Source organism: Nelumbo nucifera, chromosome 2, assembly GCF_055504915.1.
Source record: "Nelumbo nucifera cultivar China Antique chromosome 2, China Antique-T2T, whole genome shotgun sequence".
In the NCBI taxonomy this organism is placed as follows: domain Eukaryota; kingdom Viridiplantae; phylum Streptophyta; class Magnoliopsida; order Proteales; family Nelumbonaceae; genus Nelumbo; species Nelumbo nucifera.
In genome coordinates this window covers 83,961,323-84,105,501 of record NC_142650.1, presented here as the reverse complement: position 1 = coordinate 84,105,501, position 144,179 = coordinate 83,961,323, and the positions used below count along the sequence as shown (strand labels likewise).

The following is a 144,179-nucleotide window of genomic DNA, read 5'->3' as shown; positions in this document are numbered from 1 at the left end:
TGCAAAACGCAGAATGTGATCCCTCCATCTGTGAATCTCCAACGCCGCCGTCTTCTTCAATCAAGAAAATAAAATAAAATAGAAATCCAATTTCTATTAATTAATTACATCCTTGAGTGAATCCTATGCATTTAGTCTAGAAAATAAAAAAATATTTATTTTACAGACCAAATTGAATAGCCCACTGTGGGCAGGTGCAAGATTAGCTCATTAGGTATCATCCCAAATGGCCTTACACTTAACCTCTTAGCCCATAATGATCAAGCGCTGCCTGACAAGAGAGGACCTCTCTCTCGGCTGCAAGGAACAATGTTGCACTCTCTACTTACATGGATCTTGGGAATTAAAACCATTTGCAAACATTTTGAAACCATATTTAAATATATATCATATATATAAATTTTGCAAAACAAAATTCCAACAATTAAAATCAACTGCCGGTAGTTTGGCTTCCATCAGAGAAAGTGCATCCCCAATCATTACCTTTGTCCGACAAAGGGGCTGATCCCGTCACTATGATCACCCACTCAGATGAATTCTCAAACTGTTCCAACATACCCAGGTTTTGACCCCCGCTAAGGATCTCACTTATTGGCATATCAAAGACAGCCCAATCCAACACCTAGTGTAGTACCATAATCGGGTCTAGGGGTTAGGTGTAACTTTTCAGTTTTGCCCATCAATCTCCAAGGTCCAAGGTTCAAGGGTTCAATTAATTCTACACTGCATGTGCATTGGGTCTCACCTTGGCGGCTGAGACAAGCCACCCCAACAGTTGGCAACGCACCAGTGTCAGCCTTGGCAGGATAAATCTCCCCAGACTTATCCAATGGCTGTGAACATTTAAAACCAACACAAGTCTCATAAAGTGTCCAGTTTTAGGGTCTTACACACAGAAGTATACCACATAACATGAATCAAACATGTACTTCATTTATTTACATTAAATATCAAAAGTACATCAAAACTGATTGAAGTTAAGGACATACAAAAACTGTCCAACAAGAACATTCTAAACTAACACGAGTGTAATAAGTGTTCAGTTTAAGGGGTAAATTTATAGAAACATACCAATGTCAACATGAAACAATAATGTACTTTTATTTATTTACAATAAATGTATCTATACATCAGTCTGATTGGAGTTAAGGGCATAAACTGTCTAACAGTTACTAACTAGAGTGCCTATCCCATAGTGTTGGGAGCCGGCGTCAAGACTGAATCGTCTTCTCAAGTTTGAGTGTAAAGCCAAAGTGGGGAGTCAATGTTCTCTACCCCACTTCTGTTCATATCAAGAGTTTTTGATGTTGTTGTAAATAGTCAAAATACAATCATGTTTAATGTCATTCCATGACACTAGCAAAACTACATCGGGCCTTACCGCTTTCATGAGGGTACATAGCGCAGCCCATACCATGGGCCTGGCCCCTATCATAAATAAATTTTTATTTCCCCCCATTAGTTACTGCTCTACCTTCCTTGTACCCAGGAATTTGCACTTGAGCTAGATGATTTTGACATTGAGTTGACATCGCTCTCATGGGCATTGAACACGAAGATCCTAGTGAGGAAATTCCGAAGGAGCTTCTTAATCAAATAGAGCAATTTGGAGAGAATAAGCCAAATGTCGAGTTTGAGACCATAAATTTGGGTACTAAGGGTGAGCCGAAGGAAGTATTGATTGGAGCAGATTTATCCCAGGAGTAGAGAGCAGACTTGATAAAGCTATTGCATAAATACAACAACATTTTTGTGTGGTCTTATAAAGATATGTCTGGTTTGGATACCGATCTGGTGGTTCACAAGATTCCCACTTATTCTGATGCAAAACCAGTCAAACAAAAGCTCTGCAAACTTAACCCGAAGTGGTCACTTCAAATTCAAGAAGTCAAAAAGCAGTTTGAGGCTGGGTTCATAGAGGTAGCCACATACCTAGAGTGGCTAGCCAATGTCATTCTGGTACTAAAGAAAAATGGTAAAGTCTGGATGTGTGTTGATGATTTTCAGAATCTCAATCGAGCAAGCCCTAAGACCGATTTCCCTTTTGCCAAATATTGACATCCCCATGGACGAAACAGCCGGACATGAAATGTTTTCATTTATGGATGGGTTTTTAGGTTATAATAAGATAAAGATGGATGAGTTAGATAAGGAGAATACTGCTTTTATCACACCTTGGGGTGTTTTCTGTTACAAGGTTGGGTTGAAAAATGCCGGGGCAACTTACCAGTGAGATATGACTACCCTTTTCCATGACATGATCCACAAGGAAATGGAAGTTTACGTGGATGACATGATAGCAAAATCCAGAAAGGCGGAAGACCATCTGTAGGATCTTTGCAAATTGTTCGACAGGCTCAGACACTTTAAACTGTGACTTAACCCCCAAAAATGTATTTTTGGGACACAATTAGGTAAGCTCCTTGGATTTATAGTCAACAGAAGGGATATTGAAATAGATCTTGCCAAGGCTAAGGCCATCATTGATATGCCTCCACCCAAAATAAAGTGGAAAATTCAAAGTTTCTTAGGTCGTTTGCAGTACATCCGTAGATTCATTGCACAATTGACTCCCATCTGCGAGCCCATCTTTAAGCTGCTCAAGAAGAACACTCCTATAATTTGGAATCAAGAATGTCAAGTTGCATTTGACAAAATCAAAGAATACCTTCATCCCCCTGTTTTGGTAACTCCGACACCAAGTCGACCTCTCTGTATGTACCTTTCAGTTCAAGAGAATTCAATGGGTTGCATACTTGGGCAACAAGATGAAATTGGGAAGAAAGAAAGGGTCATCTACTATCTGAGTCAGAAATTCAATGAATATGCATGTCATTATACGATGGTGGAGAAAACCTGTCTCGCCCTCACTTGAGCTTGTCAAAAGTTGTGACACTATCTGTTGTCCTATCCTGTTCTTCCCATATCTAGAATGGACCCTCTGAAGTATTTATTCGAAAGGCCAGTAATTATCAGCTGGATATCCAGATGGATCATGCTAATATCAGAATTTGACATCATATATGTGACCTAGAAGGCAATTAAAGGCCAGGCTATAGCAAATTATTTGGCAGGAAATCCTTCCGCTAGTTACAATGCTTTGATGACAGATTTTCCAGATGAATCAATGTTAGAGGCACGGGGGCAAGCTTGTGGGAGATGGACTATTTATTTTGATGGATCCTCCAATTTGAATGGCTGGCGAGTAGGTATTATTCTTGTACATCCTGACGGTTTGCATTATCCGTTTGCTATTAGCCTAGATTTTTCTAATACCAACAACACATGTAAATGAGAGGCTTGCTTGAGAGCACTCTATATGGCAAAAGATTGGGGTGTTAAGGAAGTTGATGTTTTTGGAGATTCCTTCTTGGTCATCAGCCAAGCCCGGGGTGATTGGGAAGTCCAGGATGATCGATTGGTCCTCTATTATAATTACCTTCAAGAAGGAGTTTTAGGAGTGTTACTTTTAATTATTTACCTCATCAAGACAATCATTTTGCTAATGCCTTGGCATCTTTGGGGTCAGCCACGAGATTTTAGAAAAGGATGAGGTTGAACTTATCAACTTGCAGAAGGATATTGAACCTGCATATAGGCGTGAAGTATACACCCTCACAATTGATGAAGAAGAACTTGATGGAAAACCTAGGTTTTATGACATTAAGAACTATTTAGAACATCGGGTTTTCCTAGAAGAAGTAGATACTAAGGATCAAAGGGCTCTATCACGGCTGGCAAGCCAATTTATTCTATTTTAGGGGATCTTGTACAAGTAGTCCCTAGGATTATCTTGGTTGAGGTGCCTAGCTGAATTGGAGGCACAAAAGAAATTAGAAGTGCATGGTGAAATCTGTGGGCCTTATATGAATGGACACATGTTAGCTAAGAAACTCCTTCAAATGGGTTTCTTTTGGATAACAATGGATGAAGATTGCTGCAAACATGTCAGAAAGTGTCATGCCTATCAAGTGTTCAATAACAAGATTAATGCGCCACCGTTAGAATTGTATTGTTTCACATCTCCTTTGCCTTTTTTTTGTTTGGGGCATATACATGGTAGGCCCCCTTCCGCCTGCTTCTAATAGGCAGAAATTTGTATTGGTGGCTATTGACTATTTTACCAAGTGGGTAAAGGCAATGACCATTGCTCATCCCACAATGAAGAAAATTGTGCAATTCATTCACAATCATATCATCGCCAGATACAAGGTCCCACATGAGACCAATTTGATAATGGAAAGAATTTTTTTTTGCAGAGAAGTTACAGAGTTGTGTGAACAATTCAAGATCAAGTAGCTTCATTCTTCTCCATACCGCCCTCAAATGAATGGTGTAGTAGAAGCAACCAATAAGAACATAGAAAAGATTTTGAAGAAGATATCCCTCACTCATAAGTCTTGGTAGGATATGCTCCCCTTTGCATTACTTGCATATAGAACTTCCATCCGTACCTCAACTAGGGAAACCCCTTACTCACTAGTGTATGGCATGGAAGCAGTGCTCCCCATAGAAATTGAGATACCTTCTTTAAGAATCTTGCCAGAAGCAAAAATCCCAGAAGATGAATGGATAAGAGTGTGATATGTGCAGTTACCACTCTTAGATGAAGCCCGATTGACAGCCTTGACACTTGTACAAGCCTAGTAGAGGCAAATGACACTTGCTTTAAACAAGAAAGTCTGTCTACGCGATATCCAACTTGGTGATCTGGTCCTTCGTAGAGCAATTCCACATCAGCAAGACACTAGGGGTAAGTTTGCCCCTACATACGAAAGCCCATACATTGTAAAGAGGTGCTTGTCCAAAGGGGCCCTCATATTAAGCCAGATGGATGAAGAAGATCTCCTTGAACTAGTTAACCTTGATCAAGTGAAAAAATATTATGCTTGAACATGTGATTCTTATGTATATGCCATATGCTTTCCTTTGAAATGAAAGGAGGCCTCCTTTGGCCGTTGTTTTAGGCAAAATAAGTTAGGTACCCATGTTCATACTTCGATTCACTTGTTAGCCCCTTGAGCTTATTTGTTAGCTCTCCCCTTCATGTAAACCCATCCCATTGAGGAATGGCTATGGTGAAACCCAATTAGAATGCTGAAGTGGAAACTCAAGAATTCCTCAAGATACCTTTTCTCGGAAATTTGAGCATGGGAAAATTTGATCAATTGTTTGAAAAAGGAAAATGGGGAAACAAAAAAAAAAGAGAGAAAAAAAAAGAAGGGAAAAGAGAGAAAAAGAGAAAGAAAGAAAGGTAAAAGAAGAGGATGTAGAGAAAGCAAAGCGGAATAAAAGAGAACACCAAAGAAGAAAGGCAAGTTGAAGAATTCAAGAGTGACTGGGCCGACTAGCCATCCTACCTTATTCCCTTCTCTTTACAAAGGAAGAATCCATTGCCTATACCATTTTCCAATTTCGTCCCCCATGATCAAGGAGACATATGGCATATGCATTTGAAGGGCATCAAAAGCATCCCCACCCCTTTGGCAATGATGGGAATAGAGCGAATGGAGAGAAATTACAAAATAAGGCGTAGCCCGAAAGGACGGGGTGAAAACCCAAAAGGGTGCCTCGAATAAAAGCATTAGGTCATGGCAAGATCCAATTTTGTCGGCCCGGAGGAATACCAGAAGTGGCTCCGTGGCCCAACAATTAGGTGACACCCAGACCTTGTAAAAACCTCCACGTGGGGTGCTAGGGGCAAAAGAGGGTAAAGAAAAGAGAAATAAAGGGGGGGGGGGTCACACTTGAAGTAGAACCATGCCTGTAGGGAAAGGGTTGGTCAGCATGGTTGATACTTTTAGAGGTTCCTCAATACCTTGTTTCGGTCGAAAATATAGGCACAGGCGAACTCGATTCATCTTGCTCCGCCCAGCAAGCTTTCTTGCAAAGCTGTCCTTTTCTCTTAGATCAAATCATCCATTTTCCATATTTGTTTCCTCTCACTCTAGAGTCATAAAGAAAACCTATGGTAGACTTAGGAGGCCTCCCAGGTATAAGATAGCTTCTTCAAAATATGTCATTAGAGTCGGTTGCACAAACATGTTGTTTAGTTGTAGGGAAGCCAGGTATCCCAATGGTGTTCGGTAATTTAACCAATAAAGGAATCGTGTTTAGCTAAAAGGGAAAGGATTGAAACACTATAATAATAATAATAATAATAATAATAATAATAATAATAACAGCATGTGTAAAAAAAGAGGGAGGAGGGAAATTAAGTTAAATTAAAATTAAAATCATTGTTAATGATATTTGTGGGTATTTTGTGATTATGTTTTGTAAGATTTTTCTTTTGAACCTCTTGTCGTACTTAGTCTCGATTACTGATATTTTATCTTTAGCATGGTTTTCTTTCTCACTAGTTTACCCCAATTCCGTAAGGTTTTTACCTAGGAGGGGCAGTTTTCCAATAAAATCACAGGTTTTGCTAGTGGACCCTGATTCTGTAAAGTTTTTACCTAGGAGGAGTGCTTTTCTAAAAGGATCACAGTCTTTTCTAGTTTACCCTGATTCCATAAGGTTTTTACCTAGGAGGGGCAGTTTTCCAACATAATTTCAATTTTTGCTAGTTTACCCTGATTCCGTAAGGTTTTTACCTAGGAGGGGCAGTTTTTTAAAAGGATCACAGTCTTTGCTAGTTTACCTTGATTCTATATGTTTTTTCCTAAGAGGGTCAATTTTCTAATAGAATCACAGTTTTTGGTAATTTACCCTGATTCCATAAGGTTTTCACCTAGGAGGGGCAGTTTTTAAAAAAAATCACAGTTTTCGCTAGTTTACCCTTATTCTGTAAGGTTTTACCTAGGAGGGGTAGCTTTCTAGTGGAATCACAGTTTTCGCTAGTTTACACTTATTCCATAAGGTTTTACCTAGGAGGGGCAGTTTTCTACAAAGATTACAGTTTTTGCTAATTTACACTGATTCTATAAGGTTTTCACCTAGGAGGGGTCATTTTCCCAAAAAGGAGCCATTTTCACAAGTAACCTCTACGTGTGGTCACCTTAGCACAATTATTTTGTTTAATATGGTGAGCTACTTTTATCATGGATTTCTATTCATTTCTCTTCCTTTATGACAAATGTACCTTAATTCCAAAGGTTCTTGATACCTAGGAAAGACCACTTTGCAAAGAATAAAATGGCGGAAACATGATGACGTGATGCTACACGAGAGCTCTTCTTCTTCGTTCTTTTTCTCTCCATAACCCTCCTTTTTTATCCTTCCTCATCTTGCCCCCTCTTCCAACATTCGCAAAAATCTTTGTATGCTTATTTTGGTCTTTGTTGTTTTGTAGTTTCCTACCTCACAACAAAGAGGGGTAGTTGTCAGCATCCGACTTTTGCTCAGTCTGCTGCCTGTACCCTTAATTCACCCTAAACACCTGATCAAACCCATCCAACCTCTCCAAAACACCAAAAACCCAAAAAACCCAAATTTTACCCTGAGAGCCCTCAAATCTACCATTAAACCTACCTGATACCTATGCGATACCCCGATCGACCCTCACTTGCACCTCGACCATTAGATCACACACAACCACCAGAACTAGGACTTCCCAAAACACCTACCCGTGAAATTTTAACTCAAGATTCCTTCGTTCACCTATCCATCAAACAAAGATTTCATTTCAACCCTTCTCGTACCTACAACCCATATCCACTTGATCCGAACACATCTAAACCAATCAAATCTGGTCAATCACCCTAGAATGCCAAAAAAACCCTTACATGTGAAACCCCATCTCAAAATACCTCTGTTTACCCATTAATCATACTAAGATTCCATTTCATGGCCCTAGATTGAACGGATTAAAAATCTGCCCCATCCGGATTCAGTTGGCTCAATCTAACCTTACCAATCACCTCATACTACCCAGAAATCCTACTTTGTGAAATTTCATCCAAAACATACCTTGTTTGCCCCTTGATCACACAAAGATTCAATTTTGAGGTCTCAGATTCATCGAATCGAACCCTTTACAGATCTGCCCAAAAACCCTGACCCCACCAATTACCTCAAATTACCCAAAAACCCTACCTTGTGAAATTTCAACCAAAAATACCCTCATTTAACCCAACTTACAAAAAATTACCAAAACGTTCCCATTTTCCCCAAAATTACAAAAATGCCCCTGCCCCATTATAAAAGCCAAACCAAGACTCTTTTAACCTAATCAGAGAAGTTTACGAAGGGAGGACTGTTCATTCTCTTCTCCGCTCGAACCAGCGGTGGAGCAAGAAAGATCTCCCTTCTCCTTTAGTTTCTTCTAGCTCCCTCTCTTCTTCTCCCCCTCTCTCGGTCTTCCTTCTCCTTCCCCTTCTTCTTCTTCTCTCTTTTTATCTTCCACCAGACCTATTCTCAACGACAACCGCACCGTGCCTTCCCTTCCTCTGCCAGACCTAACAGTACAATGGCGGTGAGAAGTAATCCATCCCACCATCGAATCTCCCATGCTTTCTTCTTCTAGTTTTATCTATTTTGAAAGTACTATTGTCATCATTGCTTCATCGTCTTCTAGTGAGAAGTAGTAGTGAACAAACCCCTCTCCGATTGCTCCTCCACACTCTAGAAGTTGTAGAGCAAGCTCCTGTTCGGACAGAACACCTGTGCAACGTCGGTGTTGACTTCGCCAAACAATCTGGGTTTCTCTGAAGTCCAGAAGCAAGCCATTCCCCCTCCACCCGAAATTCAGCCAATTCTTTTATTTTCCAGAAATATTTTGGGAATAAGCGTGATCAGTAAATCCTTCCTCGACCAATTCTCTTACTTCCTCTCGTTTATTTATTTTGTCTTTTTATATATTTGTGATCGAAGGATAAGAAAGGGGAAGAGCCGATTCCCTGTAAGCTCTCGTACCCTTCCTAATCCTGCCGTGTGTTATCTTAGTTTTAAATCTGTTTCTATGTCGTATTTCTCGTCTTCGTTAAACATTTTTTTAAACAACATTAGTATTTCCTTCCTTGAACTTTTTAAATCTGTTTCTGTGTTATCTTAATTTTAAATATGTTTCTCTGTTTCTGTGTTGGTCTCTTTCTTTTAAATATTCTCTTATGCATTTTTCCAAACCACGTTAGTATTTCCTCATCTTTGCATTTTTACTATTTCTTCTCTGGTGAATTTTACCACTTTTTCTCTAATGCATTTTACCAAACTGTATTAGTATTACCTAATTGCTGAATAGCAAGTTTGGTTGGTTTCTGATACACTTTATCAAACAACTTTTAATTTTGCATTTCTTCAGACAACTTTTAATTCATGCAAAGAAGTGTCTGCTGAATAGAAAACCATTAGTATGACTGTTTTATTTTCTTGTCTTAATACAGGTTGTCTTTCCGTTTCTTTTTCTTTTATTTTCCTTTCTATATTTCTTTTTCTTTTTCTTTTCATTTTTGTTTTTTATTTTTATTTTTCTTTTTATTTTTATTTTGATAATATATGGTCTTGTTGTCCTTTTCATTATCTCGGGTTCAGTTAAAGGAAATGCTTCCAGTTTGTTCAGCATGTGAAGCAATGGCTAAGTTGTAAGCTCTCTCTATAGTGATGATTGGTTGGTGCTTCTCTTTAGGTTTATTTTCATTTAGTAATATAATTTAGGCCCTTAATTAATTCAGAACTGTTAGTTTTTATTATTTCTTTAGTTTGTACATATTTATTCTCAACATTCCATGTAAGCCCCACTTATTGGACCTGGGAGAAGGGTACCTAGCCCCTTCCCTCTCCCATCCAAGTCTTAACTGGATTGGTTAGCTGGTGCCTCAAGTTTTGGAATCAGTAATGAACAAAAAAAAATGCTTTTTGATGTAAATCTCGGAGGTCCTATCACCTCCATTTCCATAACTAATGAGTGGTGACTCCATTTCCAGCCCAAGTGGGAAGTGAGTTGTTTTTTGACACTCATAGAGGCCATGAGTTGTTTGTACAAAATTTGCTTCTACAATGATTTTTCTCTAGCCTCCTCTATGCATTCTAGTTTATTGCTAAGCAATTGGTCCATCTCATCTATTTGGAATTGTTTTTCCATTACATAGGCTACTCTAGCAGACACTGTTTGTATCGCCGCCGGTAGAACAGATTCCTGGCCATATACCAAAGAATAAGGTGTTGCCTGTGCTCTTTTTTATTGTTTTGCGATATGCCCAAAGTGTTTCTAACAACTCATCTATCCAATCCTTTTGGTTCTCAGCCACCATCTTGCTTAGCATCTTCAACAAGGTTTAGTTGGTTGCTCTGCTTGCCCATTCCCTCGTGAGTAATGGGTTGTGGATGTACCCAAGCGTGCCCCATATTGACCCAATAGGTCGCAAACTTCGTGGTTTTTGATTGATAACCCATTATCTACTAGAATCCTCATAGGGACCCCAAACAAATGGACTATGTGCTACCTTAGAAAGTTCGTAATGTTCTTTGCACAAATTCTCCTTAGTGGTATGGCTTCCGCCCACTTTGTGAAGTAGTTCGTGGCTACTATGATGAAGCAGTATCCCCGGGAAGGTGGGTGTATTTTGCCTATCAAATCTACCCCCATGTACGAAAGGCCACGGTGTGATGATGGGGTGGAGGTCATTGGCTAGACGATGTATCCTTTCGCCATGTGTGTGGCATTTGTGGCACCTTCATACATGCTTTTGGGTATCTTCCAGCATTGTAGGCCAGTAGACTCCTAAGTGCAAGATGTTGTGTAAAGCCATTTGTCCTTGGTATGGGGCTACTTCAGAACTATGGGTTGCGTCCAATGCTTCTTTTATTTCCTTACTAGCTAAGCAGCACAGTGGTTTTCCTATGTAAGATTTTCTATACAACACTCCATCATGTAGATAGAACCTTTTGGCTTTTGCTAAGAGTTTTCTTCTCATAACTGGGTCAGCTAGTGTGGTGTTGTTTTCAATGTAATCTATGTACAAGTTTCTCCAATCTGCATCACCTACTGTGAGGCACACATTCTTGTCTGCCTCTGGTATACATTTTTTATAGAGCCTTGACCGCATTTGTTTTCATCCCTGGCCAATAATACCCCAACCTTTGTAATCTCCTGTAAAGTGTTGCAGTCACATCTTCACAATAAGTTCTATGAGTTTCATTCAAGACTACTTCCACCTCTTTAGGCCCTAAGCATCTTGCCTTGACTCCATCTGCCATTCTATGGTACAACAATCCACTCACCAGTTGGAACTTTAGTAAGACTTTGCCATCCTGCATTGTCTCTGTTGGGTTACTCAACTTTTGTATTATGTTGTGTCTCTAATCATCCTCTTTTATGCCATCTTTTGTTTCAACCCAATGTCCCAATCTTTCTGTCGACGGCTCATAGTACATCTAGATTATTAGGTTGATTGGGTTCTGATGAGGGCGGATTTGGCCCTCTAATGATATTGTGACACATGGCACCTCGGAACAACTAGGTGACACCCGGAACCACTTAGGCAATAACATAGCCAAGATGATGGTGTCCCGAACTAGCGACCTGGTACAGGCACTGACCTGGTGACCTGCCTTTATGCCGAACTAGCGACCTAACTAGTAGGATAACAACTCAACCTGACACGCCAAGTCCGCAACGGATCGAGCTTGGATAACCAGACCACCTCGGGACAAGACCACATCGGGACAAGTCCACCTCGGACAAGTCTACCTCAGGACGAGTATACCTCGGTGCAAGGTCACGTCAGGACCACCTCGGTCCTAAGGCACTTCGGCATTCATATCAGGTCGGATCTAAAGAGCACGAGCTTAGGCAATGCTGACCGACCATCACATGGCAACCTTGGGGATCTCGTCACCGTACTCCGCGTCTTACGGGATCATACCTTGTAATGGATATATTATCTCCCCACTCCCCAATTCAGGCGGAAATGGTCAGCCTTACCGGCTGGTAGCGTTATCCCCAACTAACACATAAACGGATCCTGTCGTAGCGAGAATTCTAGAACTACTCCACCGAACCCGCAAGGACTCCAGTATATAAAGGCTTCACCCCCCGGGGGTGAAAGAGAGGCGTGATCTTTGCTCTCTAGCTCTCTCACAATCTAATATTATTTTCAACTCGCAACCAAGCGCTAACTTAAGCATCGGAGCGACCCCACCGGGTAAACAACCCCAGGTTCTCTGGTTCATCTCTTGCAAGGTCATCGAGCCCGTCGTTGCTGGTAGCCAGATCATCTCCTACAGGGAACAGCCGGATTGTGCCACATCATTTGGCACCATCTGTGGGAAATGCTACAAAAAGCTAAGTTCTTATCCTCTAAAAGGCTAAATCCTCTTCTTTCAGAAGGCTAAGTCCTCACTTTTAGAAACTAAAGCTCTTGCTTTATCGTTTCCACTTTTTATGAACTCAAAGACTATGCAAGAAGTTGATAACAAACAAATTAAGCAGCTCTACCAATTTTATTTCAACTCGGATAAAGCCTCATTAGTCCTCTTCGCGAGGTTCCCTCTACAAAGATGAGCTCTTCGAGGCTTCCATAGGAGTTGGTGGCCAATAGACTGCATGGACGCCCTTGCTGGTTGAGCCTTCCAAAGCTCCTATGCAAGCTGGCGACCTAATGTTAGTAGTGCTTGTTAGACAGTTTTGTATGCCCTTAGCATCAATCAGAATGATGTACTTTATGAGTTTATTGTAAATGAATAAAGATACATATTTGATTCATGTTCCCTTGGTATGTTTCTGTGTAATACCCTTAAACTGGACACTAAACGAGACTCGTGTTAGTTTAGAATGTTCACAGCCAGTGGGTCGGTCTGGGGAGACCTATCCTAACAAGGCAGACACAGTGGTGCCACCAAGTTGGTTGGGGTGGCCTGTCTCAGCTGCCAGGGTGAGACCCTAGGCACATACAATGTAGGATTAATTGAATCTTTGAACTGGACCAGATTTCCAGTATTGCACTCGACCTTGGAGATTGATGGGCAAAACTAGAAAGTTACACCCGACCACTAGACTCGATTATGATACTGCACTAGGTGTCGGATTGGGCTATCTTTGATGTACCAATCAGTGAGATCCTTAATGGGGGTCAAAACCTGGGTATGTTGGGACAGTCCGAGAATTCATCTGAGTGGGTGATCATAGTGACAGGATCAGCCCCTTTGTCGGACAAAGGTAATGATCAGGGATGCACTCTCACTGATGGAAACCAAGACTACCGGCAGCCGATTTCAACCGTTGAGATTTGTTTTGCAAAATATATTTTATATAAGATATAAAAGTATATATATTATGGTTTCTAAAATGTTTGCAAGAAGGTTTTAATTCCCGGGATCCATATGAGTGGAGAGTGCAACACTGTTCCTTGCAGCCGAGGGAGAGGTCCTCTCTTGTCGGGCAGTGTATGATCATAATGGGTTGAGAGGTTAAGTGTAAAACCATTGAAGATAACACCTGATGGGCTAATCTTGCATCTACCCACAGTCCCTGGGTGTTACAAGGTGGCTTGGCCCAGGGACCACTTAGTGTAAGTGTTGGGCCCATAGAGCCCATTTGATGGGTTTCAGGGGGTACATTGTCTTCAGCAGTGCATTCGGCCAGGCCTTGTAACAAAGGCTGGGCTGAACCCATGTGGCTGATGTGTAGATCAATGCTTGGGTCCCACGCCATACAAGGAAGCCCAATTGGGCAGCAATTTGGAAGGCTTTTTGAGTACATAACCTTAAATGGGCCTTAAGCCCATTTCGAACTAGGCTGATTTGATCAGTCATTTAAAGGGGGCGAATTCTGAAGTGGATCAGCTAAAAGGATTGGGCTTAGACCCTATCCACTTAGAGAGTCCAAGATCTAAATGAGATTTAGATCTGGAAACCTCCTAATTAGATTAGGAGATAGCTGATCTGATCTGTAGATAAGATAAAGATTATCCCTTATCACTAAGGGACTTCTAACCCAAATATGATTTGGATTAGCAACTCCTAATCTGATTAGGAGCTGATCCCTTTGAGATTATAAAAGGGGAAGGGGGCGGCAGCCTTTTACATGATGATCAACAGCATTCTTCTCTTTGAAGAAAGAGAGATTGAGAGATTTCCTGCATACTGCGAATTCTCTCCTGCCGCCACCTTCCTGCCATTGCCATTCCTTCAGTTCGATCTCCAGTTCTTGGGAGCAATCAAGATTTGATCTTGATCTCAATCTTTTGGGAAAAGATTGGTTGGAGCTGTACTCACAAGCCGTCCAGTTGATTCTTGCGAAGGGTCAAGTTCTTTTGAAGAACATTGTTGATTCTTCTCCATCCTTCACTGCGCCATCTTCAGTGGGAGCAGATTTTGGATCCTTCCTTGGGCGTGAACACCTCCATTGGGAGATAGTATTTCTCCGTATCCGGTATAATCCTCTCCCACTCCTTTTGGTTCAGATCTGGTTCAGTTTATGGTTCAAGATTGATCCTTGAAAATATGATTTTCTAAATAGGGAATACGATTCCCAGTTGAAGGGAGAGATAATTTTTTTGAAATTCGCCCCTTATTCCGCAGACTTTGGGCGTCCATAGGATGGATCTCTCATCCCTTCAGTGCTGCCCCCATAGGTCGAGCTCCTAGTAGCTTCTTGTAGGAGTGGTTGACCGGCATCACAAAGCTGATGCAGTGTAGACATAGCACTAAAGTACCGAACTAGCGAAAACCTCAATTCCACAAAAGACCCAGTCGCCTCTTCGGCATGGGCAAGATCAAGGAGAGTGGACTGCGAGTCGCTCCCAGAGCCTGAGGGCCAAAATACCAAAATAGCGAAGACCTCCTCACCACATAAGACCCAGTCACCTCTTCGGCATGGGAAAAATCAAGGACCGGACTACGAGTCGTTCCTAGAGCCTAAGGGCCAAAATACCGAACTAGCGAAGACCTCCACACCACATAAGATCCAGTCACCTCTTCAGCATGGGCAAAATCAAGGAGCGGACTGCGAGTCACTCCCAGAGCCTAAGGGCCAAAGTATTGAACTAGCGAAGACCTCCTCACAAGACTCAGTCGCCTCTTCGGCATGGGCAAGATCAAGGAGAGTGGACTGTGATTCGCTCCCAGAGCCTAAGGGCCAAAATACTGAACTAGTGAAGACATCCTCACCACATAAGACCCAATCGCCTCTTCGGCATGGAAAAAATCAAGGAGTGGACTGTAAGTCGCTTCCAGAGCTTAAGGAATTGAATCAACGCTTACGAGCTCATCAAATTATTCATTCTGGGCCAAAAGGAGAAATCTACTTCTTTCGCCGAGTTACGTTCAACTCGGGAGTCAGGGGCAAATGATGAGGGCGGATTTGGTCCTCCAATGATATTGTGACACATGGCACCCCGGAACAACTGGGTGACACCCAGAACCACTTAGGCAACAACTTAGCCAAGATGATGCTGTCCCGAACTGGCGACCTGGTACAGGCATCGACCTGACAACCTGCCTTTATGCCGAACTAGTGGGATTACAGCTCTGCCTGACACGCCAAGTCCGCAACGGATCGAGCTCGGATAACCAGACCACCTTGGAACAAGTCTACCTTGGGACGAGTATACCTCGGTGCAAGGTCACGTCAGGACTACCTCGGTCCCAAGGCACTTCGGCATTCATATCAGGTCGGATCTAAAGAGCACGAGCTCAGGCAATGCTGACCGACCACAGCATGGCAACCGCGAGGATCTCATCACCGTACTCCGCGCCTTATGGGATCATACCTTGTAACAGATAATATTATCTTCCCACTCCCCGATTCAGGCGAAAATGGTCAGCCTTACCGGTTGGTAGCGTTATCCCCAACTAACACGGAAACAGATCCTATCATAGCGAGAATTCCGGAACTACTCCACCGAACCTGCAAGGACTCCAGTATATAAAGGCTTCACCCCTCGGGGGTGAAAGAGAGGTGTGATCTCTGCTCTCTAGATCTCTCACAATCTAATATCATTTTCAGCTCGCAGCCAAGTGCTAACTTAAGCACCGGAGCGACCCCGCCGGGTAAACAACCCCGGGTTCTCTGGTTCACCTCTTGTAGGTTCATCGAGTCCGTCGTTGCTGGTAGCCAGATCATCTCCTACAAGGAGCAGCCGGATTGCGCTACATCAGGTTCTAACTTGGCTGTATTTTGGATCCCAGTGTGGCTAGTGCATTGGCATATCTATTTTTAGCTTTGTTTTGGTGCTCATAGGTTACTTCCAAGTCCCTAGTTAACCTCAGAATCAATTACTAGTTTAGAGTCCCCTATTACTTTTACTTTCTTTGCTCCAGAGTCCTTGGCTACTATTAGACCCAATACAAGTGGCTCATAGTCTGCTATGTTGTGTGAAGAGGGGAACTATAATTTGAAAGAATAGGCTGAAGTATCTCTAGCAGATGAAGTCAATGTGACTCCAACTCCTGCAGATGTGTTTGTAGTGCTCCCATTGAAGGTTAGGGTCCACTCTCTATCTTCTAATACTGTAATGATGGGTAGCTCTCTAGGTACCTCTTCAAAAATGGAGAAGTTGTCATTGGTTGGGAAGGGAGGAAGCTAGGAGGTCTGCAACTGCTTGGCACTTAATTGCCTTTGGTTGGGTGTACTCAATGCTATACTCATTTAACTACATCATCCACTTCACAAGTCTCCGTGAGAGTGGATGTCTGTCTATGAAGTACCTGATAGGATCACTCCTTGGGATCAACTTCACTTTCTAGCCTAGGATATAGTGTTTGAACTTTTGTGTGGAAAAAACTAACGCCAAACATTTCTGCTCCATATGGAAGTAATTCTTTTCAACCGGTTTCAGAGTTCTATTGGCATAGTATATTGGATATTCAACACCCTCATCATTTTCCTGGGCTAATAGACATCCTACGGCCTCTGAGTTTGATGCTATTACACCTTGAACTCTCGGCCACTCTTTGGAGGTGACATGGTTGGAGCCTTGGCCAATGTTTGCTTCAACTAGTTGAAGGCATTTTGATGTTTTGTTAACCATTTGTACTCTGTAGACTTCTTGGTCAACTGTAGCTGGGGCATTGTTGCATGTGCCAGGCCGGGGATAAACCTTCTAAGGTATGAGACTTTCCCTAGGAAGGTTTTTAATTGTGACTCGGTGTTTAGGCGAGGTAAGTCCAGGACTGTTTTCACCTTTACCTCATCTAGGTCGATCCCAATTTGGTTAACTCTATACCCCATAAACTTCCCCGACTGTACTCCGAACACACACTTCAGTGGATTGAGCCTTAGGTTAAAGGCCCTACATCTGGTGAACACCTTTTTAAGTACATCAGTGTGGTTTTCTCTTTTCTTTGATTGCACCACTATCTCATCTACGTAGCACTCAATCTCCTTATGCATCATGTCGTGAAACATACTCGTCATCATTTTGGTGAGGTTAGATTGAGTCAACTATTCCCAAATCAGGTAGATTTGGTATCCAGTCAATTTGGGACCTTGAAATGGAATCTTGGTGTGATTAAAGGGTAAACGGAGGTATTCTGGGCTGAGATTTCACAAGGGTATTTGGGGGTGTTCAAGATCTTATGGTGAGGTTGATCAGTCCTTAGAAGGTCAAGGTCATAAGAATTTACGTCAATGGAATGCTCTAGAACAGAATATTGGTTTGATAGATGGGAAAATGGGGGGAATCTATGGTTGAAACTTTATGGGTAGGTGCTTTGATGTGTCTGGAGTTTAATGGTGTGGTTTGATCAATTCGAATATGTAAAGATCAAGGGAATTCGGGTTCCAAGTGTTTAGGCTAATGGGAAAGGTCGCAATGGAATCTTCATTTGATGAAAGGGTAAATGGGGAAATTTGAGCTAAAATATCATGAGTAGGTATTCTAAGAGGTCCTAGGTCTAGTGGTTGTGTCTGATGTAATGGTTGAGGTGTAAGTAGGGGTCGATTGGGGCCATCGGATAAGTATCAGGTAGGTTTAACGGTGGATATGACTCTCGGGGTGAAATTCTGGTTTTTAGGGTTTTGGGGAGATTGGAAGGGTCTGATCCGATGTTTAAGGTGAATTGGAGGTTCAGGCGGTGGACCGAGCAAAAATCGAATGCTGGCAGTCCTTGAATTCGACACAGGACCTAGGGTAGGGGTGGGAAAAGTTAGTATACTAATTTCATTTTGATGACTGTAAACTAATGTACTATGATTTGAATACTAACCTTAGTTGTTCATTCTTCTTTTTGACTGTAACCACATTGGCTAACCACAATGAGAGTGATGGGCTTTATAAAGCCTACTTTCAAAAGTTATTCGACCTCTTCTTTGATTTTCAAAAGTTAGGATCGATGCATAGTGAGTACTTGACTAGCACCAAGTCCAATCCGGGCATTTGGTCATATGACCAAACAAAAATGTCTTGGAACTCTGTCGGTATGAGAGAAAACACAATTCAGTTTCATTTTAACATGTGTCTTAATTTTGTGATAAGGGAAAGAAAGGCTTTTGTACCTTTCAAAAGATCTAACAGCCTCTGTTTTTCCTCAAGTTCTAATCTGGCTGAGATATACACAATGGCCTTTTCTCTACTCCTTCTGCAACAATATTGACCTCTTCTAGTGGTTCTTCCACAATGTCAATGGAATCCTGCATGTGCTTAGGTGGCATATGGACTTCATCATAGTACTCTACAATTTCTTTGTTCTACCCCTATTGTTTAAGTGATTTTTAGTATTTCTTTATGTTTCTAATTGTATGCACAAATGATTTGTGTTGTACCTTTGGTTCTAGTGGGCTCTGTTTTGTTTGTTCACAATCCTTTTGCGATGAGATCATCACGATGTCCTTTTGCGAAGATGGTACAGTAAAAAAATTCTCATTGAGGCAACATTTAGAATGCATGCATATATTTCTTTCTTTGTGGAGACATGTAGTTTAGACTGATCATTTGATTTCAGCAGTCATGGTATATAACAAATAATTATAATAAAGTCATAACTCAAGGATGGCCTTCTTAGTGGTCAACATGTCAGCATCCTCATACTCTTCCACAATCGTGTAATAACTCTCTACATTTTCATTGGTGGCCCGCACATACCTGGACCGCTTCTTTCTCTCAAGCATTGAAGGGGGCTCACTTATCGGGCTCAGCATCTGTATACTTTCCACCTTGGCCACTCTAGTCTCACCTTCTTCGGCCAGCTCTATGTAGTAAATCGCGTCCTGGAGGAGATTCAGTTCTATTGAATGGGATGCAAGTTGTTGGGATCCTCACTACACGACGTCAGTATTTGGCCTTGATGCATTGATGATATGTTGATGGAACCAGGGCCAAGCCATGTATCAACGAGCACCCCAATAGAGCGTGATATGTTGTCCATCTCGAGATCACTTGGAACTCCTAGTTGATGGTGAATGGCCCAATGGCGACTGATAACTAGATGGATCCCTCTATAATAGATGCATAACCGTTGAAGTTTGTAACCTCCATAGGCAATCCCTTAACTGTCTCTTTTTGAATGTTCATCAATTTCAGAGTATGGAAAGAGATCAGGTTCATAGAATTCCCTGATCAATCATGGATCACCGCATATCGCAGCCCCCTATCTTGGTCGTGATGTATAGTAGCCGGTTGTAGTGGGGTCAATGGCCAGCATGTCATTTGGGGTAAATTCAACATGAGATTTGTCCAACCAATGGGGTTCTAGTGGCCTTCAGAATTCTTCTACCAGTGCCTTGATAGCAAGTTGCCTCATTGAGGCACTGGCTCCCTATTTGCTAGAAAAATTGCTACAGTTGCGATCTACTCAAATCACTGAATCAGAATATCAAGGTGCTCCTACCATGTTGATGCTACCTCCCTAGGTGTGTGCAGGGAGGGGGTTGGTCTCCACCTGAGCTGGCTTCCTCTTGACGAAGTCGTCCAGCTTCACCTTTTGCACAAATAGCCACTAGAGTGTAAAGCAATTCATTAGGTCGTGGTTTGACGACTGGTGGAAGTTGTGCCACCTCCCCCCATGCCTCTCCTTCTCTAGGTCAACTCCTGGTGAAGGTGGAGGTAGGTTGATCACTCAATCCTCTACTAGCTTGTTCATAATCATTACTACCTCCTCTTTGCTGTAGGTGAAAGGAGGGGGCGATGGTAGTGGGTTGTTCCGCCAAGTCCGGTTGTTGTTGCAATAATAGGGCCCCTAGCTAGGCCCCATGTTGTTCCAAGGCCTCCAGTCAATGGCATACATTTCGTTCTTCCCATACTCCAATGATGATGGGGTGGACTGGGGTGCGGTACTCTTGACAATGCACACCATCCTCTTCACACACTTCCACGATTGGTTGAAGGTCTCAATCTCGATGTTCTCAATGCCTATCCTATAGGCTGGTTGCATACCTTGCATGCACTATTCAACAAAACTCTTCTCAGTGGTGTGCTCGTTGAAATCTGAATGAGTCAATTTCTGGAACCTCATCACATAAGCCAAGAGGTCCTTGCCTACACACTGCTCCATGTTGCATAGGTCCACCATTATCAATCTCCTCTCCAAGGTGAACCATTTGAACAAGAATTTCTTTGCCAACTCCACCCATGAGTCTATGCTACCCACAGTCAGATTATCAAACCAGGTGTATGCATGTCCGATCAATGATTTGGAGAACTCTCTGACATTCAAATCTCTGTCCAAGGAAAATGACCCCAAGGCATCCTCGAACTTATTAACATTCTCATGCGGGATTCCTTTCTACCTATCATAGTGTGGCAAATGCTGGGGCATGATGTAATCAGTTGGGTAAGGTTTGTATAAGAATCAGTTAGAGTAGGTTTTCTAGAGGCTTGGGCTCTGCCCGTCATACTCCCTTTCTACCCAAGGCTTGGGCTCTATTTTGGCTCTCCACCATCAGGCCTTGGGCATACTCCTTTAATTCGTCACGGTTGATGGGTGCTTCCGTCTCTAGGTTGGTTTGTGGGATGATACAAGGTTGCTCAATGGCAGAAAAGCGGGTTCTTTTGTGCCATATCTTGCATAAGCACAAGGTTGGCTCTGGTCGAGTGTTCTTTCATGCTGGGGTTCGAGTTAGCAGGTTGGTGGTTGGTAGGGATGGAAGCAGAAGGGCCGAAAGGAGTGGTTGGTGATTGTTTAGCCGCAAACAACTTTTGGAGGAGTAGTTGCAGGGTGCTTCTCATCTCATCCTACATTTGCTCCATGCGGTCGAAACGAGACTCAAACTCATACACCTTGCTAGAAAGGATCCCAATGTCGACTTGCTCCACCGACTCCTATTTGACTTGGTCTCCAGTTTCTAGGTTGATGCTTTCTTGTTCATTGATTTGTTCCTCGGTGATGGGAGAAAGGTTAATTTTGCAAGCAGTCGTCCTTTAAGATCAAGAAATAACCAGAGATTCTAATGTGAGTGGTGTGGTAAGGATATGTACGGGGGTCTCCTTGAAGGACGAAGGAAGGCTAAGGGAAAAGGGTCGGTTAAAGGCTCAGAGTGAAAGAAAGGTAGAATGATAGAGTGGCAAGAGGATAGAAGGATCGTTCTCGTCATGAGTTAGACCTCTATTTATAGGGAGAGATCCCGAGGTCCCGAAAACAAGGAGCTAAAAGTGTTTTATTCCCATTAGGAAAGGGAGTATTTGATTTGGTGTCAGTTATCAGGGAACACCGCTAGCGTTTCACCACATGTCTTATGAGGTATACCGAGGACAAGATTTCCTTTCATTTGAGGATTCTCATAATACACGTAGGCTACTTCCTTTTACGAGTCTCCTAAACTGACATGGCATGGGTGATGTTGATACTAATCTTATGTGTCTTTTCTTAATCTTATTGGGCGCTTTGTCACATGCAGCGCTGATTAATCATGTGTTTCTTTGCTTGTTTCAGACGTGTAATGAACTTGAACTCATCATAGGTTTGTGATGGCTTTTGAGCTCATCACAACCTCACGATGAGCTTGGACTCATGCAGGCTTGCGGAGGCCTCGAGTTTACCTTCTGTGTGTGACTTTGAGTCTGTTGCGGGCCCGTGGAGGCCCTGAGCTCATTGCGAGCTCGCTTTAGTTTTTGGGTTCATCACAAGCCTATGCAGGTTGAAAACACATTGCAGGTTTTTGCCGAGTCCTAGACTTATCTTGGGTGCCTTTGTGGCACCAATTTAGCACCTTTTTGTGCTATAACGGTTGTGGTGACCAACATGTACCTACACTAGGCGATCAAAGCATGTTTCAAGTTCATAGACCTTGTGTTACAAGATCTCGATGTCTACCTGGTTGCCCGACTCTTGAAGGGCTTGTTCTTTGGATTTTGTGTTGAGGTTTTTCGGTGTTTGTGTTTTGTTCCTCAGGGATGGATGAGAGGTTGATCCTTCTTGTGGCTATCTTCTGTTATCGAGGAATAGGATTAGAGATTCTAATGTAAGTAAGGTGGTAAGGGAATAGAGAACGGTCTCCTTGAAGGATGAAGATGGGATTGGTGTTGGGTTAGAATTGCAAGTAAGCTTAATCTTCTAGGGAAGAACAAGCTAAAGGACTTCAGTTAGTGAACTCTCAGAATTGTGATATGTCCCACAATTTTACTCTCCTCTTTATTGAGGTGATCTCAAGGCTATAAGGAGAAGCGTCCAAAAGAGGACGTTTCCTATTAAAAAGGGGATTTTTGTCTTTACACCAACTATCAAATGAACACCATTAGGGTTTTGCCACGTGTACAGTAAGATCCTCTAGGAATAAAGTTTCCCTACTCTTAAGGATTCGCACATAGCATGTGCTGGATGTCCCTTTATGAGTTCTCTCATGGCCACATGTTCGAGACGAGATCTTGGTCTTAATGATGTGTTCGAGCGTCTCATTAATCATCCTCAAGGCGCCTCGTCATAGCTTGTTGGGATCAAAAGAAGTATATGAAGGGATGAGAGATCCATCCTATGGACGCCCAAAGATTGCGGAAAGGGGCGAATTTCAAAAATTTTATCTCTCCCTTCAACTAGGAATCGTATTCCCTATTTAGAAAATCATATTTTCAAGGATCAATCTTGAACCATAAATTGAACCAGATCTGAACCAAAAGGAGTGGGAGAGGATTATACCTGATACGGAGAAATACTATCTCCCAATGGAGGTGTTCATGCCCAAGGAAGGATCCAAAATCTGCTCCAACTGAAGATGGCGCAGTGCAGGGTGGAGCAGAATCAGCAATGTTCATCAAAAGAACTTGACCCTTCGCAAGAATCAACTGGACGGCTTGTGAGTACAGCTCCAATCAATCTTTTCCCAAAAGATTGAAATCAAGATCCAATCTTGATTGCACCCAAGAACTGGAGATCGAACTGAAGGAATGGCAATGGCAGGAAGGTGGCGGCAGGAGAGAATTCGTAGTATGTAGGAAATCTCTCATTCTCTCTTTCTTTAAGAGAAGAATGTTGTTGATGATGTAAAAGGCTGCCACCCCCTTCTCCTTTTATAATCTCAAAGGGATCAGCTCCTAATCAGATTAGGAGTTGCTAATCCAAATCATATTTGGGTTAGAAGTCCCTTAGTGATAAGGGATAATCCTTATCTTATCTGCAAATCAGATCAGCTGTCTCCTAATCTAATTAGGAGGTTTCTAGATCTAAATCTTATTTAGATCTTGGACTCTCTGAGTGGATAGGGTCTAAGCCCAATCCTTTTAGCTGACCCACTTCAGAATTCGCCCCCTTTAAATGACTGATCAAATCAGCCCAGTTCGAAATGGGCTTAAGGCCCATTAAGGTTATGTACTCAAAAAACCTTCCAAATTGCTGCCCAGTTGGGCTTCCTTGTATGGCGTGGGACCCAAGCATTGATCTACACATCAGCCACATGGGTTCAGCCCAGCCTTTGTTACAAGGCCTGGCCGAATGCACTGCTGAAGACAGTGTACCCCCTGAAACCCATCAAATGAGCTCTATGGGCCCTACACTTACACTAAGTGGTCCTTGGGCCAAGCCACTTTGTAACACCCAGGGACTGTGGGCAGATGCAAGATTAGCCCATCAGGCATTATCCTCAATGGTCTTACACTTAACCTCTCAGCCCATAATGATCATACACTGCCCGACAAGAGAGGACCTCTCCCTCGGCTGCAAGGAACAGTGTTGCACTCTCCACTTATATGGATCCCGGGAATTAAAACCTTCTTGCAAACAATTTAGAAACCATACATATATACTTTTATATCTTATATAAAATATATTTTGCAAAACAAATCTCAACGGTTGAAATCGGCTGCCGGCAGTCTTGGTTTCCATCAGTGAGAGTGCATCCCCGATCATTACCTTTGTCCGACAAAGGGGCTGATCCTGTCACTATGATCACCCACTCAGATGAATTCTCGGACTGTCCCAACATACCCAGGTTTTGACCCCCGCTAAGGATCTCACTGATTGGTACATCAAAGACAGCCCAATCCGACACCTAGTGTAGTATCATAATCGAGTCTAGGGGTCGGGTGTAACTTTCCAGTTTTGCCCATCAATCTCCAAGGTCCAGGGCAATACTGGAAATCTGGTCCAGTTCAAAGATTCAATTAATCATACACTGTATGTGCCTAGGGTCTCACCCTGGCAGCTGAGACAAGCCACCCCAACCGACTTGGTGGCACTACAGTGTCAGCCTTGTCAGGATAGATCTCCCCAGACCGACCCACTGGCTGTGAACATTTTAAACTAACACGAGTCTCATTAAGTGTCCAGTTAAACATACCAAGGGAACATGAATCAAATATGTATCTTTATTCATTTACAATAAACTCATAAAGTACATCATTCTGATTGAAGCTAAGGGCATACAAAACTGTCTAACAGCTCCCACTTGCACTTAGGTCCAATCAGGTACTAGCCCGAGTCCCATGCTTTCCACGTGTTTCTCAAACACTTTCTGTGATAGTGGCTTTGTCAATGGGTCTGCTACATTTTCCGCTTACGCTACCTTCTGAATCAGGATGTCCCCTCTACCAACAATCTCCCGCAGTACATGGTACTTCCTCTCGATGTGCTTCGACTTAGAGTGGGCTCGTGGCTCCTTAGCCTGAGCAATGGCTCCATTGTTGTCACACAACAATGGGATGGGTGATGTGCTGGACGGAACAACTCCCAACTCGTGAACGAACTTCTTTATCCACACAGCTTCTTTGGCAGCCTCACTTGCAGCAATGTATTCGGCCTCGGTCGTGGAGTCTGCAGTAGACCCCTGTTTGCTGCTTTTCCAGCAAACAACACACGATCCTATCGTGAAAACATATCCAGATGTAGACTTTCTATCATCTGGGTCTGACTGGAAATCGGCATCTGTAAACCCCTGGATCTGTAGTGAGCTACCGTCGAATACTAGACAAAACTCTTTTGTCCTTCGAAGGTACTTAAGTATGTTTTTCACAGCAGTCCAATGCTCCTGCCCTGGGTTCGCCTGAAATCTGCTTACTACACTCACTGCCTGAGCTATGTTAGGACGAGTGCACAGCATGGCATACATGATGCTCCCTACGGCTGAGGCATAAGGAACGTCTTTCATGCCATCTATCTCCTCAGAAGTCTGAGGAGACATCTTCTTGGAGAGAGTGACTCCGTGCCTGAAAGGAACATTTCCTTTCTTGGAGTTTTTCATGCTATATCTTTTGACTATTTTGTCAATGTAAGCGGATTGGGATAATCCTATTATCCGCTTCGATCTATCTCTATAGAGTCGAAGACCCAGTATATAGGAGGCTTCTCCAAGATCTTTCATGGAGAATTGCTGCGAAAGCCATACTTTCACCGTAGTTAACATTCCCACATCATTCCCAATGAGTAGAATGTCATCTACATACAGAACCAAGAAGGTAACCTTATCCCCACTGTACTTCCTGTAGACACAGGGTTCATCCGGATTCTGCTCGAAATCAAACGATTTGACAGTAGAGTTAAAACGGATGTTCCAACTTCTAGAAGCTTGCTTAAGCCCATAAATGCATCTGTTAAGTTTACATACCATGTTTTCCTGACCTGCAGCAATGAAGCCTTGCGGCTGCTGCATATAGATATCTTCAGTAAGATCTCCATTCAGGAATGCAGTTTTGACATCCATCTGCCAAATCTCATAATCATGGTATACTGCTACAGCTAGCAAGATCCTAATGGATTTAAGCATGGCCACAGGCGAAAAGTTTTCCTCATAATCGATGCCCTCTTTCTGAGTGTACCCTTTCGCCACAAGACGAGCCTTGAAGGTCTCAACTTTACCATCGAGGCCTTTCTTCCTCTTGTAAATCCATTTGCAACCGATTGCCTTTACCCCGGAGGGCGGATCTACTAGAGTCCAGACTCCATTGGTCTCTATTGAGTCCATCTCCGCTCTCATGGCCTCCACCCACTTCTACGAATCTAAGTCCAACATAGCTTCCGCGTAAGTCACGGGATCCTCCTCACTAGTCAAGGTTTCCACCAGGTAACTATCATGGTCATAACCATAACGGACTGGTGGCCTGGATGCCCGAGTGGATCTTCTAAGTTGGTCACTACCTGGAACTTGTGGGACATCTCCCACTGCTCCTGAGCTCTCCTCATCAAGAACAACTTCCTAACGATGGGTGTCCAGGATATAGTCGGTTTCCAAGAATTGCGCATTTCGACTGCAGAACACTTTCTGCTCACTTGGGTCATAGAAATGGTAACCTACAGAGCCTTTTGGGTAGCCTACAAATAGGCAACGACTGGTCTTAGATTCCAACTTGTCTGCACTCGTTCTTTTAACGTGTGCTGGACAACCCCAAATCTTCAAGTGTCTGACACTTGGTTTCATTCCGGTCCAAAGTTCATATGGAGTATTCGGAACCGATTTGGTTGGAACCCGATTCAGCACGTAAATCGCAGTCTCTAATGCGTAACACCAAAAGGATGTGGGTAACTCTGAGTGTATGAGAAGCGACCGGACCATATCTAATAAGGTCCTATTCCTCCTCTCTGAAACACCGTTAAGTTGTGGTGTAGCAGGAGGAGCTAATTGTGATACTATCCCATTGTCCTTTAAGTAGTCCCTGAATTCGTCAGAGAGATATTCGCCACCTCGATCGGATCGAAGGGCTTTAATTTCTCTCCCTAACTGTTTCTCGACCTCTTGTCTAAACTCTTTGAACTTTTCAAAGGATTCAGACTTGTGTCTCATTAGGTACACGTAACCATATCGTGAAAAATCATCTGTGAAGGTGATGAAATACACGTGTTGATTTCGTGTCCTAACACTCAGGGGACCACATACATCAGTATGTATTAGGTCAAGTGTGCCTGTACATCTTTTAGGCTTACCGTCAAAAGCCCGTTTCGTCATCTTGCCTTGTAGGCAAGGCTCACAGGTGGGAAGATCTTCTACAGCTAGAAAATCCAAAGGACCATCCTTTACCAACCTTGTGATTCGGTCAACACCGATGTGGCCAAGTCGGTAATGCCACAGACACGTGGGATTAACTGTATCACGGGATCTCTTCTTGGGGTTTTCAACCGACGTAGTTTCGGTTATGTTAGTTTCTAGAGAAGGATGTAGAACATAGAGACCGTTCTCCAGTTCCCCGTATGCGATGAATCTGTTGTTTCTTTTAATAGTAATCGTATTACTAAAGAAGACAGAATAGCCATCTGCACACAGTTTTGAGACAGAAATCAAATTTCTTCTTAAATTTTGTACATAAAGACAATCTTTCAGTACAATTATTCCTTCTCTAAAATATAATTCCATGGTTCCTATGGCCGCGACTGCAACAGTTGCAGTGGTCCCCAAGTAGAGTGTGACTTCTCCCTCCGTCAGCCTTCTGCTTACCTTGAACCCCTGCAGTGAGTTACACGCATGAGTTGAAGCCCCGGAGTCAATACACCAGGACGCAGAAGCTACCAACAAATTGGTTTCTATAACACAAGTTTCGAAATTACCTTTCTTGAATTCCAGGTAGGCAGGACAATTCCTTTTCCAGTGGCCGGTCTTCTTGCAAAAATGATTGGCATCTGATGCCTTGTCTTTCCTCTGTTTCTTGGGTTTGGCAGCTTTTTTCTGGGGCGTTCTCTTCGCCTTCCTTTTCTTGCCCGATTTGCCAGTTTCAACAAGCATGGCAATTGGCTCATCCTTTTTAATCAATTCTTCAGCCCTCTGCAACATATTGCTGAATTCCTGCAAGCTGACGTTCAGCTTGTTCATGTTGTAGTTCATGATGAATGGATTAAAGGATGGAGGCAGAGAGTTGAGAATAGTATCGATCTGAGTTACCAGATCTAGCTCGGATCCAAGAGCCTCTAGTTCGTTGATATAGCCCATCATCCGAAGACAATGGTCGTGAACTTGTTGGCCCTTGGACATCTGCGCAGTCATGAACTGTTTCAAGACCTTCTGCCGAGTAGAACGATTCTGCTCTTCGTACATTGTCTTAAGACTGTCCAATACGTCTTTAGCATGTTTGATCTGATCGAACTGCCTCTGAATTGGATTGTCCAAGGAGGCAATGATATAGCAGCGAACAAGGGAGTTTTTCTCCTCCCATTCTTGGTATTCTCTTCTTCGGGCCTCAGAAGCCCTATCTCCCGGACGATCCGGGGTAGGATTCTTTTCTACCTTGTCCAATTTCTCAGAGGTTAAGACCAACATAAGGTTCCTATACCAGTCAGCATAGTTTGGGCCTTTCAACTTGTTGTCATCAAGTAGCTTTGCAAATGATCCGTTTGCCATTTTCTGATAAAAGAGCAAACATCAGTCCACGACCTAATTTGATTCATGTTCATTTCATAGATATGGATTTTAATCTACGATCCATTTCCATTTATTCATCTCTGAGATTTCCCTCCTTTCTCAGCGACGATGACTACGGGTTGTCTCTGGAAATGTGGGAAATCACATAGGGTGCATGAGGCCAACTGTTTCAGCTGCATAACCCCACCACCTTTCTGTGAAGGATCATATCCACTCATCATATGAGTTTTCCCTTTGGCCTCTATCAGACAAGGTTCAGAGCCGTTTTCAGGTAAACCTTTCTGTCCAGTGAGTGCTTACCCATCATATTCGTGAATGCCAAGGTACCGTGAGAGAGTTCCCATTTTCTGGTGAAGCCCCTCCCACATCGGTCTATGACGCCCCTATCATCTTATGAAACACTTAGACAAGCCCAACAGCAAATGGATAGCCCATTTTCTGGTGCGTTTCCTCATTACTGAAGGACCCATCCTCGTGCTAATGATGGAAGGCCTTTAGAGAGTTCATCATATGAATCTCCCTATCACATGCACTCATATTATCTGGAGGGAATAGATAATTATGCCCTAGTTCTATCTTTAGGTCAAACCAAAGTGGCTCCCACTGACTTTCAAAAAGCCAGATTTTGGTGGGCCTAAATCGGCTAGGGTTCCGCACGAGACCTCATGATGAGGTGTAGGGCCCACCACGGAGGGAGGTCATCCAATGACCAAAAGGGACACCATGGCAATGATGTGTATTCAGCCTTGGTGTGCGAAAGAGCCACTGTCGATTGAGAATGGGCCAAGTACTTATGGTCCATGTACGTAGCACATCACACATCCATACATCACATGCAGGGATAAATTGATCCAATCAATTAATTATCTGTAAAGCCCATTTGAAGCCTATTTTAAATCCATAATATTAACCATTAACATTATCTAGGTATATGGGCCGAACAATTCAACCCATATAGCTTTAAGGGTTAAGTGGGCTTTTAGCAGTTTTAACTGTTTAAAACTGGGCCTTTACAAGTTGGGCCGAATTAACCATTCAATTAAATATCAATCCTTAGGCCCATTAGTGGGAAAATTATGGTTGAATTTCAGCCTTGATTAAACCCTAGATTTGGTCCAAACAGTTTGAACCAATCTTGGTTCGAATGGGTCTAGGGTTTGATTTTTAATTAAATCTTTAATTCAAGAAAATAATCTGAAATTAATTACTGATAAAAGAAAAACAACAATCAGTAAATCAGGGCTGTTTGCACAATCCATCCTGCAAAACAGAGGTTAGATCACAGAATGCAGTTTCACAAACTGCAAATCGCAGATAGCGATTCTCCCACCTGCGAAATCTTCTTTTCTGCGAAATCTCCCTTTCTGCGCCGCCATCTTCGATCCAAAATAAAATTAAATAGAAATCCTATTTCTATTAATTATTACATCAGATCGAATACCTATACATTGAGTCTAGAAAATAAAAAAAAATTATTTACAGACCAAATGTAATAAATAAATCAAGAAACTGCAAATCTTGCAGGTTCCCTACGCAAACCAAGATTTCGATCTCCTCTTGTACGAACAGCCCATAAATCAAGAAAATCATAAAGAACAATTCTAAATAATAATCAGATTAATATAAAATTAATTTCAGATTATTTGCCCATTAATTTTGGGAACAAAATTTCCCAAAACCCATATCTGCGCAAATCGGGTAGAACACCTTCTGCCCATTTGCGCAGGTTCAGATCTGAAACAAATTGGTTCAAAATTTGAACCATGGCTCTGATACCACTGAAGGGATGAGAGATCCATCCTATGGACGCCCAAAGATTGCGGAAAGGGGCGAATTTCAAAAATTTTATCTCTCCCTTCAACTAGGAATCGTATTCCCTATTTAGAAAATCATATTTTCAATTATCAATCTTGAACCATAAACTGAACCAGATCTGAACCAAAAGGAGTGGGAGAGGATTATACCTGATACGGAGAAATACTATCTCCCAATGGAGGTGTTCACGCCCAAGGAAGGATCCAAAATCTGCTCCAACTGAAGATGGCGCAGTGCAGGGTGGAGCAGAATCAGCAATGTTCTTCAAAAGAACTTGACCCTTCACAAGAATCAACTGGACGGCTTGTGAGTATAGCTCCAATCAATCTTTTCCCAAAAGATTGAAATCAAGATCCAATCTTGATTGCTCCCAAGAACTGGAGATTGAACTGAAGGAATGGCAATGGCAGGAAGGTGGCGGTAGGAGAGAATTCGCAGTATGTAGGAAATCTCTCAATCTCTTTTTCTTTAAGAGAAGAATGCTGTTGATGATGTAAAAGGCTGCCGCCCCCTTCCCCTTTTATAATCTCAAAGGGATCAGCTCCTAATCAGATTAGGAGTTGCTAATCCAAATCATATTTGGGTTAGAAGTCCCTTAGTGATAAGGGATAATCCTTATCTTATCTGCAAATCAGATCAGCTGTCTCCTAATCTAATTAGGAGGTTTCCCGATCTAAATCTTATTTAGATCTTGGACTCTCTGAGTGGATAGGGTCTAAGCCCAATCCTTTTAGCTGACCCACTTCAGAATTCGCCCCCTTTAAATGACTGATCAAATCAGCCCAGTTCGAAATGGGCTTAAGGCCCATTAAGGTTATGTACTCAAAAAACCCTCCAAATTGCTGCCTAGTTGGGCTTCCTTGTATGGCGTGGGACCCAAGCATTGATCTACACATCAGCCACATGGGTTCAGCCCAGCCTTTGTTACAAGGCCTGGCCGAATGCACTGCTGAAGACAGTGTACCCTCTGAAACCCATCAAATGAGCTCTATGGGCCCAACACTTACACTAATTGGTCCCTGGGCCAAGCCACCTTGTAACACCCAAGGACTGTGGGCAGATGCAAGATTAGCCCATCAGGCATTATCCTCAATGGTCTTACACTTAACCTCTCAGCCCATAATGATCATACACTGCCCGACAAGAGAGGACCTCTCCCTCGGCTGCAAGGAACAGTGTTGCACTCTCCACTTATATGGATCCCGGGAATTAAAACCTTCTTGCAAACAATTTAGAAACCATACATATATACTTTTATATCTTATATAAAATATATTTTGCAAAACAAATCTCAACGGTTGAAATCGGCTGCCGGCAGTCTTGGTTTCCATCAATGAGAGTGCATCCCCGATCATTACCTTTGTCCGACAAAGGGGCTGATCCTGTCACTATGATCACCCACTCAGATGAATTCTCGGACTGTCCCAACATACCCAGGTTTTGACCCCCGCTAAGGATCTCACTGATTGGTACATCAAAGACAGCCCAATCCGACACCTAGTGTAGTATCATAATCGAGTCTAGGGGTCGGGTGTAACTTTCCAGTTTTGCCTATCAATCTCCAAGGTCCAGGGCAATACTGGAAATCTGGTCCAGTTCAAAGATTCAATTAATCCTACACTGTATGTGCCTAGGGTCTCACCCTGGCAGCTGAGGCAAGCCACCCCAACCGACTTGGTGGCACTACAGTGTCAGCCTTGTCAGGATAGGTCTCCCCAGACCGACCCACTGGCTGTGAACATTCTAAATTAACACGAGTCTCATTAAGTGTCCAGTTAAACATACCAAGGGAACATGAATCAAATATGTATCTTTATTCATTTACAATAAACTCATAAAGTACATCATTCTGATTGAAGCTAAGGGCATACAAAACTATCTAATAGTATATGTCACCTGTAAACAGGCATCACCGGTCTTGGGCTTTATCTATTGTTTATCATGGCATGAACTACTATTCTATGCTTACTGCAAGGTATTGGTAGCATACTAGATCCGTCACAGACTTGCGATATCATTTTATGCCCATCGCATGTCAGGAATAGCACTCTACTCATCACAGGTGTTGGATAGCAATATGTGCTCATCCCAAGTCTCAAAAGGCACTTTATGCCCATCACAAGTCTTGGATAGCCTTTTGTGCTCATTGCAAATGCGTGAACTTTACATTACTTTGATAAAGTGTCATTGTGCTATTGCAGAGGTGCCTCAATTACTCTAGTACCTCAGACATTGCTTATCGTCTTGTTTTTTATTTCAAATGTATGATTTATATGAATTACAATATGGAAAAAATACAGTCTAATGCTATGATTTGGTAGAAATAGTACAACAAATAAGGTATGATCATTAACAAAGACTTGATAAAAATACTTTGATCCATGGTTGTAGGTTGGTAGGATGGATAATTACTTAAGGTATCACCTTTAAATTTTTAGCCAATCAAGCTAATAGAGCAAAATATGACACATCATCCAAATATGGACCGACCGCTCAAGATCCTTACATCCATCATCAAGAGTCAACCACCAAGTAAGCCAAACAACGATTGTTTCATTGAAGGTTCACATCCGTTCTTTAAGTAGAGTTGTGAATCAAACCAAGCTCTAGCGGTAGGACAACCACTCATCATCTACTTCGCATAAGGAACAAGTTGTCCTCACCTGAGTGTGCGCCTTTGTGATGTCCAAGTTCAAATAGATAAAATATTTTGCTCTACACGCCAAATTAGTATAGATGTATAGGAGTGCAAATGAAAAGAATTAAAGTTCTGGTTTAATTTTGTTTTAGGTTTTATTTTTTCTACTCCAGGTCTTATTTCACTTCATTTGTTTTGCTACAAAACAAAATAAGATAAAATTTGAAATAAAAATAAATGAGAATCTACACTCGAATCATTTTTACTATCATAGCTTTGCATCAGTACAAATAAATTTCCACTTCAACCAAATGTAACCTTGAGGCTCTGCAAGGAGTACAAATACAAATATTTAGAGTGCAAAGTCTTGTATTTTGTATTGTTTTGTATGTATTTGCACTATACATATTTATATTTGCACAATCTACAATCTCTTAATGGGGTGTGGGGTGTTTCCAATGAAATCGATGATGGGATTCCCTGCAAAGCATAAACTCTACAAACTGCTAGCATGGGAATCCAACAACACATTGAGAACATTTCTACACCAATTTAATACACACACACACTATCTATCTATCTATCTATCTATCTATCTATCTATCTATCTATCTATGTATATATATATATATATAGGAGATCTGGACTCGATAAGCAGTGACCACCCTCTCATATATATATATATATATATATATATATATATATAGGAGATCTGGACTCAATAAGCAATAACCACCCTCTCAGTTTATTCAAGGGAAAATTCCCGATTAGTACCCAGTGCTTTGGGCCTAGTGCCACTTTGGTCCCCAAACTTTAAAACGCAAACTTTCAAAACATGCCAATCCAGTACCTGTCATTAACCAACCCATTAACTAACCATTAAGTGACATTTGAACAGATATAAATGCCCTTCGAGTTTCATCTAATTCCTTTGTCAATCATCCAAACTAGATGACACTCGAAGGGCATTTGTATCTTTTCAAATGCCACTTAACGACTGATTAACGGGCTTACTGGATTGGTACATTTTGAAAGTTTGGGTATTGAATTGTCGCATTTTAAAGTTCAAGGACTAAAGTGGAACTAGGCCCAAAGTACAGGGTACTAATTGAGAATTTTCCCTTTATTCAATATGTGATCCTCACTAAGACAATTCCATTTGTGTCATTCCAAAGACTCAAAAGAAAATAAAGATCAATTTGGGTCCAATAAATTTGGATCAGTGTAATTGCAACTTGCATATTCTTGCTTTATTCAGACGGAAACAGATGCTAAAAATACACAGATTTACATATGATCCAGCATAAATTTCACCTGATAAAAGGCTCTAAAAATGCTTAATTTCTATACATAATAGGTCTATATCAAGGGCCATTTGGATGAAAAATTCCACAAACATTATTAATCCTTCTCTTTCTCTTGGGCAGTATGGTTGAAAATTACAAACCTCAACTCAAATCTTGGAAGCATCTGCTGTAATTCTGCTTAAAGCGGTTGCAACCTTGGAACCAGATGGGCGGCACAAATGCTTGGAGATGAACTCCCCAGCCAATATGACTTTTCTAAGATCCACATCTGTCTTCACACCAAGCCCGTTGAGCAGGTACACAACATCCTCAGTGGCAACATTCCCAGATGCACCCTTGGCATATGGACACCCCCCAAGGCCAGAAACAGAAGAATCTATGGTGCCAATCCCTATCTGTTTAAATCAGAAAATAAGAAAGAGTTAAGAGCATATCAAAAGGAACACCCACATTCAAGGTAGAAAAACCCATCCGTGAATCTGCCACATGCACACCTTCACCCACAAGGAAACTGGGATCCTCCACTCAGTGGATCCAATCATCACACGAGGCCAAAAAATTCTTCCATAAAAGCATGAATGTAAGCCATGAGCTAGATTTTACCGAGCATTTCCAATGAATTACATACTGGATGCTCAGTCAGTTTCTTGATCAAGCCTAGGTGAATGTGCATTCATACACATGTACACATGCGTTGGTTCAAGTTAGGAAATTATAAGTCTTTATGTAATTCAATCTCACCAAAGGATGGTGCATATAATATCATATCTGAAGTGTAGTATAACCTGGACTGACTCAACTAGTGTCCTAATTAAGGTAAGTTGAAATTAGACATTGGATCAGGCTCAGGACGATGCCTGAGGTTGGTTATAGTTTACCGATTCTGGAATTGTGCATTATAGCATAGTTGACTCCATTGTCCACGGATTACACTACTATAGTATACATGCAGGAAATTCCATCAAATACTCTCACAAACTCCTCATTAAACATTCTTCAGTATTCAATTTAGAGTTGCACAAGATTTCTTACTTGAAGGGATACCAAAATATTTGCCAGAGCTTGACCATAAGTATCATGGAAATGAACAGCAAGCTTCTCAGAAGGAACAACCGCCATCACAGCTTCAAGCATTGGAACAACAGAACCTGTTCCAAAGGAGAGAACAAAGTTTATCAGAGAACTAGATAGTGTAGAGGAAAGCATCAGATAATGCTTATCATGAGGTTTTAGTAGTGTAGAGGAAAGAATTTAAATAGCAAGGGGCAATAAAAAGAACAGTAAAAACTGATCTACAATCTACAGCACCATAAGTAGTGATCTGTTGCAATTTGAAGGAAGAGATAGGGGCATATCAAAAAGAACATGGATTGAAGTAGTGAGAAACGATTTGATGGCCTATAATTAAACAATGGAACAGTGCAAGGTAGGATTCATGTACCCGACTCTGTAGAGTTGGGACATGGCTTTGTTGATTTGAGCACAGCTTAGTGGTATGATAAACTGAGAAACTAGCATTTACCTGTCCAAAGCCCGCAGAAGTAATAAATCAGTAGTAATGTATTATTACCAGGGCTCGAGTCCCCCCCCCCCACTCAAGGTCTGGTATCCATTAGCTGATATATGGACCCACCTAAATGGGCTTATTCAGAATGTTTATGCAAGTGTCCTTGTGTTAGATAGTTATGCCCTTAGCACCAATCAGATTGATGTATCTTTTGACATTTATTGTAAATGAATAAAGTACATAATTGATTCATGTCATTGTGGAGAGATTTATCGTGCCAAGGCTAACACTGATGTATCTTCACAGCCGTTGAATAGATCTGGGGAGATTTATCGTGCCCTTAGCACCAATCAGATTGATGTATCTTCATAGCCGTTGGATAGATCTGGGAGATTTATCGTGCCAAGGCTAACACTGATATACCGCCAAGTTGGTAGGGGTGGCTTGTCTCAGCTGCCAGGGTGAGACCTGAGGTACATGCAGTGTGAGTTTTCTTGAAACCCTGAACTGGACCAAAATTTCAATATTGCCCTGGACCTTGGAGATAGATGGGCAAAACTGGAATGTTACACCTGACCCCTAGACTCGATTATGGTACTGCACTAGGTGTCGGATCGGGCTATCTTTGATATGCCAATCAGTGAGATCCTTAGAGGGGGTCAAAACCTGGGTATGTTAGGACAGTCCGAGAATTCATTTGAGTGGGTGATCATAGTGACAGGATCAGCCCCTTTGTCGGACAAAGTGAATGATCGGGGATGCACTCTCTCTGATGGAAACCTAAATTGTCGGCAATTGATTTCAACCGTTGAAATTTGTTTTTGCAAAATATATTTATATAGAGATATACATATATATTATGGTTTCAAAATGTTTGCAAAAAGTTTTAATTCCCGGGATCCATGTGAGTAGAGAGTGCAACACTATTCCTTGCAGCCGAAGGAGAGGTCCTCTCTTGTCGGGCAGTATTTGATCATTATGGGCTGAGAGGTTAAGTGTAAGACCATTGAGGTTAATACCTGATGGGCTAATCTTGCATCTGCCCACAGTCCTTGGGTTTTCATAGGGTGGTTGGACCCAATGACCATTTAGTGTAAATGTTGGGCCCATTAAGAGTCCAAAGTGATGGGCTCAAGGGTTCACTGTCTCCTACAGTGAATTCGGCCAGGCCTTGTAACAAAAGTTGGACTGATCCCATGTGGCTGATGTGTAGATCAATGTTTGGGTCCCACGCCATACAAAGAAAGCCAACTGGGCAGCAGGTTAAGACGTTAAGTGAGCACATAAACTTAATGGGCCTAAAGCCCAATTCGAACTGGATTAATTAGATTAATTAAATAGGGGCGGATTTGGGTTTGGATCAACAGATAAGGATAAGAGGATAAGTCTTATCCACTTAAAGAGTCCAAATCCAAATAAAGATTTGGACCAGGAAACTCCTAATTTGATTAGGATTAAGCTGATCTTAAACTACAAATAAGATAAGGAATTATCCTTATCACTTAAAAAGTCCAAATCCAAATAAAGATTTGGATCAAGAAACTCCTAATCAGATTAGGAGGCTGCCTCTTTAAGGCTATAAATAAGAGAGCAGGGCGGACATGCAAAACACACCGAACATATCACACCAATCTACAGAGTTCTTCCCTGTTCTTGCTGCCCCTACCCAGTTCGATCTCCACTTGTGGGAGTGATGAAGAATTGTTCTTGATATTGCTTCTTGGTAGAAGAAGCAATCTGAAGTCGTGCTCACCAGCCCTCTACTCCATTCTTGCTGAAGAGCTGTCCTGCTGATCCTGCTTCACCACACACTGTCATCTTCAGTGGAAGCGGGTTTTGGTTATCTCCTTGGGCATGAACACCTTCATTGGGAGTTACTGCTACTTCGTATCAGGTATATCCCTCTCCTCCCTTTTGGTTTCAGATCTGGTCTGGTTTGGTTCAAGATTGATCCTTGAAAATGTAGTTTTCTAAAATAGGGAATGCGATTCCCAGATGAGAGAGAGAAAGTTTTGAAATTTCGCCCAACCTTCCTGCAAGGTTCGGCCATCCATATGATGGATCTCTCATCCTTTCACCTTGCCACTCCAAGGAGAAAACCAGGTACCCATATCACAATCATATAACTGCTATAACATGCATATCTGGTGGTAAGCCATGTGGTTTTAGAGATTTAGTCTTACAACTTGAATCAGAAAGAGGAGTTTTTGATGACAGTAGTGTAGGGAAACTTTTGCAGTCCCTTACAAGGGCTAGAAATAATAAACCATGACAGAAAAAACTTTTGCAGTCCCTTACAAAAGAACATTCAATATGAGGATTGAAGTAGTGACTCAGATCTGAATATCTGATACTAGGTAGATGCATCTAGGGCCATTATATCCCAAACATGTCTCATGGTTCTAAATGTCGCCAATATTTCATGCAATTTAGGAATACATCTGTTTGATAAGTTACAACAAAAATTAAACTGAAATTTTGCTAGAAACTCATTGGAGAACATAATAGATTGAAATATTGCCAAGACAGAAGGTGCACTTGTGCCACTTGCTATAGAGACAAGGATAGTGAGGATTAATATTGTAAATTTATTTCTAGTTGTACTATACATCATGTATCTTAGGGACAGATTTGTCCTTTTACTTTACATTAATATATAAATATTTTTCTCTTGGTGTGGTTAACTGACTTAGACACACCACAAATCTGTTCACATTCTTTATTTGAACTGCACTAACAGGTATCAGAGAAAGTTCAATCCTCTTGCCATTGATTTTTTTGTGTAAATTTGTGAAACCTCTCCTAAAGTTTCAAGGAAGGTAAATGCAATTATGAAACTTCAGGGGAGATTTCAGAAATTTACCCTTTCTTGATTGGAAACTGTAGATTCATTAAATATATTTCGAAGTACAACTGTCAACCCCAAGAATATGGTGTTGACCCAAGTTACATTCAGTAGTCGTACAGGACTACAGATATCTTTTAGATTTTGAACAGAAAATAAAAGAAAAATAGAAGAGAAGAGGAGAAGAGAAGAAGAGATGAGAGGGAGAACTCGTGGAAGGGTTTTAGAAGGAAGAGAGTGGTTGGTGTTGTAAGACAGCCGCCCCACCCTTTAAATTTATATACATAGTTTCATAATTGTAATAGGACTTAATGCTTACATGGCAAGACAAGACAAGATAAGATAAGATTAAAACTAATCCTACTAGGAAAGCTAACCCTAATCAATGACTTAAATCTAAATACAACTCAGGCTGTCACACAAGTACACTAATGTGGGGTCCACAATTTCCTACACTCCCCCTCAAGTTGGGAGTAGATGTTTGTCATTCCCAACTTGTATAGATCTTCCAACTTTTTTCTTGAAACAGCCTTGGTGAGAAGGTCTGCAAGCTGCATGTCAGAGGTGATGTAGGGAAGGCATACTTCTTGAGATGTAACCCTTTCTCTGATAAAATGCTGGTCCACTTCAATATGCTTAGTGTTGTCGTGCTATACTAGATTATGGGCTATATTAATGGCAGCCTGATTATCACAGTACAACATTAGGGGTTTCTCATAAACAACACCCAATTCCTCAAGTAATGATCTTAACCATAGAATCTCAGTCACACCACTTGCCATGGACTAATATTCAGCTTCAACACTGGAACAAGAAACAACACTTTGTTTCTTACTCTTCCAGGAGACCAAATTACCTCCTACAAAGGCACAATATCTAGAGGTTGATCTTCGATCATCAACACACCCAGCCTAATCAGCATCTATGTACTATTTTCATGTGGTTATTATTCTTGAACAAAATGCCTCTGCCTGGGGACCTCTTCAAATATGCTAATATCTGAAGGAATGAGAGATCCATCATATGGATGGCCAAACCCTGCAGGTAGGTTGGGCGAAATTTCAAAAATTTCCTCTCTCCTCATCTAGGAATCACATTCCCTATTTTTAGAAAATCTGCATTTTCAATGATCAATCTTGAACCATAAACCGAATCAGATCTGAAACCAAAAGCAGGAGAGGGATATACCTGATACGGAGAAACAATATCTCCCAATGGAGGTGTTCACGCCCAAGGAAGGAACCAAAGACTGCTCCCATTGAAGATGGCACAGTGTAGGATGGAGCAGAATCAGCAGTGTTCTTCCAAAGAACCAGATCCTTCACAAGAATCAGTTGGACGGCACGTGAGCACTACTTCCAATCAGCCCTTTCACAAAGGACTGATATCAAGAACCGTTCTTGATCACTCCTGTCGTGGAGATGCACTGGCAATGGCGGCGGCGGCAGGGAGAAATCAGCACAGTCTTACTGGAAGTTGTTTTCTCTCTTCTATAATCTTTTCTCTATAGGTGAGAATTGTATTTTGAGGCTGCCGCCCCCTCCTCCTTTTATAACCTTAAAAGGGATCAGCTCCTAATCCTATTAGGAGTTGCTGATCCAAATCTTATTTGGATCTAAATCCCCTTTAAGTGATAAGGATGAGTTCTTATCTTATCTGCAGACTAGATCAGCCCTTCCTGATCTTATCAGGAGGTTTCCAGATTCAAATCTTTATTTGGATCTGGACTCTTTGAGTGGATAGGGATAAGACCCTATCATATCTGCTAATCTAATCTCAGATCCGCCCCCTTCTTTAACTGATCAAATCAGCCCAGTTCGAAATGGGCTTTAGGCCCAATAAGTATATGTGCTTATTTAGCCTTCCAAACTGTTGCCCAGTTGGGCTTCCTTGTATGGCGTGGGACCCAAGCATTGATCTACACATCAACCACAAGGGTTCGGCCCAGCCTTTGTTACAATGCCTAGCCAAATTCACTAGAAAGCCCAGTGAACCCCTTGAGCCCATCACATGGAGTCTATGGGCCCAACACTTACATTAAGTGGTCCCTGGGCCAAGCCACCTTGTAACACCCAGGGACTGTGGGCAAATGCAAGATTAGCCCATCAGGTATTACCCTCAATGGTCTTACACTTAACCTCTCAGCCCATAATGATCAAACACTGCTCGACAAGAGAGGACCTCTCCTTCGGCTGCAAGGAACAGTGCTGCACTCTCTGCTCACATGGATCCCGGGAATTAAAACCTTTTTGGAAACAATTTGAAACCATAATATATATATTTATATCCGTATATAAAATATATTTTGCAAAACAAATTTCAACGATTGAAATTGGCTACCGGCAATCTTGGTTTCCATTAGAGAGAGTGCATCCCCGATCATTACCTTTGTCCGACAAAGGGGCTGATCCTGTCACTATGATCACCCACTCAGATGAATTCTCGGACTGTCCCAACATACCCAGGTTTTGACCCCCTCTAAGGATCTCACTGATTGGCATATCAAAGATAGCCCAATCCGACACCTAGTGCAGTATCATAATTGAGTCTAGGGGTCAGGTGTAACTTTCCAGTTTTTCCCACTAATCTCCAAGATCCAAGGCAATACTGGAAATCTGGTCCGGTTTAGGGTTTCAAGCAAACCTACACTACATGTACCTCGGGACTCACCCTGGCAGCTGAGACAGGCCACCCCAACACTTGGCGGCACATCAGTGTCAGCCTTAGTAGGATAAATCTTCCCAGACCTATCCAATGGCTGTGAACATTCTAAACTAACACGAGTCTCATTAAGTGTCCAATTTAAGGATATTACACAGAAACACACGACAATAACACGAATCAAATATGTACTTTATTCATTTACAATAAATGTCATAATGTACATCAATCTGATTGGAGCTAAGGGCATACATTGTCTAACAATATCCTCTGCAAGGAGGTGAATAATTCTAGGAGAGTGCACATACTGACTGCATAACTGATGTCGGGTCGTGTGAGGCAAAGATAGAGAAGTTTTCCAACTAACCGTTGGAACATAGCTTTATCTTCAAGAAGCTCTCCACCCTCTGCACTGATCCTGTGGTTCTGTTCAATAGGTGTGTCTGCAGACTTAACTCCCAACTTTCCTGTTTCTTCTAGTAGATCAAGGACATATTTTCGTTGAGAGACAAAAATCCCATGCTTGGATCTAGCTACCTCAATGCCCAAGAAGTATCGTAGTTCCCCCAAATCTTTTACCTCAAACTCTTGATGGAGTTGCTTAAGAGACTCGGTTTCACTAGTATCACTCCCTGTTACTACAATATCGTCCACATATGTTGAGGGCCCGGGAATAGGATCTCGTCACGGGTCGGTCCACGGGGAAAACCTCCTATTTTCCCTTGTTCCTTCCTGCTCGTGATGAACCTATCTTGGCACCTTCGGTGATTTGTCCAAGAGATCACCAACTCTCCTAACTCACTCTTGACTAAATAATTTGATATCTCATTCAATAATGGGGTCTCCTTAAATAGGAGATTACAAGAGTCCTAATCAAAGGGAGTCTCCTTGCTGAATAGGGAGACTTCCAGTTTTATCTTGCTAAGGATAAGATAAGCTAATCCTAATTTGATAAGCTACTAACAAGATAAGATAAGCTAAGCTAATCCTAATCCGATAAGCTATTAACAAGATAAGATAAGAAATAAGAACAATAAGATAAGAACAAGCAAAATGAACTAATCTAATCTAGATAAGGCTGTTGTTGCCGAACTGGGTAGGATGAGCATCACTCAATCCTTGTTGTTGCTGGCGGTGGGCCCAGGACCTGTTGTAAGCGAATGCGGACGTCGGCGAGGAGGGCGTCGCAGTCCTGTAAGGAGTGATCGATTGCGTCCAAACGAGTAGATCCGGCCTCGTAGGACAGCAAGCGGGGAGGATCCCTGCCGTAAACGACGCGAAAGGGAGTCATGCCGAGGGAGGAATGGTAGGCTGTGTTGTAGTAGTACTCGGCCCAAGGAAGCCATTCCAACCACCGTCGAGGTTGATCGCCTACGAAACAGCGGAGATACATCTCGATAGTGCGGTTAACCACTTCCGTCTGACCGTCGGTTTGTGGCCGGTAAGCTAATGAGTAGGCCAGGGTGGTGCCGTGTAGTCGAAATAACTCTTTCCAGAAGGCACTAGTGAAGACCGGGTCTCTATCGCTAACGATGGATTCCGGCAACCCATGTAAGCGAAAGATATGTGTAAAGAAGGCAAGGGCAACCAAAGTGTCACTGTACGGGTGTGATAGAGGAATGAAGTGCGCATATTTAGAGAAGCGGTCGACTACCACAAAGAGAACTGATTTGCCCCCTACCTTGGGAAGTCCCTCAATGAAGTCCATGGAGATGTCGACCCAGATCTGCGATGGGATGGAAAGGGGCTGCAGGAGGCCTGCCAGGTGTAGGTTTTCCCATTTGTGCTGTTGGCATGTGGAGCAATTCTGGACAAAATCTCGAATAGAAGTCTTCATACCTCGCCAATGGAAATCAATCCGGACGCGGTATAGTGTTTTTTGAATGCCCTCGTGGGTGGAGTTATGGATGCTGGTGATGATGGTGGGAATCAACGGGCAGTCTGCTGGAAGATGGACTCGTCCCTTATACAATACCAACCCGTCGTGAAGTGACCAATCGGGGTCGGCCGTGCCGGTCTAGATCTTCTGCAGTAAGAGCGACCATTCTGGGGACTGTGGTGTTGCCTTCTTAATGTCGTCAAACAGAGAAATCCGAGGTTGGGAAATGCTACATAGAACCATCGCGTCTTCTTCTCGCCTAGACAAGGCATCAGCTGCACGATTAGAGGATCCCGCCTTATATTCCACCCAGAAGTCAAACCCGAGCAGTTTGCTAACCCAATGCTGCTGAGGGGAAGTGGTGAGACGCTGCTCTAACAGGTATTTGAGGCTGTAATGATCAGTTTTGACGTTGAACGACCGCCCCCACAAATACGGCCTCCAGTGTTGGATAGCTCGGGCAAGGCCGATTAGTTCGCGCTCATAGGCTGGAAGCTTCAAATGCCAGTCAGCCAATCTGCGGCTGAAGAAAGCGATCGGGTGCCCTTGCTGCTGTAGTACGGCCCCGATACCTACTCCGGAAGCATCGCACTTGATTGTAAATTCGAGGGCGAAATTAGGTAATTGCAGGACAGGGGTTGAAGACAGTGCATTTCGCAGTGACAGAAAAGCTTCATCAGCTGCGTCGTCCCACCAGAAGGAGTTTCTCTTCAACAGGTTGGTTAACGAGGCTGCCAACACTCCATAGTTCTGTACAAATTTGCGGTAGTAACCCGTTAAACCGAGGAACCCACGTAAGGCCTTGGCGGATTGAGGTTTGGGCCATTCTGTTATAGCCTGAATCTTGGAACTATCAACTGTTACACCCTGCCCATGGATGATGTGGCCGAGGTAAAGAACCTGTCGCCCCCCGAAGGAGCACTTGGACCGTTTCAGGAATAAGCTGTGTTGGCGTAGGAGTACAAAAACGGTCCTCAGATGGTGGACATGCTCTACCCATGATTTGCTGTAAACGAGGATATCATCAAAGAAAACTAAAACAAATTTGCACAGATGGGGCTGGAATACCTCGTTCATTAGTGACTGAAATGTAGATGGTGCATTGGAGAGTCCAAATGGCATGACTAAAAATTCGAAGTGGCCATGGTGGGTGCGAAAAGCAGTCTTCTTCACGTCACCGGGAGCCATGCAAACTTAGAAATATCCGGACCTGAGATCTAACTTAGAGAAATACTGGGCACCATGCAACTCGTCCAGCAGTTCGTCCACAACGGGAATAGGGAACTTATCTTTGATCGTCCGGTCATTGAGTTCTCTATAGTCAACACAGAACCTCCACGTTCCATCCTGCTTCGCCACCAACAGAACCGGCGAAGAGAAGGGGGAGTGATTTTTTCGTATGATCCCTTGGTTCAGCATCGCTGTACATTGTTTTTCTATCTCATCCTTCTGTAAGTGAGGGTAACGATAAGGCCTGACAACGACTGGTGCTGAACCCGCCACCAAAGGAATACGATGGTCGCAAGCTCGGGAAGGGGGAAGGCCCTTCGGTTCCTGGAACAGATCTGAAAACTCGGCGAGAAGTTTTTCCATGGCTGCCGGTTCTGTCAGGAGTGCACTTGCGATGTCTTTTCTTTAACCCTACAACCGTGCCATGAAACTTGCTTGCCATTCAGGTGGAAGGTCATGGCGAGTGCGCTGAAGTTCCACAAAATCGGGCCTAGGGTAATTAACCATTTGACCCCAAGAACAATATCGAACCCATCCAATGAGAGTACAAATAAATCAACAAGAATTAGTTCAGAATTGACCTGTACTGGGACGTCCTTACAAATCCCTGGACTGTGAACTTTTTCACCATTTGCGACGGCTACCTGTAGTCGCGGCCGAAGTTCCATTGGTAGTTTTAACTGCAGGGCTGCATGTTCACTTATGAAGTTGTGTGTGCTCCCTGAATCAACGAGAATGCGCACCGGCTGACCTGCGATCTGTGCCTGTAACTGCATGGTCTGAGAGGTTTTAATACCGGTGATCGCATGGAGAGAGATCTCTGGTTCGAATGTGACGGGTTCCCCTTCCTCCTCTTGCTCATCTATGAGAAGGCAAAAAAGCTTCTTGCATCTATGTCCTGCCGAGTAGAGGTCATCACAGTTGAAACATTGACCTCTCGCTCGGCGCTCTGCCATTTCTGCCCTGGTCAAGCGCTTGATGGGAGGAGTGACCATGTTACTGCCTGTACTTGTCACTGCTCTAGAGGTGGTGGTTGTGGGAGGCTTCATTTCCCGGCTGGTAGCAGAAGAGGGGGTTGTTGCTGCTAGTCTTGGGGGCACCCACGAGTTCGGTGGACGACCCACATTAAAAATTCCGCGGCTGAGCTGCAGCTTGCGCTCAAATGCACAGGCTAAGTTCATGGCTGTGACCAAATTTGGGGGATTATGCATCTCGACATCCACTCGTAGGGGTTCTGCTAACCCTACTGTGAACATATCCACTTGCTGGTCTGGTCGCACGGAGGATGCCCTCGCGAGGAGGGTTTGAAACTGTCGCTGGTATTCAGCAACTGTTCCGATCTGTTTAAGTTTAATTAGCTCGCCCAGTGGGTTGCTGGTCAATGGGGGTCCGAACCGAAGAAGGCAATAGGATTTAAACTGGGGCCAACTGAGCCCGGGTTCTTCTTGCTCTAACCGATAAAACCAAAGTTGTGCTTCCTCTGTTAAATGAAAGGCGGCTAGGCTTACCTTGTCCTGGTCATTTGTCCGTTGATTCCGGAAGAACTGCTCGCAGCGATACAGCCAGCCTAGGGGGTCTTCGTTGCCATTGTACGATGGGAACTCCAGCCAGCTGTTCGCCGGAAGCCTCCGGCAGATCTGGCCGGCGGTCATTAGCTGCTGTCCCTCCGTCAGAGTTCCTTTCCCTGCTGGAAAGAAACATCTCCATTAGTCGTCGTAGTTCTCGCACTTCACCTTTGATGTCACGAACTTCAGAGCTGGTCTCCACGAGTTGGTGCTCGAGGTCATGGACCCTGGAAGGTAGCTGCTCCAGATCTCCCATGACGCCTTGCTCTGATACCAAGTTGTTGAGGGCCCGGGAATAGGATCTCGTCACGGGTCGGTCCACGGGGAAAACCTCCTGTTTTCCCTTGTTCCTTCCTGCTCGTGATGAACTTATCTTGGCACCTTCGGTGATTTGTCCAAGAGATCACCAACTCTCCTCACTCTTGACTGAATAATTTGATATCTCATTCAATAATGGGGTCTCCTTAAATAGGAGATTACAAGAGTCCTAATCAAAGGGAGTCTCCTTGCTGAATAGGGAGACTTCCAGTTTTATCTTGCTAAGGATAAGATAAGCTAATCCTAATCTGATAAGCTACTAACAAGATAAGATAAGCTAAGTTAATCCTAATCCGATAAGCTATTAACAAGATAAGATAAGAGATAAGAACAATAAGATAAGAACAAGCAAAATGAGCTAATATAATCTAGATAAGGCTGTTGTTGCCGAACTGGGTAGGATGAGCATCACTGAATCCTTACTGCTGCTGGCGGTGGGCCCGGGGCCTGTTGCTGTTAGACAGTTTTGTATGCCCTTAGCTTCAATCAGAATGATGTACTTTATGAGTTTATTGTAAATGAATAAAGATACATATTTGATTCATGTTCCCTTGGTATGTTTCTGTATAATACCCTTAAACTGGACACTTAATGAGACTCGTGTTAGTTTAGAATGTTCACAGCCAGTGGGTCGGTCTGGGGAGACCTATCCTGACAAGGCTGACACTGTGGTGCCACCAAGTCGGTTGGGGTGGCCTATCTCAGCTGCCAGGGTGAGACCCTAGGCACATACAGTGTAGGATTAATTGAATCTTTGAACTGGACCAGATTTCCAGTATTGCCCTGGACCTTGGAGATTGATGGGCAAAACTGGAAAGTTACACCCGACCCCTAGACTCGATTATGATACTGCACTAGGTGTCGGATTGGGCTATCTTTGATGTACCAATCAGTGAGATCCTTAGCGGGGGTCAAAACCTGGGTATGTTGGGACAGTCCGAGAATTCATCTGAGTGGGTGATCATAGTGACAGGATCAGCCCCTTTGTCGGACAAAGGTAATGATCGGGGATGCACTCTCACTGATGGAAACCAAGACTGCCGGCAGCCGAATTCAACCGTTGAGATTTGTTTTGCAAAATATATTTTATATAAGATATAAAAGTATATATATGGTTTCTAAAATGTTTGCAAGAAGGTTTTAATTCCCGGGATCCATATAAGTGGAGAGTGCAACACTGTTCCTTGCAGCCGAGGGAGAGGTCCTCTCTTGTCGGGCAGTGTATGATCATTATGGGCTGAGAGGTTAAGTGTAAGACCATTGAGGATAATACCTGATGGGCTAATCTTGCATCTGCCCACAGTCCCTGGGTGTTACAAGGTGGCTTGGCCCAGGGACCTCTTAGGGTAAGTGTTGGGCCCGTAGAGCCCATTTGATGGGTTTCAGGGGGTGCACTGTCTTTAACAGTGTATTCGGCCAGGCCTTGTAACAAAGGCTGGGCCGAACCCATGTGGCTGATGTGTAGATCAATGCTTGGGTCCCACGCCATACAAGGAAGCCCAACTGGGCAACAGTTAAGAGGGTTAAGTGAGCACATAAGCTTAATGGGCCTAAAGCCCATTTCGAGCTGGGCTGTTTATTTAGTTAATAAAGGGGCAAAATCTGAAGTGGATCAGCTGATAGGATTGGGCTTAGACCCTATCCACTTAGAGAGTCCAAGATCTAAATAAGATTTAGATCTAGAAACCTCCTAATCAGATTAGGAGATGGCTGATCTGATCTCCAGATAAGATAAGGATTATCCCTTATCACTTAAAGGGACTTCTAACCCAAATATGATTTGGATTAGCAACTCCTAATCTGATTAGGAGCTGATCCCTTTAAGATTATAAAAGAAGAAGGGGGCGGCAGCCTAATACACACAGATCATCAGGTTTTCTTTAGTGCTGAAATCAAGAAGATAGAATTCTGCTCCCTGCAAATACTCTCTTGCCGCCTCCCTGTTCTTGCCGCCCTGTTTGCCAGTTCGATCTCCAGTTGTGGAAGAAGTCAAGATTGGATCTTGACATCAGTCCTTTGAGAAAGGATTGAAAGGAAGTTGTGCTCACGTACCATCTTGCTGATTCTTGCGAAGGACAGAGTTCTTGGAGAAGAACACTGCTGATTCTGCTCCACCTGCACTACGCCATCTTCAGTGGGAGCAGTCTTTGGATCCTTCCTTGGGCATGAACACCTTCGTTGGGAGATATTACTTCTCCGTATCAGGTATAATCCTTCCCACTCCTTTTTGGTTCAGATCTGGTTCAGTTTATGGTTCAGAATTGATCCTTGAAAATATGATTTTCTAAATGGGGAATACGATTCCCAGTTGAAGGGAGAGAAAAATTTTTGAAATTCGCCCCTTATTCCGCAATCTTTTGGGCGTCCATAGGATGGATCTCTCATCCCTTCAGTTGCTACCGGTGGCGATGGTACGTCTTCCCGAGGAAGGCGTCCATAACAACATACAAAGCAAGCAAGGTTACAAAAGAATCCACTCTCTTAATAAACAAGTGTGGTCTGACTAGGCCTGCACATATCCACACCTTTCAAGGGTCATCTGAATCTGTCAAACCATGCTCTGGGGGACTGTTTTAGTCCATATAAGGCTTTGTTCAACCGCAAACCTTTTTTCTTGTCTCCGTACCATAAAATCCAGGAGACAACTGCATGTAAACTTCTTCCTGCAAGTCTCCGTTGAGGAAGGCATTTTCAACATCCATCTGATACAATGGCCAAGAGTAACTAGCTGCAAGAGATAATAGGACTTTGATAGTGGTCATCTTTGCTACTGGCAAAGATATCTTTTAGATTTTGAACAGAAAATAAAGGAAAAATAGAAGAGAAGAAGAGAGATGAGAGGGAGAACTCGTGGAAGGGTTTTAGAAGAGAGTGGATGGTGTTGTAAAACAGCTGCCCCACCCTTTAAATTTATATACATAGTTTCATAATTGTAATAGGACTTAATGCTTACATGGCAAGGTAAGATAAGATAAGATTAAAATTAATCCTACTAGGAAAGCTAATCTTAATCAATTACTTAAATCTAAATACAACTCAGGCTGTCACATGAGTACACTAATGTGGGGTCCACAATTTCCTACACATTCTAATTACAACACTGCCGAAAACATGTTCTCCCATACAATCCCTTGTTTTGCTAAAGTATCTAGTCCATTTCCTGTGATTTTTGTCCACTTGAAACCAATGTTTTCAAAATCATCCACAATTTGAATCGTACGATTCAAATCGAATCGGGGCTAAAATGATACAAATATATGTATAAATTGTTCTTTGAATTAATCGTACGATTTGTAATCAATTTGATAGCTCAACGAATCTCCTTCATCTCTAAAGTTCAATTTCCTCCTTTGAAGTGTTGGCGGGGACCAAAGTTCCTATACCACAAGAAATCTTTAAACAATTCACTTGTTTTCAACTAATGAACAAGGTTCAAAGTATCGGAAATGCCGTGTATCGGAAAGACAATTTTAATAGACATATCGGGATACGCCTTGGATACACATGTATATTGAAGAAAAATTAAGATATGCATTGGAAACACTATAAATACTTCAATAAACCATAAAAATACAACAATAACACCAAATTTAAGGCCTCAATGTGGTGTACATGCATTAAATTAGTATATTTTAATGGTTTTATGAAGAAATACATCATAGTCAATTATAATTTCATTAAAAAACCTATGCTTAACTATAATTTATAAATAATAATTCTTAAGTTTTAAGGGATGGGAAAACCTAACTATCCTATCGCACCATAAAACATGCATTTGCACAACTTCTAAGTGAAAATGTAATTAATAATTATTTCTTATTTAAATAATTATTATTTATATTCTATTTTTAAAAATTATAAAAAATAAATAAACATTATATAATATTCTCAACTTGGATTGGAATTTGATAGCAGCCTCAACTGCTTTGAAAGTGGATGATCTTTAATGACATTAAAGTTGATGAATTCATTAAAGGGTGGAATGTGATGGCAGCTCCAACCACTTTGAAAAATGTTATAGTGCAAGAAAGGTGGGCTCTTTCCAGAAGCAATAGAATTAAAATGGATTTTGGTGGCAGCTCATATGGCAACCCAGGCCCTTCAGGTATGGGGGAGTTTTCAGGGATGGGATGGGCTCTATAATATCCCTATTCTCAGGACCAATAGGGGTGGTGACTCCTTGACAACAGAAATTGCAGTTCTTGTTCAAGGATTAAGGCTATCCAAGTAGCTGAATCTAAGAGAAAAAGAGGTTGAAGAGGAGTCCATGTTGGTTGTGGGATGGATGATTAATAAAAGCATGGGACTTTGGGTGCATTCTCAGGCATGAAAGAAGTTTTGAAATTAGCTATAGCTAGAGAGGTTGAGGCCACCTTTAGGTGGGTTAACTGATCTGCAAATGCATTGGTTGACTAAACAAGGTGTATATAGGGATAAACGTTTTTTGGCCAATTTTCACACATAAAAGGAAAAGCGGGTTCAGCTCCAGCTGAGCTGTGTAATATTTCGTTACTCTATATTTCAAATTAATACAAGATATCAGTTACCTATCAAACTGTAGAGAGATTGGGCCGAATGGGCCTTAGTTATCTTTGTTTTAAGAGCATTATATCTGTTGTTAATTCTGTTGTATGGCCCCTCTTTATGGGCCTGTTTTTATTTCTTTTTAACTTTACACATATTTTTATTTCAACATAATATAATCAAATGAGAGAGATCAAACTACTCTCTTCTCTCTAAATAATTGGAGAAACTTAGTTATGGGTTCTAGAGACACTTTGAAGATAGGGCTTATGGATTAAAGGGAATTTTTTTATTTCCTTTAAGATCAATTAGGTTGGGTAGTGTTCTGGAACCTCTAGTAGGAGCGGCTGCACTTTCTCTCCTCCCATCCTATCGAGTCCTGTGAAACCCTAGTTTGGGTGGTTGAATAGTAGTTTTTTGCTTTTGGTTAGCAATTCTTGATTAGTAAAGCCCTAATTTGATTTCCTTTTGCATTTGTTCAATCAATGGAGCAAATTGGAGGAGAAAGTTGGATGAAACCACTGTTAGGAGCAGTGACCAACTGTAGAGACTATAGAGACTCTGTTAGGAGCAGTGACCAGCTGTAGAGACTATAGAGACTCTGTTAGGAGCAATGACCACTATAAAATTGGATGAAACCAATTATTTTGCCTATGTCTCAGTCTATAAAGGCATGCGTGTAGTAGAGGGAAATGGGGTTACATGACCAGAAGCAAGAAGAAACCTGCAAAGGATGATCCTAACTATGAAAGGTGGATGCAAGAAAATTACACAGTAGTGTGGTTAGTAAATTCAATGCAGCCACATATTAGTTAGCATTGTGGATGGAAACTGCAAAGGAAGTGTGGAACGGTGTCACGGAGGCCTATACCCAAAAGTTGAATGTTGCCCGAGCCTACAAATTGAAGAATGATGTGAATAATGTTATGGACGCATTCGTGGGACCCTCAACAGATTATCTAGCTAGCCACAGTTCATCTTACCTTATCCTTATCTGTTTTCTTACTCTTATTTTATCTGTAAGCAGTTTAGTTAGTCTATCTAGGAGTCTTATCTATCTTATCTGTAAGCAGTTTAGTTAGTCTTATCTAGGAGTCTTATCTATCTTATCTGTAAGCAGTTTAGTTATCAAGGAATCTTCCTACAAGGAGGACTCTTACCTCTTGTGATCTCCTATTTAAGGAGCTGAAATTATTGAATAAAGATATCAAATTTCTAGTCAAGAACGAGAGTTCGGTGATCTCTTGGACAAATCACCCTCTAGGAAACCAAGATAGGTTCAGCTAGGAAGGGGAGGAACAAGGGAAAACAGGAGCTTTTCCCCATGGACCGACCCGTGACGAGATCCTATTCCCAGGCCCATAACAACTTAGTATCAGAGCCAACCGTCATGAGAGATCTGGAGCAGCTATCATCCAGGGTCCACGAAATGGAGCATAGGCTCGTGGAAACCAGCGTGGAGGTTCGTGAGGTCAAAGACGATGTCCGGGAGCTGCGACGCTTGCTGGAATCGTATTTCTCTAACAAGGAGAGGAATCCAAAAGGGGCTGTAACCACAAACAGCCGCCGACCAGACTTGACGGAGTCGTCCGGCGAACAGCAAGTCGTCGCCCTGGTAGCCGCAGTCGTTCCCAAGTACAGCAGGCTGGAGTTCCCTTCATACAACGGCGCCGGAGATCCTTTGGGATGGCTGTACAGATGCGAGCAGTTCTTCTGCAACCAACGGACAGGGGACAACGACAAGGTAAGCTTGGCCGCATTCAACATGACAAAGGAGGCGCAGCTCTGGTTTTATAAATTGGAGCAGGAGGAACCCGGGCTCAGTTGGACCCAATTCAAATCCTATTGCCTCCTCAGGTTTGGGCCTCCATTGACGAGCAACCCATTAGGTGAACTGATCAACCTCAAACAGACGGGAACGGTGGCTGAATATCAGCGCCAATTCCAGACCCTCCTTGCCAGAGCAGCTTCGGTAGGACCGGACCAATAGGTAGACATGTTCATCGCAGGGTTAGCAGAACCCTTGAGGGTGGATGTGGATATGCAACACCCCCCCAACCTGGTTACAGCCATGAATCTAGCTCGCGCCTTCGAAAGAAAGATGCAGCTCAGTCGCGGAACCTTCACTATGGGGCGGCCTCCATCCGCATGGGCATCCCCGGAACTACTCGGAATGACTCCATCTTCAGCATCCAGCCAAGAACGGAAGCCATAGACGAGCCACATTCCAGATCAGCATCCAGTGAGGGGAGCAGCGTTGTTGCACCCCCTATTAAGCACTTGTCCAGGGCTGAGATGGCGGAACGCAGGGAGAGGGGACAGTGTTTTAATTGTGATGAACTCTACTCAGCAGGGCACAAGTGCAAGAGACTTTTCTACCTCCTGGTGGAACAAGAGGACGATGAGGATGAACCCCCTTCATTGGAACTCGATCCAGGAGGGCTAAATCATTCCACCTATCCTGGATTCCCTCCAAGACATATCCAAATTTCGAGCTTGAGGACAAGCTCGTAGTCCAGGAGGGGAGTAATGTTATGGACACATTCGTGGGACCCTCAGCAGATTATCTAGCTAGCCACAGTTCATCTTACCTTATCCTTATCTTATCTGTTTTCTTACTCTTATTTTATCTGTAAGCAGTTTAGTTAGTCTTATCTAGGAGTCTTATCTATCTTATCTGTAAGTAGTTTAGTTAGTCTTATCTAGGAGTCTTATCTATCTTATCTGTAAGCGGTTTAGTTAGTCTTATCTACGAGTCGTATCTATCTTATCTGTAAGCAGTTTAGTTAGTCTTATCTAGGAGTCTTATCTATCTTATCTGTAAGCAGTTTAGTTATCAAGGAGTCTTCCTACAAGGAGGACTCTTACCTCTTGTAATCTCCTATTTAAGGAGCTGAAATTATTGAATAAAGATATCAAATTTCCAGTCAAGAAAGAGAGTAAAAGGAGAGTTTGGTGATCTCTTGGACAAATCACCCTCTAGGACGCCAAGATAGGTTCAGCTGGGAAGGGGAGGAACAAGGGAAAGCAGGAGCTTTTCCCTGTGGACCGACCAGTGACGAGATCCTATTCCCGAGCCCATAACAAATAACCTGAGAGAGGGGGAGAAGCTCTTAGCCATCTACTTCTCCATGCTGAAATCTCTTTGGCAGGAGATTGAATTGATGGAAACTGTTGTTTGGGGATGTTCAAAGGATGCTGAAACACATAGGAAGTTGGTGGAGAGAAATCAAATCTTTTGAGTTCCTCACCGGACTCAACCCGGAATGATATTGTGAGGCAAAATGTTTTAGCTAAGGATGACGTGACTTTGTTTCAGGCATATGCTATGGTGAGTATGAGGAGAGCAGAAGACAGGTTTAGTCTGTAGACCCACAAGTTGATCACCATGCTAATGCCAGGATGAAGTCAAAGGTCAACACTAAGAAGAAAGATGTTGTTTGTGAGTACTACAAGACTAAACATACTAAAGACACCTATTGGAAGCTACATCTAGAGCTCATGCCTACCAGGTTCAAGAATGGAAATAGTGGAAAAAGGATTTTGTTAGGTGCTGCCTAACTCAGTGTTCGTAGAGTGAACCAAGCTCCCAAGGAGAGAGGAAAAACTGAAGGGGAACAGAGGGGGAAAGAAAGGGATGTTCGAAAGGAATTCCTCCTTTCATCCTTTCTTCCCCTGGTCTTTATAGCCCAGGTAAGTTGTTTACAGTATACAGTTTGTTACAAAACTGTTACAGTTTGTTGTAGGACTGTTACTTTGTTCTAGCAATCTGCAACTTGGATTAACCTCTTGCTGACGTGGCTTCTCCCTTTTCTTGTAAACTTGATATGTAGGCCAGCTGTTCCCGTGCATGGATCTTGGTTTGACGCAGCTCTTGGTCTCAAAAACCCCCCCTGGATAAGTTGGACCTTGCCCTTAAGGTCAATATGGGGAAACTGGTGTTGTAGTTATAGATAGGGTTCCCACGTTGCATCCTCTTCTGGCAGCTGTGACCAGACGGCTAAAGCTTCTGGAACAATGTGGGAGCCTTTCTTGGCCCATCTGAACTTAGTGATACGCACCGGCTCTGTTTCTAGGTCCATATCACTTAGAATTTGGGAAGATATGGTTGAGTTATAGCATCTGGTTTCAAGCATTTTTTGAGAACCAAGACATGGAAAACTGGGTGCACTCTTGAATCTGGTGGGAGATCCAATCTGTATGAAAGAGGTCCAATTTTCTCCATGATCTTGAAAGGTCCAAAGTAGCGAGGTGCCAGCTTGTTCCATCATTTTTTTTGTACTGAAAGCAACTTGTAGGGGAGCAATTTCAAGTAAACCATGTCACCGACCTGATAGTGTACTTCTCTATGATGTTTATCATATGATTGTTTCATCCATTGTTGGGCCCGGGACAGGTTCTGTTTAAGTTCCTGTAGAATGATGTCTCAATTCAGCAGGTGTTCTTCAAGTGAAACTACTACTATAGAACCCTTCTCATTGGAAATTCAGTGTAGGTGGGTCATGACCATATAATGCCCTAAAAGGGGTCATTCCCCCTAATTTCTGATAGGTAGTGTTGTACCACCATTCAGCCCAATGCAACCAGTTGAACCATTGTCTAGGCTTGGTTCCGGTGAAGCCTCATAAATATGTTTCTAAGCAACAATTGACCACCTCTGTTTTCCCATCTGACTATGGATGGTAGCTTGTGGATTTGCTTAGCTGTACGCCTTGGAGGCAAAAAAGTTCTTTCCAAAAGAGGTTGATGAAGATTGGATCTCTGTCAGAAACAATAGACTTTGGGAAACCGTGAAGACAAGCTATTTCCCAAACAAAAGTGTCAGCTACTGTAATTGCAGTAATTGGATGCGACAGTGCTAAGAAATGGTTGTATTTTGTAAGGCGATCAACCACCACTAATATTACTGATTTACCGGGAGAGGTTGGTACGCCCGTTATAAAATCCATAGAAACATCATCCCAAACTTGGCTAGGTATGGGTAATGGTTTTAGCAAGCCAGCTGGGGATTGGGCCTCATATTTGCATTGTTGACATACCTGGCATGTAGATATGTATTTCCTTATGGAATTTAGCATACCCTTCCAATAAAATTGGGATGACACTCTCTTATATGTGCATAGGACTCCTGAGTGTCCACCCATCGGTGTCGCATGGAAGTAATTCATTAGCTGGTCCAAAAGGGCTGAGTCCACTGGCAACACCATTCTACCTTTATAGAACAGCACTGACCCTTGGATAGAATACCCAGGTTTGATACCTGGTTGTTGCAACAACTGCGCTTTTATTGCTTGGAGTTCCTTATTATTGTCTGCTTCCTCCCATAATTGGTCCAATAGTGCTGTAGTGGGTTGTTGGAACACATGCAATTGGAGTATTCTCTCCAATGATTGTTTGGGTTAGAAAGCAGAAACCGCAGCCTACCACCATGGAAGAGAAAGAGAAGAAGAAACAGATTGGCACCCCCTAACACCCACCACTACCAAGCCGAGCTCTGCACGGGATTTCATCCCCAGAGATCAACCTACGCCCACCGTAGAGTTCTCGGAATAAATCCTCGTCAGATCCTACTTTCAAGCCGAGCTCCAACGTCAAAGGACTCCATTTTGGCGGCCAGTTCATCGTAACACCCACCTCTGGAGTTCCTACGCCTCCTTGCTCTGCCACCCACTAACGCTCACCATAACTCTTAACTTTCAAGATTGTTACGGATATTCCTGGCACAACCGATTCATCCTTTGGTGAGCGGGTCTCTCTCCCTGAAAAGTCTTCTTTATTGATTTATTTCTTCATATATATATGGAATCCATCTTGATCACAGGCAGAGAAATCGTGGGGTGTGAGACCCCGAAGCCAGTTATCGGCATCCACAGGTTTGTCTTCATTCTGTTCAAGCAGAGGGGGAGGCAAATAGTGAAGCCTCCAGCTTAACACAAGGAAGTTCTCGGAACAGAAAGAACGGCCTGGGGCTCCCAATAGCTGCAATTTACTTCAACACACAGAGAGAAACTGCAGCTAGACGACGATGAAGAAGAAGAAGAAGAAGAGATGCCTAAGCATAAAGAGAGTAGAGTTGGGGTACGGGAGAGTTTATTAGGACAAAGTGGTTCTGCTTCACGAGGAGTGTTAGCACTACTACTGCTTCACGAGGAGTGTCAGCACTCGGAGGTTCGTCATCAACGATGTTTCTCATCGCCGGTGAATGCCTTGGTGAAGAAGAACCCCATCCTTCTTCAAGTGAATGAAGCAAGTTTTCTCGAGTTTTTCCACCAAGGTTGCACTGTTTTGGTGCAACCCCGATTACACAATTTTGGGATCTCACATCCCACGTTGTTCTCATCCCATCCCCATATTTCCCTCAAAACAAATATGGTAAAATCAAATCCATCAAATCAAGATACTGTGTTTGCAAAAAGCAATAGTTGATGGGAATAGACCGGAGAAAAATTGAGCAAATCCATGTTTTTTAGGAATTCATAATAATCTAATCTATGAGAATCATCTGCAACCTATCAAAGTTCTTAGCCAAGATTTGGGCATTTTGGATTTATGAATTATGACTACATAGATGATTGAACAAAACATCTTATTAAATAGACAATGGAAATCCTCAATCAACAGCCCAATTTAGCACTCTAAATAACATAGTAAAAACCTTCCAGATGGATGACCAAAGGCCATATTTACCAGAAGACTCAAACCTAAACTTCTTTATTACATAAATTTAAGAAAAAGGGTTACCCAATGTTGGTCCTCTTTATCCCAGGTTTTGGGAGAGATGGACTGGATAGAAGCCTAAACTTGGCCTTTTTTTTTTTTTCTTCTGTAAAAAGAGTATGCTGCCAGACTTGAATGCAAGTTCTCACACTTGTCGGCTGACTCAGCCCAAAAAGTTACCTTGCAATAGGCAAATACATCAATATATCCCCATTAATGCAACTAATGGGGAGGGTTGGACTGGATAGAAGCCTAAACTTGGCATTTTTTTTTTCTTTTGTAAAAAGAGTATGCTGTCAGACTTGAATGCAAGTTCTCACACTTGTCGGCTGACTCAGCCCAAAAAGTTACCTTGCAATAGGCAAATACATCAATATATCCCCATTAATGCAACTAATACCCCAATAAATAATTTTTGTAGTGCTCCACAAGTGGGATTCTAAGTCCAAACTCCAAAGCAAAGGATGCCTTTGTGAAATATTTTAAGCTTAAGTTCTAACTTGATGTATTTTTAGAAAATGAAAGTGGTTTAGAACATTACCAGGTGTTCCAACCCCAATTGTATCACCAAGGGAGATTTCAAAGCAACCCATATCATAAAGCTCCTTCGCTACATATGCTACTTTTGAAGGTAGAACCGGTCCTTCCACTGGGCACCCCACAACACATGATACATACCTACCATTATTACACAAACAATTATTTCAATTATTTTCGTAACAATGATAAGAACACACAAAACATTGTATTGTTTTTTCTTCTATGACAGACTTTATGATGATAATGATAAAAGAGAAATGATACATAAAAATTAACCATAGTGTATAACATAGAGCAAAGATCAGACTTTATGATAATGAGTACAAACTGAATTTAACTTAAGCAAGCCTTATTCCAACTATTTGAGTTCAGCCGCATAATGAAATTTGTGTGCTATGTTCATTGCATGAAATGTTAGACAGTGTATGCCCTTAGCTCTAATCAGATTGATGTACATAAACATTTATCAATAAATGAATAAAGTACATTATTGTTTTATGTTTAAATTGGTGTCTATTAATTACTCTTTAGACTAGACAGTTATGAGACTCGTATTAGTTTAGAATGTTCTCAACCATTGGATAAACTTGGGGAGTTTATCCCGACAACGCTGACATTAGTGTGCTACTGAATTGGTAGAGCAACCTATCTCAGTTTCAAGGGTTGGACCCCAAGCACCGCTAGTGGGTGTTTGGAAGAAATACTGGATCTGGACTAATTTCGAGTTATGCCTTGGACCATGGAGATAGATGGGAAAAACTGGAAAGCACTAGGTTTTTGGACTGAACTATCTTTAATATGCTAACTAGTGAGATCCATCAAGGTTCAAATATCAGGGTATGTTGGGGCAGCTTGGGAAATTACTCGAGTGGATGATCATAGTGATAGAATCAAGTTCTCAAGTACTAATATGTCAAATAATTAACAAACCTATTAATATGTCAATAACAACAAAAATCTAAAATAATCAAGTTCTCAAGTACTCATCAATCAACATTAAGTTCAAGATTTCAAGTAAGCTGCAAGCCATTAATGCAATACAATGAACAATCACATAGAGTCAGAGTCATGTCATAGGCAATTTTCTTTCAAAAAAAGAGAGAGACAATTTTCTTTCAAAAAAAACATATAGACTATAAACATAGTCATAGACAATTTTCTTACAAAAAAGAGGAGTCATAGACAGTTTTCTATCCAAAAAATGAGTCATAGACAATTTTCTACAAAAGAAAAGAGTCTAATGTTTCAGCCATTCTTCAAGACTCAATCAGCATCCTCTTCATCTTCATTGTCATCTGACTTGCAGTCATCAAAATTCTCTTTCATTTCTTCTTCAACTTTAACTTCAACATCAACTTCTTCTTCATCTTCCAATTGAAGTTGTCTTGGTCTTTTTCCACTAGCTTTTGTTGCTTTTGCTTGTGAAGTTGAAGCTCTAGACCTTGTATACCTTAGTGGCTCTTCAACTCCAGAAGCACGAGCAATATCTCCCCATGTTATTGTACCATCATCAAATACCAAATCAGCTTCTGCACCATCCTCATCATGTCCTACCTCCCCCATTAACCATTAATTACTCTCATCTATATCTTTTAGTGAAATGGGGTCATTGGTGCTACGTGAGTCAAAACTTTCTTTAAGCATATGTTGAACTTAACAAATACCAAGTCATTCAATCGCTTTTGATCCAACCAATTTCTTTTCTTAGTATGAATTTGTTAATTCAAAAAATTAAAAGTGTAAATTTAAAATAATTTATCCAAAAAAATAAAAGTATTCTAGTGTAGTAGTTTGGCATACATCCCGATGCACTACATGTCAAACTTAGGACTTCCACTGCAATCTTTTGTAGATTTGGGATAGAAGCACCAAATATGGTCCACTGAATTAGTGATTAGACTAACTAAAAATATTAGGAGTGTAAAATATTAATATTAAATCAATGTTATTATTTAGCTGGTGCTTTAATCTTCCTTTGGGAAATATCCATATCAAAACCAAAACTGCCTTCTGCAGGGTAAGCTGAATGCAAAAAAAGGTGGAAATGGAGTGAAAAAAGTAGGGAAATGATGAGGTTGGCTTGGGGATTAAATGACGAAGCAGGAAAGGGAGAGGGATCTATAAGAGGGGGAGGGGAGAAGAAAGGTCATTGAAAGGGTGGGGGTTTCTCTAATTTGTTTTATGGATTTAAAAATTCTTTCGTGGAATGTGAGGGGGTTAGGGTCAGGTAAGAGAAGGATGGTGATCTGCGATCTACTTAAAAGATAGAAATCGGATGTGGTGTTCTTCCAAGAAACCAAGTTGGATGCAGTGGAAGCAGAAATAATCAAAAGTGTTTGGAGGGCCAAGTAAGGTGGGTGAGTAAATTGGCGAGAGGAAGTGTGAGGGGTATCCTAACGATATGGGACAGATCAAAATGTAAGCTTGTCTCTTCTCGTGGGGGCTTTTACGGTAACGGTAATCTTGGAGTTTGAGGGAGGCTTTCAAGGGTAATTCACTAATGTTTATATGGGCCCACAGTTAGTGCAGAGAGGGATAGGTTGTGGGAAGACCTAGCTGAAGCAAGAAGGGTGCACTCTATCCCATGGGTAATAGGGGGGGACTTTAATGTGGTTAGATTCTTGGAGGAAAGAAAGGGTGGAAATAGGCAGACAAGGGACATGAGAAGGTTTGCTGACTTTGTGGATGGTTTTGATCTGATTGATCTCCCTTTGTTGAGGGCTCAATATACTTGGACTAATAACCAAGAAACCTTGGCATTGGTCAAGTTAGATAGATTTCTCATATCTCCAGATTAGGAAGATGCATTTAGTCCCATAAAGCAAGTGGCCCTCCCAAGACCTATTTCGGATCATGCTCCTATCCAGTTGGTGTGTGGAATGCAAAATCCGAATAAAACCCCCTTCAAAATGGAAAATATGTGGTTTGAAGAGGAGGGGCTGGTTCCCTTGTTGAGCTCTAAATGGATTGAATTGCAGCTAGAAGGTACGAGTTCATTCAAATTTGCTAAGAAAATCAAAGTAGTCAAGGAAACCCTGAAGTCTTGGAGACGAGAGTACCATGGGACATCAGAATCAAAGAAAAAGAGATGCCTTGAAGTGATTAAGGAGTTGGATACAGCTGAGGAATTCGGTCCTCTAACTGAGGAAGATAGAAAGAGAAGAGTGGAAGCAAAGATGTCCATTGACAGGCTACCTGTTAGAGATGAAATTAAGTGGAGGCAAAGGACCAAGGTCAAATGGCTTAAGGAGGGGGACAGGAACTCCAGGTTTTTTTCATAAAATGGCAAATGCAAGAATTAGATATAAGCAGCTTGTGAGGCTGTTTGAGGAGTTAGTGGGAGAGGATGGGGCTAAAATGAAGTTCATTGCCACCAAGTACTTTGCAGAATTATTCCAGGAAATTTGGACTAAAAGACCTTTTCCTACAAATCTAGAGTTTAGGAAGATTTCTGATTCTCAACAAAGAGAATTGGAAGCCCCCTTTACTGAGGCTGAAATATGGCATGTGATCAAGAATATGGAAGTAGATAAATCTCTAGGGCCGGATGGTCTTACAAGCCTTTTCTATAAGAAGTGTTGGGAGGTGGTGAAAGAGGATTTAATGAAAGCGTTTCAAGACTTCCATCAAAATGCAGCTCTAGAAAGAAGTCTAAATTCCACCTTCATCTCCTTAATACCTAAATGGAAGGGCCAAAGGGGCAACCAACATTAAAGACTTCAGGCCCATCAGTTTATTAAATAGCTTCTATAAAATTCTGGCTAAGGTTCTTGCAGAAAGAATGAAATTAGTGATGAATTCTATGATTGCAAAGAATCAATTTGTATTTGTGCAGGGAAGAAAGATGTTAGACAGTGTCCTGGTGGCAAATGAATTGATAGTGATAAGAACCCACTAGACGACCTGCTCTAGGAACTCTTGAATCAAGTTGTTATGCGCACCTAGAAGCTAGAAAACAAGTTGTAGTTGATCAGATTAGAACCTTAAGGAAACTAAGTCCTTAAAGACCCCAATCTTGAAGACGCCACAAAGGTTGATCACTCCCTTAATAAGTCAAGATATTGTATTCTACCAAGAACACAAGAAGGCAAAGCTAAGCTTGCTGAAAATACCTCTATATTATTGATTGATCTCGTATTACATAGTTGTGGCCTTTATATAGGCATGTAAACATCATTATCTTATAAGGAAACTCCTAATCTTATAAGGAAACTCCTAACTAATGATTATCTTATCAGAAAACACCTAACTGATGAGGATCCCTTTAATTTAGGAAAGCAAATCTGCCTTGATATAGGAATCCTTCTAAAAGACTACAACTAATGACAACTAAGCATAGAAAAGTCAAAGTAAACAGAACAAGATAAAGACAAGCCCAACAAGACAAAACAAGCCCATCAATACATCTTAGCATGCGAATTGGGCATTTTCTTATCATGTCCATGCGTCAAGCCCATCAAGCTTTGTTCTTCAAGTTCTAAGCCTTGCACATCGTCTTGCACATAAAGATAGGTGATTATCCTTGGTGAAGCTTTGGGAACTGTTAGAACAGTCTTAGAATCTTGTAGAACAACCTCTTTGTCACGCACTTCCATGATTAAGCCTTATAAAGCCTCTTTCATCCTCTTTGTTCTTACCCTAGTCATTGGCCCACCGATTCCTTGCAAAGGATCTTGAGATTATTTAGGAATATTAGCTTGAGCCATTTGGCCAGCACCTCGATCTCCATTAGATAGACTCAAGGAGAAGGGAAGACAAATCAGGGCTGATTTGTAGGCTGGATCTGAAAAAAGCCTACGACCATGCTAATTGGAAGTGTTTGGATTTGGTACTGGAAAGGATGAATTTTGGTCTGAAATGGAGGAACTGGATTAAAGTTTGTGTTTCTTCCCCCAAATTTGTGGTGCTAGTCAATGGTGAGTCAGCTGACTTCTTTAAAAGCTCTAGAGGTCTCAGACAAGGGGGCCCCCTTTCCCCTTTGTTGTTCATTTGTATAATGGAGGTGTTGTCCCTCTTTGTTCATCGAGTTAGCAAAGAAGGCTTATGGAAAGGGTTTGAATCAGTTCTAGGTAGGGAAAAAGTGCAGTTACTCCAGTTTGCAGATGACACATTGTGTTTTATTGATGCAGATCTAAGTCAACTAAAAATCATGCTTAGGGTGTTAGTTGGTTTGAAGTGGCAACAGGTTTAAAGGTTAAATGTGCCAAGAGTAGAGTAATCCCTGTGGGGAAGGTTGAGAATCTTGAAGTGCTAGCTGAAGCTCTTGCTTGTCAGATCAGGTACCTTCCAACAATGTATTTAGGGCTCCCCTTGCAGGGCAAATGCTCTTGCTCTCTAATTTGGGATCCGGTGGTGGAAAGATTGAAAAGGAAATTGGCATCATGGAATGCCAAATATCTCTCTTTGGGGGGTAGAATCACTCTTCTAAAGAGTTCTCTACCTAACCTCCCCTCCTATCTCCTCTTTCTCTTCCCTATCCCAACCAAAGTGGCGATCAAAATAGAAAGACTACAAAGAAATTTCCTTTGGAAGGGCTAGGAGGAGGAAAAGAAAATACACTTAGTTAGTTGGAAACAGGTGTGTACTCCGAAAGAAAGAGGTGGCTAAGGGGTGAGAAATCTGAAGACTTTTAACAAAGCTCTTATGGGTAAATGTCTGGAGATTTTCTAGAGAAAGAACTAGCTGGTGGAGGTCTTTAATGGCAAACAAGTATAAAACAGATGGAGGGGATTGGACAACAACCTTTGGAAGAAAATTATGGAAATCTACCCTCTAGTTCAAAGTGGTTTGTCCCTTAAGTTGGGCTTAGGTCTTCGCTTGAAATTTTGGAAAGACAATTGGTGTAACAATAGGTCCCTTGAAGAGTTGTTCCCTCGCTTGTTTCAAATTGCAAAGAATCAAGAGGTTATGGTGACAAATTGTTGTGAGTTGATGGGGAATAGTATTGTATGGAGCCCTAAGTTCAGAAGACCTTTCCAAGATTGGGAAGTAGAACAAGTGGTGAACTTGTTGGGCTTGCTCTCTAGTCAAGTTTCAAACCCATTGGAAGAAGATGCTTGGATTTGGAAGTGGAATGCCGATGGATTATTCACTGTAAGCTCTTTAGCCAAAACACTAGCTAGTGAAGATCTAGATAACTTTCCTACTAATAGAATCTGAACTCAGATTCCTCCTCTCAAAGTGAATGCACTACTGTGGGTGGTGGTATTAGACAAAAATCTAACTAAACAGAATTTGACAAAAAGAGGAATTCTGATTCAAAACATGATGAGCGAGCTGTGTGGGCAAGCAGAGGAGGACAACAATCATCTCTTCATCAATTGTCCTTTTGCGGCTGGAATTTGGATGTTAGACAGTGTATGCCCTTAGATCCAATCAGATTGATGTACATATGCATTTATTGTTAGACAGTTTTGTATGCCCTTAGCTTCAATCAGAATGATGTACTTTATGAGTTTATTGTAAATGAATAAAAGTGCATATTTGATTCATGTTCCCTTGGTATGTTTCTATGTAATACCCTTAAACTGGACACTTAATGAGACTCGTGTTAGTTTAGAATGTTCACAGCCAGTGGGTCGGTCTGGGGAGACCTATCCTAACAAGGCTGACACAGTGGTGCCACCAAGTCTGTTGGGGTGGCCTGTCTCAGCTGCCAGGGTGAGACCCTAGGCACATACAGTGTAGGATTAATTGAATCTATGAACTGGACCAGATTTCCAGTATTGCCCTGGACCTTGGAGATTGATGGGCAAAACTGGAAAGTTACACCCGACCCCTAGACTCGACTATGATACTGCACTAGGTGTCGGATTGGAATGTCTTTGATGTACCAATCAGTGAGATCCTTAGCGGGGGTCAAAACCTGGGTATGTTGGGACAGTCCGAGAATTCATCTGAGTGGGTGATCATAGTGACAGGATCAGCCCCTTTGTCGGACAAAGGTAATGATCGGGGATGCACTCTCACTGATAGAAACCAAGACTGCCGGCAGCCGATTTCAACCGTTGAGATTTCTTTTGCAAAGTATATTTTATATGAGATATAAAAGTATATATACTATGGTTTCTCAAATGTTTGCAAAAAGGTTTTAATTCCCAGGATCCATATAAGTAGAGAGTGCAACACTATTCCTTGCAGCCGAGGGAGAGGTCCTCTCTTGTCGGGAAGTGTATGATCATTATGGGCTAAGAGGTTAAGTGTAAGACTATTGAGGATAATACCTGATGGGCTAATCTTGCATCTGCCCACAGTCCCTGGGTGTTACAAGGTGGCTTGGCCCAGGGACCACTTAGGGTAAGTGTTGGGCCCATAGAGCCCATTTGATGGGTTTCAGGGGTGCACTGTCCATAACAGTGTATTCGGCCAGGCCTTGTAATAAAGGCTGGGCCGAACCCATGTGGCTGATGTGTAGATTAATGCTTAGGTCCCACGCCATACAAGGAAGCCCAACTGGGCAGCAGTTAGGAAGGTTAAGTGAGTACATAAGCTTAATGGGCCTAAAGCCCAATTCGAACTGGGTTATTTATTTAGTTAATAATGGGGCGAATTCTGAGATGGATTAGCAGATAGGATAGGGTCTTGACCCTATCCACTCAGAGAGTTCAGATCTGAATGTGATTCAGATCTAGAAACCTCCTAATGAGATTAGGAGAAAGCTAATCTAATCTGCAGATAAGATAAGGGTTTATCCTTATCACCTGAAGAGAAGGCTGATCCAAATATGATTTGGATAAGCAGCTCCTAATGAGATTAGGAGCTGATCTTTCTAGGTTAACAAAAGTAGAAGGGGGCAGCAGCCTTTAGGAGATGTACATCAGATTTTCTTCAGTGCTGAAATCAAGAAGAGAGAATTTTGCACCCTGCGAATACTCTCTTGCCGCCTCCCTGTTCTTGTCGCTCTGTTTGCCAGTTCTATCTCCAGTTGTGGGAGAAGTCAAGATTGGATCTTGACATCAGTCCTTTGAGAAAGGATTGAAAGGAAGCTATGCTCACGTACCATCCTGCTGATTCTTGCGAAGGACAGAGTTCTTGGAAAAGAACACTGTTGATTCTGCTCCATCCTACACTGCGCCATCATCAGTGGGAGTAGTCTTTGGATCCTTCCTTGGGCGTGAACACCTTCGTTGGGAGATACTATTTCTCCGGATCAGGTACAATCCTCTCCTACTCCTTTTGGTTCAGATCTGGTTCAGTTTATGGTTCAAGAATGATCCTTGAAAATATGATTTTCTAAATAGGGAATGTTATTCCCAGTTGAAGGGAGAGAAAAATTTTTGAAATTCGCCCCCTTATTCCGCAATCTTTGGGCATCCATGGGATGGATCTCTCATTCCTTCGTTTATTGTAAATAAATAAAAGTACATAATTGATTCATGTTATAATTGGTGTGTTTCTAAGTAATTACCCCTAAACTGGACACTTATGAGACTCATGTTAGTTTAGAATGTTCTCAGCCATTGGATAGACTTAGGTAAGTTTATCCTGCCAAGGCTGACACTGGTGTGCTGCCAAGAAGGTTGGGGCAGGCTGTCTCAGCTGCCAGGGTTAGACCCGAAGCACATGCAGTGTTTGTTTATTCGAAACACTAAACCCGGACCAATTTCCAATTATGCCCTAGACCTTGGAGACTGGTGGGCAAAACTGGAAAGTTACACATAACCCCTAGACTTGATTATGGTACTACACTGGGTATCGGATTGGGTTGTCTTTGATATGTCAATCAGTGAGATCCTTTGGGGGTGAAAACCTGGGTATGTTGGGCCAGTCTGAGAATTCACTCGAGTGGGTAATCATAGTGACAGGATCAGCCCCTTTGTCGAACAAAGTGAATGACCGGGACTGCACTCTCTGATGGAAACCAAAACCGTTGGCAGTCGACTTCCAAATTGTTTGAGATTTGTTTTGCAAAATATATTTATATGATATATATATATATTGTTGTGTTTTAAGAAAAAGGTTTGCAAAAGGTTTTAATTCCCTGAACCCATCCGAGTAGAGAGTTTAACACTACACCTTGCAGCCAGGGGAGAGGTCCTTCCCTATCGGGGAGTGTTCGATCATTAAGGGTTGAGAGGTTAAGTGTAAGAGACCATTTAGGGTTGTTTTACCTGATGAGCTACATCTCACTTAAGTCCATTGTCCTTGGGCCTTCATAAGATGGCTGGACTCAAGGATCCTTTAGTGTAAATGTTGGGCCCATTAAGAGCCCATACTGATGGACTTAGGGGTTCACTGTACTTGACAGTGAATTCGGCCAAGCTTTTTTACAAAAGTTGGGCCGGATCCATATGGAATTATGTGAGGTCATTGTTGGGGTCCCATGCCATACAAAGAGCCAAATGATCCAACAACTATCTAGGGTCGTGAGCCACTTACTTAATGGGCCTAAAGCCCATGATTAATCAAATTAATCAAGAAGTCACATGATAGCTTAAGCAGTCATGTGACATGGGTGAATATGGGTATGGATATGGGTTTGGATCAGCAATTAGGATAAGAGGATAACTCTTATCCACTTAAAGAGTCCATATCCAAATAAAGATTTGGATTAAAGACTCCTCCTAATTGGATTAGGAGTGCCAATCCTTAAGGCTTATAAAAGGAGGAGGGGGTGAACTACTCCAGTAACACTTCTGCTCTAAGTTCTCTCCTTCTGCTCTTGATGCCCAAAACCCTAGTTCGACCTCCAGTTCTTGAACTGATAGAAATCAGTTCTGATATCTGATTTTTGCACAAACATATCAGATTCAATTCATGCTCACACCCTTGCTCGATCCAAGTTGTTGGATTACAGTTCTTGCTGAAGGACTGTGTTGCTGAACCGGCTTCAACCTAAGTTGCACCATCTTCACTGGAAGTTGGTTTTGGTACCTTCTTTGGGTGTGAACTACCACTTTGGGAGCTACACTTGTGGATTCCGTATCAAGTATATTTCTCCCTTCTTTTTGGTTTCAGATTTAGTCTGGTTCGATACAAGAACGATCCTTGAAAAATGCAGTTTTTCTAAAACTAAGAATACGATTCCCGAAAGGGTAAAATTTGGAACCATTTTCTCTCATCGGAAGGTATTTCCTGGGTCATGCCAAATCAGGTTTCGGATCTTCTAAGGAGTTGGGATTTGTTAGGCCTTTCTAAGTTGTCTGGAAGTGTGTGGTGGGTTATCCCTGCAGCTGTTATCAATTCCATATGGGCAGAGAGAAACAGAAGAATCTTTCAGAATAAGAAAAAGGAGGCGAACTGTCCTGTGTCTGGTGCAGTGGGAAAGCTTGTATCCTGGACTGCAGGTGTAAAAGACATACAGCCTAGAGTCTTGGGGTCTCAATTAAGTTCTGTTAGTATATTTGAATTGTAATGTAAACTGAGAGGCTGTTCTCAGTCTTTGCTCCCTTCTGGGAGGCCTTTTTATGGTTCTGATTTCTATTAATAAATTTACCTTTAACTTTTTCAAAAAAAAAATGAATGCAGTTAAATATAATAAAATTGTACAGCTAATCTACAAATAATTGATTAAAACAAGGCTTGGTAACTGCATAAAAGTGTTGATTCTTGTTGATGCATGAGTGGTGCAACATGGGCACCCAAAATATGAACTGAGATAAATCAATTATCCTCAGTACATAGACTCGTAGAGGGAAAAAGAAAATGTTCCACAGAATAATAAAAATAACAGAAAAATGAAAAACAATTTCATTAGAATTAGACAAGCCAGAAAACATACCCACGCACAGGAATTGAGAGCTTTTTTGCAGCAAGAGTAATAGCTCGATAATGGATAAGACTATCCTCAATGCTGCAATTGATGTTAGACTTTGAAAAGGACTCTGAAGCTGATGCAAAAATAGCCACTTCCTTAGCTCCAGCTGCAATAGCTGCTTCAAAACCCTACAAAGAGGCAACGTAAAATTGTCAAGATTTTCTTTAGAAAAATTTTACATGGTTTTAGATCCAGGCAAGATTGCTTACTTTAAGGTTAGGTGTTAAGACAGGGAATCTTACACCTTCAATCTTCCGAACTGCTTCCATTACACCCTTTGCATCAGCTAGCTGAAACATAATATGTAAATCATGCCTGGTTCATTTTTCTTTGTTATTATTTTTTTGTAACATTCTCAAAAAGTTATTTGTTAGAAAAGTGTAATAGTCAAAGGTAGCAGACCAATAAAAGCCATAATATAGTATAAACTATAAAGTCTAAACATAAGGTGTTAATTTTCTGCTTTTAAGCATATCCCTCTAACTAGTTTTGACCAACATTTTATTTATTATGTGTAGCAATATTTATTGCCTTCAAAACCCTATTCTATTGATAATAAACTGAGCAATGAACAAATAAAATCAAAATGCAGTAGATATACAAGAAGACAAGGAGAAAATACAAGTAGCCCAAAAGAGATCAAAGAAGGATTTTCAGAAATTATAGGTGCACATGCACTGGCCTTGGATTTGGCCATGCTATGTTCAGTGCTTTAAAAGTGAGAAGCGCAACTAAAGCACAAGGGTTTCCTATAGCCTAAGGCATGCACACGAGAAAAATGAGGCACAACTCTTGAAAAAAAAATCAAAAGAAAAGCTTAAAATACAAAAATCTCATGAGTTAAATTGTTTAGAGCATCATGTTATTAAATGGTGATAAGAAATCACATGTTAAGATAGAAAGAAAATTTATTAAGAAATAATAGAACTCAGACCCTATTATTAATATGAATATTGAAGCCCCTTCTGAAAGCCATTATCAATATTCATGTTATTAATGTTAATAATGAAGCCTGTTCAAATCCTATATAGCTAAATTTTTTAAACTCTAAACATCAATAGGTAACACAAATTCAATATTCATCAAAACATAACAGTAAATCAGATGAGGTGCACCCCAGAAAATGAGACTCACCTGTTAGCCTAGGCACACCTTTTAAAACATTAGCTGAGCTCTGGCCCAGTTCTAAAGATCTCTATAAAGAACTCGAGTCAATACCAGGTGAGGCTTAGCCCTGTTAAAAACCTGACCTATCCCTGTACCCCTGTAAAATATCATGTACTTTTATTTTTTAATTTGCAAAATATTAATTGTAACGCATATGGACAATAATACATTTACCTTAATGAAATTAAGTTTTCATGTATTAAATACTTTTGAGAAAGGAAAAGCATAGTATAATGTCTTGATATCAAAAGTATGGTCCTCTGTACAATGAGAAACTGTACAATTGGAGACCCCAAAAAAACATCCACCCTCAAAAAAGAAGAAAAGGCATCATTTCCGAATCCATGATGGGCGGACATCCAGCCCTTTAAAAACCCTTCTGCTGCATTAATAACCACTGATTCAGATGCTGACTTCTGCCTCTGCAGTTTCTTTCAAGCCAAATTGCCCACAACATTGCAGCTGGAATTTAGAACCAACAGATGTTCCCTTTTCTTGCCATACCCAGAACTTGCCACCCCTCTAACAGTTCTTTCACCAACCCCGGGGCACAACAATGCAAGTTTATAGCTCCAAGAAAATAATGCCAGATTGAAGCACTAAAACTACAGTGCAGAAATAAGTGACTAGAAGTCTCCTCTTGGTTACAGAAAACACAAAGCAAATCTGGAACATTAAAACCTTTCTTCAACAGCATGGATTTTGTCAAACATTTTTCCCAAACAGCCACCCATTTGAAGATTTTTACTTTTGGGGGAGCTGCATTCCCCCAGATGATCTTACATGGGAATAAAACCTTTGCCTCACCAACAAGACCAATATAGAAGGATTTAACAGAAAACTCTCCAGTGTTTGTCCACTTCCAACACCTTGAATCTTGAACTTGCAGGTACAGCTGATGACTTTGAAGGACATCAAAAAGTCGGACCGCTGATGCAGTAGGGTTGGAACAAACTAACACAAGACAGAAAGAGAGAGGAAGAGAGAGTAGAAAGGGTAGAGAAAGAGAAAAGAGAGAGAAATCCCAAGGAATCACTCCAAGGGGTCCTAGAATCACTCTAGGGTTTGTAGGAATCACTCCATACAGAAACAGATCTCTTAAGAAATCTCCATTCATCCATTAACCTCAAAAGGAAGAGGATACATCTATTTATAGAGTGACTTGTGTGGCTCGGTACACTGTTCACCATAATTACAAAAAGTGCCACTCTTTGTCTTGTGCATCAAGAAACACAATAACTTTCTATCTTCTAATGCAAATAAACTGAAAATTGAAAGACAAGCACTGGAACAAGATGCTATAGCCCAAGTCCACATTGGGCTGGTCAAAATGACAAACATACCCCTGACCAGATCAGTCCAAGTCCCAAGAGTCTTCTCCATGCCAAATCAGAACCTGTTTGTTGGCCTTCTTAGGAGAATAGGCCTTATAATGCATAAGACCGATCCCCATCAACCGCCAAAGCTAGTTCCCAGTCATTAAAACTTCTTGTGAACCAGACAAACTGTGAAGGTGATTGTGGAGAAATATAGACCAAGGAATAATGGGTTGGATGCTGTTATTCCCCACGGTACTTACGGTTGTGGGGTGTGGAAAGGAATTTGTAAGGCTTATAAGCAGTTCAATAGGTGCATCAAATTTAAAGTGGGACATGGAAGAAAAATCAGGTTCTGGTTAGACCAGTGGGCTGGTGACTGCACTCCAAAAGAGTTGTTCCCGGCCTTGTATAATATGGGTGCAGATAAGGAGGCTTTAGTGGCTGGTTCTTTTTTGTTTCAGGAAGGCAGATTAGTTTGGGTTCCTCTCTTTAGGAGAAGTTTTAATGACTGGAAAATTCAGCAGATGGCAGAGTTTCTTAATCTGTTACAAGACCAACAACTAGATGTCCAGATGCAAAACTCAAGAGTATGGAAATGGTCACAAAGTTAGGAGAATACTCAGTCAAATCTTTTTACAATTTTGTAGTGGGGAGGCCTGAAGCCCCTTTCCCGAATCAAGTAATTTGGGGGATTTTGGCTTCTCCAAAAGTCAAGTTTTTTGTATGGGTGGTGGTTCTGAACAGGTATTTGTCCAAAGAAATGCTGCTGAAAAAAGGGCTCTTTTTGTCAGATTGGAGGTGATGTTTTTGCAATGAGCAAGTGGAATCATCCAGGCATCTCTTCCTCCACTGCAAGTTTAGTTCTGCAGTTTGGCCTCACTTCTTCAAATCTCTGAATCTAAGTTGGTGTATGCCAGCCTCAGTTAGAGCTCTATTTGAGGAATGGCAGATTCAGGGTATGTCTCAAAAAGGAAAATTATGCTGGAATTACATCCCTTTGGCAGTGCTGTGGGCTGTGTGGTCAGAAAGGAACAATAGGATTTTTGAAAAAAAAAAATCTTCTACTGAAGTGGAGGTCATTAACTGGTCAATAAAAGTTTTGAAAAGTTGGATGTCTATACATACTGTTTTTAAAGATAGTTTTCTGATTATACTTTTTTGAGGATGGCCTTTTGAGGTTCTTTTGTACAGCTACTCAATGTACACAGGGCCTATTATTAATACGATCATACTTTACCTTTTCTCAAAAAAAAAAAATATAACTTCTCGTGAAGAAAAGAGACCATATAATCCTATTGTCTTCCACCATAAAAGAATCTGCAACTAAATTCGTGACTCTTGCTAACTGCATCTCCAAAATTACCACAAGAAATTTTTCTCTTATAAGGCTCCCCATCCCAGCTAATTCGGAAAACAATGCAGCAATGATACCATCTTTGTCCCTAAAGGCCTTCCCTACTCCAAAGGGATTAGATTACTCTTTACCCCTACTACTCCCATCAAAATTATAAAGTATTCTTTGAAAATTTTTTGCCACCTCACCCAATCCCACCAAACATTATCATAGGAATAAAAGGTGAGAATATTTCCAATTTTCTAACCCAATGAATCACCCAAGCTGATGTAGGATCTTTGTGATTCAGAACTATTCCTGCAACAACTGAGGTCTGAGTGTGTAGCACAAACAAAGGACTAGTAGAGAAAGAAGAGGAGAGAAGAGAGATGGAAATAAGATGAAACCCTAGGCAATACACCCCCAATTTGACAATCACACCAAATTCTGTAGAGAAGCTTTCTTCTTCATTAGTAAAAACTGTCCTCCAAATGAGCCTTACAAACTTAATAAGAAGAAGCTCCCAAAGTAAAAAACTTGCCCAACAAGCCACTTTTAAGAGAGAAAAAAAAAAAAAAAAAAAAGCTAGATTAGACTAAACCTGCCCCAAGCAATTACAAACATAAAGCCAAACAAAGGGAAATTACTAGACTAAGACCTGTTCCCAAACATAACTCCTAAACATGCAAAAGTACAAAAATGCCCCTGCTGACCAGAAATGTAAGAAAACCAAATAAGTCCTGTCCAGCAGTAAGCTTAACCACACAAAGAGCATCTTAGGTGGATTGAAGACTCTAGGGTCTTCCTAAATTCATCCTCTACTAATCCAGCTCCCATGTGTGCCCCATATCTTCGTAATTATGCCAAACGAGCACAGTAGCAGATTTGGTTCTCTTTTGACATGCCTTAAGCTGATCCCGATCATCTCTCCCCGGCTTGGAAAAACTCGGCTCCATCGAGTAAAAGAATGGTACCTCTCATACATATCACAACGGCCAGGAACCTGCTGATTTCTTTCCTGGATGCATACAGTGGATACAATCAAATATACATGGACCTTGTAGATGCACCCCACACAGCGTTCAGAACACCAATTGTGCTTTCTATTGATAAATGTTTCAGTATTTGGTGAAGTTCTCAGCCCCCCTATTTATCGATAAGAAGTGTTTGGTCAAAAGACAGTTTTGTCTTATAGTTTGATTTTCAGCCCCCTGTTTCTCAATGGGAAGTGTTTTGTCAAAAGACAGTTCAGGCTTATGGTTTGACTTTCATACAGCCCGTTGCCAAACATGGACATTCTTATTGATTCAACGGCCAGGAACCAGCTGATTTCTTTCATGGATGCATACAGTGGATACAATCAAATATACATGGACCTTGTAGATGCACCCCACACAGCGTTCAGAACACCAATTGTGAACTTTTACTACAAAATGATGCCCTTTGGTCTGAAGAATGCTGGAGCCACATACCAGAGAACGATGACAAGAGTATTTCATGATATGATGCACAAAGAGATCGAGTACAATGTGGATGATATAGTGAAGGCAAAGAAAAGAGAGGACCACTCCAACATGCGGAGAAAAGTATTCACCAGATATAGGGCCTTCAACTTAAGGCTCAACCCACCAAAGTGTGCGTTCGGAGTACAGTGAGGAAAGCTTTTGGGGTATCGAGTTAACCATACCGGGACCCACCCAGATGAGATAAAAGTAAAAGTAGTCCTGGACTTACCTTCCCCAAGCATTGAGTCAACTAAAAACCTTATGGAAATTCTCCTACCTTAGAAGGTTCATCCCTAGTCTAGCACATGCAGCAATGCCTCTACTTAAGCTAACCAAGAAGTCCACAGAATACAAATGGTCAACACAGCATCAGCATGCTTTTGACCAACTAAAGCAAACACTGGCCAAAGTCCCAACCATGTCCCCTCCAAGGAATGGCCGAGAATTCAGGATGTATAGCATCAAACTCAGAAGCCATAGGATGTCTGTTAGCCCAAGAGAATGATGAGGGTGTCGAGTGTCCAATCTATTATGCCAATAGAACTCTAAAGCCGACGGAGAAGAATTATTCACACATGGAACAGCAGTGTTTAGCTCTAGTCTTTGCTACACAAAAGTTCAGACACTACATCCTAGGCCAAAAAGTGAAGTTAATCGCAAGAAGCAATCCAATTAAATACTTCATCGACAGACCCCCACTCTCTAGGAGACTTGTGAAGTGAATGATGCAGTTAAGTGAATACAGCATCGAATACACCCAACCCAAAGCAATTAAATGCCAAGCAGTCACAGACCTCCTAGCTGCCTTCCCCACTAATGACAATTTTCCCATCTCTGAAGAGGTACTCGGAGAACTTCCCCTCATCACAGTAGTAGAAACAGCGGAATGGACCTTGACATTCGATGGCAGTAGTACAAATTCCTCTGCAAGAGCTAGAGTCACATCGACTTCACCTACTAGAGAAACATCAGCCTACTCATTTAAACTACAATTCCCCTGCTCTCACAACATCGCAGAGTATGAGGCACTAGTGTTAGGCTTGACAGTAGCAAGGGATTCAGGAGCAAAGAAGGTAAAAGTAGTAGGGGATTCCAAACTAGTGATTGGACAAACGGAGGGCAGCACAACGGTGAAAGAGTTGGCAATTCTTCCATATAGAACATTGATCCAAAGGTTGACCAGAGACCTAGAGATAACCTATGAACACTGTAGAGAACACTAATGTGGACCCCACTGATGTGGTCCCCACTGTGTTTGTATGGCAGCATTATTTTTGTTAGTTATGACAATGTTAGTTGGTAGTTATTTCAGCTTTATTATTAGCTATCTTTTATTCTATTTGCCATGTAAGAAATAAGGGCAATTCAGACCTTTTACAATTAGTCAACATATATAAATATTAAGAGTGGGTCGGCAGATGTTATGACCTTCCCCCTCTCTTTTTTGAAGTTCTCTTCGTGTGCTTCTTCTCTTCTTCTCCTCTTCAATTTCTGCATCTGTTTTCTTTTAAATTCAAGACAGATTGTAGTCTTGATCGACTACTTGGTCAGAGCCGACCTAGGAGCTCTTATGCTAGTCTAATTAGGCCAACTACATGAGAATCTCTTAGGTTTGGAAGTTTTTCAACAAAGGAGGATCGGTTGATTCTTGGAGGCTACTGGTAGCATGCGGCTGATTCAGGAGATTGTAGAAGTTTGAAAGAGTTCCAGTAGTCAGGAAGAATCAGAAGAAGCTTCGGATCCTCAAGATTAGGGTTTTGCATCAGACAAAAGGTGGCGGCCAGAGATTTTTTCATAAAGTAAGCATTTTTCTTGAGATTAACTTAAGAAAAGATCATCTTGGTTTATTCTGAGAGGTGTGTCTGGAAAATCTTTGTTTTTTCCTGTGCTTTCTTTAGGGTTTTGAGAGAAAACCCTAAAATTCAGAACTGTTGTTGGTTTCAGATCAAAATTTGAACTGGTTTCATTCAGAATTCTGTTTTTTTGTTCTTTGGAAGACCTAGGCCAGCTGTTATCAGTTGTTTGGGTGTTGTTTCTCCTATTACAGTAGTTAAAAATGGGTTTTTCATTAATTATTGATCAAGAATGGAGTTCAAGAATCAAGGGGAAGGTGTTTTGGGGACTAGCAATTCTGGTAACATGTCCGAGAATACCTTTCAGATTACAACTGTTAAGTTTGATGGAGCAAACTACTTAGAATGGGCTCAATCGGCTATGATGGCCATTGGGGGTAGAGGAAAACCGAGCTACTTGTTGGGAGATGTGAAAGAACCAACTAAGGAGGACCAAACTTATACCAAATGGGTTCAGGAGAACTATTTGGTTATGACATGGTTGTGCAACTCTATGCAGCCACATATCAGCCGGAACTATTTGTGGGCAAAAACAGCTAAAGAAATCTGGAATGTCATGAAAGAAACCTACTCCCAACCCCTTAATGTTGCTAGGGCTTATGAACTGAAATGTGAGGTTAACAACCATAAGCAAGGATAGAAACCAGTCTCGGTTTACTTCTCTACCTTGAAATCTTTGTGGCATGAAATTGACCACCTAGAAACACTTGAGTGGGAAAGTCAGAAGGATGCACAGACTAATAGAAAGCAAGTTGAAACTAATAGGGTTTTTGAGTTACTAGCTGGTCTGAATCCTGAGTATGATATTGTGAGACAGAAACTACTAACAAGAGACAGTGTGACCCTATCACAAGCCTACTCCATAGTGCATAGTGAAGAGACTATGAGAAAGGTTATGATGCAACATCAGCCCTTCCCACCAGCCTTGGCAATAGTTAAACCTAAGTTTGGGGGTGATACGGAGAGGGATATAAAGAAGGAAGACAAGCGGGATCTAGTATGTGAACATTGCAAGAAACCTAAGCATATTAAAGACAACTATTGGAAGTTGCACCCTCATCTTGTTCCAGCAAAACTCAGGAACCAAAGGGGTAATGCTAATATGGCTGTTAATACTGATTGTGCACCCTCGTTGGGCACAAAAGGCACACCTCTAGACACCCTAGCTTCTATCCAGGCTGCCCTGACTTAGTTGGAAAAGGAAGTTAGCAATTCAGCTCAATCATCTCAACCACCATCAGCTCCTCCCACATCATCTTTTGCTCATTCACGTACTCGAGTCTCAGCTCATCATGCTTCAGCTCCAGGTAATACTGAACATTGTTGGGTAATAGACTCAGGTGCATCTGACCGTATGACTGGCTTGCCATCACTGTTCACTACCTATCACTTATCTTCTGGCAGAGACAAAGTGTCTATTGTTGATGATTCTCTTGTTCCCATTTCTGGCATGGGAGACGTCAAGTTGTCTAATACCATTTCCTTATCTTCAGTTCTGCATGTTCTTAAGCTTAATATTAACTTGCTTTCAGTCAGTAGCATTACAAAAACATCAGAATTGTTGAGTAACCTTTTTCCCTGACCGATGTGTTTTTCAGGACTTGGAGACAAGGAAGGTGATTGGGACTAGCCAAGAGACGAATGGGATCTATCTGCTTGGAGAGAGTTCTCATTGGGAAGATAGTGAAGATAGGAAGTCTTTTGTTTCTCAATCTGTTAGTCAGGTTATGCTTTGGCATAATCGGTTGGGTCATTTATCTTTTCGATCTTTGAAGAGTTTGTTTCCTAATTTATTTGAGTTTGTTCAGATGTCCAGTTTGAGATGTGAGAGTTGTGAGCTTGCAAAGAATTGTAGAACATCTTATTCATTGAGTAATAAAAGTAGTAATCCTTTTGATATTGTGCATACCGATGTTTGGGGCCCTTATCACATCACTGCTATGGGGGGATACAAATATTTCTTGTTGTTTGTTGATGACTATACCCATTTTTCTTGGGTTTACCTTATGCGTTCTCGATATGAGGTTCTTGCTTTGACCCAGATCTTTCATCAATTGATTTTAACCCAATTTGGGGTCAAAATCAAAATCTTCAGATCCAATAATGCGAAAGAATACTTTGCCAAGCCATTAGCCTCTTATTTGCTTGATCATGGGATTATCCACCAGAGTACTTGTCCTCATACACCACAGCAGAATGGGGTTGCTGAAAGGAAGAATAGGCACATATTGGAGGTGGCCAGAAGCATTATCTTTAACTTTAATGTGCCTATTTGTTTCTAGGGAGATGCTATTCTTACAACAGTGCATCTCATCAATCGAGTTCCTTCACAGGTTCTTGACATGAAGCCTCCATTTACCCTTCTATATCTTGATAAATAATTGTTTAATGTTCCCCTTAAAACCTTTGATTGTACTTTCTTTGTTCAGATTCTTGGACCTCATCGTTCCAAATTTGATCCTAAGGCCTCCAAATGTATTTTTCTTGGTTATGCACAAACTCAAAAAGGATATTGCTGCTATGAACCCACTTCTAAGAGAAGATTTGTCTCTGTGGATGTTACTTTCTTTGAGGATGTACCCTATTATCCTAAGGTTTCTCCTTAGGGAGAGAGAAGTGAGTGTGGGGTTAACTCATCAAAAGTTCCTTTACCTGTTCCATTGAGTGATGAGGGATGTAATGGGGAGGGTTGTCAGAGGTGTTAGGATTTGAGAGTCTATCACAGGCGGTGGAGGCAGGTTGATTTCGGTCATCAATAGTCCAGGCCAGCCCCAGTTCCTTTTGCGGATCTAGATCCAGGTACCACAGTCCCTTTATCAAATCCAAGTTCTACTGAGATACTTTCCACTGTTGAACCCTTACCCCCTTTGGATGACCTTGACCTCCTCATTGCAATCCGTAAAGGCAAACGGCGTTGCACCACATCCACAGCCCACTACATTTCCCAGTTCTTGTTCTATGATCACCTGTCCCCCTCTTACAGGTCCTTTCTCACATTCATTACTGATATTCCTATCCCTAGAACAGTGCAGGAAGCCTTGTCGGTTCCTTAGTGGAAAGATGCAATGAAGGTTGAAATGGATGCTCTTCTGAGGAATAATACTTGGGAGCTAGTTGACCAGCCTAAAGGGAAGAAACCGGTTGGATGTAGATGGGTATTTACTATGAAACATAATGTCGATAGTTCCATTGAAAGGTATAAGGCCCGGTTAGTTGCAAAGGGATTTACTCAGACTACTTGGAGATTTTTGCTCCAATAGCAAAGATGACCACTATTAGAGTTTTATTATCCCTTGCAGCCAGTTACTCTTGGCCCTTGTTCCAGATGGATGTTAAAAATGCCTTCCTCAATGGAGACTTACAAGAGGAAGTCTACGTGCAGTTGCCTCCTGGATTTTATGATGCAAAAACAAGAAAGAAGGTTTGCCAGTTGAATAAAGCCTTGTATGGACTAAAACAGTCCCCCAAAGCTTGATTTGATAGATTCAGACAAGCCCTTGAAAAATTCGGCTATGTACAGGCCTAGTCAGACCATACATTGTTCATTAAGAGAGTGGACTCTTCCTTGACCTTGCTTGTTGTATATGTGGATGATATTGTAGTGACAGGGAATGATAACAGTGAGATTGAGTCTCTTAAACAACTCCTTCATCAAGAGTTTGAGGTGAAAGATCTGGGAGAGCTACGATACTTCTTGGGTATTGAGGTAGCTAGATCTAAACATGGGATTTTTGTTTCTCAAAGAAAGTATGTTCTAGATCTGTTGGAAGAAACTGGAAAGTTGAGTGATAAGCCTGCAGATACACCTATTGAACAGAATCACAAGATCAATGTAGAGGGTGGAGAGCCACTTGAAGATAAAGCTATGTTCCAATGGTTAGTTGGAAAACTCCTCTATCTTTGTCTCACATGACCGGACATCAGTTATGCGATCAGCATTGTCAGTCAGTATATGCACTCTCCTAGAACTACTCACCTACTTGCTGTTAAGAGGATATTAGCATATTTGAAGAGGTGCCCAGGTATAGGTATACTATTCAAGAATAATGATCACATGAAGATAGAGGTTTATACAGATGCTAATTGGGCTGGGAGTGTTGATGATAGAAGGTCTACCTCTGGATATTGTGCTTTTGTAGGAGGTAACCTTGTCTCTTGGAGTAAGAAACAAAGTGTTGTTTCTCGTTCTAGTGCTAAAGCTGAATATAGATCCATGGCTAATGGTGTGGCTGAAATCCTATGGTTGAAATCACTATTTGAGGAGTTGGATATTGTTTATGAGAAGCCCTTAATGTTGTATTGTGATAATCAAACTGCTATTAATATAGCTCATAATCCAGTACAGCATGACAGAACTAAGCATATTGAAGTAGACCGACATTTTGTCAGAGAAAGGGTTTCATCTCAAGAAGTGTCTTCTGTATATCACCTCCAGCATGCAACTCGCAAATCTTCTCACCAAGGTTGTTCCAAGGAAGAAGTTAAGGCAGACCTATGCAAATTGGGAATGACAAATATCTATTTCCAACTTGAGGGGGAGTGTAGAGAACACTTGTGTGGACCCCACTGATGTGGTCCCCACTGTGTTCGTATGGCAGCATTATTTTTATTAGTTATGACAGTGTTAGTTGGTAGTTATTTCAGCTTCATTGGTAGTTATCTTTTATTCTATTTTCCATGTAAGCAATAAGGGCAATTCAGCCCTTTTACAATTAGTCAACATATATAAATATTAAGAGTGGGTCGGCAGATGTTATGACCTTCCCTCTCTCTTTTTTGAAGTTCTCTTCGTGTGCTTCTTCTCTTCTTCTCCTCTTCAATTTTTGCATTTGTTTTCTTTTAAATTCAAGACAGATTGTAGTCTTGATCGACTATTAACACCATAATAGAGCCAAAAATAGGTATGCCAACGCACTAGCCACCTTGGGATCTAAAATACAACCAAGTGAGAGCCTAATCACCAATAACAATTCAAATGCAATGCGAGCCATCAACAGAAAGATTGGGGCACTGGGTCGAAACAAAGGATGATGTTAAAGAAGACTGGAGATATAATATAACACAAAAATTAAGTAACCTAATGGTGACGATGCAAGATGGCAAGATCCTTCTAAGGTTCCAATGGTGATTCGGGTGTTATATCACAGAATGGTAGATGGAGTAAGAGCAAGGTGCCTAGGGCCCAAGGAAGCAGTAGTGACGACAACACTTTATAGGAGGCTGCAAAGGTTGGAATACTACTGGCCAAAGATGAAAGTAGACTCGGCCAAGATACAGAACGACTGTGAGAGATGTATACCAAAGGAAAACAAAAATGAATGCCTCACAGTGCGTGATGTGCATTGGTGAGATATGTATATAGATTACATCCAGAACAGTATCACACCAGTTGGCCCAATATTGCGAAGAAAACTTCTAACCAAAGCCAAAAGGTTTTACCTACAAGACGAAGTATTGTACAGAAAATCCTACACAGAGTAACCTCTATGTTGCCTAGCCGGTGAGGAAATAGAAGAAGCACTGAATGCAGCCCATAGCTCTGAACCAGCCCCACATCAAGGACAAAAACCACTGGCAACCCCATAAGCGATGCTATAAGCCCCAACAACCCCGGGAAGGCCCTGGCTACCCTAGTCTCCCCTTCTTTGGTGAGCTCTGTATAATATATCGCATCCTGGAGATGGGTCTTCATTCTCTCGAATGGGATGCGAGTGATTGGGATCCTGACAATGTGGTGAGCTTTGTGTAATATGTGGATAGGACCAATGTCAAACCGTGTATCAGGGGTCGCCCCAACAAGGCGTGATATGTTGTTCTTCCAAAAATCATCTGGAATTCCTGGTTGATGCAAAATGGTCCAATAGCCATCGACAACTCAATCGACCCCTCTGTGATCGATGCATTACCGTTAAAGTCAGTAACTTCCATGGGCAACCCTTTAACGGTTTCCCTCTATATGTTCATCAGTCTCAACGTGTGGAGGGAGATCAATTTTACAAAGCTTCCCTAATCAATCAATGACCGCCGCATCTCATAACCCCCTATTTTGGTTGGGATGTATAGAGGCTAATTGTGGTTAGGGTCTATGGCCAGTATGCCGTCTGGGTGAATTCTACGTGGGACTTGTCCATGCGATGAGGTTCAAGTGGCCTCTTGAACACTTCTGCTAGCGCCCTGATGGCAAGTCGTTGTGTTGCAACGCTAGCCCCTTGCTTATTGAGGAACTGCTATAAGTCTGGGCTTTGCTCGAACTGTTGGATCAGCATATCCAGACGATCGCCTCTTGATGTCCCTACTACATTGATGCTGCCCCCTTGGGGATATGCAGGGAGGGGGTTGGTTTCTACTTGTGTCGGCTTTCTCTTAACAAAGTCATCTAGTTTTTTACTTTCTACACAAACAGCCAACGAAGGGTGAAGCAGTCCATCAAGTCGTGGTTTGGTGACTAGTAGTAATTGCACCACCTCCCCCCATGCCTTTCTTTCTCTGGGTCAACTCCGAATGGTGGTGGTGGTGGTAGGCTAATTACACGATCTTCCACCAGCTTATTCATTATCACGATAACTTCACTTTTACTGCAGGAAAAAGGGGGAGGGGTGGTAATAGTGGGCCATTCTGCCGATTCTAGTCGTCGATGCGATAATAAGGCCCCTGATTAGGCCCCCTGTTGTTCCGAGGCCTACGGTAGATGGCGTATTCTTCATTCCTCGCGTATTGTAATGTTGTTGAGACTAACTGAGGTGTGGTGTTCATGACAGTGTGTGTTGTTCTTTCCGCGCACTTCCACAACTGACTGAAGGTCTCAACATCAATATTTTCAATGCCTATTCCGTAGGCCGGGTGCATTCCTTGCACGCACTGTTCAACGAAGCTTTTCTCTGTCACGTGCTCATCGAAGACTAAATGAGTTAATTTTTGGAACCTCATGACATAAGCCAGAAGGTCCTCCCTAGCACGATGCTCTATGTTGCATAGGTCTACCATCGTCAACCTCCGCTCCAAGGTGAACCATTTGGAAAGAAACATTTTTTGGCCACGAGTCTATACTCCTCGCGATCAAATTGACAAACCATGTGTACGCAGGTCCGATCAAATACTTGGAGAACTCTCTAACCTTCAAATCTCCATCCAAGGCAAACGATCCCGACGCATCCTCAAACTTGTTAACGTGCTCTTGCGGGCTTCTCTTCTACCCATCGTACTGTGGTCATTGCTACGCTGGGACATAACCAGAGGGATACGGTTTGTACAAGATGCAGTTAGAATAGGGCTTTTGGAGTACGAGTGTAGACTTGGATTTGTTGTGGCTTTCTTCCATTAGGCCCTAGACATACTCTTTCAGTTCGGTGTGGCTAATGGGCGCCTCCGTCGTCATGCTATCCTGTAGGACTACACGAAGTTGTTCAACGATGAAGAAATGGGTTCTTTGCGCCACGTCTGGTATTGGTGCGGGTTGGTTTTGGGTAGATTGTCAGTTAGGCCAGGGTTCAAGTTCACGGGGTGGTTAACAGGGACAGATACAAAAGGGCCGGCAGGTGTGAATGGGGAATGCTCAGTTGCAGATGCCCTTTGGAGTAGTTGCAAGGTGTTTCTCATCTTGGCCTGCATCTGCTCTAGCCAGTCAAAACGAGCTTCAAAGTCATATACCTTGTTGGACAGGATTTCAATGTCAACCTGTTCCGCAAACTCCTGACCAATCTGGTCCCTAACCTTTGGATTGACGTTCTCGTGTCCGTTGGACTGCTCCTCTGGGATAGGGTAAAGGTTGATCCTACAGGCGACCATCCTTCGTGATCAAGGAATAACCAGAGATTCTAATGTGAGTAGGACTCAATGCCAGGTCTCCACTACAAACAGCTTATAGACTTCACCAACAAGCTAGCTGGCACCTTCACTCATTAGTATAATAGAGTCAAATAATAAGTAAAAGGACAAAACTACTCCTAAGTCACTAAACATAAAATAACAGTATATAAATAATGAGAATCAAATTTGGTCTACTAATCATATTGAAGGTTAAGGCAAACTAGTTGGACTTGTTGAAAAATTGGTTGGATCAGGTCAGTTCAAGTTGTTTAGGAACAACTCAGGCCCAAGCCAGGGAAAACAAGCAACACAATGGAGAATTGTCAACTTTAAAAGAAAGCACTAAAATTTCATTGATCAAAGAGTTAAAAGAATTAAATAAAATACAATGAACTTAAGTATGTTACCTGTGGTACCCATTTTGGTGAAACAAAACTTGTGGCCTCAACAACAGACAATCCAGAAGATACTAGCCTTTGTATCAACTCAATTTTCACAGTCGTAGGCACCATTGACTTCTCATTTTGCAATCCATCCCTTGGGCCAACTTCAACGATCTTCACAAATTTCGGTATCCCCCTTAAAAACTGTCATACAAAATAAATCCTTCCTTATGCAACAACATGAAGAAAAAACTAACTAAAAATTACGTCCATGTAAACAAATTCCATAAATTGCAATCAAAAACTAAATTTTAACAAAATATATGGATCATTGAAAATAAAAAAATTATTCAGCTCAGACTTAATATGTCAAAACACCTGATGCAGGGACAAGTCAAAATTGAAATTGTCTATTTCTTTTTTGCACATTTTTTTTACAATAGGGGTGTTCAAGTCATTTAATTTAAAATTCTACAGCCATTGATTACATAAATTAGGAATTATCATGGTTTCTTTTTTTTTTGAGGTAAAGTATGACAGTGGCAATTCTATAATTGTTTTTCTTAGTTCTATTAGGATTGGCTTAAGGGTGCCTGTACAATTTTTTTGGTAATAAATTAAAAAAAAAAAAAGAAAACTTTATTAATATGACAAGACAGAAATTACATGAAAAGGTGATAAGCTATCACCAAAGAAGAAAAAAGAAGCTCATCACCACCCTCCTAGACCCTCAAATAGACAAAATGTCCCCCTACAAGCCCCTCAATACAATTACCACCCAATAAATCGATTTACGCCCACCATCAAGACCCCATTCACTCCATCCAGAAAACAACCAGCTCTGCCCTGGATTAATTAATATTCATAGAATATCTCTTTTCCAATTCCATGAATATTTTACTTGCAAAATTTTCCCCTCCCAAAATGAGAAGCCCCAAAGCTTTTCTCACTTGGACCTCTGTTTCAACAATTTTTTTCCATATCAACTCTCCTCCTCTGCCTCTTCTTACATGATCTAAAACCACCACATCCCCAACCTCATGATCTTAATCATCGTTCTCTTGCATAGGGGTGTCCATACAATTGCAATACATCGATAATAAAATTTGCTTGTTGCTGCTATGGTTAGTGGTTCTAATAAGCCCTTGAGTGATTTTAGGGCTTATTAGAATCTATCAACCTATCTATCTTATCTCTGACTCTGCAAGAAGCCATTACAACCACTAACAGCCTACAAATTCATCATCAAACAAGTTCATACAAAACATCTCAAGGACAGAAACTGATCCAGGTACATTATAATCTAGTTACACCTAACTCAAAATTTCCTGTTCCAACAACTTCCATCCTTTTGTGTCAAATCAAAGCAATGCCTATGCATTAAGGCATATTTTGGGATTGCCTTTTGCTTCACCTTGGTATTTTTGTACGGGGGTATTAATGCAGGAGCTGAAGAATCAAATTTGAAATTTTCTGAATTTTTTTGTATTTCTGTATATTTGAGATAGTATGGGTATTTTCGTCATTTTGACCAGACCCATGTGAGCTTGGACTATAGCATCTTGTTCCTCTATCTTAGTAGTGCTTCTCTTTCAATTTTCAGTTTATTTGCATTAGTAGGTAGAAAGTTATTATGTTTCTTGATGCACAAGACAGTTTGTTGTATGGCGTGACTTAGAGAAATTCTAGGACCCCTTGGAGTGATTCCTTGGGATTTCTCTCTCTTTTCTATTTCTCTACCATTTCTCCTCTCTCTCTCTCTAGAGAGATTCTAGGACCCCTTGGAGGTATATATATATATATATATATATATATATATATATATACATATACATATATATATGTATATCTTGTGATAGTTTGTTCCAGCCCTACTGCATCAGGTATATTAGACCAAAAGACAAAACTTCTCTGTATCAGCAGTTTTTGCTCTTTTGTGTCAAATCATCTTCGAACAACCTAAAAAATTAGGTGATCTCTCATCAATGTTGTCAAGTCAAGGCAAAGTCTATGCAATGAGGCTTTTCTTGTTGTATCACCCCATGTTTCAGCATGTTATCTTTTATATGGAGTGCATAACTTTTAGGTTTATTGCAGAAAAACCATATCATCTTGTATAAATAAGGATAAAATATTATAAAAGGGCATCATAATAAATCCTTTTTCAATCTAAAGATCAATAAAATGGGTTTGGGGGAGCAAGCCAAAATAATATTTGGGGTAAGCCACAAGATGAATGGAATGTAATATATCCATTATGGTAAGGGCGGGGCTTTAACAAGCAGCCTTCATCACAGTAATTACACAAGAAGCCTCCTCTACTTCTCAATCAATTTCTATAAACAAAATAGAGCAGTAAATCTTTCTATGACAAATCAGGGGTTTTATCCTTATATTTGGTTTTATTCTTTCCTTCTGATCACTCCTCTTCGACTTTTTAATTTTGATAATCCCCATTATTGTGTCTTGGCCTCTGACTTATCTAGGTTTACCCCTTGGAGCAAATCCAAAAGAGGTAGGTTTTTGGAACCCAGTAATAAAGAGCTTCTGTAGAAAGTTGGCTAGCTGGAAGAAAAGGTTTTTGTCTCTAGGTGGCATGATTAGTTTGATCAGATCAACACAGGCTAACTTACCAGTATATTACCTATCAGTCTTTAAGATTCCAGCTAGTGTTAAGCATAAAAAAAAAAAAAAAAAGATTCCAGCTAGTGTTTCTAAGCAGATAAAGATGATGATGAAGAACTTTCTGTGGGAACCAGGGGAGAAAAAGAGAGATCACAAGAGAAGTTGGGATGTTGTGTATAGATAAAAAAACAGGGGGATTGGGCTTAGGGAATTTACAAAGAAGGAAAATAGCCCTGTTAGGCAAGTGTCTTTGGAGATTGCCTCAGGATAGGGACAAACAGGGTCCAAGGTAATAGTGAGCATTCATGCTGCTAGTGTAACGCCTACGCCAAACAAAACCTCTGCTTGGAAGGCCATCAGTGCAATTTTACCTATATTACCCACTTCCGTTGGGCTCCATTTGGAAGGAGTACAAATACAAATATGTAGAGTGCAAAACCTTATATTTTGTATTATTTTGTATAGATTTGTACTGTACATATTTGTATTTGTATTCCTTCCAAACTGAGCCTTAGGTAAATTTTTGTAATGGTAATAATAGTATAAAGCTCTAGGAAAATATCTGGTTGGGGACCTCCTTCTAAAGGACCAATTTCCCTTTATCTATGCCATAAGAATGAGACAATTTCCAAGTTCAATGTTAGTTAATGGTACAGTGGTAGATTTCTTTCCAACTAAACAAGGGATAAGACAAGGAGATCCCCTTTCGCCTTGTATGTTCACACTTCTAGCAAATGTTCTGAGCAAAATTGTTTTGAGGGAAGACTCGAGAGGGCTAGTATGAGGGTGGAGAGTGGGGAGAGATGTAAATATTGCCCATTTAAACGTTTCAGTGCAGCTTTTTGTAAGGATATCAAATCTAAAGATAAATTTTGAAAAAGTTGCTTAGTTGGGATGAATATGGAGCAAGAGAAATTGGCAAATTGTGCAAATATTTTAGGTTTCAGTGTTGTGTCTTGGCCTCTGACTTATCTAGGTTTACCCCTTGGAGCAAATCCAAAAGAGGTAGGTTTTTGGAACCCAGTAATAAAGAGCTTTTCTAGAAAGTTGGCAAGCTGGAAGAAAAGGTTTTTGTTTCTAGGTGGCAGGATTACTTTGATCAAACCAATACAGGCTAATCAATTATCAAAAAAAAATCAACACAGGCTAATTTACCGGTATATTACATGTCAGTCTTTAAGATTCCAGCTAGTGTTACTCATCAAAAAAACAAAGATTCCAGCTAGTGTTTGTAAGCAGATAAAGATGATGATGAGACCTTCTGTGGGAACCAGGGGAGAAAAAGAGAGATCACAAGATAAGTTGGGATGTTGTGTATAGATAAAAAAGTAGGGGGATTGGGCTTAGGGAATTTACAAAGAAAGAAAATAGCCCTGTTAGGCAAGTGTCTTTGGAGATTGCCTCAAAATAAGGATAAATTTGGTCCAAGGTGATAGCGAACATTCATGGGCTCTTGGATAATGGATGGGATGCTGCTAGTGTAACGCCTACGCCAAACAAAACCTCTCCTTGGAAGGCCATCAGTGCAATTTAATTTTTACCTATATTCCCCACTTTCGTTAGGTACAATTTTTGTAATGGTAATAATAGTATAAAGCTCTAGGAAAACGTCTGGTTGTGGACCTCCCTCTAAAGGACCAATTTCCCTTTATCTATGTCATAAGAATGAGACAATTTCCAAGTTCCTTGTTCAATCTTCATCTTCAAATAATGTGGTCAATTGGGACTTGAGTTTCCAGAAGAGTCTCAAAGACTTTGAATTTCAGTGTGCTTAACCTATTACAAATGTTGGAGGTAGTTTCCCTTGAACCTTCTAGGCCTAATAGCCAAATTTGGATTTGTACCTCTTCTAGTTCCTTCTCTTGTGCCTCTTTCTACAAATCCTTGTTACAACCCTCCACTAGTTTTCTGCCTTCTTTTCCAGTGAAAGAGGTGTGGCGTAAACACATCCCACCAAGGGTTGTTGCTTTTTGTTGGGAAGTTATACATGGAAAGATTAAGACCCTTGATCTACTTCAAAGAAAGCGGCCAAGATGGTGTTTATCCCCTCATTGGTGTGTGTTATGCAAGGATGATGGTATGAGTTGCCTTCAACCTTTTATTTCCTATTCTTTTATTACTTATATTTGGGGTTGCTGTTTTCTTTGTTTGGGTGCAAGTGGAATCCTTCGGTTGGCCAAAAAAGAGAGGGAGATTAATGTGGAGATGTATAAGTGCTGGCTACTCTTTGGACAACTTTACAGTTTCTGTTCCGAAACTGTAAATAATGAATTTCACCCGTAGAGTCAAAAAGATACACAAGAAGCCCCCGTACAATTAGACTCTGTAGATAGGGGATATACAGCCACAAGTATACCATCCAACTATCTCACCGTATTATGTGTGTACAAAAACACTAATCAAAACAAAAAAAAGGAACTGTAAATTCTTCCTTCAAACAATTTGTAATTATCCAATCAAGAAAACATTCCCATTATCCTTTTGCTAACCTCTTCTGCTGAACCCTGCTCTCTTTCAAATATTCTAGAAACCCTTCTGCTAACCTCTTCTCTAAGAGAACCCATGATGTCCTTCAGAAAGCACATCTCCACTGCAAACAGATTTAGCATTCTTGTCTAGATCCTGTAGGTGAACTTAACAATGCAGCAATCTGAGGCTTCACCTCTTGTTAGTCTATTGTAGAATGATTTTGCAGTAATTTTCGAACCTTCCTCCTATCATCCCTCTCCCACTCACCCTTGAGTTATATAGCTTCTATAGTAGATCAATGAAAGATGTCACCCTTGAGTTATATAGCTTCTGTAGCAGATCAATGAAAGATATTACCTCCCAATCATTTAAATTTCTGTGGAATTGCAGGTTCCATACCCTATTACCATTCTGAGTTTCCATTTAATCAGGGATATATCAAACAAATTAGGATATGCCTTCATAAGCAGTTCTTCACACCAGTTTCCTTCCAGAATAATCCATTCCCAACTTCATACTTTATTCTCTTACTGAAACGTGGGTATGCTTTCTGAATCCCCTTCCACGCTAAACATCTGTAAGTGGAGTTCGCAGCACCTGAATCCCAATCTCTGCTGTTAGAAACATACTTGGCCACCACAACCCTTCTTCATAAGCTATTTGATTTTCAAGCTCACTAATTGTCATTTTGCTTCCTTCTTCCATCCCCTCCATAGAAAATCCTACATTTTCTTCTCTAACACAGCAGCTACTCTTGCTGGAATCAAACAAGTAATACATTGGAAGGATGCTAGCACACTCTTAATAAGAGTTACCTTACCTCCTTTAGTCAAATATTTAACTTCCGTGAAGTTTCCTGTCCACTTTTTCTACAATAGGCTCCCATATGCTTTAGTTACATTTGGCCCCCAATGTCATTCCCAGGTACGTCATTGGAAGTCTACTATTATGATTCGGCCTGCCCTTGAGTTCTGTTAGTCTGATAACAGCCAAGAAGAGAGAAGAAGAAAGAAGAAAGAAGAAAGAAAGAGAGAGAGAAAAGAGGAGAAAAAGAGAGAAGAAAAGTCTGATTCGAATGAGAGAAAAATTCTCTCCCATTCAGCCAGACATGTTTTGTATTACTAACATAATGGAAAAGACACATGTGCCCTTAATTAAGTGAGGGGCACTAGTTCTAATATAATATTACAGATCAGCAACCTCAACATAAGTACAAAGACAGAAATACCCCTACATACTCGACACTAACACTCCCCCTCAAGCTGGTGAGTATATATCATATAATCCCAGCTTGTTACATATGTAATCCACTCTTCCCTGACTCAACCCTTTAGTAAATAAGTCTGCCCACTGGTTCCCTGTGTTAACATATGCAGTGTCTATCACTCCATTCAGCACCTTCTCTCTCACAAAGTGACAGTCAACCTCTATGCGCTTGGTTCTTTCATGAAACACCAGATTAGAAGAAATATGAACTACAGCCTGATTGTCACAATAAAGCTTCATTGGAGTGTTAACATTGTATCCTATCTCCTGTAAAAGGTTCCTTAGCCACACTAATTTACAAGTAGTATGTGCCATAGCTCTATATTCCGCCTCTACACTGCTTCTCGCCACGACTATCTGCTTCTTACTTTTCCATGTCACCAGATTACCCCCAAGAAAAGTGCAATAGCCTGTGGTAGACCTCCTATCAGACATAGAACCGGCCCAGTTAGCATCAGTATATCCTTCTATTTCAAGTTTCCCACCACTTTTGTATACCAAACCACAACAAGGAGCCCCTTTTAAATACCTCACAATTCTTAGAACCGCATCCCAATGAGGAACCAGAGGTTTCTGCATGAACTGACTTACCACACTAACCGCAAATGAAATATCTGGACGAGTAATGGTTAGGTAGTTCAGTTTACCTACAAGTCGCCGGTATCTGCCAGGGTCTTCAAACACTTCACCCATATCACTGCTCAGCTTAGTATTTGTTTATATAGGTGTTTCAGCTGGTTTAGCACCTAACAAACTTGTTTCCTCCAGCAAATCAAGCACATATTTCCTCTGACACAAATTAATACCATGCTTAGACCTTGCTACTTCTATCCCCAAGAAATATTTCAGTTTACCAAGGTCCTTTGTTTGAAAATGTTCCTGTAGAAAAGTCTTCAACCTGTCAATGCCCATTTTATCATTCCCGATAATAACAATATCATCTACATACACCACCAATAGGACTTTTCCTACCTGAGAGTCATGACTGAAGACTAAATGATCAACTTGGCACTGTTTCATACCAAACTTCTTTACCACACCTCACCAAACCTACCAAACCATGCTCGAGGAGATTGTTTAAGCCCATAAATAGCCTTCTTTAGTCTGCATACCTTACCATCCTCCCCCTGAGCAACAAACCCCAGTGGTTGCTCCATATAGACCTCCTCGATAAATCACCATGCAAGAAAGTATTCTTGATATCAAGTTGATAGAGGGGCCAATCATACATAGCAGCAAGAGAGATCACAACATGAACCGAACCTATCTTAGCAGCTGGGGAGAAGGTCTCTGTGTAGTCAATACCATAGGTTTGGAAGTACCATTTTGCAACCAATCTAGCTTTCAGGCACTCTACATTACCATCAAGTAAATATTTAACAGTATAAACCCACTTACAACCGACAGCCTGCTTCCCAAGAGAAAGAGTGGTGAGGTCCCAACTATGATTATGAGTTAGAGCTGAGAGTTCTTCTTCCATTGCATGGCACCACCCTGGAGAGGCAAGGGCTTCCTGGACATCCTTAGGGACAACAACTGAGGATAGCAAAGAGATAAACTGGCGATGGGAAGCGGAAAGGTGAGTGAGTGAAACATAATTAGAAATAAGATGAAGGGTACAAGTGCGTTTACCTTTCCGCAAGGCAATGGAAAGATCAAGATCAGATACTGGATTTGGAGCTGGTGTGGAAACAACTGTCGGATCTGTCAACATTGATGGAGCTGGAGGAGTAGCAGCTGGTACATGTGGGCGATGTGTATACACTTGACGAATAGGTAGCCGTTCAACAGGTGGTGGCACTGGAGGCAAGGACTTGGTCACACCTGGAACAAGGGGAACAGAATCCACAACTAGAAGTGGAAGAAGAGGTGATGAGGAGGAAGAAGCATCACCGGACCCCAAGAAAAACAGAGTAGACTCAAATAAGGTAACATCAGCACACACAAAGGAACGTCGAGAACTAGGATGATAACACTTATACCCTTTCTGGGTCCGAGAACAGCCATGGAAGATGTACTTAATGGCTCGTGCATCTAACTTGTCCTTCTCGGGGCCCAGATTATGGACGAAGCAGACACACCCAAAAACCCGAGGAGAAAGAGGAAACGGAGACAAGGTGGGAAACAAGGTGGTGAATGGGGAATGACCATCAAGGATAGACGTGGGCATCCGATTAATCAAGAAGCAAGAAGTAAGCACTGCATCACTCCAAAAGGGTTTGGGAACATTCATGTGATGCATGAGGGATCGAGCTGTTTCCAAAAGATGACGATTCTTTCTCTTAGCCACCCCATTTTGTTGTGGGGTGTAGGAACATGAGGTCTGATGTATAATGCCATGTTGGTCCAAGTATTCTTGAAATGATGAAGAGAAATATTCACGGCCATTATCGAAACGAAAAATTTTAATGTGAACACCAAATTTGTTGCGAATCTCAGCATAAAATTTTTGGAAGAAGGTAAACAATTCACTCATTTCTTTCATTAAATAGAGCCACATCATCCTTGAATAATCATCAACAAAAATGACAAAATATCTATATCCATTGTATGACATCACTTTATAAGGACCCCAAACATCTGAATGAACCAAAGAAAAAGGACTTGACACATGGTTATCAACCCTAGGACTAAAGGGAACACGATGATGTTTCCCCAACTGACACGACTCACAATCTAAAACAAAAAGTTGACTCAACGAAGGAACCAAAGACTTCAAAACTTTCAACGAAGGATGACCAAATCGACAGTGCCACTGGAGAGGAGAGAGAGATGACTGGAGAGCTGTTGATGTTCTTCCACCACCGTCAAGATAATACAATCCACCAGCTTCATCTCCTCCACCAATCTTCATCCCCGTCTTGAGATCCTGAAAAACACACGAAGAAGGGTAAAAAGTAATAGAGCATTTGAGTGACTTGGTCAACTTACTAACAGACAAGATTAAACGGAAATTTAGGGACATACAAAACTGTGGATAAAGATAAGGGAGTCATGTTAACATTGCCAACACCACAAATGGAGGATGTGGAACCATTAGCAAGGCTAACAGATTGTGATGTTGAGCAATGAGAGAGGGAAGAAAACACACCTGGAGTTCCAGTCATGTGATCGGAGGCTCCAGAGTCAATAATCTAGGGATTGGGTGTGGATGCCAAACAAGCCATACCTGAGTGTGCGAAAGTATGGCTTGGACAAACCTCTCATACTCATTACGGGGAACACTCACCATCTCCTTCCCGAGAACATCTGTGGATGTAGGAGGCATCTAATCAGCTGAACAACTCTCCTGTCTGAAACTGGTGTCGCTTGTCATGGCATGATTGGCCCAAGTTGAGGGTGGGCCATGCAAGTCATAGCAATAATTAATGGTATGTCCATCCATACCATAATGAGTACATCTCCTCGGACCCGAGCCACGTCCTCTGCCATGGGCTCCCCCTGAATCTCTACCTCCAGTACGACCACGACCACGGTTATATGTAGGTCCACCACCACCACTCTGGCCATATACCGGACCACTGCTACCACTACGGCCAGACTGAGCTCCCCGAACTCCACCTCTAACACCACGGCCCCTTGATACTGCAAAGACTAATCTATCAGAAACATTAGAGTTCTCAGTAGATCCAATGAAAGTCCTCCAAAGTCGAGCAAACACCTCTTCTAAGGAAGGGAGAGCTGACCCTCCTAGTATCTGAGCCCGCACTGGTTCATACTCAGACTTCAATCCCACCAAAAAATCGAGTCACATCAAGTTGTTCTCTCTGTTGTTGTTGAATTTTGACATCAGAAGTGAGGGGGTGAGAAACATTCAACTCATTATGAATGTTTCTCATACTAGCATGGTACTCCTCAAGACTTTGATTGCCCTGTTGCAGATTAAAGTATTCCTAATACAGCTGATATACTCTGGTTGTATTGTCTTGACCAGAATACAACTTCTTAGCATGGTCCCACACATCTTTAGTAGTGTCAAGAAACATGAAATTTACACTAATCTTGGGTTCCATACTATTCCATAACCACGTGATAATTTGTGCATCCTCTTGTTCCCAGTCATCATACTCATGAGAATCAATGGAGGGTTTCTCCTCCCTTATGTGTTTCACCTTCTTCTTTGCCTTCAGAAAAACTTCTATAGATTTATCCCAAGGTACATAATTCTCTCCATTCAGTTTAATGGAGGTCATTTGAACATTCAGGTAGTCAATAGGTATCATCACATTAGATTTGCTATCCTGCTATCTCCCATTGCTGAATTCTGTTATTACCGAATTCGTCACACTGCACACTACTTGATCACACTGATCACACTAGTTTGTTATTGCTGAAGATTGCACTCTTTACACCACAAACACTACCCCACGACTACCTAAAATCTCACCACACTATATGAGGACCACTCCCCTTTCGAATCACACTACAAAACAGCATAACCCTAGCACATTACAGTCTAAAATCCCACTATACGATCTGAAACATACTTCCTATTTGATTCATAACAAAAATATGCATAGAAATCTCTTACCTCATCACCCGAAAAACAAACCACACAAAAAGAAATCAGACCACACAAAACACCCACTGCACTACATGAATCAGCCCTCTTCTCTTCATCGATTAGGGGAAGGCTTCTTAGAAACCACAGCAACCGACCATGAACAGCACAATTGGAGGCATAGAGACCTCCAAGGGAAGAGGGCGACCACTCCTTTTCAGCCCTTTCCCTTATCTCCAATCGATGGCAGAGAAATCAAGAGAAAACCCTAGAATGAGTACGCAGAAAACAGAAATCTGGGCAGATCCGAATTGCTTAGTTGTGCTCTGATACCATATTATGATTCGGCCTGCCCTTGAGTTCTGTTAGTCTGATAACAGCCAAGAAGAGAGAAGAAGAAAGAAGAAAGAAAGAGAGAGAGAGAGAGAAAAGAGGAGAAAAGGAGAGAATAAAAGTCTGGTTCGAATGAGAGAAAAATTACCTCTCCCATTCGGCCAGACATGTTTTATATTACTAACATAATGGAAAAGACACATGTGCCCTTACTTAAGTGAGGGACACTAGTTCTAATATAACATTACAGATCAGAAACCTCAACATAAGTATAAAGACAGAAATACCCCTACATACTCGACACTAACATCTACCAAGATTGCACCCCTTGTTCTTCAGCCCACTCCTAAACTTCAGCCACCTATCCTACTGATAGTATTTCACTTTTGTGTATTTTATGTATGGTCCAGTGACCGCTTCAAACCATCTCAATACAGCTCTAATGTTCCATAGCTGCTCTTGAGAAGAGCATCAAACCATTTTCTGAGTTCTATTTTTAAAGAATTTCTAGGATTCTAATTAAGCGTCAGGTGCAGTTTTAGTAAGTACCAAATTTCCAAACTTTGAGGAGCCTATATACACATAAATCTGCCCAAGTCAGCAGAATTGAATAAGAATTTAATTGAGTTTTCATTCTCTATGTTGTTGTTTTTCCGTTCTCTTGAAATCAATGTTTTGCAAATTGAAATCATATCGTAATCCGTAGAGAAGGTTGAATCAAATCAAATAATGAATCATAAATCGTTAGATTATCTCTATTATTCATAAACTTGTCAAAAAAATATAGATATACTAAAAGGCTAAATATATATAGGAAAGTGATTTTACCCTATTTTTAACTCATACCTATCATATATGTACCTACCACAGTAGAATGTACCACTTGTACAATAGAAGCCTAATATGTTATAGTCACATTTGACTTGAAGTCAATTAATCCACATACAATGGCTCTTTAACGTAACCTAAGGAAAACAAATTCAATGTATGGTCTTAGATAACGTAAATAAATCATTTTCTAGTAAGGGATTTAAAACAAGTCTCCCTTGATAACACTAAGTATAAATAATAAAAAACAAAGTACAGAACTAATTCTTAATTGAATTTATATGAATTGTAGTGATGCAGGAATCATAAAAATCGTAAGATTTATGTTTTTTTAAGGTAAAGTTAACTATTTCATTAAATCAAAAAAGATATCTCCCATACAACAGGAGGTTGTACATAAGATTCATAAATCATATGATTTATCAATCAAATTGTATGATTCTAACAAAAAGCGAAAGATTTTTGCAGAAAAGGATTCAGACATAAGATTTGAATCAAAACCCTTGGGATTAATGATTCAACATTCAAGTCATGAATAGCATCATAAATTGTAAGATTTTGACAACATTGCTTGAAATCTGTGTTGAAGAAACACATGATTTCTTCGTTTCTCTTTGTTATTCTAATAGTTCTTTGTTACTAGAAGAAAACCAAGAACTATTCTCTGGATTTTCCCTGAATTCAGAGTATACTTGGCTGGATTTTTAAGTAAGACTACCTTACCCACCTAGTCTCCTCCCTGGGTCTATTTTATTTATTTAAATAAAATACAGGCACTACAAAAAAATGAATTACATAATAGAAAAAGGAGCCAATAAAATAACAGAGCAATAAATAAAATAGAGGCACTACAAAACAACAGAAGTCTATTTGAAATTTAAAAGTACCTTATTGGTTAGACCACTTATGTCCTTGTAATTGCATTGAGAGATAAAATGTTGATTGGACATATAGGAATCACATACACTTCCATAGACCCTATGGCTCCTACCAGAGCTTAACATCTTTTGATTTAAGGAGCACCCATCCCTTCTCAGTCTTCTCCATCGTAAAGTTTCTCTTGCAAATTCTCCACTGCAAAAAGGAGCATGAATGTTGCTTTTGCTAACATATATACGAATAAGAATCTCTTTGGTTCACAGTCAGGATAGGAATTAGAATTAGAATTAGAATTAGAATTAGAATTAGAATCGAAATCCCCCAGAATCAAAATCAGAATTACCTATTCCCAATGCCTGTTTGGTTCCGACAAGAATCGGAGTCAGATTTCAAAATTTTTTATTTTTTATTAGTTTATTAATATTTTATTATTATTGTTATATTATTTTATTATTATATTACTATTATTACTTTTATTATTTTGTTATATTATTATTAATTTATTATTACTTTAATAATATTATATTATTATTTTATTAGTATTTAATAATTAATATCTTAGTATTTATTATTAATTTATTAATATATTATTTTATTTTATTTTATTTTAATATTTTATTAAAAGTTTATTAATAATGTCTTCTTTTATTAATAGTTTATTCATATTATTATTACTACTGTTGATAATATTATATTAATATTTTATTAGTACTTTATTATTATTGTTATTGTTACCCCTTTTCCTCTCTTGCCTATTTCTTCTTCTGAGTGATCTATCTTTTTGTTGTTTACTCCAGCAACAAGAGTTTCCTCTCTTTCTAATCTCTTGCTCATTCTTTACTGGACAGCATTCTGTCTTCTTCATCCTTAATCACCTAAAGCCCCTAGTTACAAGATATTCTGTGATAGAGAAAAGAAAATAAAAGAGAAGAGAAGAAGTTTTTTGTCAAGAGAATCAGGTGTGTCACTGTTCACACCCAGAAATTTTTTACTTAAACATAATGAATAAATAATCAAAAAGCCCATGACTAGGCGCCCTAATACAAAAACATATAAAAGGATAAAAATCCCCTTACACTCTCAGCAATCCCCCTCAAGCCAAGCATAGATATTTATCATGCCCAGCTTCTCCAAATTGTTGTCAAGTTTTGATTTGGGAACGCCTTGACAATCACCCAACTAATCTTCAGACCTCACAAAAGGTAAACAAATCTCTCCACTAGCAACTCTTTCTCTAATTCAGCGCCTATCAACCTCTATATGCTTTGTACAGTCATGCAAATATTATATTAAAATTTTATTAGTACTTTATTATTATTGTTATTGTTATTGTTACCCTTTTTTCCTCCCTCACCTATTTCTTCTTCTGAGTGGTTTAACTTTTTGTTGTTTACTACAGCAACAAGAGTTTTGTTGCTGATCAAAAAAAAATGGTTGAGCCGGCATACAACCTCTGATTGTATTTGTTTTTAATTATTGAATGAATTCAAGTTCTTTGTTGCTGATCAAAAACAAATAGTTGAGCCGGCATGTTATGGGCCCGGGCGTAGGATCTCGTCACGGGTCGATCCACGGGGAGAACCTCTTGCTTCCCCTTGCGCCTTCCTTTGCGTGCAGACCCTATTGTGGAAAACCAAATGGGTGATTTGTCCAAGAGACCACCCGAACTCTCCGAATGGGTGATTTGTCCAAGAGACCACCCGAACTCTCCTCACTCTTCTCTTGACTGGAAAATTGAATGCCTTTATTCCAACTCATAGCTCCTTAAATAGGAGATTACAAAAGGGGGTTCCTTGTTGGATTCGGCTAGGCTAGGGTAATCCCTATCAAACTCAAACTTCTACATCTAATGGTAACACAACTCCTACTTCTAGTGGCAAACCGAACTCTTACTAAGAAGATAAGATAAGATAAGGATAAGGGATGAGGGATAATACAGCTGGCAGCGAGTTGGCTAGAGTGGCAAGGTAAGTGGGCCCCTGATGAGCTGTCGTGTGGGCCCCCTACTGCTGCTGCCGGGCGGTGCGCACGTCTCACAGTGCTGCTGCCGTGTGGTGCATGCTGCGGACGTGCGGTGCGTGCTGCTGCCGTGCGGTGCGCGCTGCTGCCTAGTGCTGCTGCCACACAGTGCGTTCTGCGCGCTGCCGGGCGGTGCGTGCTGCTGTGCGGGCTGCTGTGCGTGCTGCTGCCTATGAGTGTGTCTACTACTTCTGTGTCTGCAACACGGCATACCCACTCAACCCAATTCAGTTCATTCTCTTCTCCCTTCTCTCTTAGTTCTGTCACTCTCACCTGTTATTTTTTTCTCTCTTAATCATTTGTTTATTATCCTAAAAAGTTAAACTCCGATGGAGTAGGGAAAATCCGAGCCCCTCAAATAATAGGGGGAGTATTATTGATCAAAAAAAATAGGGGGAGTATTTAGGAATGCAATTGGAAGCATTTTAGCAGACTTTTCAGGTCCAGGAGTTGGTGATTCAGCTACAGCAGAGAATTTTGCTACTTTGACAAGCCCCAGATTAACTAAATCAGCAAAAGGTAAAGAATATAATAGTAGAGGGTGTTCCAAGGTGATTATAGCCTGGTTGGAAGGTGAAGACAGGGGCATAAAGATTCAGATATGCTTTAAGGGAGATACAATCTGTTAGGTGCTGCCTAACTCAGGGTTCAATGAGTGAACCAACTCCTAAGGAGTGAGGGAAAACTGAAGGGAAACAGAGGGGGAGAGAGAGAGAACGAAAGAGAGATGTTCAAATCGAATTCTTCTCTTCTTCATCATTTCTTCCTCTGGTCTTTATAGCCCAGGTAAGCTGTTTACAGTTTACAGTTTGTTACAAGACTGTTACAGTTTGTTGTAGGACTGTTACTTTGTTCTAACAGTCTGCCACTTGGATTAACCTCTTGCTGACATGGCTTCTCCCTTTTCTTGTAAACTTGATATGTAGGCTGGCTGTTCCCGTGCATGGGTCTTGGTTTGCCGCAGCTCTTGGTCTGTACAATACCCCCCTGGTTAAGTTGGACCTTGCCCTCAAGGTCAATATGGGGAAACTGGTGTTGCAGTTGTAGATAGGGTTCCCACATTGCATCCTCTTCCGGCAGCTGTGACCAGACGACTAAAGCTTCTGGAACAATGTGGGAGCCTTTCTTGACCCATCTGAAATTAGTGATATGACCGGCTCTGTTTCTAGGTCCATACCACTTCAGAATTTGGGAAGATATGGTTGAGTTATAGCATCTGGTTTCAAGCATTTTTTGAGAACCAAGACATGGAAAACTGGGTGCACTTTTGAATCTTGTGGGAGACACAATCTGTATGCAAGAGGTCCAATTTTCTCCAAGATCTTGAAAGGTCCAAAGTAGCAAGGTGCCAACTTGTTCCATCGCTGTTTTTGTACTGAAAGCAACTTGTAGGGGAGCAATTTCAAGTAAACCATGTCACCAACCTGATAGTGTACTTCTCTATGATGTTTATCATATGATTGTTTCATCCATTGTTGGGCCCGGAACAGGCTCTGTTTAAGTTCCTGTAGAATGATGTCTCGATTCAGCAGGTGTTCTTCAAGTGAAGCTACTGCAGTAGAGCCCTTCTCATAAGGAATCAATGTAGGTGGGTCACGACCATATAATGCCCTAAAAGGGGTCATTCCTGCTGATATCTGATAGGTAGTGTTGTACCACCATTCAGCCCAATGCAACCAGCTGAACCATTGTCTTGGCTTGGTTCCAGTGAAGCATCGTAAATATGTTTCTAAGCAACGATTGACCACCTCTGTTTGCCCATCTGATTATGGATGGTAACTTGTGGATTTGCTTAGCTGTACGCCTTGGAGGCGAAAAACGGAAAAAGTTCTTTCCAAAGAGGCTGATGAAGATTGGATCTGTCACTTTGGGAAACCATGAAGACGAGCTATTTCCTGAACAAAAGTGTCAGCTACTGTAATTGCAGTAAATGGATGTGGCAGTGCTAAGAAGTGGCTGTATTTTGTAAGGCGATCAACCACCACTAATATGACTGATTTACTGGCAGAGGTTGGTAGGCCCGTTATAAAATCCATAGAAATCCCAAACTTGGCTAGGTATTGGTAATGGTTTTAGTAGGCCAGCTGGGGATTGGGCCTCATACTTGCATTGTTGACATACCATGTAGATATGTATTTCCTTATGGAATTTAGCATACCCATACAATAAAATTGGGACAACACTCTCTTATATGTGCGTAGAACTCCTAAGTGTCCACCCATCGGTGTCGCATTGAAGTAATTCAGTAGTTGGTCCAAAAGGGCTGAGTCCGCTGGCAACACCATTCTACCTTTATAGTACAGTATACTTGGATAGAATACCCAGGTTTGATACCTAGTTGCTGCAACAACTGTGCTTTTATTGCTTGGAGTTCCTTATTATTGTCTACTTCCTCCCGTAATTGGTCCAATACTGCTGTAGTAGGTTGTTGGGACACATGCAATTGGAGTATGCTCTCCGCTCATTGCTTGGGTTGACATGACAGTGCAACTCTATTTGTTCCTCCAGGTTTGTATTCAATAGTGTAATCAAAGCCCATTAATTTTGAAACCCAACACTGCTGGTCTAGAGAAAGGACCTGTTGTTCCAATAGGAATTTCAGACTTTAGTGATTAGTCTTAATCACAAACTTATGGCCTAGCAGGTAGGAGCGCCAATGCTGAACTGCCAATACAACTGCCATCAATTCCCGGTTGTAGACTGAAGTGATTTTGTGTGGTGGATAAGGCCTTACTGAAGAAGGCAAGGGTCTGACAATCTTGCATCAGCACTGCTCCCACGCCCAGTCCCGACGCATCGCACTCGACCACAAAAGGTTTGTTGAAATCTGGTAAAGCTAGAGCTGGTGGGGATGACACCGCTGCTCTTAAGGCTTCAAATGCTACTTGGGCTTTGTTATTCCAGATGAAAGAGTCTTTCTTTAGGACTGTCAGTGGTGCTGCAATTATCTCATAGCTTTTAATGAAGCGTCGGTAGTACCCTATGAGTCCTAGAAATGTCCGGAGTTCCTAGGTGTTACGTGGTGTTGGCCACTGTTGGATGGTAGATATCTTGTCCGGATCTGCTGAGACCATCCCATCTTCCACCACATGGCCCAAATAGTGTACATGGGCCTAACCAAAGGCACACTTCGATTCTTTGGCATACAACTGATTTTGTAAGAGAATGTCTAGAGTAATCTGCAAATCCATTAAATGTTTGGGCCCATGTTGGGCTGTACCCCAAAATGTCATCAAAAAAGACTAATATGAAACGACGTAAATGTGGCCTAAACAAGTCATTGATTAAGGCTTGGAAGGTTGTCGGGGCATTGGTGAGGCCAAATGGCATAACCCAGAACTCATAGTGGCCATCATGAGTCCGGAAGGCTGTTTTTGGAATGTCACTTTCGTGGACTCTAATCTGATGGTATCCAGCCCGTAAGTCCAACTTTAAGAAGATTTTTGCAGTCTTGAGTTCATCCAAGAGCTCATCTATTACCAGAATCGGAAAGCGGTCCTTAACTGTAATATTATTAAGTGCCCGATAATCCACACAAAATCGCCACGTCCCATCTTTCTTCTTGACAAGAACAATGGGTGAAGAAAATGGGTTGTGACTGGGTTGAATAAAATTTTTATCCAACAGTTCTTGAACCTACTTTTCAATTTCTTGTATTTGAAAATAGGGATAACGGTAGGGCCTTACATTGGTAGGAGACGTATCCGGCAATAGTGGAATTCTGTGGTCATGACTCCTTGTTGGGGGTAGACTCGTTGGCTCCTTGAAAACTGCAGCATATTGTCGGAGAATGTTACTGAGCTGTTATTTGTAATCAGCTTGAGTCAATGTATCCTGGGCCTAGGATAATGTTGGGCTTGTATGATTTGATCCCCAGATAATGAGCTGATTTGAGTCTCAAGCTTCTTTCAACATGGATGCCAAGCTTACTGGGCTGGCTCGGCTAGCTGAGTGACCTTGTAAATGCACTCTTGTTCCTTCTATCATGAAATCCATAGACAAACGTGAAAGAATGGTAGGATCCATCTAATGGACGCCATAAAGGTTGCGGAATGGGTGGGGCGAATTTCAAAAATTTCCTACCTTCTCCCAACTGGGAATCATATTCCCTGAATTTAGAATACAATATTCAAGGATCTACTTGAACCCTAATCAAACCAGATCTGTACCAAAAGATAAATGGGAGGATTATACCTGATCCGGAGAAGCAGTATCTCCCAAAGTTGGTGTTCACGCCCAAAGAATGCTCCAAGATCTGTCCCTGCTGAAGATGACACAGCTGTGGATGGAACAGAACCAGCAGGGTGCGTCCTACACACTGGATCCTTCACAAGAATCCCCTGGATGTACTAAACACTGAATTCTTTCAGTCTTTCTTGCAAGACTGATGTCAAGAACTGGTTTCTTGACTTTCTTTTCTGCAAAGATCAAATCTTGCAACAATGCAGATGGCGGCGGCAGGAGGAGATTTCCAGAAACGAAAAGGCTGAACTGTTTTCTTTTCTGGAGAGAATGAGATCTAATCTCAATTCGCAGGAACCTTTCTTGCTTACCAGAACCTCTTGGATCGAAATCTGATTTCCCTCTCTTGGTTCATTCGAAAATCTCCTCTCTTTTCTTCTTGATTAAGAAATCTCCTAATTAGGAGTTATCCCAATCCAAATCAGTATTTGGATAGGGGATAATCTTAATCCCTTTCCCAGATAGAGTTAGCTTACTCCTGATCTTATCAGGAGGTTACCAGATTCAAATCTGATTTGAATTTGGTCTCTAAGAGTGGATAAGGCTAAGAGCCCAATCCTTTTTGCTAACTTCAATCTCAAATTCGCCCCATTGATGGGTGATCATATCAGCCCACTTCGAAATGGGCTTTTGGCCCATTAAGTATTTAGTGTTTAATTAGTTTCCAATCTGCTGCCCAGTTGGGCTTCTTTGTATGGCGTGGGACCCAAGCATTGATCTACACACCAGCCACATGGGTTCGGCCCAGCCTTTAATACAAGGCCCAGCCGAATTCACTGAAAATCTCAATGAACCCCTTGAGTCCATCGTATGAACCCTATGGGCCCAACACTTACATTAAGTGGTCCCTGGGCCAAGCCATCTTATAAAAACCCAGGGACTGTGGGCAGGTGCAAGATTAGCCCATCAGGTATTATCCTAAATGGTCTTACACTTAACCTCTCAGCCCTTAATGATCAAGCACTGCCCGACAAGAGAGGACCTCTCCCTCGGCTGCAAGGAACAGTGCCGCACTCTCCTCTCACATGGATCCCGGGAATTAAAACCATTTGCAAACATTTTGAAACCGTACATATATATGTAAATATATTAATTTTGCAAAAACAAAATTCCAACGATTGAAATCAACTGCCGGCAGTTTGGTTTCCATCAGAGAGAGTGCATTCCCGATCATTACCCTTTGTCCGACAAAGTGGCTGATTCTGTCACTATGACCACCCACTCAGATGAATTCTCAAACTGCCCCAACATACCCAGGTTTTGATCCCCACTAAGGATCTCACTGATTGGCATATCAAAGGCAGCCTGATCCAGCACCTAGTGAAGTGTCATAATCGAGTCTAGGGGTCAGGTGTAACTTTCCAGTTTTGCCCATCTATCTCCAAGGTCCAGGGCAAGACTGGAAATCTGGTCCGGTTCAAGGATTCAAGTAATCCCATGCTGTATGTGCCTCGGGTCTTACCCTGATGGCTGAGACAGGCCATCCCAACACTTGGTGGCACACCAGTATCAGCCTTGGCAGGATAAATCTCCCCAGACTTATCCAACGGCTGTGAACATTTAAAACTAACATGAGTCTCTACAAATGTCCAGTTTTAGGGTTTTACACAGAATTAAACCAAACAACATGAATCAAACATGCACTTTATTTATTTCCACTAAATAACAAAAGTACATCAAAATGATTGAAGCTAAGGGCATACAAAACTGTCTAACAACTCCCACTTGCACTTAGGTCCAATCTGGTACAAGCCGGAGTCCCATACTTTCCACGTGTTTCTCAAACACCTTCTGTGTCAGTGGCTTGGTCAATGGGTCTGCCACATTATCCGCTGATGCTACCTTTTGAATTAGGACGTCCCCTCTACCAACGATCTCCCGCAGTACATGGTACTTCCTCTCGATGTGCTTTGACTTCGAGTGGGCCCGAGGCTCTTTAGCCTGGGCGATCGCTCCATTGTTGTCACACAACAACGGGATGGGTGATGTGCTGGATGGAATCGCTCCCAATTCGTGTATGAATTTCTTCATCCACACGGCTTCCTTGGCAGCTTCACTTGCGGCAATGTACTCGGCCTCGGTTGTGGAGTCTGCAGTGGACCCCTGTTTGCTGCTTTTCCAGCAAACAGCACACGATCCTATCGTGAAAACATACCCAGATGTAGACTTTCTATCATCTGGATCCGACTGGAAATCGGCATCGGTATACCCTAGAACTTGCAGTGAACTACCATCGAATACCAGACAAAACTCTTTCGTCCTTCGAAGGTATTTGAGTATGTTCTTCACAGCAGTCCAATGCTCCTGTCCTGGGTTTGCCTGGAATCTGCTTACCACACTCACCGCCTGAGCTATGTCCGGGCGAGTGCACAACATGGCATACATGATGCTCCCCACAGCTGAGGCATAGGGAACGTCTCTCATGCTCTCAATCTCCTCAGAAGTCTTGGGAGACATCTTCTTGGAGAGAGTGACTCCGTGCCTGAAAGGAACGTTTCCTTTCTTGGAGTTTTCCATGCTGTATCTTTTGACAATTTTGTCAATGTAAGCAGCCTGGGATAATCCAATTATCCGCTTCGATCTATCTCTATAGAGTCGAAGACCCAGTATGTATGAAGCTTCTCCAAGATCTTTCATGGAGAACTGCTGTGATAGCCATACCTTGACCGAAGTCAACATTCCTACATCATTCCCAATGAGTAGGATATCGTCCACATACAAGACTAAAAAGGTGATCTTATCCCCACTGGATTTCCTGTAAACACAGGGCTCATCCGGATTCTGCTCAAAGTCAAACGTTTTGACTGCAGAATCAAAACGGATGTTCCAACTCCTAGAAGCCTGCTTAAGTCCATATATGGATCTATTAAGTTTACATACCATGTGTTCCTGACCAGCAGCAATGAAGCCTTGCGGCTGCTGCATGTAGATATCTTCACTAAGATCTCCATTCAGGAACGCTGTTTTGACATCCATTTGCCAAATCTCATAATCATGGTACGCTGCTACAGCTAGCAGGATCCTAATGGATTTAAGCATGGCCACCGGTGAAAAGGTTTCCTCATAGTCGATGCCTTCTTTCTGAGTATACCCTTTCGCCACCAAACGAGCTTTAAAGGTCTCAATCCTGCCATCGGGGCCCTTCTTCCTCTTGTAGATCCATTTGCAACCAATTGCTTTTACCCCGGAGGGCGGATCCACTAGAGTCCAGACTCCATTGGTCTCCATTGAGTCCATCTCGGCTCTCATGGCCTCCACCCACTTCTGGGAGTCTATGTCTAACATAGCTTCCGCGTAAGACACGGGATCCTCTTCACTAGTCAAAGCTTCCACCAGGTAACTATCCTGGTCATAACCATATCGGACTGGTGGTCTGGATACCCGGGTGGACCTTCTAGGTTGGTCATTACCTGGAACTTGTGGGTCATCTCCCACTGCTCCTGAGCTCTCCTCATCAAGAACTATTTCCTGACGATGGGTGTCCAGGATGTAATCGGATTCTAAGAATCGGGCGTTTCGACTGCAGAACACTTTCTGCTCACTTGGGTCATAGAATAGATAACCCACCGAATCCTTTGGGTAGCCTATAAACAGGCAACGGCTGGTTTTAGATTCCAACTTGTCCGCACTTGTTCTTTTAACGTGTGCAGGACAACCCCAAATCTTCAAGTGTCTCACACTTGGCTTCCTTCCGGTCCAAAGCTCATATGGAGTTTTCGGAACTGATTTGGTTGGAACCCTATTCAGCACGTAGGTAGCAGTCTCTAATGCGTATTCCCAAAAGGATGTGGGTAATTCTGAGCGTACGAGAAGTGACCGGACCATGTCCAACAAGGTCCTATTTCTCCTCTCTGAAACACCGTTGAGTTGAGGTGTAGCAGGAGGAGCTAGTTGTGACACTATCCCATTGGCCTTTAAGTAGTCCCTGAATTCGTCAGAGAGATACTCGCCACCTCGATCTGATCGAAGGGCCTTAATTTCTCTCTCTAACTGTTTCTCGACTTCCTGTCTGAACTCTTTGAACTTTTCAAATGATTCAGACTTATGTCTCATTAGGTACACGTAACCATATCGTGAAAAATCATCTGTAAAGGTGATGAAGTACACGTGTTGATTCCGTGTCCTAACACTCAGGGGACCACATACATCAGTATGTATTAGGTCAAGTGTGCCTGCACATCTTTCAGGCTTACCGTCAAATGGCCGCTTAGTCATCTTACCTTGGAGGCAAGGTTCACAAGTGGGAAGATTTTCTACGGTTAGAAAATCCAAAGGACCATCCTTTACCAGTCTTGTGATTCGGTCGACACCGATGTGGCCAAGTCGGTAATGCCAGAGGCACGTGAGATTTACTGTATCACGAGTCCTTTTCTTGGGATTTTCGACCGACGTAGTTTCGGTTAAGTTAGTTTCCAAAGAAGGATGCAGAACATAGAGACCGTTCTCTAGCTCCCCGCATGCGATGAATTTATTATTCCGTTTAACAGTAATCATATTACTAAAGTAAACAGTATATCCATCAGCACACAATTTTGAAACAGAAATTAAATTCCTTCTCAAGTTCTGTACATAAAGACAATCTTTAAGTACAAGGACTCCTTCTTTAAAAACTAATTCTACGGTTCCTATTGCCGCAGCTGCAACACTTGCAGTTGTTCCCAAGAACAGTGTCACTTCACCTTCACTCAGCCTTCTGCTAACTTTGAACCCCTGCAGTGAGTTACACGCATGAGTTGAAGCCCCGGAGTCAACACACCAGGACACAAAAGTAACTAACATATTAGTTTCTATGACACAAGTTTCGATATTACCTTTCTTAGATTCCAGGTAGGTAGGACAGTTCCTCTTCCAGTGGCCGGTCTGCTTGCAGAAGTGACAGACATCAGATGCCTTGTTCTTCTTCTGCTTCTTGGGTTTGGTAGTCTTCTTCTGGGGCTTCTTTGCCTTTCTCTTTCTCTTGCCCGATTTGTTAGCTTCAGCAAGCATAACCACAGGCTCATCCTTCTTGAGTAAATCCTCGGCCCTCTGCAACATATTGCTGAGTTCCTGGACGCTGACATTCAGCTTATTCATATTGTAGTTCATAGTGAACGCATTGAAGGAAGAGGGCAAAGAATTTAGGATGGCATCCACTTGCGTGCCAAGATCTAGCCCGGATCCAAGAGCCTCAAGTTCGTTGATGTATCCCATCATCCGAAGACAATGGTCATGAACTTTCTGCCCTTTGGTCATCTGCGCGGTCATGAACAATTTCAGGACCTTCTGTCGAGTAGAACGGTTCTGCTCCTCATACATTGTCCTTAGACTGTCCAATATGTCCTTGGCAAGTTCGATCTGATCGAACTGCCTCTGTATTGAGTTGTCTAATGAGGCAATGACAAAGCAGCGGGCTAGGGAGTTCTTATCCTCCCAACCTTGGTAGTCCCTCCTACGGGCCTCAGAAGCCCTATCACCCGGACGTTCCGGGGCAGGATTTTTCACTACCTTGTCTAACTTTTCAGAAGTTAGGACCAGCATAAGATTTCTGTACCAGTCGGCATAGTTTGGGCCCTTAAGCTTGTTATCGTCTAGAAGCTTTGCAAATTGACCGTTTGCCATTTTCTGATAAAACAGCAAAATCATTAGTCCACAACCTTAGTTTGATTCATGTTTACCTACATAGATATGGCTTTTAATCTATGTTCCATTCCCATTTGTTCATCTCTGAGATTTCCCTCCTATCTCAGTGACGGAGACGACGAAATGTCTCTGGAAATGTGGGAAATCACATGGGGTGTGTGAAGCCAACTGTTTCAGCTGCATAACCCCACCACCTTTCTGTGACGGATCATATCCACTCATCAAATGAGTTTCCCTTTGGCCTCTGTCAGACAAGGTTCAGAGCCGTTTTCAGGTAAACCCTTCTGTCAGTGAGTGCACACCCATCATATTCAGGTTACGCCAAGGTACCGTGAGAGAGTTCCCATTTTCTGGTGAAGCCCCTCCCACATCGGTCTATGACGCCCCTATCATCTTATGAAACACTCTAACAGATCCAACAGCAAATGGATAGCCCAATTTTATGGTGCGTTTCCTCATTACTGATGGACCCATCATTGTGCTAATGACGGAAGGCCTTTAGAGAGTCCATCATATGGATCTCCCTATCACTTGCATTCATATTTGCTGGAGGGAACAAAATTACGGCCTAGTTCTAATTTAGGTCAAACCAAAGTGGCTCCCACTGACTTTCATAAAGTCAGATTTCTGGTGGGCCTTCATCGGCTAGGGGTTCCGTACGCATCCCTTTTCAGGGTTGTGGGGCCCACCAGGCAAAGAGGGGGTCATCCAATGACCTTCAGGGACACCATGGCAATGATGTGCATTCAGCCATGGTGTGCGCAAGAGCCACTAACGAGTCATCACGGGCCAAGTACTTATGGCCCATGGTCGCAGCACATCAAACATCCAAACATCACATGTAAAGGAGGAATTGATCCAATCAATTAATTGCTGTAAAGCCCATTCAACGGCCCATTTAAAAACCAAGTCATTAACGATTAATGTCCACTAGGTGTATGGGCTGAATCGCAGATAGCAGTTCGGCCCATACAGCTTATCTCACAATAATGGGCTTTTGCAGTTTTAACCCTTTAAAACTGGGCTTTACAGGTGGGCCGAATTAATCCCTGTAATTGAACATCAGATTTGGAACAAAAGTGTGAGACAATTGGACTGAGAACAGCCCCTTTCGAAACCCAGATTCGGTCCAAACAGTTTTGGTCCAATCTAGTCCGAAATGGTCCAAAACTGATTTTCAATTCAAGAATTAATTATTGAATGATCTGAAATTAATAGTTTTGATTTCTAGCAAACACAAAACAATTATGGACTGTTCGCACCACCTGCAAAACAGAGGTTAATCACAAGGGTTGCAGTTTCATAAACTGCAAATCGCAGAAAACGATTTCTCCATCTGCAAATCTCCTGCGCCGCCATCTTCTTCCATCTTCTTTAATCAAGAAAAATAACAGAAATCCTATTTCTATTAATTACATTCTTGATCAAATCCTATACATTCAGTCTAAAAAATAAAAAAAAATTATTTACAGACCGAATTGAATGAAATAAATAAATAGAAAAGAAAAAGGGTGCGCAGACCATCTGCGCTAAAACTGCACTGCGATCTCCAGGTTTGAACAGTCCATTAAATCAAAATAAATAAAGAACAATTCCAAATAAATTTTGGATTTAATAGAAATTAATTTCAGATCAATCGCCCTTAACAAGAAACAGTTTCTTGAAAAAAAAGAAGACAATCTGCGCAATCTTGAAAGAACACCTTCTATCCATCTGCGCAGGGTCAGATCTGATTTTCTTTTGGTTCAAGATTCGAACCTATGGCTCTGATACCACTGAAAGAATGGTAGGATCCATCTAATGGACGCCATAAAGGTTGCGGAATGGGTGGGGCGAATTTCAAAAATTTCCTACCTTCTCCCAACTGGGAATCATATTCCCTGAATTTAGAATACAATATTCAAGGATCTACTTGAACCCTAATCAAACCAGATCTGTACCAAAAGATAAATGGGAGGATTATACCTGATCCGGAGAAGCAGTATCTCCCAAAGTTGGTGTTCACGCCCAAAGAATGCTCCAAGATCTGTCCCTGCTGAAGATGACACAGCTGTGGATGGAATAGAACCAGCAGGGTGCGTCCTACACACTGGATCCTTCACAAGAATCCCCTGGATGTACTAAACACTGAATTCTTTCAGTCTTTCTTGCAAGACTGATGTCAAGAACTGGTTTCTTGACTTTCTTTTCTGCAAAGATCAAATCTTGCAACAATGCAGATGGCGGCGGCAGGAGGAGATTTCCAGAAACGAAAAGGCTGAACTGTTTTCTTTTCTGGAGAGAATGAGATCTAATCTCAATTCGCAGGAACCTTTCTTGCTTACCAGAACCTCTTGGATCGAAATCTGATTTCCCTCTCTTGGTTCATTCGAAAATCTCCTCTCTTTTCTTCTTGATTAAGAAATCTCCTAATTAGGAGTTATCCCAATCCAAATCAGTATTTGGATAGGGGATAATCTTAATCCCTTTCCCAGATAGAGTTAGCTTACTCCTGATCTTATCAGGAGGTTACCAGATTCAAATCTGATTTGAATTTGGTCTCTAAGAGTGGATAAGGCTAAGAGCCCAATCCTTTTTGCTAACTTCAATCTCAAATTCGCCCCATTGATGGGTGATCATATCAGCCCACTTCGAAATGGGCTTTTGGCCCATTAAGTATTTAGTGTTTAATTAGTTTCCAATCTGCTGCCCAGTTGGGCTTCTTTGTATGGCGTGGGACCCAAGCATTGATCTACACACCAGCCACATGGGTTCGGCCCAGCCTTTAATACAAGGCCCAGCCGAATTCACTGAAAATCTCAATGAACCCCTTGAGTCCATCGTATGAACCCTATGGGCCCAACACTTACATTAAGTGGTCCCTGGGCCAAGCCATCTTATAAAAACCCAGGGACTGTGGGCAGGTGCAAGATTAGCCCATCAGGTATTATCCTAAATGGTCTTACACTTAACCTCTCAGCCCTTAATGATCAAGCACTGCCCGACAAGAGAGGACCTCTCCCTCGGCTGCAAGGAACAGTGCCGCACTCTCCTCTCACATGGATCCCGGGAATTAAAACCATTTGCAAACATTTTGAAACCGTACATATATATGTAAATATATTAATTTTGCAAAAACAAAATTCCAACGATTGAAATCAACTGCCGGCAGTTTGGTTTCCATCAGAGAGAGTGCATTCCCGATCATTACCCTTTGTCCGACAAAGTGGCTGATTCTGTCACTATGACCACCCACTCAGATGAATTCTCAAACTGCCCCAACATACCCAGGTTTTGATCCCCACTAAGGATCTCACTGATTGGCATATCAAAGGCAGCCTGATCCAGCACCTAGTGAAGTGTCATAATCGAGTCTAGGGGTCAGGTGTAACTTTCCAGTTTTGCCCATCTATCTCCAAGGTCCAGGGCAAGACTGGAAATCTGGTCCGGTTCAAGGATTCAAGTAATCCCATGCTGTATGTGCCTCGGGTCTTACCCTGATGGCTGAGACAGGCCATCCCAACACTTGGTGGCACACCAGTATCAGCCTTGGCAGGATAAATCTCCCCAGACTTATCCAACGGCTGTGAACATTTAAAACTAACATGAGTCTCTACAAATGTCCAGTTTTAGGGTTTTACACAGAATTAAACCAAACAACATGAATCAAACATGCACTTTATTTATTTCCACTAAATAACAAAAGTACATCAAAATGATTGAAGCTAAGGGCATACAAAACTGTCTAACAAAACGGGCCCAATCGCACAGAACAGGCCCAAGTTGCTGCAACCACTGAATTCCCAATACAATATCAGCCCCAGTTAACTCCAATAGGTAAAGATCAACCACAAAGCTCTTGGATGCATAACCCAATGTCTGTGCAAATTACATAGCATTGGAGTGAGGTCCCATTTGCCACATGGACCTTAAATGGGGCTATGGGCTGAACTGGTAATCCCAATCGTTTGACTAGCACAGTGGTTGCAAAGTTTAGAGTGCTACCACTGTCAATGAGGATAGACACTTGGCGACCCCGAACTAGACCCGTCACCCTCATGGTTTGGGGTGGTGAAAACCCCGCTAGGGCCTGTAATGAGATTTCTGGTTGTATGGTCTCAGCCTAGTGTTCGTCAGTCGACAATCTTTCTTCCAGTTGCTGATCCTCTTCTTCATCCTTAGTCTATAATAAGAAGGCTTATTGAGACTTGCATCTATGGTCAGGGCTGAATTTCTCTTCGCAATTGTAGCAGAGACCTTTGTCTAGGCGATTTTGCATTTCTGCCCATGTTAATTTCTTGAATGGAATAGCGGGGCTCGGGCCTAACTTACCTGGTGGTTTGCCTAAGATGTTGCCTTCTTTATTGGGTCTCATCCCTTCCGGTCTGGGTGCTGTAAATGATTTGTTCGTCTGCTTCCACAGGCGGTTCAAACATCGAGCTCGAGCTATCTTTTCTTCTTGGGTGCAGGCTAGGGCTGTCGCAGCCATCACAGTTGACGAATGCATCGCCTTGACCACTAACTGTATTTCTTCCTAGGGTCCTTCCACAAAAGCTCCGACCAGTGCCTTCTTCGGCCACCCTTGGACTCTTAACGATTGACGTTCAAACTTTAATTGGTAGTCACAAACACTTCCTACTTGCTTTATCTTCGCAAGACTCTTGTCAAAATCTTCAAAACCGAAAGCCCCGAATTGGATACAGGGCATCAGTGAAGTTGAGAAATGAAATATGGGGGTGCCCTCGATGATACCACCGATACCAAAGGATTGCATCTCCATCCAGATGCATTGCTGCCAACGCCACCCTGTCTGGTTCGGACGTTTCATTGTACTCAAAGAATCTTTCCGCCCTGTATATCCAAGGGATGGGGTCTCCTCCTGAGAAGACCGAAAAGCTCAGTTTGGTATTTCTTTCCAAGGTGGAGCTGCTTCTTCGATTACTCCCTTGGCAATCCCTATCCTGGTCAATTTCTCTATCTTCAACCGGCGGACTCTGTTCTAGCCTTTGCAAGATCTCCGTTAGTGTATCCTTGATACCTCGCATCTCGCCTGAGACTCGATGAAGCTCGACCTCCACCTGATCAACCCGTGCCTCCATGGCTGTAGCTCAAGTATTTGTCATAGCTCCGATACCAAACTGTTAGGTGCTGCCTAACTCAGGGTTCGTTGAGTTAACCAACTCCTAAAGAGAGAGGGAAAACTGAAAGGGAATAGAGGGAGAGAGAGAGAGAGCAAAAGAGAGAGATGTTCGAATGGAATTCTTCTCGTCTTCATCATTTCTTCCTCTGGTCTTTATAGCCCAGGTAAGTTGTTTACAGTTTACAGTTTGTTGTAGGACTGTTACTTTGTTCTAACAGCCTGCCACTTGGATTAACCTCTTGCTGGCGTGGCTTCTCCCTTTTCTTGTAAACTTGATATGTAGGCTGGCTATTCCCATTGGTTTGCCACAGCTCTTGATCTTAACACAATCTTTGTCAGCTGAACTGAACTGTCTCTTTATATGGAAGCCTAGATCTGCAAACAACATGGCTAATGGCCTAGCTAAGCTCAGGGCTAACAGAAATGATCCAATTTGGGGTTTGGTAAATCAATTGTAAAAGTTTGAATGATACAGTAGTTAGAAGGCTAGCTGAGGCTACCTTTCTTGGGGATTTTATATTGTGCTTTATCTTTTCATTAATATTCTCAATAATAAATTCAGCAGTTACTGATCAAAAAATGAACAAGCTCTAATAATATACACCTTTTTCACTAATGTTACAAGTACATTTAGAGTATTTTAGACACAAAATCATGACAACCATAATAATCCCACAAAGAAAGTTATGATATTGATAACACAATAAAATTTAATAAGAATTTTAACTATGTAAAATGAATAAAGGGCATTGGCAACTTTTATACAGAAGTAGATTGCAAGCTATTCCTTTCAAGCTACTAATAGTTACTCATGGTAGTAACGCTAAAATGAATATCCTTATTTGAAAAAATGATGATTTGCAAAGATAAGAACTAGAAGCGTTCAGCGTAAGGAAAAATGGACTTACTTGCAACTGTTAGATGAGCTACAACTCCTCCCCACTATCAAACAACTTTCCATTCCCATGTCATCAGATATGGGCCTGCAACCACTAAGTGAGGACCTTTGGATCCTATCGATGCTGTTCATGTGAAGCAAGTTTTCAAGACCAAGTAACTCCTCCAAACTAGACATTGTGGAATGAAATGTGAAAAGTGGAACTGGAACAAATGCATGGGATAAGTAAGTGCTCCACCACGAACACTTGCGCAAGGCCTTAGTTGCAAGCATTAGTGTATAAAGGATTGATGCATCTGAGGAAAAGACTAAAGCTCATTCACAAAATGCAGATAACTAATTACAGTGAAAGAAAATATTGTGAATAAATTTTAAGCCAATGCAAAAGCGTGATCCAATCATTGCCAGGCTTTTACAAGGAACTAGCTTTATTGCAAAAATGACAGAACAATATATTGAACTTTGTAGCAAAGAATGCCCAGAAAAAGAAGCATTCTCATATGTCTACACATTTGAGCAGAAAGTGTAATAATTAAGGGATCCAATAAAGAAATTCTTATAGAAATAACATCATTAAATAGGGCTGTCAATGAACAAATTTTGGTCCAATCCGATCTGATCTAATAAGAATATGTTATAAATAATCCAGAAACAATCTGAATCCAATTAAAAGAGAACCAATCCAATTCTTTTTAATGTAAATGGATCATATTTGATCTAATCATATCCAATCTAACTGAAATTAAAAAATAAAAAATAAAAGAAAAATAAAAGCCACTCTTAAGTTAATTTAACTTACTCATAGAAGATTCAGCTTGTTTTAAACGTATGGGACCCACTTTTTTGGTACATTGCATATCCTTATTATATAATGCAGATACTATATAAAAAGTTCCTCTCCCTCTCTCTCTGCTCATTAAAAGTTCTATGTGTCCAATACCCCAAGCCTCTTTGCCTCTCTCTCCTATAGCTGATTCCATGTGTAGTGCACCTCCCCATTATTTTATTACTTTATTTTATTTTTTCTTGTTTATCTATTTTTTCTTTTTTACCTTTTTATTTATTTATTTATTTTAACTTTTAATTAATTTTATTATTATTATTATAAATTGTTTTATTTTTTCATGGTTATATTTTTTTCTCTTTTTTATTTTTATCAATTACTAATGTTTTTGTTATTTTTCTTATTGAATCCTATTGGTATATTTATTTACCAATTAATGATCAGCCTAATCTTTTTCCTCTAAATCTGTCAAACTTGCCAATATCCCCTATTTACCAATTGAGCCATTCGGATTCACAAATTAAACCCATTACATCCAGGTTTTTATAATTATATCTTTTGTTGTTTATATATATATATATAGAGAACTGGACTACTCTTTGTAACCAACACTTTCCCTTTCCCCCCTGCTTTGATCTACAGACCACCCTCTGAACTATTACGTCCTCGTCTATTCCTTCCACTTTTATCACATATTTTATCATTATTATTGCTAATATTATTATTTTTATATAAATTTTATTTATCTACATTTTCTTCCATTATCTACTGCAGCAAAAACCAGATGCAATTTCAAGAAGCCAAGCTAAACGACTATTTCATTCAAATCTGTGTAATTAAAATGAATTAAACATCTCCATCAACACATTCTAATCCTCAAGAAGAAAGAAAACTAAAACAAACAAATAGAGGCAAGCTAGCATTTTTAATCAGACGGGAAGAAGATCAATTGTAGAAAAGAACAGAGGTAATCAAAATCTCGGGAGAGCAAGCATGACAGGGTTAGGTAGGCATCGAGAGAGCTTATAGTAACCAGTTTCACCGGGTTCCGTCAACTCTCTGATTCTCCCTCAAATCCCATTTAATCCATAGCCAAGGATAGGAAAAGAAAACAATGTTTATATAGAAAATAAAAAATTAAAAAAAAAAAAAAACGAAACTAGAAGAGAAAACCAAGTAGTTCAGACTGGACTTACCTAACTGGGTGTCAGCCTGGAATCGATCGCTGCTGCAAAGGAGCTCAGTCCACTTTGATCTAGGAGTGTGGAGATCGTAACCTCCTCCTAACAACAAGGATAACTGACGGATTGCAAACGGGAGCTTGGCGAAAAAAAACACGATCGTCTAAGCGCGTGCTTTATCTTCAGATGATGATGGTTTAGAGAAGGCAATAGGATTGGTGAGGAGAGCAATATTCGCCGTTCGAAGCCAAGAGGAACCCCATCACACAGAATTAAAAATAAGTGCTGGTGCTTATTCGATTTAGCATTTATTTGCATTTGGCATCCACATTTTTGAAGTGCTTATTTTAAAAAATTACTTATTTTATATTAGCATTTCATGATCTTTTTTTTCCAATAAGCAGATAAATAAGTAATTGCGACTATGTTGTCATTCATTTTCTTTCAAATTTGCAAAATATCCGATACAGAGGGAATGAATAAAAGGTACTTTGATAAAAGTGTTTTTATAAAAGTGTTTTTATGAAGTATTTTTATCCATAAAAATACTTTTATGAAAGTACTTTCATAAAAGTGCTTTTATAGAAGTGTTTTCATAAAAGTTCTTTTATAAAAGTGCTTTCATCAAAGTGCTTTTATAAAAATGTTTTCATAAAAGTATTTTCATAAAAGTGCTTTTATAAAAGTACTTTTGTATAAAAGTACTTTCATAGAAGTGCTTTCGTAAAAATACTTTTCTAAAAGTGCTTTCATAAAAGTACTTTCGTAAAAAGTACTTTTACAAAAAGTGCCTTTGTAAAATTGCTTTTATAAAAGGGTATAATTGGTATTTCAAAAAATTACCAGGAACAAGTCTGGGAGAAAAAAATTGATTAAGTGCGTATTGTATGAGCACTTAAAAAATGATGGAAAATTGGGCTTAAAAAATCAGCCCTTATTTTTAAGATAAGCACTTATTTCAGGCTTCTTTCCCAAACACCAATAAGTGCTTAATGGCATGGTCCACAACCAAATAAGCACTTATTTTAAGCACTCCCAAACATGGCCTAAGTGTGCTAAAAAAGGGTCGACATTTTGTCTATTTTATGCTGAAATATCACATGCCTTCCAAATTTGGTTCGACCACATGAAACCTGATTTTTAATCCTTCCAATAGTGGTATTAGAGTACTAAGTTTAGTTATTGGAGTAAACCAAATCAGATTTAAAAGAAATATAAAATCGGCATGAATTAGTCTAGTCGATTTGACCTAGTTGACATATGAAATGTGTAAGTGGGATGATAAGGCAAATAGAGAATGGTCTCCTTAAGAACGAAGATAAAGTTGTTTCCCGGTTAGAGTTACGAGTAGGCTTAATTCTCTGGAGGGAGAAGGTTAGGAGGTTTTCAGCTAGGAAATTTTGAAGCTTCTCATGTCCCCCCACGGCTTGTGTCTTCTACCTTTCATAGAGGAGATCCCGAGGCTATACAAAGAAGAGTCCAAAAGAGGACTTTTCCTATTAGGGAAGGGAATCTGGACTCTCCCGCCAGCCATCAAGTAAAACTCTACATGTGTCCAACAAGACGAGATCCTTTAAGAATAAAGTTTCCTTTTCCCTAAGGATTCTCGCATAGCACGTGTTAGTTACATCCCTTCATAAGTTTTCTTGTGGCCATGTATCGGGGATGAGATCTCTGGTCGGCTAACGTGACCGGGTGTCTTAGTAGTCATCCTCGAGATGCCTTGTTGCAACTTGTTGTGACTATAAGAAGTGTAAGTCGACTGTGAATGGGTATTTAATCACAAGTTTTGGACAACATTTAACATTCATCATAGATGCGTGACACTATCCCATGCTTATCACGAGTTTTGGATGATGGTTTGTGCTCATCGCAGGCTACAGGTGATGTTTTGTGCTCATCGCAAGCCTTGGATGACATTTTATGCTCATCACAAGTCCCAGATGACAATTTATGCTAATAGCAGGCCAAGATGACAATTTATGCTCATCACAGGTGTGTGATCCTTTCATTGCGTCTATAGAATGTTGGCATGTTGTTGCAAAGGTTTATTAGTCGTTTTGATATCTTAAACATTGTCTAACATGTTGCCTAGTTTGTTTGTAGCATTCTTCCCATCTGGAGTTTCTCCATGTGGTTCTTATCTACAGTCTCTATTACAATTCTCATGATAGTGAATTTCATATACTTACAATTAGCCCCCCTGCTTATGGATAAGAGTAGAGTATTCTTATCAATAAACACTCATTGGGATCTTCTCTGTTCATCTAGTAGCATGTCTTCATAGTTAGAGAATTGAGGGTAAAGGAATTAACTGCTTTATTGCAAGTCGTGGGCTTATGAATGTCACCAAAAGAGAATGATTCAAGTGATTTTGTGTATTGCTGAAATCAAGAGAATAATCGAGATGTTTTATAGACTGTTCAGGTCATGTATAGAGTGTTGAAGGTGTTGGTGGGGGTAAAGTCATGGTGGCATTTTGTTATTCATATGGTGTGATTTGGTGTCCCTATAAATTAGCTCCCTTGTTTCTTGATAGAAGGTCTTGTGCCAAGAAACATTTAAGTCATGGAAATATCGTTAAGTTTACAACCCCCTTGTGTCTTGATAGAAGGCATTCTGTCAAGAAACATTCGAAGAGGGAATGTCGAGTTAAGTTTTCAGCCTCCCTATATATTCTACTAGGGTTGAGCTTAGTGTATTTTGTCGAAAGGTGTGTTTATAAAGTTAGAGGCATATCAATACGTGCCTAAAGTTGTTGTAATGCCCAAATGATTGTGCAGCACGGATGGCAGCTTTAATTAATTTGTTTAAAGATCACCCCACCTTTTTAGGGATATTCTTATAAATTTTATTTTGAACTGAAGTTGCTAATTGGCTCATGTGGAGGAGTACATGAGCAATCATTTCAACTATCGCATGATGTTGCCTATTTTCTTGGCACGTGCGACATAATGTTTTAAGAGAGGTGGTGTCTTTCCTCCTCAATTCGCACTTCTGTGTTTCTTATTCTACCTATTCTCTCAGTTCACTATCTTTGTGCTTCCTTTCTTTTGTTCGTCATCTCCTTAGGGTTTCCTTTCTCAAGTAAAATGGTGCCCCATAAGCAGAAGAAATATGTTTGGGAGGTTTGTCCCTTCATTGATTATGTCTGAGAGGTGGACACTACAGAGCCACTCAAACAATACGAAGCAACTAAAACATCCTTAGAAAGGGTTTCTAGCCTCCTGTGCCGGTTTCCTTAGGGAAAGATGACACATAACAACATCATGGAGGGTAATGAGCTTCTATGTTTGTACTGGCAGCAAAAGCAAAGTATCACTTATAGGTGCTTAGAGCCAAAGATAGAGATTACTAAATTGTCAACCAGTTTGACTTTGTGGGTGAGATATGTGATGGAGAACCCTATGTATTGTAGGCTCCTTCACAGCGATGGTCTTCTCAAGTTGGTCGACTGCTCCATGCATCTACTCGGGCATGACGGTGTGGATTTCATAGAGCCACTTTTGGCCCACTAGTGTTGTCGAACACACACCTTTCCTGGCACCTTCGGTGAGTTTGGGATAATGGTGGAGGATGTTGCTGCCCTATTGGCACCGCCCCTGGTTGGGCTGTTTCAACTGATAATCTACAGTATATTGAGTCCATTCCATGTGAGTTCTCCAGCATCTACGAGGAGCTGGTAGAAGAGATACAACAATTTAAGGCTAGGGTAGATGTGACTAGTGCCTGTGGTAAAATTCCAATTGATACATGGATCAAGCCATTGAGATTTATGCTAGGAGGGTGGACAACCAATGTCATTGGCCACCTTCATTCTATATGTTGCATCACGATTTCTGTTTTAGGCAGCCCTGACTACGGGCATTGGTGCCTCTTGTCATTCTTGCAGCTAGCAGGTGCCAACTTGCCCTAGCTTCTATGTTCCTAGGCTATCTATATGAGCGAATAGAATAGTTTGAGGCTAGGGTAGATGTGACTAGTGCCTGTGGTGAAATTCCAATTGATACATGGATCAGGCCATTGAGATTTATGCTAGGAGGGCAGACAACCAATGTCATTTGGCCACCTTCATTCTATATGTTGCATCGTGGTTTCTATTTTAGGCAGCCCTGACTACAGGCATTGGTGCCTCTTGTCATTCTTGCAGCTAGCGGGTGCCAACTTGCCCTGGCTTCTATGTTCGTAGGCTATCTATATGAGCGAATAGATGACACCATTCACCAAGTGATGGACCCCAGTTATACGAGGAGGGTGTCCTATGTATTCTCCATATTCCTTATTATGTTCATATACGAGAGGTTTGAATTGGATGTTACCCCACGAGACTTGTCCCCCCTAGAGGTTCACATGGCAAACTTGGAAGGGACAGATTCAGAGAATGTCACACTAGACGTCTCTTATAGCAAGCATTGGCTAAATGCCAGGAGAGGGAAGAACTTCAATGTTTTTTTATCAGTAGGAACTTCGATGTTGATGGGTTGGAAGCTCAATTTGCAAATGTTGACAACTTCATTCATAGTCCTTATGCGGAGCACGTGACTCACACCATGCCATTCTGCATTAGGATGAATGTTCATGAGAGAGGTGACCAGCAATACGTAGTTGGCACCAATAACCTGGAGGTGGGTGTCGACTGTCTTGTTTTATGGCCTGGGGTAATCAACAATGTGGACAAGGCAAGGGAAGCGCAATCATGCACATACCAGCTTGACTGCCGCTTGCATTAATTCAGTTATGAAAGTATGGGATCGTAGTTTCTTTGATCTTATGGTGAAGATGTATTTTGTCAAAGGCACAACGGTCTCGCCTTTGCCAACATCACATGCTTCCCCCTGGCTGGGTTTAAGTGTGCGGAGGTATGTAGTTCATTGCATCATGTCCATTTATGTTCTTTGTTTGGGGGATTCCTATTGTTCTTAGTAATGGAGTTGTAGTCGAGGAATGTGATGGCTCCTCCGCTAGGGCATGTGGTAGAACAGGTAGATGAATGGCTCCATACTACCCATAGCCACCACACCACTTTAGTGACGAAGTTTAACACGTAACGGTCCAAGAAGGCCAATAGACACTACAAACAAAGGAAAGCGGCCCATGAGTGAGGTAGGCTGTGAGAGATGGAAAACGACTCGCTTGGGCTTAATAGGAGTCACCACCCATTCATTAGTTATGGAAATGGAGGTGATGGGACCTCTGAGATATTTATCGGAAAGCACATTGGCTTAATAAACCAGTCTAGGTAAGACTCAGATGGGAGAGGGAAGGGGTTAGGCACCTCTCTCCTAGGTTCAATAGGTGAGAGCCCACATGGGATTCCAAATGAGCACAAATTAAAGCAAGCAATTCATTAACTAACTAAGAGCAACTAATAATTAATAAAGTTAAACAGAATCATGAATAAACCATCATAAGAAAATTCCCCTAATTAAAAATATTTTTATTTTATTTCATTTCTTTTTTTTAATTTAATTTTTATCATTTGTTTATGTTATTTTCTTATGGAAACCTATTTTTATTTTCATTCATTTTTTTTAATTTTCCATTTTCTAAATTTGTTTGAATCTTTTATTTTTATTTTTATATTATTTTTTACTTCACTTTTTTATCAATAATAACAATGAATTTGATTAACAATTTAGAAATTAAGAAATTACATAGAAGAGGAGATAAAGAATCTTAACTCCCTACTACACCAATTTACACCCAAACCATGAAACAATTACAAAACAGCCCAAAAAAGAGAGTTTCTGTTCACCCCTTGCCTAGCTAAATCATCTGCTAATGAATTTGCACTTCTCTTTATCCATGTACAACGGACTTCAATGTCCTTAGTCAGCCACTTCAATTTCCTCTTTTCATTGTTGTAATTCCAAAGCTTAGAGCTATCATCTTTTAGCCAATTCACCACAATTTCAAAATCACCTTCTATGATCAATTTTTTTAATATGCATGTCTTTGACACTTTGAATCCCTTCAAGAGCTCATAGAATCTCAACCCTCAAGGAATCTCCCACCCTAATTGGACCGGAATAGATAGCTAACAGATTCCCTTTTCCATCTCTTATCGCTCCCTTATTCCGGAGGGCCCTGAATTGCCCATGCTACTGGCATCAAAATTTAGTTTGGTAAATTTGTGAGATAGAGGTGTCCAGCAAGAACTTGAAATCTTCTTAATTGAAGCTGAATCTGTAATCTCCTTCCAACTTCTTATCATCTCATCAACTGAGGAGTCTGTAAACAATTACAAAGTTTTCAACCAATGTATCACCCTAATATGGATAGCCTCCAAGATTACTTCCAAGCTTCTCTCCTTATATGAGAAAATATGTGAGTTTCTCTTCTCCTAAACAGTCCAACATACTACAACCCTAACACATCTCCACATGATCTTGGTTCTTTTTATTGGCCAGTGACGCATGGAAGTGAATAAACTTTGTACATTCAAAGGGGGATCCACCTGCACCCAAATAAAGAAGTAAACCATTCCCAAATAACTTTAACAAACTGACAAGAAATTAGTAAATGGTATCCAAACTCACCATCAGATTTATAGAGGACACACCAGTGAGGAGACAAATAACAACTGGGTCTTTTTCTTTGAAGTAAATCCCCTATAACTCTTTCTATAAAGGCTTCCCAATAGAAACTCCCAACCTTTGAAGGTATAGGTTGACACCACACCTCTTTAACAGGGAAGGACAGTCCAACAGAAGAAGGGGGTAAAAGGGCTTAAAGAAAGAGGCACAAGTGTAGGAACTCGAGGGAGTGAGAGTCCAGATTCTATTATCTGTCTTTGTTGGTTCAAGGAAAACCCCATCAAGAATGAATAATAAGGCTGAAATACAGTCTAACTCTGTGTCCCTGATATCTCTTCTCAAACCTAGGTTCCAGCCAAATCTAGAAGGTGAATTAGAAGGTACAAGGAAGGAGGAAACTGGTTCATTTTCAAGGGTAGAGATAGTAAAAAGGGCTGGAAATTGATCTTTCAAAGAGGAATTCCCAACCCAAACATGTTCCCAGAATTTAATGAGGTTGATTGAGTGCAAATCATACCTAATCCAGGGAGAGAACCCCAGAATCCCATCCATTGTCTTCCACCCCATGAATACTTCCCACTACCTTAACCTAAAGTCTTTCTTTATCCAGTGAAAAATCTCCATAACTATTTCCCTAGTAGTGCTAGGTTCCTATTCTTTATGTTCCCAATTCCCAGACCTCCCTCATTCTTACTCCTACACACCACCTCCCACCTAACCCTATGGTCCTTCTTCTCCTCCCCCGACTCTCATAGAAAAATTCTCATTAGTTTTTTCAGCCTGCTAGCCACCCTAATCGGAACCTTAAAGATTGACAAAAAATAAACAAGAAGGTTAGCAAGTTTGGACATAATTAGAGTGATTCGCCCTCTAAGAGACAAATAGTTTTTCTTCCAGTTGGCAAGTCTCTTTTCAAACCTCTCCAAAACAGGAGCTCAAAAATCACCTTTCTGAGTATTATCTCTCAATGGTAACCCAAGGTAATTTAAGGGGCCAATTAGATACTACACATCCCAAAATGTCTGCACACTCACATACCTCCCCTTCCCCCATATTGACTCCAACTATACAAATTTTCTCAAAATTCATTTTAAGGTTTGACCTTTGCTCAAAAAGTTGTATAGTAAGCTTCAGGTTTCTAATCCTATTGATATCCCCTCCTTCACAAAACAGAATTGTGTCATCTACAAATCACAAGTTTGTGAGTGGTATGTTTTCTCTTCTAACTCTCCATCCTCTTATTAAATCCCTAGAATCAGCTTTGGAGATTAGTCTCCCGAACACTTCTGCAACCAATGTAAATAGAAAAGGGGATAGGGGGTCTCCTTGTCTAATCCCCCTCAAAACTAGAAAATAGTCCACTATCCCATTTATACCAAAATGGAGTAATGGCAATTCCTAATGCAGCCCATCACCCGTTTTCACCAAATGTCTCTAAACCCAAAGTTGATCATCACCTCTAGCAGGAAAGACCAATCAACTAAGTTATAAGCCTTTTTGCAAATCTAATTTGCAAACCATCCCTCTTCTCCTAGATCTCTTAAAGTCCTCTAAACTCTCATTTTGCTACAAATATCTTATCTGTTATCTAGGGTGCAACTTTTGCGGGTTAGGAATGGGATTTTCTCAAAATTTCAAAGGGCCCAACCTGAAACATGAGCCCGAAATAACATAAACTGTTAGCTCGGGCCAACCCAACTTGCACCCTTACTGTTATCTGCCTCCCCTTCACAAAAGCTCCTTGATTATTTGCTATGATTGATGGGAGAACCTTCCTAATTTTAATGGATAACACCTTAGTAATGATCTTATAAAGGCTATTAACTAAACTGATAAGCCTATAATCCTTCAGATGGCTTGCACCACTTTTCTTGTGTACCAATGCAATGAATGTGGAATTTAGCCCAGGGTTAATCACTCATCTGGTATGGAATTTATCAAATACCAACCTTAGGTCCTCTTTTAGTATCTCCCAACAATCCTGATAAAAAGCCATTGTGAAATCATCCGGGCCTACTGCCTTTGATCTATCCATTGAAAATACTGCCTCTTTTATCTCTTCCAAATCAAATTTCTTTTCTAACTACTCTCTATCTTCTATCTTCAGTGTTGCCCATTCCAAACCCTATTATTTATGGGCCTTCTAAATATAGACCTAAAATGATCTGCAAATTCTCCTGCAATCTCTCTTTGATTGGTAACTATTACCCCTTCAATCTCCAAACTTGAAATAAAGGTTCTTCTCCTTCTGCTACTTGCCATAGCATGAAAAAACTTAGTATTCCTACCCCCCTCTTCAGCCATTTACATCTTGACTTCTGCCTCTAACTTATTTCCTCCTGAAGAAGATAGTCCTCTAACTGTTTATGCAATTTCCATCTTTGTTCCTTATTCTCTACTATTAGGCTGCCCCTCCCTTCTTTGCTATTCAGATCTTCAATTTGTGCAATCATACTTTGCTTCATTTTCTCTAGTCTCTCAAACTCTAAAAGATTCCAATAATTGATTTTAACTTTCAGAAATTGGAGCTTTTTGTGAAACCGCATCCCACTCATTTCCATTGTTGAGTTGCTCTCTGACCACTAGTCTTTAACTTTCTTAATGAATATTGGGTGTCCTAACCACATGTTTTCAAATCTAAATGGAGCAAGACCTGCATTTCTCACATCCTCCTTATAAAGTACAATAGGCCAATGGTTGGAGGTCACCCTCGGAAGTGCTTTAGAGTTCAGATTCCCCTAATGTTCTTCCCAACCATTTGAAAATAAAAATTTGTCCAACTTAGAGCAAATTGGATTGACTTGGAGATTGGACCAAGTATAACACCTTTGTGACAATGGGATCTCTTTAAGTTTAAAAGCATCAACAAATTGATTAAATCTCATCATACTTGTGGTAGACCTCTGCCTAGAACTATTTGTTTCTTCTAAGAATCTAATTACATTTCAAAGCACCACGACCCCTCCCACAAACCCCTTATGTCAGCTAGTTTTTCCCATAATTTTCTCCTTTCTCTATAATCATTTGGACCATACAAATTAGTTAGCACCCATTCAAATCCATCCTCCACTTGCCTAAATTTCAAGGAAACTGAAAATTGTCCTATCAATTCCTCCAAACCAACAACTACCTCATTCTTCCACATTGTCACAACACCCCTGCAAATCCGCAGAAAGGTAAAGCCACCCAACTAATCCCCCTACCTCTCCACACACTCCTTGCCCATTTGATGTCAAATTCTACTCTTTTAGTTTCCCCTACCCCTACACATCTGGATCTATTTTCTTGATGACCGCTTTTATTACTGCTCCCTCCCTTGCATTGCCCAATCCCCTAACATCCCAGCTTATGATCCTCATTAATCTTTATTCTCCCACCCTTACACCTGTTACCCAAAATTGTTTCATTTTATCCTTTCCTCTCTAACACCGAAACTTTTATCTCCTTCCACATCCTTCACCAATCTTCCAACCTCACTCATTTTTCTCCTTTTAGTCATAACTTCTCTCTTTTTTTTTTCTAAGAACCCTTTCAGATCATTTGGATCTTTCAATTTACACCCCAACTTTTGTACAAATGCTGCCATAGAGTCCTCACTGGTCAGCTCTCTTTTGTTTGTCTCTTTATTTCTCTCCTCCTGACCTATGTCCCCACCTCCTTATTCCTCATGAGTTCCTTCTACACTAGACTCTTCTTCCCCTTCTTTCTGTGGGTTATTCTCCTCAACTTTGCTTTTTTATCATCCCCCTTCAGAGCTTGTTCTCATCCCTTTCATTTCCTATTCTATCAGCATACTTCATTGCCAAAAACCACCAAGGTTTGTCAAATCCGTGGCTACAACATATATTTATTTTTTATTATTTTTCATTTTCATTTTTATCAAAAATTTTACATAAATTCCCTTTTATAGATCTCTTTTTCTCTTCATAAAAGACTCTCTCCCTTCGAATCTACAGATAGGCCTAACTATACTTGCTATATTATCACCTTCCCTATTATCATCTCCTCTCTTCCTCCACCCTTTTATATTTTCCTTTGGTTCTACAACTATTTATTCACATTTTATTTTTGGGTAAATTTCTTAAACTACCCTTATGGTTTAGCTAATTGACTAAGTGTACCCTTACTGTTTGAAAATTGACTAACGCTACCCCTACTGTTTCTGACAATTGACTAATACTTCCCTTACCGTTAGCGTCCGTTAATAGAAATACAAAAAAGACTATTTTACCCTTTATTCTTCTTCAAATTTTCAAAATAAAACCTTCACTCTCTATTATCAATTCTACCATGTAATCAAGAACCCCTTTTGGTTCAATTATAGGCACTTAATAGCATCTCTGGAAAGCTCATTAATGACAGCCATGAAATGTGGCAAACGATCAAATAAAAAAAAGTTGATGATGCCATGAAACATTAAAAGAAGAGTATTATTATGTGCAATAAATCATGTTGAAAATCTTAACTAAAAAACAAAGGAAAACTACAACTTGTTTGGGTGGGCTCCGAAGACTACGAAGAAGCCAATTTGGCAACTTTTAGCCCCAGAAATGGATTCTCTCCAAGGTGGGTATGAAATAGTTCTAGGTGATGTAATGCAGAGCAGAGTGTTTTACGGACCTGGTGGACCAGATGCATTGTTCGGTGGGAAGGACGCAAGTAGAGCTCTTGCAAAGATGTCCTTTGAAGAGAAGGATTTAACTAGCGATATCTCAGGGCTTGGTCCTTTTGAACTAGATGCCTTATAGGACTAGAAATACAAGTTTATGAGCAAGTATTTTTATGGTTGGAACTATTACGAAAACTATTCCTGTAACTGATGGACCCTCCCCTGGTGATTCCTCTAAAGCTGTGAAGCAAGATGACGTTGCTAAACCTAAAGAAGATGGGCCATCGAAGAACACATTGGTTGATCAAGTGAAGGAACGCCATTAGGTCCATCTGAAGGAAGTAAAAAATGGAGATAGCGCTAAAAGGAAGTAAACTTACAACATTCGGCATTCAAATGGTACGAGACATGTATTTCATCAATTTTATTTCCTCTAAGGAGTTCTCTGTTTAGTGTAGTTGAATATTGTAGAGAGAGACATGCTATAACCAACCTGTTGTTGTGTTGGTTCAGTTAAAAATACTCGCGACAAAGGTGGAGACGAAGCAGGTGAAGAAGGAGATCCAGGAGAGAGAGCATCGCCAGTGACGAGAAAAACCACTTTCTTGTATGGAAGCCAACGATGGTTAACCAATTCATGTTCTCATCAACTAGTTTCAAAACTGGAAGGGTAATCTGAAAAGCCAACAATGACGAGGGCTGAATTTCAGTGAGACCACACCTTTGATGGGTTTTTCAGTATCCGAGCAAAAGTTGGTATTGGGTTTTAGACGGAAAAAGGGGACAAGGAAGGGGTAATATTAGGTTTTAGAAGAATTTTAACCGTCAAGTGGTATCACATGTATATGGGTTTTGACGGAATATTGACGGATGTTAACGGTAAGGGTAGAGTTAGTCAATTGTTAGAAACAGTAGGGGTAGCATCAGTCAATTTTCAAACAGTAAGGGTACACTTAGTCAATTAGCTAAACAATAAGGGTAGTTTAAGAAATTTACCCTTTATTTTTTATCTACTATAGCAAAACACTTTGTTTACATGAGAATTTCAGGTTGATCTGAAGAGGTCGAATTAAACTACTGGTGGATTTACGATCATGATTTGAAGAGGTCGAATTAAACTACTGGTCAGCTTGAATTCTTGTAGAAGGGAAATGATGAAATAGCTAACATAAAAAATAGCGATCAATTGAGTTAATCAAATATTACGTGCGGAAGAAATCAATCATAGAAAATAAAAACAAGAAATAAAACAATGATCCATCATTTAGATGCTTTTTTGATGAATAATCCATCCTTTAGATACTTAGCAAATATATTTCGCTCAAGCCAATCCACGAAACAATCAAAACATCAAAAGAAAGCTATGAAAGAACATCATTAATGTTAGAGATTTTATAGAGCCTGGTTCAGCAAAAGCCTCATCACTGGCTCTAACACCTAACTCCTATTAAGAAAGAGAATAAAATAAGAAAAGAAAACAAGAAACAAGGGGATTGGAAAGGAAGGTTATAGGGGAAGAAGGAACTTACTTGGGATCGACTTATATCTTGAAATATAATGTTGCGACAGGGATGCTCTACTATAGCCAAATCGCTCTTTCAACACCAAATTTATGCTAACATGCAATTAAGAGATGGATGAGTTGACAATGGCCGTTGTTTGAAGTTAAGAGGAGTATGATCTCAAATCGTGAATGCTACCACCAATTTCGTTCGTCTGGTGGAAGAATAGAGAGCTTTCAGGCTCAACGACTGGTTTGGGGAACCGAAGTGGTGAAAGGAACTGATATGAGCATCAGGGAATAGAAATGTTCTAAGAATAACAGTGTGAAATCACTGATAATCTAATACAAAAAAAGAAGATGGATTTCATGGTTACAAGGTTTTCTTTGTTATTGGGTCGAGTTTAGAAGTGGAAGACGATTTGAAAGTGATGTCGGTCAAGGAAAATAAGAAAGCGAGGGGAGGAAGAAGAAAAGGGAAGAAAGGAAGAGAAAAAAGAAATAGGGATAAAAGAAGAGAGAAGGGAGAGACGAAGAGAGGGTTGAGATGTGGCACTAATGGTTTGGTGTTGCGAGGGCGAAGATGAATAGTAAATGTGGGCACTAGGTTTACTTGTTTACTTTGGGTTTTATTTATAGGGGTTTTTATAGTTCAGTCCACCTTAGAAAGCTAACCCTCACCGTACAGGCCAGATGAATATTGCCCGTAGATTGATGCCAAATTCACGGGCAAGATGCAGTTTATAGGGGAGGCAACTAGTAGACTAGGAGGAGGCTGTAATTTTAGATTTCTGAGGTGGATTGTGGTCCACTTATTCCTTATTTTATTTATAAGGGATCAGTAGTATTTTTGTAATTTTAGAAAATCCGAGGGTATTTTTGTAATTTCTATAAATTTGGTTAAAATTAGTTCAAAAATTAAAATCGAGGGTTTTGGTTCAATGGGTTCTAGGTATAGAGAGGCGCTTTACATGTGTGGGCTGACAAGATTAACCAAAATGAAATCTTTTTTGATAGATATGTAAATAGGGGTATTTTCATTTGAAATATGGAAGGGTGGGGTTTTTTAACGTTTTGAGTTGATTGGTTACATCAAATTAGGCTTATTAGGCCCAGACCGGACAGATCTAGAAAAAGGGCTTGATTCGATCGATTCAGAGCCTTAAAATGGAATCTTTATGCGATGGAGGGGCAACCAAGGATGTTTTTGGTTGAAATTTCATAGGATAGGATTTCTAAGCATCTTGGACCTGGTGGTAATGTCTCATTGGTTCAGGGGATCAAGAGTATAGGAATTCAGGCCAATGAGAGGATCTAGAACAAAATCTTGGTTTGATTAAAGGATAAACGTGGGAATGTTGGGTTAAAACTTTATGGGCAGATATTTTGGTGTGTTGTCAACACCAGATTTTTGCTTGGTTCGCCGCCTGAACCCCCAATTTACCCCAAACACCTGATCAGACCCATCCGACCTCTCCGAAACACCCAAAAACCCAGAAAACCCAACTTTCAACCCCAAAACCCTTAGATACACCGTTAAACCTGTCTGATGCCCATCCGGTGGCCATGATCGGACTCACTTATGCCTAAACCAATGGATCAAATACAACCACCAGACCCAGGACCTCCCAAAACACTTACTTGTAAAATTTCAGCTTAAGACTCCATTTACCCCTTCATCGAGCTAAGATTCAATTCCGATGCCTCTCAATAGCCTAAACACCCAGAACTCAGATTCCCTTGATCATGATGCATCCAAACCAATCAAACCACACAATTAAATTCTAGATACATCAAAATACCTTCCCATAAAGTTTTAACCCTAGATTCCCCCATTTGCCCTTTCATAAAACCAAAATTCTGTTTCGGATCATTTCATTGACCCAAATTTCTAAACCTTGACCCCCAAGACTATCAGACCTCACCATCACATCCTGGAAACCTCCAAGTACCCACCTATAAAATTTGATCCCAAAACAACTTTGCTTACCTCTCTATTGCACCAAGATTCCTTTTCGAGGTCACAGATTCACCGAATTCTAAGTCTACCCAATCCGGGCCTAGTTGGCTCAATCTAACCTCACCAATCAAATCATACTACCCAAAAGCTCTACCTTGTGAATTTTCATCCAAAACAGACATTGTTTGCCCCTTAATAACGTAGATTCCATTTTGAGGCTCCAAATTAATCGAATAAATCAAATCATACAACCCAAAAACTCTACCAATTAACTCAGAATGTCCAAAAACCCCATCGATGGGTTGTCGAAGCCCTTAAAATTAATGCTAGTCCCACAATAAAGTTTTTGTAGTAATAGTGGTACTAGGTCGAATCCTACAGGGAGCTAGGGATTAATTTCTTAGCTGAATGCGCAATATAATAGAGTGAGAAAATTAAATAATTAAAAATTCTAAAAGAACAAGAAAGCAAATAGCAACGAACAAACAAGAGAAATCAGTCTTACCGAATCCTAATTCAAGGGTTCAGTTGGTCATCGATCATAGGTAGACTTCCGTGGACTTGCAATTCAAGCATTTAACCTTAGATTTATTAGGATGGCCATAATAAACCTTGTGTTTTCCTAATTCAGCTGACCAAACCCAACATTCGATCAACACTTATCACTAATCGATTGGGTACGATAGCGTTCCATATCAACTAGTGACAGCATTAAGCTTTGTGAAAACAGTTAAACCAATATAACAATAATTGAGATAGCTGCAATTATCGAATCTTGTTCCATCGATTCCCTTTAGGTTAAAACATTTCAATACATTGGTCAAAGGCTATCACAAACAATTGACCCATAAAGATATTAACCTAATTGCTACTTGTACCATTATTCGTGACAATTATGGATCACCAAACTATGGATAGCAGTAGGAAAATCAACATTAATTAATTTGTCAGACTATTTAACATTAACATCCAATGGGAAAATGCACAAGAACCAATGAATACTTGAATTAAAAAGCAAGAACTTAAATATAATACAGAACCCCGCGATGACACAATCGAACCTCCCCCCTTGAACCAGAAAAGAAAAGCTTAGCTTCTCATGAATTTCGATCCCCCCATGCTCTGCTTCTCAGTAGGCCGAATTGCACTTCTTGGTAGCTTGAGTTGCTTGATGATTTCTTGGATGATTGAGTGATGCCTAAAGCTGGTCCCCCCCCCCCCCCCCCCCCCCTTTATATAGCTTTAGGAGGAGGGGCTCTCTCCAACTCCTTCTAGGAGATTAACCTCAAATTAGAAAGTCCTAATCTGTTTTGAACTAATCCTAACTTATATCTTATCTAGTGATCTAATCCAATCTTCTTATCTTGATAGGATTACATTTAAGAATTTAAATCTAATAAGACTCTCTTTCTGGAGGTTACATTCAAAATTGGGGCTCTTGGCTCTTGAATTCGAGTTGGGCTACTTTAAAAACTTAGGATGTTTCAAGGTACATCTGCGAGTTGGGCTTCAGTTGTGAAATGGGCCTGGCTGCGAACTTGCTCCGACTTTGGGCCCGGTTTCGTATTCGATGAGGACCGAATCTGTCAAAACAAAAAACATAAAAGTTGTGGGCCTTTCTTTCATATTTCTGATGCCTCCATAATTGTCCAATTTGGAGTCCGGAATTGAGAGTTATGCCCAAATTACTGACTGTTGCCGAAACTGTGCAAAATCATCCGAATTGCCTTTTTCTTGCCCTGAATCGAAATACAAGAGTAATGAGTCCATTTAAGTGCTAAATTGATGTAAAAGAGTGAATATTATGGGATAAAAATAGGATACTTTTTAGTCTCATTAAATCCCCCACACTTAAACTTTGCTCGTCCTCGGGCAAGGCAAAACTCAAGCAAAACAAAAGAAACTACCTATTGATTTCTAATCTTTCTTTCTCTCAACATAAGGCCTGATCCATTGCATGCTTCAGTCCAGACTTGGTAACCTTCCCATTTTCCATTTCTTTTTCCCTTTTGACTTGTCTAAGAGTGATTTCAAATCACCATTCCTCATGGTCTCAAGTTAAATTGACAGTAAAGGAAACAAGCCTTCCACCGGCTGAACCTTCTTGGACTGAACAAGTATCCATTGCTTTAATAAACCAATTCAGCCAGATTCAATTATCTTTCTTTGTTTCTTAGGCCAAAACAAGGTGTGTTATTGCCATAAGCTTGCTATGTATCATATCTCCACCACTTAGTATGAATTCCAAGGGTCTGATGGTGAGAATGGGGTTGGGGTTCTAGGGTGAGTGCATTTTATGCTCCATCTCACCATTGCTTTCGTTTTTAGATGTGAGTGCATTTTATGCTCCACCTCACATTAGTTACGATTTTATTCTTTTTTTTTGCACAAGAACGAATCACAAGGCATCACCATCTGATCCATGAACTCATTGATCGTGGTCTCAACATGCCTAACACAGCAAGTTCTAGAATAATCAAACATGTTTCACATATATTTATGTGAAAATCAATCAGGCCCTTATGCAGACAATTTAAATACATCTTGCCTATTGATTGATTAAAATAATGATTACCATATGCAGCAAAAAAAAGATCAGTTAGTCATGCTTGCATCCTGTCCTATTTATTAAGCCTAAGCACATGATTCCTGATAAGTCGAAATCATTCAAGGATAAGTTTCCAGGGAGCAGAAATTTCAAAAGGCAAAGTCAAGAAGTGATGATCGAAGCATGCTAGGGTTATCCCAAATTCCACCAGATTTCCCTAATCCCCCCACACTTAAGTTATACATTGTCCCCAATGTATGTGGTTATGCATATAGTAGAAGGATTTGAGGGAACTTCCCTGTGCGCCTTGTTGGGTTCCTTCAGATATAAAATCAACTGCTAAACACAAAAATCAAAACAAAATAACAAAATTAACTAAACACAATGGGTTGCCTTCCATAAGCGCAATTGTTTAACGGCGTTATGCTCAACGTCCTCCTTTTCTTCTTTAACTTGATGAATAACGAGGAATGTCCAACGAGATGTCTACCGTAGAGGAGACATTTGCATCCTTATGGAACAACTTCAAACGATGCCCATTCACCTTGAAAACATTGCCTGTATCGAGACTTCTGATCTCTACTACACCATAAGGAAACACATCAGTAATAATAAATAGACCCATCCATCTGGAACGCAACTTACCTGGCATGAGTTTGGAGTCGAGAATTGTACAGTAAAACCTTTTGCCCAATTATAAATTGTTTTCTTAAAAGTAAATTATCATGGAACAATTTGGTATTCTCTTTGTAGATCTTTGAATTCTCATAGGCTTCTAACCGCAACTCTTCCAGTTCTTGCAATTGGAGCTTTCTTGCCTTGCCAGCTTCTTCCATGCTCATATTGCAGCGTTTGATTGCCCAATATGCCCTATGTTCAATTTTGATTGGCAAGTGGCAAGATTTGCCAAAAATCAATCTCTCTATTGGAAATTTCAGCTTGTCCGTTAGTCTGGGGATGATAAGCAGTGGCGACTCGGTGATGCACCCCATACTTTCTCAACAAGACTTCGATGGCTCTATTGCAAAAATGGGTCCCTTGATCACTTATAATGGCTCGAGGAATGCCAAACCTACTGAAAATGTTAGATTTGATAAACCCTACAACACATTTAGAATCATCAGTCCTGGTGGCTTTTGCTTCCACCCATTTTGAGACATAATCGACTGCCAAAAGTATATAAGCAAAACCACAAGAGGGAGGAAAGGGTCTCATGAAATCAATACCCCAAACATCAAAGATTTCGCAAACAAGAATGGGGGTTTGGGGGATCTCATTCCTGCAAGATAATGCACCTATTTGTTGACATCTTTCACAGTTTTTACAAAACAAATATGCATCTCTAAATAGGGTTGTCCAATACAACCCACTATCTAAAACCTTTCGAGCAGTTCTCTTTGGCCCAAAATAACGACCACAAGCATAATTATGACAAAAGCTTAAAATAGACATATGCTCATTCTCAGGGACACACCTCCTAATTATTTGATCAGAGCAGAATTTCCATAAGTAGGGTTTGTCCCATACATAATATTTTGCCTCATACCTGATTTTATTCTTCATGGATTTGCTAAGGTAATTAGGCAAAATTCCGGTAACCAAGTAGTTCACAATATCAGCATACGAAGGGACCATACCTTTTATGTGAAACAATTGATCATCGGGAAACAACTCAGAGATGGGTGAGGAGTCCTCATCTTTTACCAACCTGCTTAGATGATCCACCACCAAGTTTTCAGCTCCCCTTTGATCCTTAATCTCTAAATCAAACTCTTAGAGCAAGAGTATCCACCTTATCAGCCTCGGTTTTGACTCCTTTTTCGCTAGCAGGTATTTCAAAGCTGCATGATCAGAAAATACAATTACTTTAGAGCCAAGTAAATATGATCAAAATTTATCTAAAGCAAATACAATTGCTAATAGCTCCTTTTCAGTTGTTGTGTAGTTGCACTGTGCAACATTCAATGTTTTTGAAGCATAGTAGAAGACGTGGCTCCTCCCATCAACTCGTTGACCTAAAACAGCCCCTACCGCATAGTTGCTTGCATCGCTCATGATCTCAAAGGGCAAGTTCCAATCAGGTGGTTGAATAATGAGTGCAATTGTTAATAGTTTCTTGAGCTTGTCAAATGCTTCCTTGCACTCATCATCGAAATCGAAAGGCACATCCTTCTGCAACAAATTGGACAATGGCAGGGCGATTTTGAAAAGTCTCTGATGAACCTGCGATAGAAACCTGCATGTCCAAGAAAGGAACGAACTTCCCTAACATTTGTACGGTAGGGTAAGTTTACAATTAAATCAATCTTGGCATTGTCGACCTCTATTCCCCTAGCTGAAATAACATGTCCCAGCACAATGTCTTCCTTTACCATAAAGTGGCATTTTTCATAATTCAAGACAAGATTTGTCTCTATCGATTCAGAATTTTACTTAAATTAATTAAACAATCATCAAACGAATCACCATAAATAGTAAAATCATCCATAAACACTTCATTGCACTTCTCAATAAAATCAGAAAATATACTTATCATGCATCTTTGAAAAGTGCCTAGAGCGTTACACAAACCAAAGGGCATTTGTCTGTAAGCAAAAGTACCAAAGGGGCAAGTGAAGGTTGTTTTCTCTTGGTCCTCCTGGGCAATAACAATCTGATAATATCATGAGAATCCATCGAGAAAACAAAAGAACGCATTACCTACTAATCTTTCTAACATCTGATTGATGAAGGGTAAGGGAAAGTGGTCATTTCGAGTGGCCAAATTGAGTTTCGAAAATCAATTACCATACGCCAGCTACTTTGTACCCTCATTGGGATTAGTTCATTATTCTAATTTTTTACCACAGTTATCCCAGTTTTCTTGGGCACAACATGTATAGGACTTACCCATTTACTGTCCGAAATTGCGTAAATTATCCCTTCATCTAATAGCTTAAGTACTTCTATCATCACAGCCTCTTTCATTACTGGGTTGAGTTTTCTTTGTGGTTCTCTAACTGGTTTGGCGCCATCCTCCAAAAGGATCCTATGCATGCAAATTGAGGGGCGGTCCTTTAGGACTTTGATGAACTGCTCCTCTTGTTCTTCGGTCAACCCTTTCGCAATGATCATGGGTAGTGTTTCTTTTTCGCCCAAGTATGCATACTTGAGATGATCAGGTAAAGTCTATAGTTCCAACTCCGGAGCCTGCAAAACAGAAGGCAACAATTTCTTATGAGAAAATGTCAATGGAATATCATAATTGCTTACCTTTTGTTCCGGCATCAGTTCCGGACTATCATAGGATGCATCAGACTCCTCCTCCCCGTCTAATTGTGCACTGAATTCCAGTTCATCATCCATGTCCTCCTCTCGAAAAACTTCCTACACAATCGAATCAATGGTATCAATAGAGCAGATCGAATGGCATTCACTTGGATATTTCATAGCTTCGAAAATGTTAAATTTGACAGCCGCTCAAGATTGGTTGCACAATCGCTCATCATCCTCTCCAAAAACTTCCTACCATACTTTATTGGATGCACAACCGCTCAAGGACTTCAGTGAAGTGGTGAAAGGAGCTGTCAAAATCGAAGAATCTCTTAGGCATGGATGGATTAACCCATTGATGGTTGGAGTTGGGGTAACCATCTCTGAGACAAAGAAGTTTGGTTCCAAGCATCAAGGAGGGAGTGAAGTACAGTTCATATTTGGCCACCCAGCTAGCTTTGCAGCCACCCAGCTAGCTTTGCAGCCACAACTCCATCTAATCCTTCTTTAAGGGTGCCTATTTTAAAGCGTCTACAATCACGTCAACAGTAGCACACCCCAAGGGCACAACAAAGTCCCCAAACAAAAAAAGAGTTGTCCCCACTTCCTTGTTCAAACTCTCAGTTGTTACCTGCCTTACTGGATGATGGATATCTAGAGTTGCCTGAAGAGAGACCTTCTTTTGTGCATAATCCAAAGCATTACGATGAGGATGCCTATTGTGACTATCATAGAAGCCCGGGGAATGACACTGATAATTTCCATCAGCTCAAGATTGTTGTTCAGAAGCTAATTGAACAAGGTCTCACTGCATTTCCTCCCTTTCGTCAGCATATTTTGAATGTCCTCTTTGGTCAGTTTTGAGTATCATTTGTAATGTCAAGCCAACTGCGTGAATTTGAATTGTAATCTCTAAGATAGGGGGTCAATGCTCTCTACCCTATCTCCAACCATCGAGAGTTTCCTTTTGTTATTGCATCTACTTTGCTATTCTCTCTTCTTTGCCATTCCAAAGCATTTTAAACTACGTCCGACTTGATTCCTTTCAAAGGGGTAGGTAGAGCAGCCCATCTCATGGGTTCGACCACTCCCATAAATAAAATATTATTTTCCCCATTTTTTTCCTTACCTTGCCTGAGATGCTTACCTATAGGGCAGTGACAAGTCTGTTCAGGATTGTTTACCCGTAGAAAAAGGCAAAGTTTTTGCCTCCTCTCAGAATCCCAAAAGAATGTCTGAGAAAAGTTAGTTGTTGATCAAGATCTCTATAGTTGAACTTCCTATTGACCTCCCAATCCATAATAAAGCCATCCTCCTTGTCCAAACTGGGGTAGAATTGCAACTGCCAAAGCATAGCACATTTCCTTTGAATATTGCTTGAGCCGACACAGAATAAAGCCACCATCCTAACCTAGTGCTCTGTCGATTAACCAAAGAAAGGACTAGAGGCCATCCTCGGCCGTTCCTCTTGTCTCATTCATCCCTTGAATTCACAAAAGTCGCTAGTTAATCACTTGAGCTTATACATTAGACCTTCTTTTGGCAAACTAGCCAAACCCACAGCATGCACCTCAGGGATCATCAAATGGCTTAAAAAAACAAAAAAAAAGAGAAAAATGGAGAAAACAAAAGAAAGAGAGAAAGAAGAGGGAGCATGCCCTAGGGGCTTTGCTCGACATATACTATGCTCAACATATGCTGTTGAGAATGAAATACTCAAGTAAAGTGGGGCAGTTATCAAGGAAGATCAATGCAAAAGTTGAATTGACAAATGAAAAATCAAGAAGCAGTCAGGAGAAACTAGGGCAATTAATATGATTTTATCATTACAGGAGCTTTTATGATGACACCCACATGTAGTTTTGATTTTCCCTACCTATTTACATTTTGTCCCTAAATAAAGTCCTCATTGATCAATAAGAATGCACGATTCATGTTGATGAATAATATGAAAAGCAATGTCCACCCATATATGGCCATGAATATTGCATTGACAAAAAAATCAAAAAAGAAAAAAAAAGGAAGAGAGAAGATGAAAATATGATGATGAGAGTAGACCTTGAATTAAATCCATAAGGTGACGATTCAAGCAACCGATGCCTATATCAATTGTTATTCGAGCATTTTAACCTATCATTTGTAACCTCCATCCATACCATATTTCGTCCTAATGAGCAAGACCTCCTTGATCTTCGAGAAATCAAAAAGTCAGCACTGGATAGACCTATTTGGCTGGCGATAAAGGGTAATAGTTGTCACTCACTCCATTTAAGAATTAGCTTCATAGCCCACCATAGTTGTTAACCAAAAAAAAGAGTAAACAAAAAAAAAAGAGAGAGAAAAAGAAAAAAAAGAAAACTGGAGAAAACCCCCTCTAGTAAAGGATTTTCTTACAGTGAATCCCTTGTTCAACAACTTACAATTTCGTCGCGCATGCTTTTGAATTCAATGAGTTTTGAGCAATGACCTTGAAGAGATGATACATAATCTCATCTGATGCGAACTAGACATAGCCCATTTGGATGTAATTACTCTCATATGAGTTGAGTTTGAAAGCACTTTTGCCCTTGAGTTTTGAAGCTCTTTCTTCTTGCCATTCCATTATTTCATGACCCTTGTGCATTGCTTGATAATTGGAAACTTCCTTGAACCACAATATGAGGAGATATTTTGACTTATTCAGTGCATACCTAGCTTCTATCTTGGCTCTTCCATCACATCATGAACTTTTGCTTGCTTATATGTTGGTTCTTTTTAGCTCTTTTGTGCAAACCTTTACCTTATTTTTCAAAAATCCCTTCAGATATTTATCTCACTCTTTGGTGTTCTGCTTCTTGAGTCCATAACTTGATTGAATATTTGTTAGTTAAAGTGTTTGAATTCCAATTTCATTGATGATGTTCATTAAAATTCCATTGGTCATGTCAACCTGCTTTAGCCCGCGTTAGAAATTCCATTGGTCATGTCAGCCTCTATGCTTTGACCCATGTCAGAAATTCCATTGGTCATGTCAGCCTCTATGGCTTGACCCACATCAGAAATTCCGTTGGTCATGTCAGCCTCTATGCTTTGACCCGCATCATAAATTCCATTGGTCATGTTAGCCTCTATGCTTTGGCCAGTGTCAGAAATTCCATTGGTCATGTTAGCCTCTATTCTTTGACTCGCGTCTGTCTTCCGTTGGTCATGTCAACCTCTATGCTTTGACCTACGTCAAAAATTATGTTGGTCATGTCAGCCTCTATGCTTTGATTTACATCTGTCTTCCATTGGTCGTGTTAGCTTCTATGCTTTGACATGTGTCAGAAAATCCCGTTGGTCATGTCATCCTATATGCTTTCACCCATGTCAAAAAATTCCGTTGGTCATGTTAGCCTCTATGCTTTGACCCATGTCAGAAAATTCATTGATCATGTCAGCCTTTATGCTTTGACCCGCGTCAGAAAATTCTGTTGGTCATGTCAGCCTCTACGCTTTGACTTGCGTTAGAAAATCCATTGGTCATGTTAGCCTCTATGCTTTGACTTATGTCAGAAAATCCCGTTGGTCATGTTAGCCCCTATGCTTTGACCCACATTGGAAAAATCCATTGGTCATGCCAACTTCTTGCATTGGCCTACGCCGGAAAATTCTGTTGGTCATGTCAGCCTCTATTCTTTGGACCGCGTCAGGAAATCCCATTGGTCATGTCAGCCTCTATGCTTTAACTTGCGTCTGTCTTTTGTTGGTCATGTCAGCCTCTATGCTTTGACTCACGTCTGTCTCCCGTTGGTCATGTCAGCCTCTATGCCTTAACCCACGTCAAAAATTCCGCTGGTCATGTCAGCCTCTATGCTTCGGCCCATGTTAGAAAATCCCATAGGTCATGTCAGCCTTTATGCTTTGACCCACGTTTGAAATCCAGTTTGTAAGTCTCCTTCCTTTGACCAACACTAGTTTTAATTGAGTAAATAGAGATGATAAATGATAGTAAAATATTAGAGAAAAAAGAAAGAAAAGAAAAACAAAAAAAAAATAGAAAAGAAAAAAGAAAAGAATGAATGAAATGAATGATAAATAATGCCTGAAACTCTTATTTTAAATTGTGTTATATCAAAAAGCAGTTATTAAAATCTTTCAAAATGTTCTAAAAAAACTAAAGAATATTTGTTGGTGTTTTATGATTGTGCTTTGCAAGAATTTTGAACCTTTGTCTTAATGATTGATTTGTTTGTCTCCGACATGATTTTCTTAGTGATAGGTTTACTTTAATCCAATTTTCACAAATTTACTTTACTCTAGTTTTCACAGATGTACCCCAATTCCGTAAGGTTTTTGATACCTAAGAGGTTTTTTTTTTTCCAAAATGAGTAGTTTTCATATTATCATTTGTTTTTATTGTTTTATTTTACGACAAACATACCTTGATTCTAAAGGTTCTTGATACTTAGGAGAGGTCACTTTGCCAAGAATAAAATGGCATGAACATAATGAAATGATGATGTACAAGGACTCCACTTCTTCTTTGCCTTCCCTCACTGTAATCCTCCCTCATTGTCTCACTCCTCTTTCAAGCCTGTCCTTCATAAAAATCTCTGCGTGCTTCTTTAGGTCTTTGTTGTTTCGTAGTTTCCTACCTCACAACAAAGAGGGGTAGTTGTCAGCACTCGATTTTTGCTTAGTCCACTGCCTGGAACCCCAATTTACCCTAAACACCTAATCAAACCGATCCGACCTCTCTAAAACACCCAAAAACCTAGAAACCCAACTTTCAACCCAAAACCCTTAGATGCCTATCTGATGACCCTTATCGACCTCACTTACACCTCAATCATTGGATTAGACACAACCAGAAGACCTAGGACTTTCCAAAACACCTAACTGTAAAATTTCAGCTGAAGACTCCTCCATTTACCCCTTCATTGAGCAAAGATTCCATTCCGATGCCTCTCGATAGCCTAAACACCCAGAACTCAGATTCCCTTGATCTTTACGCATCCGAACCAATCAGACCACACCATTAAACTCTAGATACATCAAAATACCTACTCATAAAGTTTCAACCCCAGATTCCCCCATTCACCCTTTAATCAAACCAAAATTCTATTCTGAATCATCCTGTTGACCCAAATTTCTATACCCTTGACCCCCCCAAGACTAATCAGACCTCACCATCATATCCTAGACACCTCCAAGTACCTACCTATAAAATTTCATCCCAAAACACCTTTGCTTACCCCTCTATCGCACCAAGATTCCTTTTCGATGTCACAAATTGACCAAATTACAAGTCTGCCCAATCCGGGCCTAGTTGGCTCAATCTAACCTCACCAATCAAATCATACTACCCCAAAACCCTACCTTGTGAAGTTTCATCCAAAACAAACTTTGTTTGCCCCATAAAAACATAGATTTTATTATGAGGCTCCAAAATAATCGAATCAAGCCCTTTCCTGATCCGAGCCAAGTTAGGCCAATCTGACCCTACCAATCAACTCAGAATGTCCAAAAACCCTATCCTATTAAATTTTATTCAAAACTACCCTCATTTGCATCTTCATTTAAAAAGATTCCGTTTCAGCAAATCTTACTAGCCTTCACACACAAAACCCCTATCTACAGTCAAACCCATCTCAACCCTCCATTTTTTACCCAAAATCTTCACCATTCATTCAAAACTCCGGTTCGACCACCTTTTGACTCGATTTGACCAAACTTTTCCAAAATTACAAAAGTGCCTCGAATTCCCAAAATTTACGAAACTGCCCCAGCACCCTAGTATTTAAGCAAACCTTTCTTCTTCATTCGAGGGGGACTATTGTTCTTCTTCCCCGTTTGAACCCAGACACAGAGTGGCGGTGAGAAGGTTGAGCTCTTTCCGTCTTCTCTCTCTAGACCATTCTAGTTTCTTCCCCTTCTTTATCTTCCACTCTCCTCTCTGTCATCTTCTTCCTTCGTCCCCAAAGAATCTGACCCGAGCTCTGTTTTCGTCATCTTTAACCTTGCGGCGAGAACAGAGCTCGACATAATCACTTATTTCCTTCTCTTCTCCCGTCATTCTCTATCTCTCTCCCTCTTTCTTTTTAATTTTTTTTCACCATTCCTGACCCTTTCTTGTCGAACTAACACATCCACCAAATCCTAAGAATTTGAAGCTCTGCACTGTTCGTCGCCTTCCTCTCTTCGTCATCGAACAACAGTAGCGAAATTTCCCACTCTCGGCGTTTGGTAGCGGATCGAGACCTCCCCTGTTCTACGAGTTTTTTTTTTTTCCTGAGTTGAGCTAATTGCAGAAACCGTCGCCATTAATCGGACTTTATCATTACGCTCTTTGCACACCCTGTCCCTGATTCATATCGACGGAACACACCGAACTCACCGAGATTTCTCATTTGTAGCATTCATTTTCTGGCCAACATAAGCCCAGGTAAATCAGGTTATCTTCTTTATTTTATTTCCACTCTTTTAGTTCTTTTGTTATGTCTTTGCTGTGATTGGGATTGGGGGGAGCGACAGTCAAAGGAGTTAGTGATGAAGCTCTGCAGAACCAGCTCTGGTAAACCGTATAGTCCTTCTCAACCTTAGTGGTGGTCGTTTCTTTACTGAATTGATGCATTTAGATCAGCTGTTAGCCCCTTATTGTCTTGCTGTGATTGTTATCATAAATTAAATTCTGCTCCATCTGATTTTAATTCTGAAAATGAAATACTATTCTTTCCTTCTTAGTGTTTTCTAATATTTTTTTTTCATTTATTTTGTTTTATTTTATTTGATTTTT

The 144,179-nt window shown here is 41.0% G+C and overlaps 1 protein-coding gene and 1 long non-coding RNA gene across 3 annotated transcripts in view; one reads left to right on the top strand and one right to left on the bottom strand.

Moving 5' to 3' along the window:
• Positions 1 to 34,236: 34,236 nt before the first annotated feature.
• On the bottom strand, positions 34,237 to 117,310 carry LOC104590270 (hydroxymethylglutaryl-CoA lyase, mitochondrial-like). 2 transcript variants are annotated; one of them, XM_010248859.3, is made up of 9 exons: positions 117,032 to 117,310; positions 115,062 to 115,347; positions 97,163 to 97,349; positions 84,278 to 84,457; positions 69,097 to 69,177; positions 68,852 to 69,015; positions 58,133 to 58,269; positions 35,378 to 35,493; positions 34,237 to 34,740 (listed from the first exon to the last, which is right to left on the bottom strand). In XM_010248859.3, the coding sequence occupies exons 2-9, from the start codon at positions 115,322 to 115,324 to the stop codon at positions 34,492 to 34,494; spliced, it is 1,377 nt and encodes a 458-aa protein (XP_010247161.1). In that variant the 5' UTR covers positions 115,325 to 115,347; positions 117,032 to 117,310; the 3' UTR covers positions 34,237 to 34,491. The 2 variants fall into 2 exon arrangements, with proteins under 2 accessions (XP_010247161.1, XP_010247162.1); XM_010248860.3 differs by having other exon boundaries at positions 115,062 to 115,254; positions 117,032 to 117,286.
• Positions 117,311 to 143,227: 25,917 nt separating this feature from the next.
• The window catches only part of LOC148802394 (uncharacterized), a 3,286-nt gene continuing 2,334 nt past the window's right edge, over positions 143,228 to 144,179 (top strand). The window contains exon 1 of the long non-coding RNA XR_016082863.1: positions 143,228 to 143,828. This is a non-coding gene — a long non-coding RNA (uncharacterized LOC148802394). The remainder of the gene's footprint in view (positions 143,829 to 144,179) is intronic.

Excerpts from the sequence above, each read along its gene's own strand:
- LOC104590270 (XM_010248859.3), bottom strand. The coding sequence starts at position 115,324 with ATGCTTGCAACTAAGGCCTTGCGCAAGTGTTCGTGGTGGAGCACTTAC. Across the intron at positions 84,458-97,162 it reads TAAGTGGTCTAACCAATAAG|TTTTTAAGGGGGATACCGAA; the intron begins GTACTTTTAAAT and ends TTTGTATGACAG. Across the intron at positions 58,270-68,851 it reads CTCTCAATTCCTGTGCGTGG|GTATGTATCATGTGTTGTGG; the intron begins GTATGTTTTCTG and ends TAATAATGGTAG.